Genomic DNA, 123,789 nt, shown 5'->3' with positions numbered 1-123,789 from the left:
CAGCTCAAGGTGAGCTGCACAACAACCTTAATTCTACCTGCCGCCTTAACTCCCCCTGTGACCTCACATATTTGCTGGTTCCAGGGATTAGGACATGGATGGGGGTGAGATGACTATTGGTCTACCTACTACACACACACGCACACACACACACACACATGCAGCAGAGCTCCAGGAGGACACAGATTGCTGTCCATCTGGTTTACTACTTTATGCCCAGTGTGCGGTGCTTAATCAGAGCTCAATAACATTTGGTGAGTAGATGGCCGAATGGAGCAGACTATGGGGAAATGAAGGAAAGGGAGGCGGGGGAGGTGACTCGGACACCCAGGGGTCCTCCCTATCTTACTCAGGAGACCTTGGTCCAGAGGAAGCCCACGCACTTAGGGCTGGGCACCGTGACTTAGCCCCTGGCCTCTCGATACCCACCAGAGCGCGTCCCGCGAAGTCATCCCGACCCTACAAAGAGGGGATGGGTGTGCGTGGTCTCCCTCCCTCACCGCTTGGCTCTGCCCATTCCTGGACCGGCTGCTCGTGGCTCTGCCAGGCCCAGAGAGAAGGCCGGAGGTCTGGGCAGCTCTGAGGGCGGATTGTCCCGGCCCTGACCCCATCTCTGCTTGACCCCATAATCCTCCCAAAGCCCCCTCCCACGGCCTCCAGCGGGTGCAGACAGCTGCCCTGGCCCAGCAGGACGCCATTAGTCACGTAGCAGCTGGAGATTTCTCCTCCTCCCAGCAATGCGCGCCCTCCTGGCTTCAAAGGAGGCAGGCTCAGGGCCCAGGTTTTCTCATGACAAAAAAATGTTCTGCGCCAAAGGACATGAGCAAAGGAAGGAAGCAGAAATAAATGACTTTTCAGCATAGCAGCACGCAGAGATCTTGGAGACAGAATGTTGAATGAAAGAGGAGAGAAAACAGAAGAACTTGTCTCTAAATTAAAAACACCCATGCATAAAATAATGCTACTTGTTTTACAAAAGCACATACACAACCAGAGACAGCTGTCATGGTCCTGGGCATTAAGGATGAGGGGAGAAAACACAACAAAACAAAGTAAAGCCATGGAGATCCCTGCTACAAACCAATAACAGCATGTTTAACTCAACAAATAAAAGGTGTCTGCCTCACTCTCAATTTAAAAACAGAAAAGTGAAAGTCACTCAGTCATGTCTGACTCTTTGTGACCCCATGGACTAGACAGTCCATGGAATTCTCCAGGCCAGAATACTGGAGTGGGTAGCTGTTCCCTTCTCCAGGGGATCTTCCCAACCCAGGGATGGAACCCAGGTCTCCTGCATTGTAGGCAGATTCTTTACCAGCTGAGCCTCCAGGGAAGCCCAAGAATACTGGAGTGGGTAACCTATCCCTTCTTCAGTGGATCTTCCTGACCCAGGCATCAAACCTGGGTCTCCTGCATTATAGGCAGATTCTTTACCAGCTGAGTTATCAGGGAACCCCTGGTCAAAACAGAAGTTTACTATAATAGCCAGGACATGGAAGCAACCTTAATGTCCATCAACGGATGAATGGATAAAGAAGGTGCAGCACATATACACAATGGAATATTACTCAGCCATAAAAAAGAATGGGGTCATGCCACTTGCAGTGATGTGGATGGGCCTAAAGACTGTCATACTGGGTGAACTAAGTTTACATGGGATTTAAGACAAAGACGAACATATGATACCGCTTACGCATGGAACCTAAAAAAGATGATACACGTTGACACAAGAGCAAAAAGTGGCAGCCTGACCAAGATTCCAGTAAAGGAGGACCTCCTCATGTCTCTTGACCCCTATTTGGGCTCTGGAAATTAAGTGGGAAAGTGGAATCATAGGAAAATATATGCATGTACCTCCCCACCTTGCACACACACACACATCACTACCGTTAATGACTTTTCAGATTTAATATATGATCTTAAATTGTGATGTTGGAGAAGACCCTTGAAAATCCCCTGGACTGCAAGGATATCAAACCAGTTGATCCTAGAGGAAATCAGTCCTGAATATTCATTGGAGGGACTGATGCTGAAACTGAATCTCCAATACTTTGGCCACCTGATGCAAAGAGCTGACTCGGAAAAGACCCTGATGCCGGGAAAGATTAAAGGCAGGAGGAGAAGGGGACAACAGAGGATGAGATGTTGGATGGCATCATGGACTCGATGGACATGAATTTGAGCAAACTCTGGGAGATGGTGAAGGACAGGGAAGCCTGGCGAGCTGCAGTCCATGGGGTCACAAAGAGTCGGACACGATGCGGCAAATGAACGACAACTTAAATGCTGACATGCTTCTGTATTGTATGAGAGGCACCGTGACTTGAAGTTAAACATACAACCACTTTCTTTTTAACTCAAGATAATGGGCAAGGAACTGTTTGTAGTAATAAAGGTGAGGAAAGATGTTGACCTGGACAGGCCGTGGAGACAGTGAAGTGGCCGGTGGCGGAAGACAAGTATCAGGGACAAGTGTGCAGGCGGGTAGGGACAGAAGGGAAGACGTGCCGTGATCCCACGTCCAGTGGACACCAACGCGCTGGTCTCCGTCAGGACACAGGAGACTGGAGTCAGGGTCAGAAGCTCAGTGATGGGGGTCACGGGGCTCGAGGAGTCCTGGATTTAGGGGCTGGGACCTTCAGGGTCAGAGCAAGTTTCATGGATGAGAAACTCAGTTTCAAGAGTTAAACTCCAGGTTTACACGGAGTTCTGGAGGCTGAATTCGCAGCTGGGATGTTGGAGGGAGATGATAAGATTCTAATAATGAGTAACAGCAGCGGACACTTCCTAGCACTTACTAGAAGCCACGTGCTTTAGATGTGTTAATAACCGCCTCTAGAGAGGTGCCATCATCCCCATTTCACAGATGAGAAAACTAAGTCACAGAAGAAGTAACTTGCCCAACTCACAGCTTATGGGAGATGCAGGGGGCAGGCAGGATGCACCCCTGAGCCCAAAGGAGGTCCCTTCCCCCAGAGTCCCAAATCTAACCTTCCTCAGTCCCTGCACCTCTCCTGCCACCACTGCATGGACAACTTCCATAAGCTTCCTCTTCAGCCTCCCTGCTTCCACCCTCAGCACCCTCACCAGCCATCAGCTGATCAAACTGAACATCACTAGTAAATGTTAATGATGATTAATAATTATTTCAATAACTGGCCTGTACTCCTCAAAAACTATCAAGATTAAGGACAGAATCTCTCAGATGAAAAGGGATGAAATGAACAAGGTCTGTGTAGCACAGGGAATTATACCCTGTAGAAGAAAATGGCTACCCACTTCAGTATTCTTGCCGAGGAAATCCCATGGACAGAGGAGCCTGGCTGGCTACAGTCCACGGGGTCAAGAGTCAGGCTCAACCTAGCTACTAGACCACCCCCAGCCAGTAGCCCCTGAAGAGGTATTTCCCTTCAATTCTGCCAGCCTAGTCATCCCCTTACAAGGCTCCGTACAATGTTTTATCCAGAATCTCTGGGTGTCCTGGTGGGAGAGACTCCTGATCGGCCCCACTGCTCATCCTCCCAGTGCTGGGAGGTGGGAGCGCCTCTCTCTCACCCCCAGGCCCCGGCACAGACCTTTGGATTACAGGCTGGGTTCCGATCTCAGGTCTCTACTCACCCCTGGGAAAGCCACTCCACTCCGCCAAGCCTCCCTTCCTTGATCTGCATGGGGACATTTCCATTAAAAAAAAAAAAAATTTTTTTTTTTTCAGTTCAGTAGCTCAGTCGTGTCCGACTCTTTGCGACCCCATGGACTGCAGCACGCCAGGCCTCCCTGTCCATCATCAACTCCCGGAGTCCAGCCAAACCCATGTCCACTGAGTCGGTGATGCCATCCAACCACCTCATCCTCTGTTGTCCCCTTCTCCTCCTGCCTTCAGTCTTTCCCTTCAATCTTTTTTTTTTTTTAATAAAACACAGATACAGAAAAGCACACGGTGCAAACACGTACCTGCGTGATTCTGATAAGGCAGCTGGACGTCCCTGTGACCATCTCCAGGGGAAGAGCAGAACTTGGGCAGTTACCCCAGAAGCCCCCACAGGAGCCCTGTCCCACTCAGGGACAGCCCCTCCCTCCTTCCAGAAGGACCCTGACTTCTAGAGTCAACGTTTGTGTTTCTTTATAGTTTTATCACTTCCGCATGTATCCCTAGACTATATTTTGTCTTGCCCATTAAAAAAATTTTTTGATGAGGAATTCCCTGGTGGTTAGGAGTCTGTACTTTCACAGCTGAGGGCCCTGGTTCGATCCCTGCTGGGGGAAACTACAATGCCACAAGCCAGCGAGGCCAAAACAAAACTGATATCTGTTCAGTCTTTCAATGTCTGCTTCCCCTGCCATTCGTGCCTTTTCCCTGTGGTTTATCTGTGGCAGAGCCTGGGCCGTCTGACTCGTCAGTTTCCCTGGGGCTGATGGCAACACGCTCTAGCCTTGGCATTTGCTGCAAAATGGCAGTCAAGTGCAGATGTTTAGGGATGTTCGTGAGGAATAAGGATGGGTGAGGAGCCTGGCGTGGGTGGAAGGTTCCCCAAGGTGCCCCTGTGACCAGACCACAGCTCACCCAGGCTCAGCCATCCACCCTCCCTTCTCTCCGCAGCTCAGACCCAGCCGCCCCACCTCTGGAAAGTTCCAGGGCCAAGGCTGGCTCGTCCCGGTGGGAGCTGGCAGCAAACTGGCCCGTAATTTTAGCCGTTCCTCTCCCCTAAAATTATTCCCCATCTGGAGATGGTTTCCAAACCCTGCCCAGGAAAGAGTTGGTGGTGCAGGGAACATTTTTCTATTAAAAACAACAAAACGAGACCAAACACTGGATGCTGAGTTCCTGCCAGCCAGGCTCTGGAGGTCTGGCTGAGTGCCAGCTGTATATCCTCCTTGGGGGACTCTGCTCGGAAGGCGCAGACGGTGAGGACAGTTGGGCCCTGTCCCCTGCATCACCCATCCCACCCTGGATGCGTGGCCTCTGGCTGCAGGGCCCGGGGAGGGGCAGGTTGGATGAACAGTGGAGAAGGCTTTGGGGCTGGGGCTGAGCCGCAGGGAGACTTGACGCCTGTGGGCTGTTCTAGGTCACGTGGGGCGTCGAGTCCCAGAGAGGCAGGAGTTTTCTCCACAAGGATCCTCTTCAATCAGCTGCTCTGAGCACTTCAGGGAAAAGCTCCGTTGCTGCTCCCGGCTCCTCATCACCTCGGAGCCTCAGCTTCCCATCTGTCAAAGGGGGCCACTGGCAGTCCCTTGAGGTTCCTGCAGGAAGTGGGAGGTGCCTTCAGGGACCCCACGGCACCCTGCATGTCCTGGGTCCATCCCTGCCTCTCAGCCTCAGTGAATTGCACCCCAACATCTCTCCACCTGTTCCTGACTCCCCACACCCCACCTTCTTGATGCTCTTTCAGCCAAACTTGGCTGTTGAGGTTCCTTGAGCCACTCTGGGGCTTTTGTTGTACATGGTTCCTTCAGTCTGAAATATCCTGCTGCTTCCAGGTGGGTACCTTTGCTTCTCCTGGGAAAATCAGGTAGGCTTCCTGCCCTCCCTGAAGCATCCCCTGAGGCCGGGCCAAGCTTCCTCTCTCAGGGCCATCCCAGCTCCTCCATTTTCTCATATGGAGGACCCATGAACGCTGCAAACAAGTAATTCTCTCTTGGGCATAATATCGGCCTCCCTTTCCTCAGCAGAAGCCCTCACCCCTTCCCCAAAGGAGACCATGCAAATATCTGATACACACAGTCACGGCTTATGATCCAAAGGCGTGCGATCTGCCTCCACGCACCAAACACACATTGTGGAACACCACTGCCTCTGGCCAATGGCCTCAGCTCTCTGGTCTCAGTTCTGAATAACGAAGCGATAACCGTAGCCACTTCATTCTGACTGCCGCGAGGGTTAATGTGTGTGGGAAGCTCTGAGCACACTGCTCAACGCAGGGCAGGAGAAAGATATCTCTCAGTAGAAGGGACCTCTCAGATCAGGGCTGGGGCTAGGGCGAGGCTAGTGAGGTGCTTAGGGTATGAAATGTAAGGAGGGCTCCATCTCAGGACAGTGCAGACCCAGAGATGCTGGGAGTTGCAAAGGAACCCGGATGTCTGCTGCCCCCTGCTGATCACTCCTCAGAATGACACTTCTTTCCTCTGCCCTCAAAGGTCCCTGACTTCACCCAGGTGGCCCAGTAGTAAAGAGTCTGCCTGCAATGCGGGGCACCCAGGTTCAATCCCTGGGTCGGGAAGATCCCCTGGAGAAGGGAATGGCTACCCACTTCAGGATTCCTGCCTGGAGAATCCCACGGACAGAGGAGCCTGGCGGACTACACTCCATGGGGTTGCCAAGAGTCGGACACGACTGAGCAACTAACACTGCACCCTCAGAGCTGGATGGAAGGAAGTCACTTCGCCAGCTTTGAGGGACAGGTCCTGCTTCTGCTGCTGTGGAAGCCTCAGTTTCTTCACCCATAAACCAGGGCAGGAGAGCTTGTCTTATAGTGCATGGCAAACAGGAGGCCCTCCTCAATCGTCAGCGTCCTTCTCTCAATGCAGGATTTAAGGAGCACCTACTGCGCAGAGGACTAAGGAAGGGGACTGAGACTCGGGCCTTTCCCTTTGGGGTAGACAGGGGAGGGGGATGCAGGCCAGGAATGGGGTCGGAGGTACAGGACTGCCCCCTTATTAAGCACCCACTGGGCGCCACACTGTTGTAAACCCTTGTGGAGGAATGCACCTCAGGCTTTCAGAATGCAGTGAGGAGGGTACTGTTTTTATTCTTAGGAAGCTGAGGCCCAGAGTCGTTAATGAGCCTGATCAAGGTGACACAGCCTTGGTGATGGAGGTGAGATTAAAACCCACAAAGTTCCAAGTGCCAGGCGGGAAAGGTTGGGCAGATCCATCCCCGCCCATTCAACAAATGTTTGTTGCACACCTACTGTGTACCAGGTGTGGGGCTGAGTGCCAGAGAGAGACCAGTGAACAAACAGACAGCTCCTGCCCCCAGGGAGCTGTTCACCTAGAGGAGATGAGCAAGATACTGCTACTGCTAAGTCACGTCAGTCGTGTCCGACTCTGTGCGACCCCATAGACGGCTGCCCAACAGGCTCCTCTGTCCCTGGGATTCTCCAGGCAAGAATACTGGAGTAGGTTGCCATTTCCTTCTCCAATGCATGAAAGTGAAAAGTGAAAGTGAAGTCGCTCAGTCGTGTCCGACTCTTAGCGACCCCATGGACTGTAGCCTACCAGGCTCCTCCGTCCATGGGATTCTCCAGGCAAGAGCACTGCAGTGGGGTGCCATTGCCTTCTCCAAGATAAATAAGCCAAATATATGCCGCTTGGTGATTCTCGTTGTATATAAAAAAGTAAGAGTGAGAAGGAGGGGAAAGCAGGCTGCAGTGTGTTTTGACTTTCAGTAGGAGGGCAGGGGCCTTTGGAGCCATCTAGGGACTTTGGTTTTTTCTGTGAATGAGAAGTGGGAGCCATGTTCTGAGCAGGAGAGGGACGCAGGGGTGACAGACAGAGAGGGGCTGGGTATGACGGACTCCCTGCGCTTCTGGGGTAGGCTCAGGGAGTGGGGATGTGGAGTCTGAGCTCATCGGAGTAAAATATCCTGCACTGACCTGGCACACTGCGAGTCACTGGCAAGCACTGCACGGATGTTACTGGTGTCACTGTGGCCGGGAGGCTCAGCGCCGCCGCAAGCTGGTGCAGTGTGTCATGAGACCACCAGGTGGCACCAGCACACAGCAGGCAGACCCGAGGCTGCCTTCGGGGGACACAGTGGGCTCCGCCCTCACCCCTGAGGCCAGCCTCTCTCAGCTAGCCACTTCTGGACAAGGCCTCTGTGGTCAGAGGTGTCCAGTGCTTGAGGCATCTCTGGCCTCCACTCACTCAATGTCAGCCGCATACCCTCACTCCCTAGTGAAAGTGAAAGTTGTGTCCGACTCTTTGCGACCCCATGGCCTATACAGTCCATGGAATTCTCCAGGCCAGAATACTGGAGTGGGTAGCCTTACCCTTCTCCAGGGGATCTTCCCCACCCAGGGATCGAATCCAGGTCTCCTGCTTTGCAGGTGGATTCTTTGCCAGCTGAGCCACAAGGGAATATTAACTCCCTTGTGTGACCACCAAAATTGTCTTCAGACATTGCCAGGTCATGCCCTAGAGGGAAAAATCCAGCCCTGCTCTTCTCTTAGCCACTCTGTGCTGGAGACACTGGCCTCCTCGAAGCTCCTCCCACTCATCTGCATATCCCTGCCACAGAACCTTCGCACTTGCTGTTTCCCCCAGATATCCGCAGGGCTGCTCCTTTCCTTCCAGTCTCTGCTCAACTATCACCACCTCAGAGACTCCCTGTTCCAGACACTCTCTACCCAATTGCCTGAATATTTTTACCCCACGTATCACTAGCAGAAAAGATCTTATCAAAATGTTAATTTCTTTGCATAGCGAATCCCTGCCCTCTTAGAGCGCATGTTCTGGTGAGCCAGATGGTCGGGAAGGGCCTCTCTTTGGAATGGTGGCTTTCAGTTGTGACTTGAAGGACGAGAAGGGGCTGGTTCCTGACAGAGGCGATAGCATTTGCGAAGACCCCTGGGGCTCTGCTCAGGCCCTAGTGCCTGACTTCAAGCAGGCCTGTCTGCTCATTTGGGGTGTGGGCTCCCGGGCCAGGCACAGCTGCTGGCTAGGAGCCCTTGAGTCATCAGGAAGCTGTGTCCTGTAGACAGGGGCTGGGCTGGACCTGCCACACAAAGGCTCATTCACGGCCAGATGGGAAGGACCCAGGGCAGCCCAAGAAGGCAGCTCCCTCTTATCAGCTCCCAGGAAGCACTGGCCGGCAACATTTGAAAGTCGGGAGCTTCCCAGGAGACTTAAGTTTCCCCGGATGGGGGAGAGAAATGCATGCGGCCCAGGCACCTGGACACACAGGGCAGTCATGTGAAGGCTTTGAGGTCCCATGGCCCCACTGTAAGTCCAGCCCCCGCCCCCCGCCCCCAGCTGAGTGACCTTGGCCACAGCATCCCACTCTCCGAGCTTCAGTTCCCTCACCTCTAACATGGGGTGAACCACCAGAACTTCCCTGCTGGCCCAGTGGCTAAGACTCTGAGCTCTTAATGCAGGTGCCTCGGGTTCCATCCCTGGTCAGGGAACTAGATCTCGCATCCTGCAACTAAAAGTTTGAATGCCGCCACTATGACCCGGTGCAAACAAACAAATAAATGAATAAAATAGGGTGAAATACAGGACCGACCTTACAGTGAGGCGCTGGGGAACCCGGGTGTTGATAGCAGGCCGGCCATGGTAGGACGAAGTATGAAGACCAGTAGGGGAGCATGGTTTTCTGGATCAGACAGCCTGAGTTTGACCCATATCTCCGGCTTTCCAGCCTGGGGCAGGTGTGATCGCCCTGCTCCTTGCCTCAGTTTCCCCACCTGCAGCACCGGGATAATGAGAGCAGCACACAGGACGATTGACTGTGAAGTCCCAAGGATGGGGGCCTCTGGTTACAGAAGTGGGTTCAGAGGGAAGCCTCCGGAGGGCAGGTGGGAAGGGTAAAGGATGTCCCCCGATAACGGGAAGGGTTTCTGGAAAGGACCGGCTAAATGGCTGATATGGCAGAAGAAAGCATCTGGGTCAGTCTGCTAGGTTCAAGTCCTCTACATTAGCTGTGTATCCTTCAACAAGTTACCAAACCCCTCTGTGCTTCGGTGTCTTCTGTGAAATAGGGATAAAATCACCCCCACTAGGCCATGGGGTAGATGCAGCCTCAGTTTCCCCCCCTCCCAGGACCTCTTGCGTTAAAAAGCATAAAGTGTCTTCCCTCGACCCCAGCATCTTCCCGTGAGCGCCCCCTCCCTCATCCCCATCCCCACACCTGAGAAGCATCCGCACTCCCTGCCCATGTCCACAGCCCCTCCTTGTTGTCCCCCAGCCAGGTTTCCAGCCTCCGTGCCCCCAAAAGGGTCCTTGACGTCACGACCCCTGCTGCCAAGTCTGAGCATGGCATCCATGCTCCCGGATCCCCTGCCAGCGATGCTCTGCCCCCTGCCTGGGTGACCTCACCCATTCCGCAGCCTTCGGTAAACATGCGTGATGAATCTCACATTTCCGTAGGCACCCTGATGCCTCCCAGGCTCTGGACTTGCATATCTAATTGCCAGCCTGAAATATCCTAAAAAGACATCGTGCGTCTCTCCAAACACTGTTCCTCTGCCATCCCCGCCCCCAACCTGCAGTCTCTGCTCCTCAAACACCCCCCGGATGGCTGAGGCTCCAAAGTTAGACATCGCTCTGGATCCCTCCCCACCCCTCACCACCACCACCTCCAAAAGGGGTCCTGAATCGTCCTCTTCTGTCCACCTCCGCGGCCACCGCCTTGCTCCAAGCCACGACCACCCTCACCTGCAGCCTCCTTGCTGGCCTCTCCTGGCCGCTCTGCTCCCCATAGTAAGCCAGAGGAACTTGTATTTAAAAACAAAACATTTTTGGCCATGCTGCACAGCCTGTGGGATGTTAGTTCCCTAACCAGGGATTGAACCTGGGCCCTCAGCACTGAAACTGCAGAGTCCTAACCACTGGGCCGCCAGGGAATCCCCGAGAGGGAACTTTCAGAAATGTAAATCCAGACGTGTCACCCGCCTGCCGAAACCTTCCAATGGCTCCTGGCTGGCCTTTGGCATCGTCCCAGCTCTCGCTGCGGCTGGCAAGGCCCCGCCTTTGCCTCCCCCGCTCCCCTTCAGCTACTCTGGCTTCCTTCTACTTTTTCCAACAAGCCAAATTCTCTGCTGCCTCAGAGCCTTTGCACTTCCTCTTTTCTCTTCCTGAGACTCTCTTTCCTGGGTCTTGTCATTAACTGCCTTTCTTTTAAACCCCAGGGGAATCACCACTTTCCCAGGGGTCTCTTTCCTGACCATCCAATCGAAACAGCCCCACCGGGCGTCCTGCTCATTCTCAACCCCACCTCCCTGTCATTTCCTTCCCAGCTCTTAGCAGATCCAGAACTCAGTCATTTATTTGCTCACTTGTTAATTGTCCACTCGTCCTTCCCAGAAAGTTGGTTCCGTGAAGGCAGGGATTCATCTGCCTTGTTTGCTGTTGTAGATGGAAGCTGGGTACCCAGAGCCGTGTGTAGCACAGAGTAGATGCTTAGCAAACATCTGTTGCACGGGTGGAGGGATGGATGAATTCATACGTAGCGAGACAAATCAACCTAGAAAATGAAAGTGAGAGAAAGTGAAGTCGCTCAGTCATGTCTGACTCTGTGACCACATGGTCTGTAGCCCACCAGGCTCCTCCATCCATGGGATTTTCTAGGCAAGAGTACTGGAGTGGGTTACCATTTCCTTCTCCAGGGGATCTTCCTGAACCAGGATCGAACCCATTGCAGGGTCTCCCGCATTGTAAGCAGCTGCTTTTACTGTCTGAGCCACCAGGGAAGTCATAATCCTGCCACTCTCCTGCTCAAGAATCTTCCTTGGCTTCCCACCATCTATAGAAAAGAGAGCAAACTCTTCTTTGTGACTTTCAAGGGTTTCTGAACTGGTCCCAGACTGGGTGCTCACTGCACACCCAGAAATCATTCATATTGACCCATTAGGAAGTGGACTGGCTGGCTGTCTGTCTGCCTCCCCCACCCGGCCACAAGCCAACTGGGGTCTTGGGAGTCTTCATCTTGGTCTATTGGCATTTAGCCCCTGGTCAGCCGCATCAGAGATGTTTGATGAAGAAATGCAAGAAATAGAGACTGAGTGAGCGTGACTCGAGAAGCCAGCAAGTGAGAGGGCTCAGGACCTAGAGGCTTCAGACTGAGAACTGCACTTTTCCAAATTTAGAATACAGGAGGAGTTTCACTGTTTCAGGTCCTGGTCGGGGTTTCAGAAGTGTTTGTCAAGGTAGGGCTCTGTGATAACAGAGAAAATTTGAAACCTACCAGCAATCAGCCAGCAGTGTCTCTCAGGAAGGGCTGATTTGAATGATAATGATCAGATCCTTCAATTCTAAGAGCTGTGCAGCATCAGATTAGTAAAAACACACTCTCACGTGATTTTGACCCAAACCACGAAGACCCATAGCCTGTATGTATGTACGCAGGTCAGGAAGCAACAGTTAAAACTGGACACGGAACAACAGACTGGTTCCAAATAGGAAAAGGAGTACGTCAAGGCTGTAATTGTCACCCTGCTTATTTAACTTATATGCAGAGCACATCATGAGAAACGTTGGGCTGGAAGAAGCACAAGCTGGAATCAAGATTGCCAGGAGAAATATCAATAACTGCAGATATGCAGATGACACCACCCTCATGACAGAAAGCAAAGAAGAACTAAAGAGCCTCTTGATGAAAGTGAAAGAGGAGAGTGAAAAAGTAGGCATAAAGCTCAACATTCAGAAAACGAAGATCATGGCATCTGGTCCCATCACTTCATGGCAAATAGATGGGGAAACAGTGGAAACAGTGGCTGACTTTATTTTGGGGGGGCTCCAAAATCACAGCAGATGGCGACTGCAGCCATGAAATTAAAAGAGGCTTCCTCTGGCAGGAAAGTTATGACCAACCTAGACAGCATATTAAAAAGCAGAGACGTTACTTTGCCAACCAAGGTCCGTCTAGTCAAGGCTATGGTTTTTCCTGTGGTCATGTATGGATGTGAGAGTTGGACTGTGAAGAAGGCTGAGCACTGAAGAATTGATGCTTTTGAACTGTGGTGTTGGAGAAGACTCTTGAGAGTCCCTTGGACTGCAAGGAGATCCAACCAGTCCATCCTAAAGGAGATGGGAATTGGAAAGCATTTGAAGCTGACACTGGAATGTTAGTTTTGAAGGGTTGCTCCTCCCTCTGCTGGGAGCACGCCCTCAATCTCAGCTGTCATCCCTGAACGCCCTGCTCGGAGCAGCCGACTGTCCCAGTTCTGTGTTATCTTTCTTTACGTCGCATCACTAGATGAATCCGTATGTTCACTGGTTTACTGTCTTCCTTCCCTCTCTACACTGTAAACTTCACGAGGGCAAGACTCTCAGGTCTCCTTGCCCTCCAGGGAAGGGTGTGGCAGTAGATTGTTTTAAAATATGTGTTGACTGAGAGAGAGAGAGGCCTATCCAGCTATCCAGACTTCTTGACTTTTCAATTTGTCCTTCTTATAAAAATATGGGCACTTTCCTGGGGCTCCAGTGGCCAAGACTCCCTGCTCCCCATGCAGGGGGCCTGAGTTTGATCCCTGGTTAGGGAACTAGATCCCACATGCTGCGACTAAGACCTAGCACACACACACGTGTGTGAGTGTGTGCATGTGTGCACGCACATGCACTAAACCACTTCAGTTGTGTCTCCTTTGTGATTCCATGGGTCATAGCCCGCCAGGCTTCTCTGTCCATGGGATTCCCCAGGCAAGAGCATGGGAGTGGGTTGACATTTCCTCCTCCAAGGGATCTTCCAGACCCAGGGATCAAACCCACGTCTCTTGTGTCTCCTGCATTGGCATCCCCTGCATTGGCAGGCAGGTTCTTTACCACTAGCGCCACCTGGGAAGCCCTACATCGATCTATCTATCTATGAACCTGTTAAGGAAATGGAGTCTCACGGGAGTTCACAGGCTGCGGAGTTCTGTAGAAGCGGGATCCAGGTATAGAGCCTCTCTCCTCACCCTTCTTTCTAGAATGAAGAGCAGCAGATTTAAGTCTCTTTCTCCCCTCTTCCTCCCCCACCCACCCCTCCCAGCCTCCCCGCAAAGCAGGAGCTGCGATGGCGAAGAAGGAGAGAAGAACGCAGACCTGTGCTGTCTGGAGCTGCACAGCTCATAACCTCCCAGGGAAGTGTTCTGCCAGAACGAGGAGCAGAATTCATTTCACAAGAGGCATAGATTACCCGCAACAGTCTTTCCTCGAGAGACTAATTAACAGGTGACAGTGAATATGAATCATTACTCAGCCATCAGGGTCACTAAAGAAACAGCTTGTCCCTACTATAGTGTTGGGTCCTGGGGCCAGGTTAGGAGAAAGCATTGGCATCTGTCACTTCAGGCCCGGGGTGTTATCACGGTTAGTGAGAGCGTCAGGGCTGTGAGAAGTGCCTTGTCTCTTCCCTGTAACTTCAACACCCTCAAAGCCACTCCAGATAAACACTCAACATAACATAGCAAGTTTGCTGAGCCAAGGCAGCTTCAGAGAGCTGCTTCTCCTCCATCACAGCTCTGCTCTCATCTCGCCTGCACACCAAGAGATTTGAAAGGGCCTGAGAGGTCTGCAAAGACCAGAAGGCCAGCAAGACCGTCAGTCCCAGCAAGCTTCGCTGCCAGGGCTATGGGTCTTTGTTCAGTTCAGTTCAGCTCAGTTGCTCAGTCGTGTCCGACTCTGCAACCCCATGAACCGCAGCATGCCAAGCCTCCCTGTCCATCACCAACTCCCGGAGTCCACCCAAACTCATGTCCACTGAATCGGTGATGCCATCCAGCCATCTCATCCTCTGTTGTCCCCTTCTCCTCCTGCCTTCAATCTTTCCCAGCATCAGGGTCTTTTCAAATGAGTCAGCTCTTCAAATCAGGTGGCTCAAGTATTGGAGTTTCAGCTTCAACATCAGTCCTTCCAATGGATACTCAGGACTGATTTCCTTTAGGATGGACTGGTTGCATCTCCTTGCAGTCCAAGGGACTCTCAAGAGTCTTCTCCAACACCACAGTTCAAAAGTAACAATTCTTCGGCGCTCAGCTTTCTTCACAGTCCAACTCTCACATCTATACATGACTATTGGAAAAACCATAGCCTTGACTAGATGGACGTTTGTTGGCAAAGTAACGTCTCTGCTTTTTAATATGCTGTCTAGGTTGGTCATAACTTTCCTGCCTAGGAGGAAGCCTCTTTTAATTTCATGGCTGCAGTCACCATCTGCTGTGATTTTGGAGCCCCCAAAAGTAAAGTCAGCCACTGTTTCCACTGTTTCCCCATCTACTTGCCATGAAGTGATGGGACCGGATGCCATGATCTTCGTTTTCTGAATGTTGAGCTTTACGCCTACTTTTTCACTCTCCTCTTTCACTTTCATCAAGAGGCTCTTTAGTTCTTCTTCGCTTTCTGCCATAAGGGTGGTGTCATCTGCATATCTGAGGTTATTGATACCTAAGATATGCCAGACTCACCTACTAAATGTAATTTTTTTTAACTGAATTAATTAGGCGTGAGACTGGCAAAATGTTTCCTGTAAAGGGTTAGATAGTAAATATTTTAGACTTTGCCATACGTAGTCCCTGTTGCAATTCAACCACTCAGTTCTGTCTTTGTAACCAATGGGCATGACTATGTGCCAATAAAACTTTATTTATAAAAACCGGAGGCTGGCCAGCTGGCCAGAGTTTGCCAACCCTTGAAGTAGGGTAAATATGAATGATGAAGGAGGATCACAGAATACAAAAGGAGTGCGGGAAAAATAAAGCCAATAACGTGTGCTGGCCGGTTTTTCACCAGGTAACAATAGCAATCCCGTGGAAGGAAGTCAGCAAGAGCGGCCAGACACACTAGGCTCTGTCTCCACAAAGGAAGAGGAAGTGACAGTGAAGACTGACAGATAACACAGAAACGGAAAAGCAAGCCTGACAGCGGAGAAAGGGCACACCGCAGGAAGGCCTGCCCATCACAGTGAGACCGCCCTTTCTTCCGTCCTGGCCGGCGGCTGGGGAGAGCTAAGCAGAGCTTCAGACCATGGGGGCCATGGCATTTTTGTGTCTGTCATTCGATGTCTGACAAACGTTTATGTTTCTCATCTGAACAGATGATCAAAAACAGAACAGAGCCCAAGCAGTCTTTCTTTTTTAACTTACAAGTTGACTCAATAAATATTTAACAAGGACCTACTATGTTAAGGGCTACCATGACTTGGAGTGGGGATAGTCGCAGTTCCCATGGGATGAGGTTAAAGAGAAGCAGAATTTGATAATTATTTTAAAAAATTTTTAATTGTGGTAAAATATACATAATGTAAAAATTACCATCTAACCATTTTCCCATGAAGAGTTCAGTACTGTTGAGTAGATCCAGAGTGTTGGGCCACCATGTCCAGAACTTTTCATCTTGTGAAAATGAAAAGTCTGTTATCACTGAACAACAAAATTTCATTTTCCCATCCCCTCAATCTCTGGGAACTACCCCTGGTCTCTGATTTTGTCTACTCCAGGAAGCTCATATACATGGAGTATTTGTCTTTTTGTGACTGGCTTTTTTTTTTAAACTTTTATTTTGTATTGGGGTGTAGCCAGTTAACAAACAATGTTGTGATGGTTTCAGGTGGTGAAGGGACTCAGCCGTACATACACACGAATCCATTCTCCCCCAAACTCCCCTTCCAATCCAGGGGGCCACATAACAAGGAACAGAGTTCCATATGCTATACAGCAGGCCCTTGTTGGTCATCCATGTTAAATACAGCAGTGTGTACATGCCCATCCCAAACCCCTTAACCATCCCTTCCCACTCCTCTTCCCCACCAGCAACCATAAGCTCATTCTCAAAATCTGCGACATGACTGGCTTATTTCACTTAGCATAACATCCTCAAGACTCACCCATTTTGTAGCATGTGTCAGAATTTCCTTTCTTTTTCAGGCTGAGTAACATTCCGTTATACATACCACAGTTCACTAATCCAGTCCTCTGTCGAGGGACATGGGTTTCTTCCACCTTTTGGCTACTGTGAACAAAACTGCTATGAGCACAGGCGTACAACTCTTCCTCCGAGACTGTCAATTCTTCCGGCTATGTATACCCAGAAGTGGAATTGCTGGATTACGTGGGAATCTATTTTTAATTTTTCAAAGAAAGACTGTTGTCCGTACCATTTGCTCCATTTACATTCCCACCAACGCCCACGGGCTGCAGGTTTCTCCACATCCCTGTTAACACTTAGTGGAGGCAGAACAGCTTACAACTGAAACCTCAGCTGCACCCTGGCACTCCCTGACATGATATATTGATATATATATATACACCATGGGGTTGCAAAGAGTCAGACACGACTGAGCGACTGAACTGAACTGATACTATGAAGTAGGTTCTGTTTGTGTTTGTCTTTCTTCCCAACTGTACTGGAGAATAAGGATTCTGTTTTTCACACTGTTCGATCCCCAGTACTCAGTCCAGGACGTGTATACGGCAGGACCTAAGGTATTGTGTAGGTGCTCAAATATTTGCTGAGTGAACAAAAAAAAAATGAACCATCTCAATTTGACAGAGAAAGAACGAGGTGAGATAGGCTGGATGTAGAAAGAGCCTGACACGCTTAGCACTGAATCCCACTCAGTAGGGCCCTAAGTGAAGTCACATATCTATGATCGTTTTCTCTTTTGCAAAAGGAGAGGACAGTACTTTCCATATGAGGTCATTTTGAAGAGTAAGTGCAAAGATGTAGCTGAGTTACTTAGCACAGCGCTTGTCACATAGTCGGTGGTCAGCCCACAGAGCCTCCTTCATCACGGCAGCTTCACTATAAAGCGGATATATAAATGTAAGGCACTCTTACGATTAGTAAAGCCTGCTTCTTAAGACCAACTCACCTACAAGAGAAGTACTTGGAGCCGGGATTTCTAGTTGGTGAAAAGATCGTGGATATTTTTGTCAAAAGAGTAATTGGAATGGAACGAAATAGAATATAATACAACAAAATAGAAAGATGCCATCAGATTTGCTTTCCTATCATTTAGGAATTTTTCTTTTTTTAAAAATATTTTTATTTATTTACTTGGCCACGCCGGGTCTTCGGTGTGGCACGTGGGCTCTAGTTTCCCAACCAGGGATCAAACCTGGGCCCCCTGCATTGGAAACGCAAAGTCTCAGCAAGTGGACCAGCAGGGAAGTCCTAGGGGCTTTTCTTTCTTTCACGGGATTTTGGTTGTGAATCCACCGACTAGTAAAAACGCAGTTGTGGGATCATGACTTGGTCACAGCTAGAGGGCATAGTTCATGTTTCCTCTGAGCAAAAGGATTTAGTAATTCTGGAGATTAGATTTAATACTGTAAAGATACTAAGTCTTCCCGAATTAATACTTCAATGTCAGGTCAGTTGTAATCCCACAATAATTTTTTAATAGAATTTGACAAAATGAATCTAAATTTCACTGAATTAAGAAAATGCAAGTATGGAGGCTCCTTAAAAAACTAAAAACAGACCTAGCATATGACCCTGTAATCCCACTCCTGGGCATATATCTAGAGAAAAACATGATCTGAAAGGATTCAGGCACCCCAATATTCATTGCAACAGTGTTTACAGCAGCCAAGCCATGGAAGCAACCTAAGTGTCCATCAACAGAGGAATGGATAAAGAAGATGTGGTACATACACACAGTGGGGTATCATCCGGCCATAAAAAGAATGAAATAATGCCATTTGCAGCAACATGAATGGGCCTAGAGAGTGTCATACTGAGTGAAGTAAGTCAGACAGAGAAAGAGAAGTATCACATGACATCCCTTATATATGGAATCTGAAAAGACAGGATACAATGAACTTACTTACAATACACAGACTAACAGACTTAGAAAACAAACTTGTGATTTTGCCAGGAAGAAGGATAGGGGGAAAGGATAGTTAGGGAGTCTGGGATGGACATGTACACGCTGTTATATTTAAGATGGATGACCAACAAAGACCTATTATATAGCACAGGGAATTCCGCTCAAGGTTACATGGCAGCCTGGATGGGAGGAGGACTTGGGGAGGATGGATTCATGTATACGTATGGCTGAGTCCCTTTGCTGTTAGCCTGAAACTATGACAACATCGTTTGTTAGTTGGCTATACCCCAATCCAAAATAAAAATATACATAAAAATAGCCAAGAAATGTTTAGTAATTAACAATGATGAGCTTATATGGATATGGTCACTCTAACAATTCAAAGAGTTATTCACATGTATTTATGGACTTCTCTGTATGTATATTCCACTTCTAGGAAAGCTTACATCTAAAAGTTTGGAGGAGCGAATGGAAAATGAGAGGCACTTGTCTCATTAAAATATATTGTAGGGATAAATATAACCATGTAAAGCAGAATGAGACAAAGAGCTTGGTGGAATGCAAGAATCTTGCTAATGAATTTAATGTCTGAGACATATTTCAAAAAATGAGGAAAGTACATATTATAACAAATGTTATGGGGACAATTAACAGTCCATTCAGAAAAAGAAAAAAAACCTGGCCCTTCCCCCCATCTCATCTCACACACAAAATCAGCTTCACGGGATTACGATCTTCCCAGGTGGTGCTAGTGGGAAGGCTAACACCCACCAACGCAGGAGAAGCAAGAGACACAGGCTGGATCCCTGGGTCGGGGAGATACCAGAGGAGGGCATGGTAGCCCACTGCAGTGTTCTGGTCTGGAGAACCCCATGGGTAACAGCCCATGGGGTTGCAAAGAGTCAGACACAACTGAAGCGACTTAGCACGCACACACCAAGATACAAAGGGCATGGTCATGCACAGATGGTAGAAGGATTAATCCAAAATGCCTTTAAGAATATATTCATTTATTTGGCTGCGTCAGGTCTTGGTTACAACACGTGGGCTTTTCAATCTCGTCGTGGCATGCAGGGTCTCTCGTTGTGGCACGCAGGATCTAGTTCCCTGTCCAGGGATTGAACCCAGGCCCCCTGCATTGAGAGCTTGGAGTCTTGGCCACTTGGACCACCAGGGGAGTCCCCAAGCTGCCTTTTTGTAGGACAATTTGGTGTGTTCCATCAACATCTAAAATATGCAAACCCTTCACCTAGCAATTTCACTTTTTGGACTCTCAAGTTGACCTGCTTACATCAGTTCAGTTCAGTCGCTCAGTCGTGTCCGACTCTTCGCGATCCCATGAATCGCAGCACGCCAGGCCTCCCTGTCCATCACCAACTCCCGGAGTTCACCCAGACTCATGTCCATCGAGTCAGTGATGCCATCCAGCCATCTCATCCTCTGTCATCCCCTTCTCCTCCTGCCCCCAATCCCTCCCAGCATCAGAATCTTTTCCAATGAGTCAACTCTTCGCATGAGGTGGCCAAAGTACTGGAGTTTCAGCTTTAGCATCATTCCTTCCAAAGAAAACCCAGGGTTGATCTCCTTCAGAACAGACTGGTTGGATCTCCTTGCAGTCCAAGGGACTCTCAAGAGTCTTCTCCAACACCACAGTTCAAAAGCATCAATTCTTCGGTGCTCAGCCTTCTTCACAGTCCAACTCTCACATCCATACATGACCACTGGAAAAACCATAGCCTTGACTAGACGAACCTTTGTTGGCAAAGTAATGTCTCTGCTTTTCAATATGCTATCTAGCTTGGTCATAACTTTCCTTCCAAGGAGTAAGTCTCTTTTAATTTCATGGCTACAGTCACCATCTGCAGTGATTTTGGAGCCCCAAAAAATAAAGTCTGACACTGTTTCCACTGTTTCCCCATCTATTTGCCATGAAGTGATGGGACTGGATGCCATGATCTTTGTTTTCTGAATGTTGAGCTTTAAGCCAACTTTTTCACTCTCTACTTTCACTTTCATCAAGAGGCTTTTTAGTTCCTCTTCACTTTCTGCCATAAGGGTGGTGTCATCTGCATATCTGAGGTTATTGATATTTCTCCTGGCAATCTTGATTCCAGCTTGTGTTTCTTCCAGTCCAGCGTTTCTCATGATGTACTCTGCATATAAGTTAAATAAACAGGGTGACAATATACAGCCTTGACGTACTCCATTTCCTATTTGGAACCAGTCTGTTGTTCCATGTCCAGTTCTAACTGTTGCTTCCTGACCTGCATACAAATTTCTCAAGAGGCAGGTCAGGTGGTCTGGTATTCCCATCTCTTGAAGAATTTTCCACAGTTTATTGTGATCCACACAGTCAAAGGCTTTGGCATAGTCAATAAAGCAGAAATAGATGTTTTTCTGGAACTCTCTTGCTTTTTCCATGATCCAGCAGATGTTGGCAATTTGATCTCTGGTTCCTCTGCCTTTTCTAAAACCAGCTTGAACATCAGGAAGTTCACGGTTCACATATTGCTGAAGCCTGGCTTGGAGAATTTTGAGCATTACTTTACTAGCGTGTGAGATGAGTGCAATTGTGCAGTAGTTTGAGCATTCTTTGGCTTTGCTTACATAGGTGCACCCAAATTTACATGTGGCTGTTCACTGTGGTATATAATGTGACCGTGGAAAACTGGACACAGCTGCCACGTCCATCAGGAGCAGAAGAGCTAAATAAATCACACCCATCCATATGATAGGTTACCACATGCAACCATTCAAAGAGATAATACGGATTTGTTCATTCATTCCTTCAACAGGTATTCATTGAGAACCTACTATGTGCCAGGCCTGGGCTAGAGCAGGGAACAACAGTCTCTACCTTCACGGAGATTACATTGGAATGGGGTCGACAGTCAATGAACAAAGCGTGAACAAGCACACAGTACGATTCAGAGGAAATTTGAGAAGCAAAAGAAAGGTGAGTGAGGCCCGAGGCACTGCAGACTGGGTGCCCATGCACCGCTTCCTGGAGGAGGTGGTATTTGAACTTTACGTGCGAAAGCTCTTCATTATAGAGACGAGATCTCCAGGAAATAGTAAGGTAGAAAGCCCAAAGTAATTACAATTTATATTTCTTTAAAAATATACCTGTCTTTATCTCCCTATACTTGCACATAGGTATCTAGGTGCGTACAGACATGAGCTAAACTGCTAACCTAAAGGGAGTTTCTAAGACTTTTCAGCAAACATGTGTTCAGGCATTACTTCTACAATAAAAATATCTGTGAGGTGTGTTTGTGAACAAAAGCTAGTAAGAGTATTTAGGCAAGAACTAAAAAAAGAAGTTGCATCAGAAATAGCCTGGGGGTTCAGAGCAATTACCTTGGGGTAAAAACCACATGGGGTTGAAATGCTGGGTGCTCCATTGGCTAGTTTTGTGACCTCGGGCAAGCGGTGGCTTTAGTGGCTTTCATTCCTCAACTCTAGAGCAGGGGTTCAAAGCTGGGGGATTTTGCTCTCCCTGTGGTCTCCTTGAAATGTCTGGTGACATTTTTGGTTGTCACAATTGGGAGCAGGGCATGCTATGCCAGGAGCCTCTAAACGGTAGAGGCCACAGTGTGGCTACATTGCAGAGAGGACGCCAACCCTCCTTCCCTGCTCCATCAAGCCCAAGGAATTATCTGGTCCCAAAGGTCAGAGTCCAGAGGCGAGATTGAGAAACCGCGTTCTGAAAAAGGGCAGAGTTCACCTTGGAGGTCTGAAGACTGAGAGGGCAAAAGGCACTTAATTAGCACAGACCCTGGCACAGAAGCAGTGCTCAATAAATGGGAACTACTATTTTTACAACTGGACTTCCCCTAAATTAAAAAAAAACTTTCAGTGGGGAGGAAGTAGTAGAACCAGAGATCAATTCAGCTGAATCCCGATTCTGGTGACTCACTGGACTGGACCCTGGATCCTTGTTAATAGCAATAGGTCTTCATTGGAGATCCCTTGGAAGGACTTCTAATTCCTCCTGGTTTGGGCTTTTGCTTTGGTCTCACTCACCTGTTACTAGTTCAGGAGCATTCCTGCTGCATTATTCTCTGTCTCATATATTCAACTACCTTTCTTAGGTGGGCATCTCCCTAGGGTTCAAAGACACACTCAAGTTTCTCTTGGAAAATCAAAGCCTGCCCTGAGCCTCACATACTTCCTCCAGCCCCCAGCCTTCTTTTTTCACCCCCATACATGAAATTCAAGAAATGCCTGCATTTGCTTGTACTCCTCCTTTCTTGGTCTTCTCCAGGGTGGCGTCCCTCGCAGACTCAATTCAGCAAGTTGGCTCTGGCCTGGACCAGCATTCTCCCCACTGATAATCATTCATCTTCACGCCTCATCTTGCTTCACTTCTTTGCTTCATGCAGTGCTGCTGACCACTGCCTTGAACATCTCCCTTGACCTTCCTGTCTTGGCCACTCCTGTTTTCCTCCTACCACTCTTCCTGTCTGCCTTGCTCATTCAATCTCTTCTTCCCAACTGTTATTAATGGAGATCTTAGAGGCCTGGGTCAAGGCCACACTATTCTCCCTCTGCCCATCCTGTTCTACTCCTTCGCTAAGCAGTCTCACCCACTCCTTGCACGCATGCTCAGTAGTGATCGACTCTTTGCAGCCCCGTGGACGGTAGTCTGCCAGGATCTTCACTTACCTCCTAGTCCAGAGAAGCAAAAATCCATCTGTGGTCCTGACTATTCCTTCGAGCCACCCAAACCAGCAAATGTAGAACAGCCTGTTAGCTGTTTTGGTTTGGTTTTCTCAAAACTCCCTGAAGTCAACACACTCGTGATTGATCTTGTGATCTTCGTCATGAAACTGGTCCAATTCCAGTGCCCTTGTCTCAAGAAAACGGCCCTGCCATCCATACAAGCGGGGAAGCCAGAGGTGGATCCCTCCACCCCAACAGCAACGTGCGCCTGGATCCTGGATGATGTCAGCATCCTTCCATCCCACACACCCCGCCCCCACCAGGACGGCATTCTCCTGTCAGTCCCCTTATGTCTCCTTTGTTCCTCTATAATATGCCATTCTCCCTGCTGCCAGCCATCTGTTCAAATTACCCTCTACTTACATCACATCAGCTTCCCTGGTGGATCAGACGGTAAAGAGTCCGCCTGCAATGCGGGAAATGCGGGTTCGATCCCTGGGTGGGGTAGACCCCCTGGAGAAGGAAATGTCTACCCACGCCAGTATTCTTGGCCTGGGACATCTCATGAACAGATGACCCTGGCGGGTTACAGTCCATGGGGTCGCAAAGAGTCCAACACGACTGAGTGTCTAACACTTTCCCTGGTTTTCTTTTTCACTTTACATCACACAGCCTTGCTTACTGGAAATGCTTGAACCCACTGCTGTAAAGATCAAACCCAAATGCTTCACCTTGGCTCCCAGGGCCTGCACTGCAGTCTGGCCCTGTCCACTGCCCCAGCCCAACACTGACCGCTGTGCCCTTTGCTCTCTCTGCCCTCTCCTCACCAGGATACCTGTTCACCTCGGCTCAGCTCACCTGCTGCACCTCAGGGATGCCTTCCCTACCATGCACTCACGGTCTGCAGTTACCTCCCTTATGGCACTTACTGTGTTGTCATTTAAATCCTACCTTCCATCAGGAGTGCAGGAGGAGAAATGGACAGGTAAGCTTTATGAGGCCGCTGACCTATTATTTTGCTAATCGTTATATCCCTAGGACCTGAACACAGAACTTTCCACAGAATATTAGTCAGCGGTAAACCGTCAACAAAAAAAAGCTACGATTACAACCTCCAAGTAGGCACAGACAGACGGCAAACTCTGGACTGGCCCGAGGACCTTCTGGAGGCAAACTCCATCGACCCTCCCCTATCCCTCCAGGTGTCTGATTTGACTTAATGGGCATTACCTGGGCCAATTTTTTTTTTTTTTTTTTTTTGGCCACACCTCTGGGCACATAGGATTTTAGTTCCCTGACCAGGGATCAGGGAACTGTGCTCCCTGCAGAGGAAGTGTGGAGTCAACAACTAGATCACCAGGGAAAATAAAAGCGTTAAGTTGCTCAGTTGTGTCCGACTCTTTTCGAACCCATGGACTCCTTTGTCTGTGGGATTCTGTAGGCAAGAATACCGGAGTGGGTCGCCATTCCCTTCTCCAAGAGATCTTCCCAACCCAGGGATCAAACCCAGGTCTTTTGCACTGCAGGCAATTCTTTACCATCTGAGCCACCAGGGAAGCTCAGGCCTCCAGAGAAGCCCCTTTTTAAATCTTTTGCTGTTGTGGTCACTTGGCACACAGGATATTAGCTCTGCAACCAGGGATTGGACCTGTGGCCCCTTCAGTGGAAACATGAAATCCTAACCAAGGAATCCCCTTCCTGGGCCAGTTCTTGAATGAAGACCCAAGTGTGGGCAGATGCCCCATAGCACAGGGGGTTCAATGCTTTGGTTACATCAGCAGCATTTTTCACTCAACTGGCCTGACTGCAGGGCTTGGGTTGCAGTATTCCTCTCAGGACCACCTGAGGTCAGCTCGGCTAAAGCAGAAGCCAAGACTCTAAGAAGTCAAACTGTCCTGGACAAAGAGAGACAACCACCAAGGTTTGGTTCTTGAATATGTATTTTTTACTGAAAAAATCATTCATAAATTAACATACAAAAATGTACAAACACATGAGTAAATAATGTAATGACAAAGGACTATATTCTTGTGAAAAGTGTTTTTTAAAACATCTTTAGATTTCAGTGCAAAAATGTACCCCTGGCACCTCTTAAAACATAAGAGCAAGCTCAAAAATCGTAGTGATGGAAACAAGCTAGTTCAATGTCATCGTCATTGGTGAGTGGATACCATCAGTCCACGTGGCTGTCGTTCAGCTATAGGTGTCCGTGGTGGAGCGGCTCTTAGGGGAGGCCCTGTGTTGTCAATATGAATAGCTTTGTGGACACTCCCTCCCCGCCAAAAAAATCAGCGTGAAAGAAGACTTTTCCTTGCACACTGCAATCGAAAGACAAGGTTGATTTAAGGGGTCATCCGTTTGGTAGCCTTAAGGAATTTCAGCTGCCAAAATACGCGCAAGGTCACACTTGGTTCTTGTTGTTTAACATGATAATTTCACGCTATCAACACGCCATCAACAGCACGTGGGGCTGGCTGCGGTTTTTCATTTTTTCTTTTACGTTTCCCCACTCAGTTTAGTGGATAAATGATTTAACAGTGCACAGTAAGAGACTTCACACAGATAAAACAAACTCACACATGATTGCAAGATGATTTAAGTCACCCAACTTCCAGCCCTGGAAAGACTTTTTCCTTTTGTCCTCAAGCCAGCATTTTCTTTGTCAAATTAGGTGTTGTTAGCTTTCTGCCAGCATTTGTTCTTACGGCAAATACGCTAATGAAAGGCTTCAAACATGGGCCATCCCTGACCAATGATCAGTCTGCCCTGGCAAATTCTTCCAAAGGACATCGTAATTTTGTCACACTGAAAGCAGCTCACAGCTCTCAGAGAAAGAAGAGGCCAGGCCAGCACGAGGCCTGGGGGCGCATGGAGGAAGGGAGAAAGAAATTTTTATTGCTTTATGCACCTTACGTCAAAGGAAAACCAAAAGAATTTTGTGTGTCATATTCCCTGTGAAGGTCTTTTAAAGCATGAAATGCTCAAAACTCTTTTAAAACATTTATGATAACAACTTACCAGCGTGCTCAAGGGCAGGAATCTGCTCTCTCATACGAGCTGGTAAGAGCTTTGCAATGCGGTTTCTTTTCTAAATAGCATCCTCTTCTTCGAAAGAACAAAAACACACATTAAAAAAACAAGGCCTGGCCAATCACTCCCACAGCTTGTGGGGATCATACGTCCATGGAACCCACACATGCAAAAACCCCAACCCACGTGTATATACACAAATACAGCCCCTACACACACATCCATGTAAACCATGAAAATTAAGGAAACTGAAGGCAAACAAGGCAATTAAAAAAAAAACTATGAAGTACTCCTCAGAAAGTACTCTTTAGTACGGATACATAAATATGTTTTATGGAAAAGGATGGGGGAAACCTGGTATTTCTCAGAATTCTGCAGGAGCCAAAGGGAACTATGAGGTGAGGGATTTGGCTCAAGGGAAACAGAGAGGCACAAATTCAAATACAATTTAGAATCTGACTTCAAAAAAGCACATGGGGGTGTGAAAGGAGCATGTGGGCTCCTGTGTCTGTCTGTCCGGCAGCTTTGTTAAGCTAATCCCAAAGCTCTGATTTGGTCTAGCCTGGATCCCAGTTGACCCGCAGCACACAAGTGTCACCTGCTCCCTGGCTAAGTTCCACATCATTCAGTTGCTCATGATTCTATATATTGGGCTGGCCAAGAAGTTCATTTGGGCTTTCCCATACGATGGTACAGAATGACCCAAGCAAGCTTTTTGGCCAACCCAACACTAGTTAATAATGTTAACCAAAAAAAAACACAAAACCTTTCCAGAAACCAAAAAGGGGAATATTCAGAGGAATCATTGAAGCTGGTTGGTAATTTAGGCACAGATTTCAAAAACTGTGGCCACGGTCCACAAGAGCAAGCGAAAGAAAGAGAGAGAAACAGAAAGTAGGAAAAACCAACACCCCCACTCTCTCCTGATGCCGAGGAAAGGATGAGACACCAAGGTGAGAGACCCAGTGGTGTGCACTGGGCCCACCTGAAGGGTTTGCTTCAAGCAGGACAGCACTATCCTAACACAGCTTCCTGTTCAGCACAAGGCTGGGACCGGGAAGGACTGCCCAACAGGGAAGAGAAAACCAAAGCCAAAGTCAAGAGCAACGCTTTTGGAAAAGGGGACGGGAGGTGAGGCAGAAGAAGCTGGCCACTGGTGATAATGACTGGGCTGTTTTGTTCTGCTGTGACATGCTCTATGTCCACTCCCTTCCACAGTGACAGCAACCGGGGAGATGGCTGTCGTTCCCTTTTAGCCGAGTTCCTGCATCTGCCAAACCAATACAGGATCTGATATATAAACCCTCGGTTTGAGTTGGAGCCAGCTAGAAAAAAAAAAAAAAAAAAGGCATTTTACATGGCTTATTTACAATTATACTTCTTCAAGAAGTGATTGTTGCATGTCTATTTCTCTTCCCCAAGCCCTCCCCCTCCACCCTCAATCCCCACCCAAAGCAGGTAATTTAGAAAAGAGAGAGAGAGAGAGGGAACACCAGATATGTAGAAGGATGGTTGTGTGGAGTTTCCTTTTGCTCTTCCTAAAACACAGCTGCCCTGCGCGGGTCTGCCTCTCTGCTCTGGAGGCCAAGAAGCTGCCCAGGCCGTTCTCGCGGGGGAAGAGGCTCCGGGGCGGCTCCGGTTCCGCTTGCGGAGGCCCGTGGCTGAGACGGGGCGGGAGGCCGGGGAGGAGGGCAGCAGGACAGACGTCGGTCAGTTCCCGGGCGCCTCCCTCCACCCCGGCGGGTCCGGACGGGGAAGGCGTTTTTGTGCGTGTGCTCTGTTCACATTTTTTTTTTCCTTGAACCCTGTGATCCTTCAGGAGGCGCTGGGTTTCCTGTTCTCTTCCTCTGCGGCGCGCCCCCCGAGACGCGTCGGCGGGCTGCTGTCCCGGGGGCGGTGGGGGAAGCCAACGACTGTTCCCTCCTCCTCTCAGTACTCAGTCACCTGAGCCAGCTCGGGTGTCAAGTTGACGGTAATGTTTTTATACAAGGCGTCGTACGTGACGTTCGCGAAGTAGTTCAAGTTGTTGAGGCCGTCCACCGCTTGCCGCTCCTTGGACTTCCTCAGCAGAGCGTACCTGTGAAGCGGGGGCACAGGGGCGGCTCTGAGCGAGGGGCCGAGCAGCACGACCCGGGGAGACCACGCTCCTGCCCGGCCCCGCAGGGCGGGTCATCAGCCGTTCGGCTCCTCCAGGCTGCGCGCCATTATCAGACCTGGAAACACCTCCTATTTGAGCGGCTGGGCTTTATTTAACGCGCCTGCCCCTCGGCAGAGGAGGAAACCGAGGTTCACAGTCCTAACTGGCTCGCTCGAGATCACTCACTGAGCGGGGAAGCGGAGGTAAGATGTTAAATGGCGGGACGAGAAAGTTCCGTCTGTATTCAGTGCCCTCTTACTCCCCAGGAAAACAGTTCATGCAGTCAGATCGACTGTCGTGAGGACAGTCCTCCCAACGATTAACAAAAGACAGAAAGAGCCACTCCCGAGGACCTGGAGATGCACGCCATGCACTCGCCTCTGCTCAGCCTGACCTGGAGTTCTTTTCCTTGAAGGTGTACAGGGTGATACAGCAGCTGCAGCCGCACAGAGGCTCAGGGACACCCTTTCAGAACTGAGCTCGCAGAGAGGGTGCCAAACTCTGTCACACGAGCGTCAGTTACACAGACTTTGACCCGAATGGGTTTTTCTCCAACTCCCTGAAGGCTACAGCGCAGACAACTACAAAGCTTAAGGAGAAGGAGTGATTTCCTTAAAAGATCTTACAATCACATTTTTCACCAATAGTATCATTTTGCCCCCAAACACCTGCCTCACACTTAACTGAGTGATAAACAGGAACTCTCAAACAGCTGTCTGAACAAGACCTTGAAAGGGGTGAGGAGCAAGCCCGGGGACTGCAATGCTTGAGGACCCTGGAAATACAGGACTTTTGTATGAGGAATAAACAAACTGCACCAACCTTCCAAGAAACTGGACCTCTCCTCGATGGTGATGAGGAATGGACTTGTACTTCCCTGTGTCACCTTCTGGCCGACTCACAGAATAGCCTGCATTCTGCACTCTGTCCAAGACAAAGAAGATGGGTAAAATGATCAAGTCTGACAGGTGAGACCAAACCTATCCCAAGGCTGAGGAACGCCAAGCTGAACAACAGTGCTTCTTTTGCATCTATATATTCAAGTCACTTTCCCTCTGGATAAGTTCATGGTTTTAGAAAAGAAGTCTACAATATGAAAAGTTTTGAAAAAGAAGAGAAATTAAAAATTCCCGAGGTTTGACATGGGGTCTCAGTGACAGGTGCAACCATGTGTGCACACATGCCCCCCCACCCCGGGTCAGCTTGTTTGTTGTTTAGTCGCTGAGTCGTGTCTGACTCGTTTGTGACCCCATGGACTGTAACCCACCAGGCTCCTCTGTCCACACACTTTCCCAGGCAAGAGTACTGGAGTGGGTTGCCATTTCCTTCTCCAGGGGATCTTCCTGACCCAGGGATGGAACCTGTGTCTCTTACGTCTCCTGAATTGGCAGGTGGATTCTTTACCCTCTGAGCCACCTGGGAAGCCCGAAGTGGCACAGTATCTGCATATGACCCCCACATCCTCCAGCAAACCTTACATCACCTCTAGCGTCAACGCTATGTAAATAGTTGCTTATGGGGAGCAAGCAAGTTTTGATTTTTGGAACTTTTCGGAATTCCGCACCCCACCCCCCAATCCACAGTTGGTTGAGTCCTCAAATTCAGAACCCGCGGGTGTGGAGGGCTGACAGGGTGAAGATGTGTTCTCCCTCTCATTTGATAACCATGTATGAGATGCCTACTGTGTGCCTGGAATTGTGTGGGGTGCTGGGGAAACAGTCACACATTCCTGGCCTGAGGGACTCCTTGCTGAGCTGGAGAAAGAACAGGATGAGCCGGCAGAACAGATGTCCTGCTGCTGCTGCTGCTGCGTCGCTTCAGTCGTGTCTGACTCTGTGCAACCCCATAGACGGCAGCCCACCAGGCTCCCCCGTCCCTGGGATTCTCTGGGCAAGAACACTGGAGTGGGTTGCCATTTCCTCCTCCAATGCATGAAAGTGAAAAGTTAAAGTGAAGTCGCTCAGTCATGTCCAACTCTTAGCGACCCCATGGACTGCAGCCTACCAGGCTCCTCTGTCCATGGGATTTTCCAGGCAAGAGTACTGGAGTGGGGTGCCACTGCCTTCTCCAACAGATGTCCTAGGGGAGCCCAACTAGATTCAGAAACCAGTCAAACCAGTATGGAAAGGCTGCTCATCCTCACCAGGTTCCTAAGAAACCCAAATTAAAAGGATGAGATGCCATTTTTACCTAACAGACCGAGAAAGAATTGTCCAGGAGCTGCTGTGCTGAAATGGGCACAAATTTCAATGGTTGTTTATATCCAAAAGCAGGTGGTGTGCTAAGAAAATCTGTACGCTTATGTACTGTTGGTCACAATACTTTTGCAATCTTTTCTGAAGGAAAATCAGACAATAACTATCAAAATTTTTAAAGTGCGTTTACTTCTTGACTCTGCAGTTCTGCGACCAGGAAATTAACCTACAGAAATATTTGCACATGTGAACAGAAGATGCTCAAAATTAAACAACACTGTTCATCAACAGGACAGGATTAAAAACAAATTGCTGTCTGTCTATACAAGGAAATACCACATAATTGTAATAATAATGAAATGGCTCTCTGTACTGACATGATTAGAAGGGGAGAAGGGATGTGTCTGGGCTGTTTATGTATGAATAGAAACAACTATAAAGAAACTGCTTGTTGAAATGGCTACTTCCTGGGAAGGAAACAGGATATCAATGGGGATTAGGACTTACACTCTCTTGTTTATATGCGTGCGTGCATGCTAAGTCACTTCAGTTGTGTCCAATTCTTGGCGACCCTATGGACTGTAGCCCACCAAGCTCCTCTGTCCATGGAGTGGGTCACCATGCCCTCCTCCAGGGGATCTTCTCGACCCAGGGATCAAACCTGCATTTCCTACGACTCCTGCATTGCAGGTGGATTCTTTACCGTTGAGCCACCACGGAAGCCCCTTTTGTTTATACACTTCTGTATTATCTGAATTTTTACCAGCCTCCTCTGAATCCAACTTATACTCTCATTGTGATATATAGTCGTTCCTCAGTTTCCACGTGGGGGGACTGGTTCCAGCACCCGCCCTGCAGTTACTAAAATCCGAGAATGCCCAAATCCCTTATGTAAAAATGGCATAGTTGCTGGGCTGCTATTTAGTGGCTCAGTTGTGTCCAACTCTTTGTGACCCCTTGGACTGTAGCCCATCAGGCTCCTCTGTTTACGGAATTTCCCAGGCAAGAACACTGGAGTGGGTTACCTTTTCCTTCTCCAGGGGATCTTCCCGACCCACGGATTGAACTGGCATCTCCTGCACTGGCAGGTGGATACTTTACTGCTGAGCCACCAGGGAAGCCCCTACTATTTACTTACTGTACAAAAATACTATTTGACACTACTCACACATGAGATTGTTCCTACAAACTTAAAATACGAGCCGTACCTGATGGCATGGATAAATCTGTATAACTCATATCTGACCTCTGGTTTGGGAAGGTTTCAGTGCAATGGGCTATGTGTGTAAAGTACACACCAGATTTCTAAGATTTAGTAAGAAAAAAAAAGGAATGCAGAATATCTCATTAATATTTTATATTAAAATAAATTTTATATGGATTGCATGTTGAAATGGTATTGTTTTGGATATACTGCAGTAAGTATAATTGTTAAAATATTTTTATTAATATAATAAATTAATTTCACCTTTTTCCTTTTTTAAATCTTTCTAAATAGAGCTACTAGAACATTGAAAATTAAATACATGGCTTAATGCGTCATATTCCTACTAGACAGTGCTGGTCTGGAGAGCCTAAGGGAGTGTTTCTAGAAGACATCAGAAGAAGGGCAATACCTGTTCCACAGGTCGTCATCTTCTCCACCCCACCCCCAGAACGCGTTAGGAAAGCCGTTGATCTTCCGAAACTGTTCCACTGTTAAGCCGCTCACTCCGCCAAAGAACTCAGTATAAGGAAGCCTAAAAGGAGATGTATGGCATCAATTATCCATGCATGAAAGGGTGTTCTCTTTTTTCCCCCTAGAACAGGCCATCTCATGGGAGAACTAAGTCTTAAGTAAAGCAATACTCTCTGTGCTACTGCCCCAAACCACCTGAAATGGTTTCCTCGGGCCAAATGCATCAACCCAAGTAGCTAATTAAATTTCTTTTCTCATTTTTTTTTTAAATCACAGCTTTATTGAGACAGAATTGACATACCATACAACTTACCCATTTATTATTTTTAAAAAAATATTTATTGATTGATTGGTTTGGTCTGAGTGTGGCAGGTGGGGTCTTTGATCTTTGTTGAAGTATGTGGAATCTAGTCTCCTGACCAGGGATCAAACCTTGGTCCCCCACATTGGGGGCATGGAGTCTTAGCCACTAGACCACCAGAGAAGTCCCTAATTTCCTTAAGGTGTATAATTCAATGGGGTTTTTTTTATATATATTCATGGAGATTTGCAACCATGGCCACAATCAGTGTTAATCAATTTCATCACCGCCCCCCACCAAGCAGCCTTGCACCCGTCATCAGCAGCAGTCACTCATTTCTCCCTACTCTCCTCAACCCTATGCAACCACTGTTCTTCCTTCTGTCTCTGCAGATTTGCCTATTCTGAACATTTCATACAAACTGAATCATATAATACTCGGTCTTTTGTAGCTAGTTTTCTTTCACTGAGCATATAGGTTCATCTAGGCTGTCACATGTATCAGTACTTCATTTCTTCTTATTGCCAAATAGCATTCCATCATATGAATGGATATACTACATTTGGTTTATCCATTCATCAGTAGATTGCAATTCACGTTGGAGCTAATTTGATTTGGTCATCCTTGGATCTTTCATCATCCTTCTAAATTTAACCTCTTTAATTAAAAGGAAATGAAACTCACAGATACATATACTTATCCAGTTTAGTCGCAAAATGCCTTGGCATCTGTCCACATCCGTAATAGTTACGATCACTTTCTGGTATGTGATCCACGTCATGAAAAATTAGGCAGTCCCAGTCCAGGTCCTTCATTGCTTCTTGAAAACCCACATTAAAAAGCATGGCTCGATTAAAGGGTTGGGTGCCAACCTAAAAGAAGCAGAACTTTATTTTTAAAAGGACTCTTGAAGAAGAATCTTTGCTGCCTCAGCCCTGCCTAAAGGAGACCTTATTGAGAGATCACTGGGCCGGCCGGAAGGGAGGTGGGTCCTGCCTGGTTCATCACTGACTCACCATCACTTGACCTCTGGCCTCAACTTCCTCAGGAATAAAAAAGGGTGATAAGGATAAACCTAAGCCTCTCTCTCCAAGGCCGTTTGAAGGCACAGTCAGCTGTGTAACGGCATTTAGAAGAGTACCCAGCCCCCTACACGGAAGGAAAAACAACACGGCCATTTCTACCTGCAGCCCCTTATCTCCTGGGTCTGAAATGTGAAGACAATACCCAAAGCAGTTCCAGGAAAAGCAGCCCACAAGAGGCCTCTGTTCAAGGGTAACAAGGTTCCAGGCAGCACGCAGACCTGCTGGTCCTGAACATCTCCACCAGCCCACAAGAGGCTTCTGTTCAAGGGCAAACGAGGTTCCAGGCAGCACGCAGACCTGCTGGTACTGAACGTCTCCACGGAGGAGCGCAGGACGCCCTCTGCTCCCTGCCCCCACAGGGCCACTCGATCGTGAGTTTTCCATCTTATGGGCTCTTAACCCCAAGGATGGATCAGCCTGAAGCTCTCTCAACTGTAGTCTTGGAAAAGAAAGAAGAGGGAAGAAAGAGCCACTCACTTGCTCCACCACATAAAACGCAAACCGCAGGCGCTGGCGCTGGAGCATGGGAATGAGGTGTCGGAGCAGGACCGGGAGGTGCTCGTGGCGGTTCCGGAAGGGGACAAGGATGGCCACCTGCAGCGGGTCACAGTGACAGAGGCCGCCCAGTCAGCGAGCTCCCTCGACTACTCCCACAGCACTGGGGCCCGGCCCGCTTGGGGGGCTCCGGCAAGCTGCCTTATCCTCCACTTCTCTGCAGTCGCCCTTTTGTCAATAGTATCTCCTGTCTCTTTATTCTAGCGCAGCTTGTTTTAGAACAACGTGGGTGTGCTTGTCCCAACCACTAACTAAGAGATTAGGAGGGGAGGTGAGATGTCTTAACACTCCTTTACATCAGAGCAAAGCCTTGTTCTGTGTCTTGTATATTCTCCAGGCAAGAATACTGGAGTGGGTAGCCATTTCCTTCTCTAGGGCATCTTCCCAACCCAGGGGTTGTCCCACATTGCAGGTGGATTCTTTACCATCTGAGCCACCTGGGAAGCCCCATATTATCAACACATGTACTAAATGAATACTTTTAACCGACATAAAAAAACACTTATATATATATATTTAATGTTGATCATTAAATTGACTTTACATCCCAGTGATGGGGTGGAAACACTGCTTTGTTCCAGATCCGCTTTGATCACTGCTGCGCTATAGCATCTCACAGGGCTGGCACGGAATAAGCACTTTACACAACACTTGTTCAAAGAATTGACTTAAGCCACTGTCATAAGCTTGAGCCACACTACTGATGTCTCCTGATTACAGTCATGCAGAAAAAAACTAAACAATTCTCATAGTCAGGCTAGATAGTTCTGCTTTTTACTCCACTAAATTCATGGCAACAATGCCAAATAAAGCATAAAGCGCTGAATTTGTGAAGATGGCTTCTGCAAATCTATCAGGAGAGACCCACCACCCGCCTCCCCCCACTGCTTAGCCAATATTCCTGGAAGGAAGAAAAAGGGTCCTGGTTCAGTGACCAGAACAATGCGTATGTCTGTGGCTACAGCAAAGTCCTCAGGGAAACCCACTCCTCCAATATGTTTCCATCAGATGCAAATCCTTTGCAATAAGTGGTAAGTAGGGTGCAAATTACCAAATGTCAGAGTGAAATCCATGGTGATTCACATGACAGCAAGTGCCAGGTAGGCTTCCCAGCACCTGGGGTCTGACCCCACCCTACCTTCCACCGAGGCACACAATCTGATGGCTTCCAGTGACCGCCAAGCTTGATGGTTGGGTCTTTAGAGAAGAGTTCATGGATGGCATCCATTCCAATCTCACTCATGTTTATGTCTATCGGGCCCTCTGAACAGAGATGGGGGAAAAAAATTAGTAAGAGGCCACGAAATTCCTACATTCAGGGCTGTAATCTCTGGAGTGGTTCAGTGCTTCTTCAGTGGGCTGTGTTTTTTAACAAGGATGGGGGGGTCCCTACGTCTGCTTCCCAACCCAGTGGGTTTCAGTTCATCCCTATTACTGGGTAAAGCAGCAAATCAGGAAATAAAGACTTGGGAGTTCTGCTTCTGCCAAGGATGTAGAAAGAAATGAAGACCAAGTACAACAGCAGCTGAACTTCTCAAAGAGGAAGGAGAAAAGCAGCTGAGCTTGGTAGCATCTCTGTGTGCTCCTAAGCCGAGTGCAGACATGCTGCCCGATTCACTGATCAGTGACCCTAACTGGTCATGGCCAAACTCAGAACATGCATCATCTCGAACTCAAGTCAGGAAGAAGATAGTCCAAGAAGCCCCAAAGCACAGGAAAGGTGTAACAGTACACTGTCATTGCTTTAGGTTACACACGAGATTCTGAAGGAAAGAGGAAGGGAAGGGGAAGAGGAAAAAGGAAGAGAAAAAAAAGATGCAAGAATTTTTCTTAACCAGCACTTTGTTAAGAAAATAACTTCCCTCATATTAAATGAGTTATACAATCAGTGTGAGATTTATAGTAAAAGACAAAGCTGGTTGCCTACACTTTCTCAAGGATATCTTAACAGACCTCAAGTTACAAAGCAAAGAGTGAAAAATGTGGTGGGAAATGGCACCAGGAACATAGGCGGCCCTGCAGAAGGGCTGGAGAGGAGCCAGGACACATGCAGCCTTCATAGTTCCTATTTCCAAGGGCCAGGAGTTTATAATCTCTCTGTAAGTAGACATATCAAGAGATCAGGAACACTCTCCCTTTTATTTTAATCAAACAGAAGGACATCGGTTTTAAACGCAGAGGAAGATAAGCAAGCACTCTACTCACTCATGGAAGGGAGCCTTTCGGGACAGGTATGGTTTGCAAAGTAGGTGAAGTCTTCAGGAAGAAAAGTCGTGGTCTGTAGGAAGGATTCGCTGTGGTTCAAGTCGAGAGGATAATCTAGAGAGGAAAGAAAAGAAAAGGCAGCTCCGATTGGTACAAGTCATCATCTCTGCAATTCTCAGATGTCCAACAACAAGGATTTTTCTAAGTCATTATCTTTCGGTGAGGCAGGATGCTGACTTAGCCCTTCAGCTAAAATTTCAATACATCAATAGAAATGTTAATCAGATGATACTATTTCACCAGTGTTTCTATTCTTACTGTTATTATAGTTTTATATGCAGTCAGTTCATAGTCAAACAACCTTGCAACATAAATAAAAAAGAGAAACCAGCATCACCTCCCATGTCTTTCTGAAAGGAAATGTCCTCACTTGTGTTCATCAACTGCCTTAGTATTTGGGGCTTCCCTGATGGCTCAGATGGTAAAGAATCTGCCTGCAATGCAAGAGACTTGGGTTCGATCCCTGGGTTGGGAAGATTCCCTGGAGAAGAGAATGGCTACTCACTCTAGTATTCTTGCCTGGAGGATCCCACGGACAGAAGAGCCTGGTGGGCTACAGTCTATGGGGTCACAAACAGTCGGACACAGCTGAGCAACCAACATGTACGTATATGCATACCTTAGTATTTATCTCCATCAGCCTATACAGCCAATCTTTTCTTTTTTGGGCAGTGTCCTTTTTTTCTTTATTGCGGTATACTTGCTTTACAAAGTTGTGTTAGTTTCTGCTGAACAGCAAAGTCAACCAGGTACCCATTTACATATATCCCTTCTTTTTTTGGATTCCTTCCCATTTAGTTCAGCACAGAGCACTGAGCAGCGCTCCCTGTGCTTCACAGTCATCCATTTCATGCCTAGTTATCAGCAGTGTGTACGTGGCAATCCCGGGTCTCTCAGTCCACCCACACTCACCTTGGTGTGTATGTATATCACTCACCTAGAGCCAGACATCCTGGAACGTGAAGTCAGTGCGCCTTAGAAAGCCTCACTACGAACAAAGCTAGTGGAGGTGATGGAATTCCAGTTGAGCTATTCCAAATCCTGAACGATGATGCTGTGAAAGTGCTGCACTCAATATGCCAGCAAATTTGGAAAACTCAGCAGTGGCCACAGGACTGGAAAAGGTCAGTGTTCATTCCAATCTCAAAGAAAGGCAATGCCAAAGAATGCTCAAACTACTGCACAATTGCACTCATCTCACACGCTAGTAAAGTAATGCTCAAAATTCTCCAAGCCAGGCTTCAGCAATATGTGAACCGTGAACTTCCTGATGTTCAAGCTGGTTTTAGAAAAGGCAGAGGAACCAGAGATCAAATTGCCAACATCTGCTGAATCATTAAAAAAGCAAGAGAGTTCCAGAAAAACATCTATTTCTACTTTATTGACTATGCCAAAGCCTTTGACTGTATGGATCACAATAAACTGTGGAAAATTCTTCAAGAGATGGGAATACCAGACCACCCGATCTGCCTCTTGAGAAATTTGTATGCAGGTCAGGAAGCAACAGTTAGAACTGGACAGGGAACAACAGACTAGTTCCAAATAGGACAAGGAGTTCGTCAAGGCTGTATATTGTCACCCTGTTTATTTAACTTATATGCAGAGTACATCATGAGAAACGCTGGGCTGGAAGAAACACAAGCTGGAATCAAGATTGCCAGGAGAAATATCAATAACCTCAGATATGCAGATGACACCACCCTTATGGCAGAAAGTGAAGAGGAACTAAAAAGTCTCTTGATGAAAGTGAAAACGGAGAGTGAAAAAGTTGGCTTAAAGCTCAACATTCAGAAAACGAAGATCATGGCATCTGGTCCCACCACTTCATGGGAAATAGATGGGGAAACAGTGTCAGACTTTATTTTTCTGGGCTCCAAAATCACTGAAGATGGTGACTGCAGCCATGAAATTAAAAGACACTTACTCCTTGGAAGGAAAGTTATGACCAACCTAGATAGCATATTCAAAAGCAGAGATATTACTTTGCCAACAAAGGTTCGTCTAGTCAAGGCTATGGTTTTTCCTGTGGTCATGTATGGATGTGAGAGTTGGACTGTGAAGAAGGCTGAGCGCCGAAGAATTGATGCTTTTGAACTGTGGTGTTGGAGAAGACTCTTGAGAGTCCCTTGGACTGCAAGGAGATGCAACCAGTCCATTCTGAAGGAGATCAGCCCTGGGTTTTCTTTGGAAGGAATGATGCTAAAGCTGAAACTCCAATACTTTGGCCACCTCATGCAAAGAGTTGATTCATTGGAAAAGACCCTGATGCTGGGAGGGATTGGGGGCAGGAGGAGAAGGGGACAACAGAGGATGAGATGGCTGGATGGCATCACTGACTCGATGGATGTGAGTCTGGGTGAACTCCGGGAGTTGGTGATGGACAGGGAGGCCTGGCGTGCTGCGATTCATGGGGTCGAAAAGAGTCGGACACGACTGAGTGACTGATCTGATATATATATATGTGTGTGTATATATATTTATTTATTTATTCTATGTCTGTGTCTCTATTTCTGCTTTGCAAATAAGATCATCAGTACCATTCTTTTCTAGATTCCACATATATGTGTTCATAACGTACGATACTTGTTTATTTTCTGCCTGACTTCACTTTGTATGACAGTCTCTAGGTCTATCCACATCTCTACAAATGGCACAGTTCTGTTCTTTTTTACGGTATACAGTTGATCTCGATGCTTTGTTTTTAGGTCTGTTAACTTCTCACTATGGGGGATGAAGATTTCGTACCCTTCCTCCCCTGCCGCCACCACACACATGCCCTTCCTATCCTCCAGTATCCCTGCAGTCAGACATGCTGATTGTGGTTAGGACAATCTTCAGTATTTCTATTATGATGATTCAATACGCATTCTCTGTTGCTGAGAAATGTGGAAAGGATGATTACATTTCCTTTCCTGCAGTTCCCCCCGCCCCAGACTGTCTTGTTTTCCTGTTTGCTCCGTTTTACGTGGAATGATGACAGTGGGTGTCTTGCCCTTCGACACTTCACTTCCCCTCAAGACACAGGCATCGGGTCTTCCTCTTGCTATGAAGGTGCAGCGCCTCCCAACCCACTCCAACGTGGACGGGTGTTCCTGGGAGCGTGATTCACTCGGGCTACTCTGGGATCTCCCTTCATCAATGGCCAGGGGAGTCCATTCATCTCCCTAGAGTGTCGAACCTCAGTTTTCCTAACTTCAACTTCTTTGTTTTCACTTGGTAAAGCACGGTCTTCCAGTGGCTTCCTAAAAGCGGGGAAACGGAAGTGATTTTGAAACCTTGGATATCTGATTATTTTTATTCTTCCTCACTTGATACATGGGTTTTACAGAATTCTAGGCTGGAGATAAATTTTCCTTTGGAATTGTAAAGGTGCTGTTCCACTTCCTTCTACAGTCCCCTGGGCCTGTAAGTCCAAAGTCATTCCAAATCCCATTCTTTGTAAAAGGTAACAGTAATTTCTTTCTGGAAGCGTGAAGAACTTTCTCTTTGTTCAGGAAATTTGATATTGGTGTGCCTGCCCCACTGCGTTGGCAATGCAGTGGCCTCTGAAGTCTGGGGATTCAAGTCCTGTGCGAGAATTTTTCGGAGGTATCACTGTGATTTCCTGCCTTCTGTACTCTGGGCTCTCTTTCTAGAAACAGAAATATGACTTAGATGTTGGGCCTCCTGGCCCTATAATTTTCTCATCTTTTCTACCTGACTTTCTATCCTGCCATTTTTCTGCTCTACCTTCAGAGAGATTTCCTCAATTTTATCTAGTCCTTTTAATTATCATTTCCTGCTTTTTTTTAATTTCCAAGTGTCCTTTTAATTTTCCGAACGTTCATCTTTTTCTATATCTTGTTCCATGTTTACAATCCTTTTCCTCTGACCCTTGAGAACATGTGTGCTGGTTAAGTTTTCTCCTCCCAGCAAATTGTTTCTTCCAATTTGTTACTTGTTTTGATCGCCAGCACAGTGACGCTTGGCCATCTGCTAACATTTAAGAGTGGGGCTCGAAATCAGCTAACTGGAAGCGTCTGGATGGAGGTTCTTCTTTGGAGGGTGTTCTGGTCAGAGGTTTGGATGGGAAACCTCCAGGGTCAGTAGATCTTTCTTCTTGGTCCGGTCAGGTTCCCCAGAGAAGTCATTCTAATCTCCTGCCAGAATGGTACAGTCTTTGTTACAAGCATCCTGAAACAGGAGGAGGAAAAGCTGGGGGCAGCCTGAAAAAAGCCAGGTGCCCCAGCTGACAGGCCCTCTGTTTTATGATCTCTGGCTGGGGGTTATCAAGTCTCCAGTACTTTGCCAGGCTGGGGGATAGAATGTCGGGCTGCTTTTTAAACAGCTTTCAACCCACCTTTAACTTAGTTGCCACCTTTATTTTTATCTCCAGAAATACCTGATATTCTAACTTCTGAGCTTCTGAGCGATTGTGCGGTATCAACTATGGGGTGGTTGGCTTTCCTTGTTGCACATTAGCAGTGAGTCTTCTCAGGTCTGTTAAGCCCTTTATCACTGGTCCATCTGCTTTCCAACTTCCATCATTTACACACATACATACACACAATATCTACTGTTATTTCAGTGATGTCTTTATTGCAAATGCCTTTTTTCTAGAGGGAGGTATGAAGGGGGTCCTCCAATCTCTTATCTTTTTACAGATAAGGAAAGTGAGGCACTGTATACAGAACTCCTATGAGGAGACGTGCCTGGTGCGAGTCTGAGACCTGATTAAACTATGGGTTGATGACCTTGACATTTGTCCCTATTGTTTAGTTGCTCGCTGTGTCTGACAATTTTGTGACCCCTGTGGACTGTAGCCCACCAGGCCCCTCTGTTCATAGGGTTTCCCAGGCAAGAATACTGGAGTGTGTTGCCATTTCCTTCTCCAGGAGATCTTCCCAACCCAGGGACTGAACTTGCACCTTCTACATTCTTTACCAGTGAGCCACCAGGCAAGTCCCATCTCAGAAGATGAGAGGCCCCAAAATACGTGGTGGTTAGTTTTTATGGGCTTGGTATTTCATGGGCTAATGAGTGGGAGGATTATTGCAACTATTTTCGGGAAGGGGTGGAGATTTTCAGGAACTGGGTCACTGCCCACTTTTTGACCTTTTATGCTCAGCCCCAGAACTGTCATGGTACCCATGGTTTGTCATTCAGCTTGCTGATGAGTTACAATGAACCACACTGAGGCTCAAAGTCTAGCGCAAGTCAACTCATCCACCATCTTGGATCCAGTTGGTTCTAACCAGTTTATGTCGTATTCAACAGCTACGTCATTCTTTTAAAGGCTGTGCCCTGCGCCCTTTCCTCCTGTTTCATCACAGCAAGCAGGAAACAAAAGACCACTTATTTTTTTTCTTCCAGCTACTAAATTAATAATGTCATTGTTAAGAAAGCCTCAAATATACAAGTCCTAATTGAAAGTCCATAACCTTGCCCTACACCTTGGAGAACCCCCACCCCACCAAACCCTAATTCCATCAATTCTAATTTTCAATTCTTTACGTAAAAATTTAAACAAAATCTACCTTCCCACTAGCAGTAGAAGCCTTTTAAAGTGGAAGAGGCAGAGAAAATTAATTGCTCATGACATGGCAAAGAATCAGAAATGACTGAAGCCACTTCACACGCACGCACGCCATGGTAAAAACTGTGCCTGCTTACTGTGGGGCCCTAGTTCTCTTCCTCCAGCTGCCTGGAAATGGGAGGACTATATTGCCTACTCTCCTCATGGGTTCCAAACGCCAATTTCTTGGTCTTCTAAAGTACAACCCAACTGAATGAGGGAATCGTTGAGAGAAAAAGCCAGCCTGCTGAATTTCTATGACCATGATTTTACTTTTTAATTTAAATCTAAACCATATTGAACCAAAACATGTTCTTCAAGCAAGGGAGGTAGGCACCAAAGAAGGCAACTGTTTTTATAACAGAGGACATGCTTCCTACCTGTAGATTCAAACAGCCTACTTGGTCAACTCTGCTTTACATCAGTGGTTTGGCAGTCCTGGCTGAATATTAGAATCATCTAGGAAGCTTTTTACCCACTCCAGTACTCTTGCCTGGAAAATCCCATGGATGGAGGAGCCTGGTAGGCTGCAGTCCATGGGGTCACTAAGAGTCGGGCACGACTGAGCGACTTTACTTTCACTTTTCACTTTCATGCATTGGAGAAGGAAATGGCAACCCACTCCAGTGTTCTTGCCTGGAGAATCCCAGGGACAGAGGAGCCTAGTGGGCTGCCGTCTATGGGGTCGCACAGAGTGGGACTTGACTGAAGTGACTTAGCAGCTTAGCAGCAGGAAGCTTCTTAAATATCCTTGTGCCCAGGCTATACCCTAGACTTATTAAATAAGAACTCTGGGCGTGAGGTGCAGACATCGGTATTTTGTAAAGCCCCCAGGGAAGTCCAATATGCACTCAGGTTTATGTGGCTACCCCAATATGTGGGGGTGCTAAAATTCTGCTTTCTCCCTCAAACTACCAAATCCAGCTGAGTGGGGACTTCACAGTGCTAACCAACAGATCCAGGGGGAATCACTACTTTCTCTTCCCATTTGCGAAAAGGCCAAGCACCTGCCTCTCTGTTTGAAAAAAGTTGGGGGGGGGTGGAATACACATACACTCACACTTAGAAAGATGTCATCAGGACATCTTTAAAAGTACTTGTAATATACAAAGAATCTGCATTCTTTGGGATTTAGCCCACTTAAGAATGACTACCTGCTGGGACAGGAGACATTATGACTATGGATTGACCACCCAAAACCAGAGACAAAGAAGTTAAGAACATCCACCTCCTTGAATACAGTACAAAACATCCTGGCAATGACTTTATCTGTCTACAACAACAGACCTGTTTTGAAGGATGTGGGCAAGAGGACGCTTTTCTGAGTATGTAACCAGAAGGGGACTCAGGTCATCAGTGTGGGGACTCAGGTCATCAGTGTGGGGACTCAGGTCATCAGTGTGGGGAGGTTGGTGTGTATGTGCTCGTGTATACAGAGGGAAGAACTGTCTCTCTGGGTAGAATGGTGCTTGGGAATTTGTATTTAAGAATGAGAAATGCCAGGCCACCCCACCACTCACCTCAAACACATGAGTAAAGTGGCTGCCTGGATGAACCCAGAGAAGTCTCTCCTGATGCCAACAGTCTCCTGAGCATCTCTCTCAACCACCCAGAGCAAACCGTGCCAGACTCGCAGTCTCACATACCCATGGCTTTCGGTGACAAGAAGCTTCTCCACGTCATTCCGTGCATACGCAGTCGTTTTAGTCGTGCCCCATCTTCTGCGACCCCATAGACTCCAGCCCACCAGGCTCCTCTGTCTGTGGAATTCTCCAGGCAAGAATACTGGGGCAGTGGCCACTCCCACCTCTAGGGGATCTTCCCGACCCAGGGATAGAATCCGGGTCTCCTGCATTGCAGGCGGCTTCTTTACCCACTGAGCCACCAGGGAAGCCCTATTTCAGGCTATTTCCAGGTCACGGTCCTGATCTCTTAAGGTATGTTCTTTTTTGGCAGCAGCCTTGTTTGCTTTCAAGGGTGAAGAAAGCTGGCATTACTTCAACGATACACTAAGCTTTTCAGCCACACTTGGCCTCCTGAAGACCTCTGAACGTGGATGTGTTCAACAGCACTTTTTTCGGGGTGGGTCAACACAGTTCACAACTATCTCAGCCAGGCCACTCTCACCAAGCCCCTGGTGAGAGTGGCCGGGTCAGCAGTGATGGTCATCTGGCTATCTCAGCAGCTTTAGGTCCCAAACGCTCTCTCTGACTGTGCTAGGCAGAAAACGACTTTGAAATGAATTTTAAAAAAGAGTTGGTTTTTACTGGATAAGCTGCAATGAAATGATGTTTCCTCTTCAACATTTAGTCACCAAGGATGTGCCAATAACGCAGAGGCCAATCAAGATGGTAATCTCAGATCTAGATTACAACATTTAAAGGTGGGTTTCCTTGTTAAATCTATCCACTCATGCACTCAAAAATCATTTACTCTGTGCCTCCTGTGTGTGAGGCAGGGTACCAGGCACAGGGGGCACAAAGACGACACAGGCAAGGAGGGCGCTGCTGGGGTTCAGAGGTCAGTGAGTCCCAACGCCGCCATGGCGCGGAGTCCTAAAACTCATGTGCTCTGACCCCTTTGCCCCTAAAATGGGGACACGGCAGTTATCTTCCTGAGCTCTCGTGAGGAGGCCATGAGATAATGCAAACAAAGTGTGAACCCCATCATAATCAGGTCCCAACGACAAAGACTTACAATTTACGAGGAAAAGAGACACGTTAAACTCAAAATGGATGCTTACCTAGTCTGACCCAAGTGATGCCGGGAAGAGTGATTTTAGCGGATGGTTCTTTAGAAGGAATGATGCTGAAGCTGAAGCTCCAGAACTTTGGCCACCTCATGTGAAGAGCTGACTCACTGGAAAAGACCCTGATGCTGGGAGGGATTGGGGGCGGGAGGAGAAGGGGACGACAGAGGATGAGATGGCTGGATGGCATCACTGACTCGATGGACATGAGTTTGAGTGAACTCCGGGAGTTGGTGATGGACAGGGAGGCCTGGTGTGCTGCGATTCATGGGGTCGCAAAGAGTCGGACACGACTGAGCGACTGAACTGAACTGAATTTGAAGATAAACACGTGCAAGTTCAAATAATAATGGGTCCCTGGATAAGCCTTCCAAGAGGCTAACTCACTCTCTGCTCAGCTTCTAGGGTGACAAGCCCTCAGGGAATTAACATGAGCTTGTGTTGCAAGACCGGCAGTGGCGGGGGGACAGAGACCTGCTCCACGCCCTCTAACTTTGAGAGAAAGCAGACCAGCTCGTCAATGGCCCAGCGAGAAGCCCCAGCACGCTCTGCCCTTGGAGAGGCCTGAATACTCGGACAGAGTAAAGGTCAGGATATCATACTCGCTTCGTTATCCAGAGTGACATGGGGAAAGAGCTCTGAATGGCTTCATTCTTCAGTCAAAAGAGTCATCACACAACCAGAAGCAGGTTTGGGGCGGGATTTAGGGACAGTCACATGACCAAACCACACCAACACCCCCAAGATTACGTGTACTTGGGAAAAATGGAAGTAAAATCCTGCCTACCCAAGGGAACCATACGCAAATCAAGCGAGACGATGAGTGTGGGATCCTTTTCACACTGAGTGCCACAAACGATGAACCGTGCTCAGCTTTTCCCTTGACTTCAGGAGCTACAGTGACTCCTCTTCTAGGCACGGGGCAGGCCTCAGGCCATTCGTCCTGAGGCCATAACGTGGCTGGAAAGTTCTGAAAAGTTGACGGCCTGCTCTTTGCAAACTTTTAAGAAGAAAGAAGGGCTTCCCAGGTGGTGGTTAGTGGTAAAGAACCCACCTGCCAGCGTAGGAGACCTAAGAACCACAGGTTGGATCCCTGGGTTGGGAAGACCCCCTGAAGGAGGGCATGGCAACCCACTCCAGTATCCTTGCCTGGAGAATCCCCATGGACAGAGGAGCCTGATGGGCTAGAGTCCGTGGGGTTGCAAAGAGTCGGACATCTCTAAAGCGACTTTCAGCATGCACGCCAGAAGAAAGGAAGTATCGAAGCTTATCAGTTTACTAATCTGTGGTGCTTGGTCACTGCTAAACCGGCCAGCAGGGCAGACTGATACATTAGGACGTGGTCAGTTCTCAGGACTGAACTTCCCTTTCAGAGGCAGTGCTTCCTCTTGAGATCCCAACACCACAGAATTCTCATTTGCAACATTTGCAAAGCAATTACACATTCTTCAGTGAGTTCCGGATAATCTTAGAACTTACTAGAGAGGAACAAAGGGTTGAGTTGGAGCAAAGTGTTTTGAAAAATGTATGTGTTTTATAATTCTAGGCTTGAGTGAGATCAGTAAGAAGCCGCAGGGAAAGCACATTAGTCCTCAGTTAAAGAAATAAGAGGTAAATCATGAATTCGAAGTAAACTGAAATTTCAAAATCCATTTTCTAAATAAAAACCATCCCTGGCTGGAGATTGGAGATGCTTCACGAAGACCCATTTAACCATCTGGAAATACTTCCTCTGTTCAATTTTTGGAAGAGTTAAAAAGACATAAAAAAAGACAGCTTTCTCTCAAAAAGAACTTGCTATGTATAGTCTTTTGTAAAAAATAGCTAAAGTCAAACCTACAATTCAGGTTCAAGTTCTAACAATATAATGTTAGGCAAGCCATCTAACTTTGGTGTTCTTTTTCTCTCGTTACATAATTAGCACTTAAAAGATAATAAAAGCTACAGGTCCAAGTTCCAAAAACTGAGGCGGAAATGTTCAGTCTGGGGTCTGTCACTGCTGCTAAGCTGAATAATCTGAAAAGCCTTCTTCAAAGCTAAATGAGTCTGACCACCAAACACGGGCATGCAACTGGCATTCAACCACCAGGTGAAAATCACACCTGACCAAGGAAGGCAAACTAGGTGATCCATTCAATTTCTCTTCCTGAAGTCACTTTTATAATTTGTGGAACCTGTCCCAGACTGCCTGATGATTACGAAATGGAAGTTTGTTAAGTTTCAACTAAAGCATTTAGACACAACAAGGTGAACCGGGCCTACTGGGCTGGCCAAGTTCGAGGAGCATCTGAAGGAAGGGACGAGATGGTGCAATTCTTCCTGTGTGGCCGCCAGGACCAGACTAGCTCTGAAAGCACCATGGGCACACCAGCACCACATGGAGTGCGAAAACAAAACCAACGAACCCCGCAGCGCTAACCCGTAAAATAACTGCAGGTCAAGTCCAACCAACAAACCCCGCAGCGCTAACCCATAAGATAACTGCAGGTCAAGTCCAACCAACGAACCCCGCAACGCTAACCCGTAAGATAACTGCAGGTCAAGTCCAACCAACGAACCCCACGATGCTAACCCATAAAATATGTGCAGGTCAAGTCCAACCAACCTATTTTTCCTCACAGACTGTATGGATATATTTTTTGAAATCAAATTATTTTCTAAATATTTTTGGTGCTCCTGCCTTTCTGGTGCCCTAAAGATACATGCTTAATCTGCCTACTTAGGGCAACTACACAAAAAGCGGGGCTCTTGAAAGATACTCTTCACGAAGTGAAAGTGGAGTCAACCGGTCACCCTTAACATACTGTCCACAGAACAAACAAGGACTCCTTTGGCAAGAGCTTCTTTTGATGATAACCTAAGACTCAGTCAAACCTTCCCCTCCTCCACAATGCACGTTTTTTCCATCGAAGAGAATTATTTGACACACGTGTCCCTCTTCTGGGAGGAGACATTCTGAGCAGACCCCCTTTACTGAAACACACCTGAGTCATTCACACTGCTGTTCCTCTTGGCGTAGGCGCTCCGGACCACCTGCTCATACACCTGCGCGCCAATGGTCCGCATGTTGTCCCGGATGAGGATGCCTTGGGCCTGCATCATGAAGAGGTAGGTGTTCACTGTGGAAACAGAAGGGGACGGAAAGGGGGTTAATTCAGAAGCAGTCAGTAACAGAAAACACACCAAAAAACCGCATTACTCTGAGTTTCTTTCCTTTTCCCCCTTTTCTTTCTGAAACGTCTTTAGGCGCTAAGGTTCTACAAGGCCATAACTTCTCTTTTCCATACTGGGTTCTAAGTTTTCAGGGCACTGATCTTCCTTGGGTAGCTAGTAGGACTTAGGGGAATATCTATCCATATTCGACAGCTTTAAAAAATTATATTCTACCTGAACTTCAAATACCCAAGCAGTGTTCTAGCCCTGATATGATCAGAAAGACCTTTTGGATCAATTAAAACATTCTGAAAAAGATCTCTGCTCTTTTTAAATTCACATTCTCAGACTCACTGGTTATCCTCAGAGAAAGGAAACCACCAACTGCCCTGCCTTCTGGAATCACTTAGATGTAGGTCTGGTCCTGGCTATCTTTTAAAAGCAGTGATGAAGGCTCCAGCTACTTTTTTTTTTTTTTTTGCACTATTTGGAGAGAGAGAAGATAATGAAAGAATGCTACCAAATGCTAGCAGTCCTCACTATCCATCCGCCTCAGCCCCAAAGTTCACAGCAATGGAAAAGGAGCAAGTGGCTTGATCTGGGTGTCAATTAAAACAGATTTCCTTCATGATACATAAAAACATCCAACCATCATGTTGTGCATCTGAAACTAAAAGAATGTTATATGCAAGTTACAGCTCAATAAAAACAAGGCGAAACAAACAAAAACATATACTCAACAGATTAACTGCCCAATCACCATCATCTTTGGAAAGCAACCTCCCCTCGGGTTTTCCTGAAGTCTCTCTACAGCATGAAATTAGCCCATCTCTAGTATAATTCCTGCACTCTGTCTGCAATCTCAAATGCTATGTATTTGAAAGAAACTGTAAGGTTTATAAACATAGCTTCTTCACCAGCCATTCTAATTTATTCACGTTTCCCTCACCAGTCACTGTGAAAGGGGCTGAGGGGACGGCATGTTTCTAAGTCTGGACTCTGGCGTGTGCTAGGGCTCGTCTGAACACTTGGCTGACCTCCAACCAGGCTCCAGGCAGGTACGCAACAGACAGCCCCGGCCTCTCCTCCAGACTCAATCCACACGGCCTCAGGCGGTCCTGGCTCTTCAGCAAGACATGTTTTGTGGACACTGTCTCATTATTATCACAGCGTCCTGCACATAATGGGCAGTAAATAAGGACTAAGTGGATGAAGCTTAGAAGTCAATTTATTTCCAGCTACGTGGTCGGTGCTTGTGCTGGCGATGGGGGGCGGGGACGGACAAGTCATCCAGCACAAGGCTGGATGTGGAAAGCCCCAGGCAGCCCACAGTAACCGGGATCTAAAAGCTTTTGATCTTCTCTAAGGTAAACCCAGAGCCGTCGAATAATTAACAAGAGAAGTCAATGTTCAGAAATGAGGGAGCAGTTTCACATGAGGCCTGGCAGTGACCGGAAGACAAGGGCATGCTTAACTCTTGGCGTGGCCAGAGAGATCAGACACAGTGTTAACTCTCTTGTAGCATAAAAAAGTTTCCCGGGTCGGGGCGGCAGGGGGTGGGAGAGTGGGGGGAGGAACAGCTTCAAATCCTCAAAGAAAGTACAATGCTGTGAAGCCTCAGCAAACAAAGAGCAGCACCTCACTTTCTATTTACGAGAGAGCAGCTTGCCTGGCCACAGTAGGCAGGCAGTTAAATCTAAGATTTAAACTTCATCCAGTATCATATTTCTCATGTGGCTCTGCAGTAAATATATATTTTTTATCACTTAGGCTATATATTATGTATATTATACATATTACACCAAATCTTCCTTCCATCCCCAGCATACTATTAAACCAGCTGTCTTCAATAATATAAAGACAAACATTTATTGAACACCTGTGTAAAGCTGTCAGGCACTGCAAAAAATACACACGACCTCTTTTCCCCCAAATTTCATCTTCTCTGAGCTTTTTATCCTCTCCACTGTAAAGAATACCATTGTTAGCCCTTCTTTAAAAAACTCTAAACCTATGACTGATCCATGTTGATGTATGGCAGAGAACAATACAATATAAAAATAAATAAATGAGGGGGAAAACAACAACAACTCCCTCCCTATCTAGTTCTGTTCGATTCCCCTAGGGCTGTTCTCAAACCTTTCCCTGCCTATCTCCTGGAGAGCCGGTTCCTACACCTCCCACCCACCCCCAGACCCTAATTCCCTAAGTCTGAGTGGCGCCCGTGAACTTGCACTTGTAACAAGCTCACAGGTGACACCCATGTGGCTGGGCAGAGGAGCACGTTTCCAGAATCACCGCTCTAGGTAGGGAACTTCAGCTACATAATCAGTAATAGTGAGTAACACATATTGAGCACTTAAGTCTTTATCTCACTTAATCCTCATAACCTAAGAGGCAAGTAATACTATCCGACTCGGGGTTGACTTCTAGGCTTCAGTTTCTCCACCTTGCTTCTCCAAGGTCACTGAGGGATGGATCTGAACCAGGTCTAACTATGCTCTAACCGCTAAGCTTAAGAACTTGCTCATCCGTGTTCTAGCCACCTGTCCTTCAGAGATTTCACACCCACATGACTTAAACTATAGCTCTTAAGAAGATGGCAATCAAGTCTTTATCTCCTACACAAAGCTGCCGGGCGGATCTTTCTTAATTACAGATATACCCACACAGCTCCTCCTCAAAAGCCTTCTGCATCTCTGGCCTTCGTGCCTGGGCTTCTGCTGATCCTCAATGCTTCTGCTCTCCCTGTGGCCATGCAAATCTCATTAATCCTTCAAACCCCAGTGTAGCTACTTCTCCAGGCTTCCCCTTCTAGGATTTCTGTGGTATTCAAAAATGTGCCTTTTGTTTATATTTTGTCTTAGTTTGCTAACAACTGTCTCATGTGTTCATCTTGTCATTCAATTAACAAATTACACAAACCACATATTATTAATGCTTTTTGTAAACTCTCCACAGGAATTAGCAAAAGGCTGAAAAAAAAAAGCCAGAGAAGCAAATTTTTGCCAAAGAAAATAATCACAGATTCATAGACTCAGGGTTGGATGGGATTTTAAAGAACACTTTTCAATACCTCCTCAGACACACCACCCAAAAACTGTGTCTTCTGAGAACGCAGTCAGTCTGTACATTAGAGCCATCTTCAGAAAAAACTCTACCTTGGGTTGGGTCCAAAATGTTTTCCAGCCGCTTTTAAGCGCTGGTTCTCATCCTGCCCTCTGACGGAAGAGTCAAGTTCCTTTCCTACCCTTCAGATATCGGAAAACAGACACTGTCAACCAGGCTCACACCCACCCCGCCTAACCTGTAACTTCATGCTAAACAGCCCCACTTCCTCTGTTAACCACCCTACCCGCTCTCTTCCTGGAATCACCATGACTTCACTCACTGTCCTGGGCTGCTCTGGATTTCAGCCCAGGGGTCCACACTTGACGAAGAGTGTGTGGCCCATGCCGACAGTGAGCCAGGTACAGTCTGATGGGCCCAGAGCCATCTGTTACCAAAGCGCTGTCAACAATTCGAGCCCCCTCTTGGAGACGCAAATATGCAACAGCTCAGAGCCAAAGAAATCCTACAACAGAGATGCTGAATTACCTAATCCACCGTTGCCCAGGGCAGGTCCCTTGCCCTGTGATACATGCTAAAATAACATTTACTACAAATTCAGGCTTACTTGTAGCTTTTTTACACTTTCATGAGAAATGGTAATTACTGTCCTGCCCCCGCTTCTAGATTGAGGTATCTCCTGTGATCATAACTCAGCTGAGAGAAATAAGCCCCTTTCAGGTTTACATAATTGGAAATTTCCATCCAGGTGCCCATGGAGGCAGCCTTGGGCCACGGTTTTAACTGGAGGGCTTCCGGGAGCAGAGCAGTGGGCACCCTAATGGAAAGGCATCCTCTCCTCCCTCCATCAGAATTCCAGGCGGCCTCCACATCCTTAGGAGTCAGGGAACACCGTTTTACTTGAACACACAGGTTAATAAATGACTCTGACTCATAAAAAATTCCTCACTAGATAATGAAATCTGACATTTCGGCTTAAAAGCAAAATAAATTGACACAATGAACCCAAGAGGAATTGACACAATTAGAGGAGTCTATATACTGGAGTCTATATACTTAAAAAGCTCATAATTTTAACCTAAATGTGTATCGTTAATGTTCATTACATCTGGCTGGGTAAGGTAAACAGAATTAAGAAAGCCATCCCTTTTTCTTGACTACCCTTTAAAATCTGTGTCTTAACGCCAACACCCAACAGGTGTGTGTGTGCACCCCCCATTCCTTTCCGGCTTTATTCTTTTATTTAACATATGACACCTTTTCTTAATCTGTCATGTTATCTCCCTCTAGAATGTGAGCTCAGTGAGGGCAGGATCTATGCCGCTGGTGGCAGGAACAGTGTGTCTGGAACACAGAGGAAGGAGAATAAGTACTTGAATACATGAATATCTAAGTTGGGACAACGAACAGTGGAGCCTTCTGAACTCAGCTGTGCATGGATATGGGATTTCAAGCTTTTCTCTTGTGATTAGCTCCCTACTCCACTATGAGAGGAACTTAAAATGTTTTGAGTTAACCAGCTTCATTACATGAACCTGGTCATGAAGAAAAGTTCAGCAATTCCTTTGTACCAACCGAGCAGAGCTGCCAAACAGATAACATTTTCCCTAAAAATGTTCTCTGGTACTCTCGCTCCTGGTAGCTCAGCTGGTAAAGAATCCGCCTAAAATGCAGGAGACCCCGCTTCAATTCCTGGGTCAGGAAGATCCCCTGGGGAAGGGATAGGCTACCCACTCCAGTATTCTTAGGCTTCTCTGGTGGCTCAGCTGGTAAAGAATCTACCTGCAATGTGGGAGACCTGGGTTCGATCCCTGGGTTGGGAAGATCCCCTGGAGAAGGGAACGGCTACCCACTCCAGTAACCTGGCCCCAGAATTTCAAGGACTGTATAGCCAAGAGTCGGACACAACTGAGAGACTTCACTTACGCTTGGTCCCCGCTAAGTTGCTTGGTTTTGTAATGCTCCTTAACACACTGCACTGCTGCTGCTGCTGCTAAGTCGCTTCAGTCGTGTCCGACTCTGTGCAACCCCAGAGACGGCAGCCCACCAGGCTCCCCCATCCCTGGGATTCTCCAGGCAAGAACACTGGAGTGGGTTGCCATTTCCTTCTCCAATGCATGAGAGTGAAAAGTGAAAGTGAAGTCGCTCAGTCGTGTCCGACTCTTTGTGACCCCATGGACTGCAGCCCACCAGGCTCCTCCGTCCATGGGATTTTCCAGGCAAGAGTACTGGAGTGGGGTGCCATTGCCTTCTCTGACACAGCCACTAGAAGAGATCAACTACAACTATATGCAACCACACGGATGCATCTCTCATGCAACACATGAATTCTATGTACAGAGGGCCTGAAAGAGGCATGACTAATCTGTAGTGTCAGAAGCCTGGGAAGAGGTATCTAGGGCAGGAGTGGGGGTGTGTTGGGGGGGTGGTTTGGGAGGGGGCTTCTGGTCGCCTTTTATTTCCTGACCTGGATACTGGTTTCACAGGTATACTCCTTTTGGAAAAAGTCATCAAGCTGTTCATTTATTTGTGCACAATTTAATATGTATGCTATACTTTGATAAATTTACCAAAAAAAAAAAAAAAAAAAAAAGGATTGAGGAAAACCCATGAACTAATTTCTAGGATATATTGTTACCTGGAAAAAAGCAAAGAGCAACAGCGTGTACGTATGTGTGTGCAGGTGCGTGCACATGCATGTATGTGTTATGCTGATACAGAAATACGGTGAACTTTTAGGCACATACATATTTTATAGGAAGAAAGAGATGAAAGGCAAACCAGGTAAACATTATACCCCTGCCACGTGCCAGGAACCACCCTCTACTATGTGAAAAGAATGGTAATTATAAATAAGATGCAGTCCTTGCCAGAATCTTGAGTGACAGCCAGACAAGGAAACTGCAACCGGTGCTCACTGTGAGGGAGCCCGGGTGAGGAGCTATAGCTCACACCGTGAGGGTGGCGGGGTGTCAGAAAACACTCCCGAGGAGAGGTGACCTCTAGGGGATGGTCTAGAAGTAAGAACGCTGAAACAGGGAAGGGAAGGGCACAGATGCAGGGGCACACAGCGAGAAAGAGGCATCTGAGGGACGAAAAGCAGTTGGGTATGGCAGGAATGAAGGGTACGTATGGCAAAAACAGGAGGCTGGGGTAGGCGGGGTGGAGAGGAAAGCAGAGGGGAGCGGATCACAAAGGGCTTTGGCACTGTACTTAGGGGCCTGGCATTGAAGAAATAGTCCAGGATCAGATTTCAGGGGGGCCAACCAGTAGGAATCAGTCAAAACCAGCGAATACACACTCCCTGCTCAAACTCACGGCTCTGAATCAAAGACTGAGCTTTTCAGCAGACAGAACTCAGTTCCTTAACAGGAGGAACCGCTTTGGAAGAACTGAACAAGGCACCGTACGCAGAGTCCCATTTGGTTACTACAAGTTGGGTGCCAAATCTCACCAAAAATATATTTTCGCTCTAGATGAAGCAGCAGGAGGAATCATTCCTCTGTCTGCCAAATCTTGAAGTGGGCAGATGGAGGGAAGACGTCAGGATATAAAGCCAGTACTACTGATACCGGTCCCATCGCTTCATGGAAAACAGGGAAAAAGTGGAAGCAGTGACAGATTTTATTCTCTTGGGCTCCAAAATCACTGAGGACGGTGACTGCAGCCACAAAATTAAAAGACGCTTGCTCCTTAGAATGAACTCTATGACAAACTTAGACAGCGTATTCAAAAGCAGACACATCAGTTTGCTGACAAAGGTCCATCTAGTCAAAGCTATGATTTTTCCAGTAGTCACGTGCAGATGTGAGAGTTGGACCATAAAGACACTTTGGCTGAGTGCCAAAGAATTTATGCTTTGGAACTGTGGTGCTGGAGAAGACTCTTGAGAGCCCCTTGGACTGCAAGGAGATCAAACCAGTCAATCTTAAAGGAAATCAACCCTGAATATTCACTGGAAGGACTGATGCTGAAGCTCCAATACTTTGGCCACCTGATGTGCAGAGCTGATTCATTGGGAAAGATCCTGCTGCTGGGAAAGACTGAGGGCAAAAGAAGTAGGCAGCAGAGAGCAGAGGATGAGATGGTAGAGAGCATCACTGACTCAATGTACATGAATCTGAGCAAACTCCAGGAGATAGTGAAGGACAGAGGAGCCTGGCATGCTGCAGTCCACGGGCTCACAGAGTCAGACACGACTGAACAACAACTCCTGATACACAGCTGGGGAGAGCTCGTGGGGGCGGGGCGCAAAGGTGAGTCTGGTGTCCAGTGTGGGCCCATCAGACTAGGCGTTTTCTGGGGATTGGCTCACGTCTGGCATCTTTCTTCTGAACACCTCCTACAGCCCACCCAATGTGTGATTTCTAACAGGGTCAAGTACATTCCAGGAAAAGAACGGAACAGATCTATGAACCAAGGCTTGTACCCCATTCACATTCATGTGACTTCAAAATAAAGGATGGGGAAAGGGAGAGAATATAAAGGGAACAGAGCAGAAAAGGAGTACATAGAAGAAGACAGGAAGGCCGCTCACTCTCTTCCTGCCCCATCCATAAAATACCCAAAGGAGACACAATAAAAATCAAGGGGAAACAAGGACTGAATATGTCACGGGAGTGCTGACGTCAGGAAGGCCGCTCACTCCCTCTTCCTGCCCCTGTCCATAAAATACCCAAAGGAGACACAATAAAAATCAAGGGGAAACAAGGACTGAATATGTTGCGGGAGCGCTGACGTCTGCTTTCTGTCGTGCTAGACCAGCTGCAGAACTCGCACAGCCTTTCTGGACCACGATTTTCTGAGATAAACCAGAACCTGAAAAATAAACTGACTGCTCCCCCAGATCAGATGGTCAGTGCCCACTGCTCCACACACAGGTGTTCTGTGAAGAATGAGCCAACTTATTCTGCTCATAAAGAGATGGATTCCTGTAAAAAGCAATTCGTGTCTTGAGTCTCTGTGTGCCAGTGCCTTTCTAAACGCTTCATGCCTTATCTCATCTCATCCTCACAGTAAACGGAGAAATAGGTTATTACTCTCATTTCATAGATGAAGGGACTGAGGTGTGGATAAGTAACTTGACAATTTGGAGCCAAGACTTCCCAACAGCTCTTTGCCTCCAGAATCCAGATTTTTAGCAAATATGTTCCCTTGTCTCCCAGGTTCTAGACGCCCAGGGACGCTGCTGTCATCACACTTTGCTCACTGATTCTTTCCATCTGAATCTTTACGTCAAACTCTTATAAGTGACTCGCCTCCAATATTCCACTTCAGTGGTGATACCATTGATTACGGCATAGTATGGTACATCCCCTAACATTTTATTAAAATTGTTACCAGTTTGAGGCTCAAGAATGAATCCCAAATTTCTGCTTTTCAGATCTACTTAAAATGCTGGATAATCATACTATACAGACAGAGATGAAGATCCAAAATTGTGGGTACAGTGACACGCACTGAAGAAGGAAAAGAAAGCTGTTTTTTTTAAGACACAAGGAATTTTTTTTTTGACAAATTTACACCCTTTGGCACATCTATTTTAATGTTCTGGAGCAACTGTGTGACAATTTTCACACATAAAGTATTTAAAGAAAATGGGGGGCTGGCAACGAGACACATTAACCGTAAGGAATCCCAACAGTTATTTGAGGAGAAAAATTTCATTTGACGAATTTTTTGCTTTCCCGGTTGTTCCCACTTGAGGCAGACAAACCACCAAATCAAACACAGGTTTTGTTTTCCACCCTCTCTAATTATTATCCCCAGCTATTCAAAAAAAAAAAAAGTCCAAGTGGTAAAAATTAACAGCTTTGAAATACCCTGTAAACATTTCCACTGACCTGTTAGTCTGTTAGCTGTTAAATTATTAAACTGTACATGAGATTAGAAATGAAAGTGCTGCCTGAGAGATATTAGCTAGCTGAGTAGCCTACGGTGGTCGCTTAACTTCAGCTTCCCACCCCCAATTTTTCTTCTAAAATTTTAAGTTCTTAAAAAATAAAAAAAAGAGTATTTATTTATGTTACGGCTGTGCTGGGTCTTTGTTGCTGCGAGTTTTCTCTAGTTGTGGCGACCTGCTACTAGCACAGCTACTCGAGCTGTGGGGCATGGGCTTCTCGTGGCCACAGCGCCCCTTGTTGCAGCTCACGGCTCTGGAGCACAGGCTCAGTAGTTGTGACACATGCACTTAGTGCCGAAGCACGGGGGATGCTTCCCAGAGCAGGGATCGAACCCGTGTCCCCTGTGTTAGCAGGCAGATGCTTAACCACTGGACCACCAGGGAAGTCCCTCCCCCCATATTCTCAACAGCATGGTGAGTTAGCAACCTCCAGAAACACACACATGCAGGAGAGGCTGAGCAAACAAGGATGTCCAAATTTGTCTCAGAGACGATCAAAAATGACCTTTCTGGGGCCGTTGGCACTGGGTTGCCTGCACAGACTGTGGCCGTGCCCTGGGGGTAAATGTGCAGAGTGAGTAGACGTGTCCCCGGTGGGAGCCTGACTCTGCCCACCTCCTGGGCCTGAACAAGGCTCTCTGGCCTCAGTCCCACCGGCCAGAGAGCAGAGCGCCTCCTGTGGCTACTGACGCCTGGCCTCTGTACGAATGCGCTTGGGTGACACCTGTTCACGCAAAGAAGCTTTAATGCTGCTTTTCATTTTTAATGGCGCTTTTAATGGTACGTTTTCCTGGTACCATCCCACCCCCAAGACTAGTCTTGGGTGGTCTTGATTCTTTCCCAACTGATATATATAAACTCTTACCATGATCCCTATAAATGTGAGCTTATCTCTTCCAGCAGGCTATAAATTCCTTACCAGTACAGACTGTCTTACTTCTTCTCCATCTACAATGTCTGATAAATAGGAGACACTTATCTGTTTATTAAATTAATGAATTACAGCTCAGCACACAGCTTGCTGTTGTGGCCATTTGGTGGAGGAGCCTTGTTTTCTCAAGTTAGAAGCAGACTGGTTTTTCTGCAACCATACAAGAAAGATTCTCTAAGCCAGGAGATGACATAATGAAACTGATACCTGACAAACTTTGCTGGTGTGAGTGTAAATCAGTATAACCCTTTGGGAAAACTATTTGCAAGTTCAACAAAAAGCCGTAAAAATACTCATATTCTCTGATCTAGCAATTTTAAGGCAATTATCTGAAATACGAGGACATTCTACGCACAAAGGTTTTAATTCTGTTATTCCTAAAAACAAAAACTTGGAAAACTCAAAAACTCAAAAGCAACAACTAAAGAACAGATATATATACCTGGTAGAATCTTGTACAACCTTAAAAGTAAAATCTATGAAATGTTATAAACAGAATAAAGGTAGAAATTCTTGCAGTAACCAAATCTGTTCAAATTGATCCAAAATTACGAAGTTTCCAGAAGTACTGAGAATGCCTTTTTCACACAGCACCTATGTAATGTCTAGGAACAGCCTCTAGGAATGAATGCTGCCTTGGGACATGGTCTTTTTCTTTCTTTTCATTTTTGTAAACAATGATCGTACATTTATATGGGGTGAGGCGCACAAAAACAGAACCAAGCTTTTGCCTTATTAAGGATCCCCCCCTTTTTCCTGCTCCAGACCCAAATTATCTTCCCAGTTGCTGCTACTGCTGCTAAGTTGCTTCAGTTGTGTCCGACTCTGTGGGACCCCATAGACGGCAGCCCACCATGCTCCGCCGTCCCTGAGATTCTCCAGGCAAGAACACTGGAGTGGGTTGCCATTTCCTTCTCCAATGCATGAAAGGGAAAGGTGAAAGTCAAGTCGCTCAGTCGTGTCCGACTCTTAGTGACACCATGGACTGCAGCCTACCAGGCTCCTCCATCCGTGGGATTTTCCAGGCAAGAGCACTGGAGTGGGGTGCCATTGCCTTCTCCAGTACCAAACCATTATTCTACTTTCGCCTACCTCCAAATGATTTTTTATCATCCTAAAACTTCTGGGGCTTCCAGTCATAACTTGACCGAGCAAGTTCTCTCTATAAAGCCCACGACCCCAAAGTATTTTCCCGCAGACAGCCCTTTGGTCCCCCCTCCTGATCCTCTTTTGGAAAGGAGATTATTCTCCATGTCCCATGGGGATAATATACGATAATCATATTATTTTTAGCCTAGAAGATTGTAATAGACTAATAGGGTTATCTACTCTTTGGGAATTTAAGTGTTTCCAAAAGGCAACGTTCTAGCTGAAATGAGCACCCTGGTTGTCAAAAACATGGAATCAGAGCCGTGGTTTCTACAGAAGGTCAAAAATTATCAAAGAAAGCACATGGAAATGCCTTGACTCGGAGGCATAAACATTCAGCAGAATAAGGTCTTTCCTTAACACTCTGTGGGTATGACACCCTTCCTCCAGACCAGATGGTCCGTCTTTAGCAAACTCAAACTGTAGTGCTAGAAAGGGGTCTTCTGAGCACTCATTTTCTGTCATCTGTAATAGCGGCTTTGTCTTTCGCTTGACCCAGGATGAGCAGACGTTAACTCTTCTTTCTCCAGCTAGGTGACGCTCACGTGCTACAGCAATGCAAGGCCCACCAAGTCCACAGAAACATGAGGGCCAACCCACTCCATGAGGGAATGCTGTAGAGTGTCAACTGCGGTCAAAACTCGTGCGACTACTCTGGAACATTACACACACTTCCCACAGGTCACCTGATGGCTAAGGGCAAAAATACACGTTTACAATGGGGAGAGCCGACCGGCATTCTTGACCAAGAGATCAAAGTGGGCATCGCTAACATTAAAACAAGGTAACATTACCTTTAAGAGTATTCCTGCCAAAAACTTTTAACCTACATCTAATCAAGAGTTCCGATCTTCCGGTTTATAAAAAATACAAAGGATTAAGGAACACATCAAATGGACACCAGGCAGTTCCAGATTGTAGGACATTCTATGAAACAACTGGCCTAGACTCTTCAAAAATGTACTGGAGGTTGAGGAGGGGACAGGCAGCTACAGACTGAGACCAAAAAGACATAATCGAATATGAAAATACGCGACTGGGGTGGGGGGCAGCTGTAAATAATCAAATATGAAAATACGAGACTGGGGGAGGGCAGCTGTAAATAACGCTTTCAGCACCACTGGGGCAGTTGGGATATGGGTTAGACACTGGAAGACATTATGAAAGTACTGTTAATTGTGTTAGTTGCAGTAACAGTAGTGTGGTTATATAGGAGAATATCCTTATTTTTTAAAGAGATGTCTGCTGAGGTATTTAAATATCTTGATGTCTACTTACAATTTAATTTTACATGGTTCAGAGGAAAAAGAAAGCCAGAGTTAAATAAAAGCAAAGTGGTAAAAACTGTAGACTCTAGATGGAGGGTCATGTGTTCACTGTGTGATTCTTTTAACTTTCCTGCATGCTTGAATTTTTTTCATAATAAAAATTTGGGGGCAAAGTCTGATTTTGGATGTACCTAAAATGCCAACTAAATCTAAGTTATAGTAATACCGCACTAAGAATTCTCTAAACGTGTCATAAACTATAATACAGGGATAAATACCTTGGTAATGGTCACATACAAACTTAGAGCATTCAGTGGCTATTCTATGCCCCTCACTCCCCAATTCTTTATTTTTGGAACCCAAAATTGCACTTATTCTTTATCTCAGGAGAACCGAAGAGAAATTATACGTAAATCTTCCTGTTGCTCCCTCACTTAATCTCTGAATGGCTTTCCACAGCCTTTAAGGTAAGTTCTAAATTCCTTATGCTTAGGTGACTCAGTGTTCATAAAACCTGTCCCCTGTCGCTGCAATTTCAGATCTTGCCACACCCCAATTCCAGCCACGAGGGACATCAGCAGGCCTCCAGGATCTCAGACAGGGCTGCTTCCACTGCCTGGACCTTCACTGAGAAGAAGCATGTGTCTGGGGTGAATAGGGAGGGGAGCAGAAAAGATTTCAGGGAAGACCAAACCCAGCTGTGCCTCCCCTCTCCCTTCACACATTGTGGCTCTCTTCAGTTACATTTGAAGGTTCACCAAATGAAAAATTGACTAATTTCTGAGATTGGATTTATTCTCTAGGCCAATCCCTATGCGTGCACACCCCACAATAAAAAAAACTGCAGTTTTCCCCAAAGACCTTAAGACACTGACTCTCTGCTGTGAGAGTTGGATCATAAAGAAGGCTGAGCGCCAAAGAATTGATGCTTTTGAATTGTAGTGCCGGAGAAGATTCTTGAGAGTCCCTTGGACTGCATGGAGATCAAACCAGTCAATCCTAAAGGAAGTCAAACCTGAATATTCACTGGAAGGACTGATGTTGAAGCTAAGCTGCAATACTCTGGCCACCTGATGCAAAGAGCCGACTCGTTGGAAAAGACTCTGATACTGACAAAGATTGAAGGCAAAAGGAGAAGGGGGCATCAGAGGGTGAGATGATTAGACAGTATCACCGACTCTGTGGACATGAATCTGAGCAAACTCTGGGAGATAGTGGAGGACAGAGGAGTCTGGCGTGCTACAGTCTCTGGGGTTGCAAAGAGTCAGACACGACTTAGCGACTGAAAGACAGCAATAGTTCTGCTTGGCAACCATATAGGACTGAAATGTCATGAAAATTAAATTAAATTAAATTGTCCTCTGTAATAGATTTAGCACTTTAAGTATTAACAAGACTGCCAGAGGGAGTAAGTTTATCAAGGGATAGGAATCCTAGCAGAGGCCAATTACCATTTCCCACCATGCCCAACTACGCAGGCTCTCCAGGCCTTCGGAGTTGCTTATGACCCTGTGGATTTGTTAGTAGGTGCCTCTGATGACCCTGTGGATTTGTTAGTAGGTGCCTCTGACCAAAAACTATTACAGTGGATGCACTAGGGGTTCAGCGTACCGGGAGGAAAACCTGAACCGTGAGCGAGAACTAACTGAGCGAACAGTACTGCCTGGGTTTTCTTTTTTGGTCTTTTGCTGTCTGACAATCCAAAGCCTAATGTGCCCACCTGGTTTTCTGTCTCTCTTCTCACCTTGGTTTTCCCTTCTCACAGTTATTTTTTAAATCAGCAAATGCCCAACGTTTGTAAACCGTCAGTGGCCATCTGTGCTTTTCACAATTAGATCCCTGTTAAAAGGAGCATAATTTTCAGCTCCAGACTTGACTTCAGCAATCGGGCAGATCATTAAAGGGGTGAGCGAGTGACTTCATCTTAAGAGTAGGGTTGCTGTACTCTGAGGCCACCCTGAAACAAACCTAGTTCTTGAACTCAACCGTAGGCCCTGGATCTTTTGACTGAAGTTTTATTACTGCCTTGCCTCCTCCTACCCCAACTCTAGCTCCCCAGACAAAGTCTTGCACTTTCTGGATCCCTGCTCATAAAATGACTCAAGTCTACAGATGGGGTCACTGGCAAATTTTTAAGGAATTGAAATATTATCAGGTAAGAAGTGGGTTAAAAAAAAAAACACTGTTCTAGTAGAGCAATGAATTACATAAGAATAAAAGAAAAACTCACCCAAAAGAAAAAAAAAAAAAAAATCCAGGAGTTCCAATGGTCACCTTCTACCCATATGATCTCTCCAAGTGGATCCACAGAAGAATTTCTTAAAGTGTCTTCTGCTAATCTGTGGTTAGAGCACAACATGAGAATATGATGCTCACAGCAGGATACTAATGCTAAGTAATTTTATGAGATTATGCCTGCCTTTGCATTAAATAATTTATGCTGGGAGTGGTAATAAAAGCAGAGATGAAGTTAAGCTACTGACTGGAGATTGTACCAACTTTATCACCTTCGCCTGCCACCAAAAAAAAAAAAAAGAGAGAGAGAGAGAAAGAGAGAAGGATGAATGAGTCCCTTCAAGACCCAGTGTTGACTGTACATGCGAACTGATCTCCTCCTTTAAAAAGCCCCGCTGCTCTCCTGAGCACACTGTTTGCCCCTGGCAGCTGCGCCGGGGCTGTGAGGTCTGTGAAGGCCCTCTGTACTAGCGCTAGGGCTGCCACACGCAGAACGAGTAGGAAGCTGGCTGGAGGGGAGGCAGGTGCAAGGGACACAAGGCTGTGACCAGCCTGTCCTGGCCCCATCTCAAAGGAAGGAGAGACAAAAAAGCCAAGTAACAATAGTCTTCACCCTTTAAAGGAACCACGATGGCATTCATTCTCCAAGATGACTAGTCCCTGCTGCTTCCTGGTGAGTAAGGAGGGAAAGTCATCCAGGAAAGCAGAGAATTATAATACTTCCATGTTCCTCTACAACACAAAGGCATCATCGCTCTAATTCTGGGGCTGTGCCCTTCTAATAGCAGCCTACGAGGTGTGTGCGTGCCTATTTTTTTAAAAAAGATGCTTCAGTTTTGATGACGTCTTTTTTCCCAGGGGCATTTATGCAATCTTTTCAGAGGCACTTTGAAGAGTATCAGCCAGAAAACGCTATACCTTTCTGATGTCAGTCAGGGAGCGTGGGCTAGAAAGGGAACCACCGGCTTCAAAGATGACCACAACCGCACCACCTATCGTGCGAAGATGATCCACACTCAGCTCCAGCACAAGTTCGTCCTGGGTATGAGAACTCTTCGAGTAGTCTCCCTCCCCAAAGTCTGGCCCTGAGGTCACACGGTAGGCCCTCCTGGAAAAAGGTTCTTGAGGTCCTTCCACCCCTCCCCACCCCCCAGCACGGCGACTCCACTCTAGTTTCCCCAAAGCAGTGTTTCCGACAACACAAATCTTCAATCCACCAGCAACTTCAACACTAACTAAAGTGCACTAACATTTCTACCTTTTTCTGAATCCCATTTCACACCGTTTAGACCGTAAACACACAAATCTCTAATCCTAAATGCTAGGTGGAAACCCTTGGTGATTATGTTAAAGTCAAGCTTTTTTAATTTTACTTGATCCTTGTCTGATTTCTGAAGTGGAACTGTCTACTGAGGAAAAGAGTTGAAACTTTTTTTTATTGTTATGCAGCCTTTTATCGTTTATTATGCACAAAGAATAAAATATAACCAGAACACAATACAAAATAAGTCACACTCTCCAAAATTACATACGGATTTGATGACAGGAGAAATATCTTTTAAAACAAATGTGATCATGTGCTTTAAAGACCGTTTCCACCCTAGGACTCAGAATAAACAAATTTTATTTCTTCAGAGCCAAGAACGGCCCGGTAGAGAATCAGACGGCACTGGAAGAGAGCCTAGATCTTACCCCTGCCCAGATGCCAATCAGATACAGCTGAGGGCTCCTGGGCTAAATTAGAAGATGAAGGTCAACTTGGTTACTAATTTCCCAGAGACAGCCCAAGGGAAGCAAGAAAGAAAAGCAGAACCTGGAACTCAGACAGGATGGAAGGCATGTCATGGCATTAATTAGAGCCCAGGACAGGTGGAATATAATTGGGCTGAAAAAGAGTTTAGGCCCTTTCTGAGTTTCTTCGCCTACTGGTCTAAGGAGGCACGTGCGTTCCCAGTGTAGCCATCAGCTAGACGCCAGCGGGGCATCCTTAATGGATACACCCTTTGGTACTGGCGGGCATGCCTCTGAAGGGCAAGACTTATAATCAGCTGGCCACGAGGTCCTGAAAAATGCCTCCCAACGTAAGGCTGCTAAAACATATAATCGCTGAGCCCTGGAAGCCATCCAGGAGCTCCCCAGGTCTTTGGAAGGGTGAAGTGACACAGATGCAACAGGGTAAGGACACACTCCCTCCCAAATCCCTCCTTGCACAAGCTTTGATTGAGAAGAAAATGAAGGGACCAGAGGGTTTCATTTCATTTTGATCAAGTAAGTATTAGTATTTCCATTTTATAGAAAAGCAACCTGGGAGTCCATCACTGCTCTGACCTGGCTTAAAAGTTCCCATTCATCATGCCACTAAGACGGTGGAGACCCTTGGCCTCCATATATTCTTCAACACACACTGTTACTGCTGTTACTGCCAACAGGGGTAAAAATGAAAAGTTCTTGGGTTCCTGGAGCCCCAAGCAAAGGCCCCTCCAACCTGCCAGATACAATAATTTCATCCTTTGCCCACTTGATAAAAGAAGAAAAAAAAAATTTAAAACCTAGGGCCAAGACCCTACTGGAGAAGGCAATGGCCTGGAAAATCCCACGGACGGAGGAGCCTGGTGGGCTGCAGTCCATGGGGTCACAAAGAGTCGGACACGACTGAGCGACTTCACTTTCACTTTTCACTTTCATGCATTGGAAAAGGAAATGGCAACCCACTCCAGTGTTCTTGCCTGGAGAATCCCAGGGATGGGGGAGCCTGGTGGGCTGCCGTCTCTGGGGTCGGACACGACTGAAGAGACTTAGCAGCAGCAGCAGCAGCAGCAGGGCCAAGACCCAAAGCCAACTACGATTCAAAAGGAAAGAACAATGGATACTGTGATCATCCTTTTCACCTCTCATCATAGCTGACTGTTTTCAGCACTGCTGGGATGAATTATGGGAAATGACCTGAAAGATCCGCTGTAGCCACTAAACTGGGACTGTGTCTTGAAAAAGACCTCGTCTCCAATTTTGTTCTTCAATTTTTTTTTAAACTAATCTGTTCTTAAGGCTTTTCTGCAATTGCCAATTCTGAAGTCAAGGTGAACATTCATTTTCATTCTATCCTTCATTGTTCTCTTCTATCTGTCATTCTCTGCTGCTACAGGCAGGAACATCACTGAGCCTTACCAGTGAGACCTGCTGCTGCTGTTGCTGCTGGCTGCTGCTACGTCGCTTCAGTCGTGTCCGACTCTGTACGACCCCATAGACGGCAGCCCACCAGGCTCCTCTGTCCATGGGATTTTCCAGGCAGGAGTACTGGAGTGGGGTGCCATCGCCTTCTCCGAGTGAGACCTAATGCTGGTTAAACAAATATCACCTTGCTCACATGTGGGCTGAGCTCGCAGTGGACTTAACCCCCAAGCCCAAAGGACAGCCAGATTCTTCCTCAATGCACACAGTGCCATAAACACTGCTGTCATCAGGCAAACAGTGAGGAGGTAACTCAGGAGACGTGGCAAATGACACTGTAACTGCTTTGACGGGAGGGGCAGGCTTACAGGACCTGCCCCCAAGCTCAGCAATTTGTCAGAGGAGCCAGTTGAAGAATTCCACTCCCTCAAATACCTCTCCACCCTCTTCCAGAAGGAATCTTGACCATTTCCTTTATAGTGCCACTTTTTCAGGTTTTCTATCTATTCCAAACGAGACAAGCTTAACCTGTGATTAAACATGCCATACAATATCATCAAGTCATGTTGGCCACAGAGAAACCGTCTCTAAGCACTGCCATGGTCACTGTCCTTCCTCTAGCACAAATAAAGAGGGCTGCACAGGCTGCAGAAGTCACTCACCAACCCTCCAAGTTCCAGACACAGGGACCCTGGGTGTTCTGGATGGTAAGGATGGGTTTCGAGACTGCTGTGCAGCAAAGAACTCCTCTTAGAAATAAGACTCAGTACAAGAAGTCTGTATTAACTATTCCAAGAAGTTTCAAAAAGTAATAACAGCACTGACACGTGCTATGACAAGGATAAACCTGGAAAACATTCCGCTAAGTCAGAGACAAAAGCACAAACGCCGTATGATCTGCTTACATGCGGTACCTGGGATAGACAAACTCAGAGGAACAGAGCGGAAATGTGACGACCAAGGGCCCGCAGAAAGTGGGGCTGCGGACTTGTTTCAAGGGTGGAGTCTCTGGGATGATGAAAAGGTTCTGGATATGGACAGTGGTGGTGTCTGCACAATACTGTGAAGGTACTTAATGCTGCTGGATTTTATACTTAAGGAGGTTACAACAGTAAATTTTAACTTTGCTTGTATCACAATTTTTAAAAAGCCGTATGTAAAAAAGCAGAATTATAACAATAAAATTATAGGTGATAAATAATAAACCGAACCAAAGGGGCACAAGTTTTCTCTAAAATTCATTTAAGGTCAATGAAGGACCCTCCCTACTGTATACCACAGGGAAATATACTCAGTATTAGGTAACAACCTATAAGGGAAAAGAATCTGAAAAAGCACACACACACACACATAACTGAATCACTGTGCTATACACCTGAAACCTACAAGATACTGTAAATCAACTACACCTCAAAAAAAAAAATTTTTAAACAATATTAAAATCAAATCATTTAAGAGTTGAAAGAGTCAAAACTCCCAAAGTGTCGAAGCAGTGCAGACAAAGCTAACTGCTGCTACCATGCTGCTTTGCTTATCCAGCCTCAGGACCTCACACACCACATGTAAGTTCAGCCTGGAACGCTCCCTGAACACCTTGTTCGTATACCAATCGCATCGTCCACGTCTCCACCTGGATGTCCAAACTCAACTGGTCCAAAGCCAAAGCACGGTCGTCCCCCCACGAACCTGCTCCACTGTGGTCCTCCTATCCTGGTTAATGGTAACTCTACCCTTTCACCCTCATCACCCCTTCATAGGCAGGGATGTCAAGGCAGGCAGCAGGATCCTTTTGAAACAGCAGTCAAATGATCTCACTCCTCTATTCAAAGCCCTCCAGTGAATTCTCATTTCACTGAGAAGAAGTCCAACTCCGGACAATGGTCTCCAAGGCTCTAAACCAGGAGTCAGCAAATGTTGGGGGCCACTGCCTGTTTCTATAAATGAAGTATTACTGGCACATGGCCAGCTGGTTTCTGTATTGTCTATGGCTGCTTCAGTGCTACAAGCTGCAAGGCGGAGCGGAGTGGCTACCATAGGGACCACAAGGCCTAAAACTCACACACTTGGCCCTTCACTGAGTCAGTCGGCCCATCCCGGCTCGCAAAGACCTGCATCTCATCGTCACCCTTCTGCCACCATCTCTTTTCACTCTCTGCCTCACTCACGCGGCTTCCTTGCTCTTTCAAGGGTACCAGGCAAGCTGGCCCCTTGAAGCCCTGCCCACGTGGCTCTCTGGTGGGGCTGCTCTGCAGCAACCACACGGCTTGCTCATCCAACTCGGGCAGGACCTGCCTGAACCAAACTTCATTTCAAATGGCAACCCTCCCCCGTCTCAAAAAACCCCCACATATCCACGCCTTCCCCCCCACCAATTATCTTTCTCCATATCACTAATCATCTGATTCATGATTTTCTTTTTTTGTCTGATTTGACCAACTACACATTAGAATATTAGCTCCATGAGGGCAGAGATTTTTTTTTTTGTATGTTTTGTTTATTATCCCAATGTCTACAACAGTGCCTGGTATACCGTAGCAACCCAATAAAGATTTTGTTAAATATGGTTCAAAGAGCAGGTGTGGTACAGTTTGTTAGCCTATGGCCAAATTCAAGATTTCTGTTCTAATCGTTGGGGGTAAAAATCAAATAATTAACAAAAGAGATGGGGGGAAATTAGGATCCATACTTTAAAAGAATCTGAAACACAACATTGGCTTCTAACATTTCAAACAGAGACAAATACTTCTAAAGCTAAATTTCTCAATAATCGAAACACCAGCCTAGAGTTTCAATTAAGTAATAAATACCATATGTGCTCACAATTCAAAACCTGTTTTAAGCTGTAAATCTTCAATTTATTCATATCCTATTAAACAATTTTTAAACTTCAAAAATCAACATCTTAACTTATACATTTCTGGTTATTCTATTCCAATAGCCCATTAACATTGCTTTTCATTATCACCCTTTTAGCTGAAATGACCAGAACTAGAGGAAGAAAAATCCTGTTTTAAAGAAGTAAAGAAACGACGTTTGCCAAAAAAAAAAGAAAACCAACAAAAAAATCGACCAACCCTGTGCTAACAAAATTGGAAACTCTAGTTTTTCTAAGCAATATTTTAAAGAAGAAAAATGCATCCTGCAAGTAAAGTTTAAAATGTTAGAAAGATGGTAACTTTTTTCCCCCACTATCAAAAATACCAAGGAAACCTGAAATCTGTAAGAACTCCAGGTTTTGAATTTATCCAGTAGCAAACCAGCCCTACTGGTAGAGGGTTTAACAAACAGTTTTGATATTTAACAACACTAGCATACCTGAAATGACTTAGAAGTTTGTATACAACAGATAAAAATTGCCAACTAAGAATGATTAAGGAAAGCAATTATCTTAGAAATAAATTGTTTTCATCTCACAAAAAGCTAAGGTTCAGATGAGAAGCTGCAAATTATCTACACGCAGACGTGTTGTCTGGCTGATCAGACGTCTTCTGGTTTTCCTTTCACTTTCAAACGTGATTTAACTGCCAGACAATTTAGTGGTTAAAAGTAACAATTTCAGAAGAAAACTACCTAGGGATAATTGCCAGTCAGCTAAATGACCTTGGGCAAATTAAAAAACAAAAAACCATTCTGTGCCTCAGTTTCTTCATCTATAAAATAAGGATAATAATACTCCTATCTCATTTAGGATTAAATGAGTTAACATTTGTCACATACTAAGAATAAAGCCCAGAACATAATAAACACTAGATTTATTTAAATATTTGCTATTATTATTATTCAATCCAGATTTCTAGATTCTCTTGAAATTTCAGTGCTGCGTAGCCTATTGGCTGTCCCCTTTCAACAGAATACATCTTCTAAATTGACTCTAATCCTCATCAGGGCCTGTCCAGTCCTTACCAGCATTTATACCCTCTCATCTACCTGAAAAAGGAAAATATGTTCTAAAATCAGAGTTTCATTCTCCCCAGCCTCCAAGGAGTTGCTTTTATATTAACTTTTTAATCTAACCACTCATCAATATTTAAGCTTCTACTACAAAGCAATGGGGATCCAAACACATTAAAATGGGACTATATCTTAGCATTTAAGAGCCTGGCCTCCAGAATAAGATAACCTGGGCTTTCGTGCTGACTTTAATCAAGGACTCCTCTGCCTGCCAATGCAGAGGACACAGGTTCGATCCCTGGTCCAGGAAGATCCCACATGCTGTGGGCAACTCAGCCCGTGAGCCACAGCCACTGAAGCCCGAGAACCCTGGAGCCCGTGACCCATGACAAGAGAAGTCCACAAGTGCAACAAGAGCCCAGTGCACGGCAATGAAGACCCAGCACAGCCGAAAATACAAGTAACCAATTAAAGAAAAAAAGAACCACGGTCAAGTCACCTAGACTCTCTATACCTCAGTTTCCTCACCTGTAAAATGAAGGAAATAACACCTGCCCCATCAGGTAAGGAAGAGGAGTAACACCCACAAAGCTCGAAGAGCAGGACCTTGTGTATGGTTGGCACTCACATGCTAGCTTAGAATTTCTTTTAATTAAAAAAAAAATTGGTCCCTGAACTGATGGAGGCCACATACAACACCAAGAACATGAGCGTGCAAATTAATGATGTGCTGTGCAATATTATCGGTGCTATAACAGCGGTCAAGGCTTCCGTGTAGACTTAAATGACACACTGAAGAGCCGCTTGTTCAAATAACGCTATCTCCTTTCTCTGTGAACAGAGAGGAAGCGAAATGGGGTAGGATTAGCCTTCCATTCAGCTAAGACCAATGGCTGAGTCTGCACCCAGCTCGGCCGTGTGGTCTGCAGCTCAAGACTGGGCATCTCACAGGCCTGCTGAAGGTTGGAAAGAACAAATCTCAGACTCCAAAGTTAGCGATTAGAACGGAGTGGGCCTTCCGCATGAGTCCCAGTTGTTATTTTCGTAAGCCTTTTGTTTTAGGATAATCTTCCAGAAAAAAAAAAAAAAAAACTGTGATGATTATTTGTGAGTTTACACTCGAGTATTCTTTTTATCCATATTGTTATTTCTGATTGTGAAGAGAGGTAAATAACTTCTAAGCTACCTTTAAAACCGGGGTAACAAAGAGGACGATCATTCTGGGGAAATCAGCATTTAAAAACGCACCGCAGCGGGTCAATAAACTGATTTAACGAGTTTGTTCAGATGTGTCGTGGTTTAAAGGCTGACTTGAGAAAGAGGCTGCAGGGCATGTCCAAGCCCTCACCAGTCCTTCCCCACGTGACTGCCTGCACCAGAGCGGCAGCAGGTGTGCACCCTCGCTCTCCCCTCCACCTGCACCACAAACCCCGAAGCTTCCACAGTTTCTCTGTTTGCAGAGCCCATACCAACACGGCCACTTCCTAACCGACCAGAAATAAAACTGTGGCCCGGACAGACCTGCCTTTGACAACCACAGGCACAGCAGTGGCTGGGCTCTCAAAGGTCAGGCTCTGAGTGGCCATCCAGAAGGCCGTGGGCTGGCAAAGGGCGGGGAGGAAAATGTTGGCTCCAAGCCTGCACCCGAGTGCTCCCCGGGCAATTAATTACTTGTCCCGTTCTTTTACGTCTGTCTGACTCCTAGCAGCTGCCTATAAAAAGGTTAGGCGAAAACATCATTTTAAATCGTACAAAACAGATATCAGGGATCTCAGGATCGACGTATCCAGGCAACAGCTAGAAAAGTGCTGAAATAAAGGACAGTATTGTCCCAGAAATCAAATGCAGTTCACATTAACATTCAGACCAATTTTTTTTTCTTTTTCAGACCCAGCTTTTTAAGAGCTCTCAAAAACCTTCTGTCATAGACATTTCCGGATAGTTCAGAAAGCCTTTAAGAGAAAGAAAAGAGCAACCTCTGAACAGGAGGTTTAGAGTAATTAAGGTGAGAGCGGCTACAGGGAAGAGGGCAGCCTTTGAGCACCGCCTCGGGGCTTCTCTCCACGGCGCTGAGCTGCCGCAACAATCTTCTCTGACTCAGCACCTAAGAGGCTCGATGGGCAGGGAGTACCAGAAAAAAAGCCATGCATTATTAATAAGAGCCTTGGCATCAAAGCAGAATGAACTGGAAAACAGTAAAATGTCTGCAAGTAAGAGAAAGAGAAGCAAAAAGCTTAAGTCATTTTTGCCAGTGTCAGAAAGTCCACTCCAGCTCACTTTTCTTCTGTCTTTTCTACTTTTACCCCTTAGTTTCAGCCCTAATTCTGATCTCTTTGTGCCCTTTGTCCCTTAGATTCTAAAGGGCTGTTTACATTCTGAGCAGACTTCTCCCTGTTAATTTGCTCCTGTCAGATTAGACTGGCCACGTGTGAGATCACAGTTAAAACCACGTGTGAGATCACAGTTAAAACAGACGGCCACAGTACTGTTCTGCAGAAGCCCAAGGAGCCACCACACACAGGCTGGACCCCTTACCATCACCTGCAAGTCAAGAGTCTGTCTTCAAGAGTGACCTATTCTCCCAAGTCACAACAGGCAAGCCAAGGGTGATAAAATCTATATATTCTTTTTCTTTTTTAGGTGGATGTTCTTATTTTTTATATTTATTTTTAATTGGAGGATAACTCCTTTACAATGGTTTGTTGGTTTCTGCCACATCCGGACCTAAACCAGCCATCAAGTATACTTATACCCCCTCCCTCTTGAACATATTTCTTCTTATAACCATTTAAGGGCCCCAGGGTCTACCACTGAATGATTAGGCAAGAATGCAGCTGGAAAACAGTTCAGTGGTGAAAGACAATAACTCCAGTAAATCAAAATTCAATTCCACTTCTCTGGCAAAATATCAAATTAGGATAACTAAGCCCTCCTCTTAGACCAGTGGCTCCCAACCAGGAGTGACTTTGCTCTCCAGGGGACACCTGGCAGAATCTGGAGACATTCTGGGTTGTCCAAGCTGGGGGAGGAGGTTGCTAGGGGATCTTACTAAGTAAAACGCCAGAGACGCTGCTATACATTCCAAACTGCACAGAACAGCCCCCAGCAACAAAGAATTACCCAACCCAGTATGTCACTGGTGCAGGTATTGAGAAACTCTGCCTTACATAAACCATTTAACTTGTTTGTGCCTAAGACTAACCCACTCCAATACTCTTGCCTGAAAAATCCCATGGATGGAGGAGCCTGGTAGGCTGCAGTCCATGGGGTCGCTACGAGTCTGACACAACTGAGCGACTTCACTTTCACTTTTCACTTTCATGCATTGGAGAAGGAAATGGCAACCCACTCCAGTGTTCTTGCCTTGAGAATCCCACGGACAGGGGAGCCTGGTGGACTGCTGTCTATGGGGTCGAACAGAGTCGGACACGACTGAAGTGACTTAGCAGCAGCAGCAGCAGCAAGACTAATGCTTATAAGTGTTATAAAACATTTATTTTCTTTTTTTATAGTCAAAACTATGGTTTTTCCGGCAGTCATGCAGAGATGTGAGAGTTGGACCCTAAAGAAGGCGGAGCACCAAAGAATTGATGCTTTTGAATTGTGGTGCTGGATTAGACTCTTGAGAGTCCCTTGGACTGCAAGGAGATCAAACTGGTCAATCCTAAAGGAAATCAACCTGAATATTCATTGGAAGGTCTGATACTGAAGCTGAAGCTCCAGTACTTTGGCCACCTAATGAGAAGAGCTGATTCACTAGAAAACACCCTGATGCTGGGAAAGACTGAGGGCAAAAGGAAAAGTGGGAGGCAGAGCATGAGATGGTTAGAGAGCATCACTGACTCAATGGACATGAATCTGAGCAAACTCTGGGAAATAGAAGAAGACAGAAGGGGCTGGCATGCTCCAGTCCCTAGGGTCACAAAGAGCCAGACAGGACTTAGCAACTGAAATAAAACACTTTTAAATTAACCATTAATACTGTTAGACAAAAAGCACGCTAGTGATGAGAACTTACTTATATATTCACTTTTAGATTAATCAACAGGTCATATTTCTTTTCAATTCCCTTTGAACTGGACATGTCTTCCTTAAACGGAGCAAAGACTAATACCATCTTTTCTACAAAATAAAGAAAAACCACTTGAGCAAGATTTATATAAACAAGTGTCTGCTTCCAACTTTACTAAGTAGCTACTTCAGACCAGGAATTCCTCAGAGAACAGCTAGAAAAGTCAAAAGAAAAAAAGAAAAAGAAAAAAAAGTTGAAAACTTCAGAGAGTTGCTGAGGTAACCAGGACTCAAGGAGACAAAATCCTGGAAAGGGGAGAACCCCTTGGCAGTGTGAGCCCAACAGAGTGAAGCTGGTTTGTTCTTCAGGGTATTTGCCAATTCTGGGTACCAAGAACACGGCTGAAAAAGGAGGCAGACAGTCTGGGCAAAGGAACGAAGACACCACGAAGAGGCAGAGGAATCAGCAGAGCTCCTGGCTGTTATCTCAGATCTAAAGAATCGAGTCTTAAGGGGCCAGGATCCCAGTGAAAAAGACTGCACCAGTTTTCCCTTTAAGAGATTTGCACAGTAGAATCCCAAAGGTGCACAGGTCCAGAGGCTGAGAGAGCAGAAAGCTTCTGAAGAGCACAGCTGGGTTTTTATCCATCCCCTCTGCTGAGGATTCAAAGATCAAAGTTCAGGCCACATCGTGGAGGATGGGCCAAGGTAAACAGCCCAGGTTCTCAGCTGGAACTCCCGCAGGGCTACGACCTAAGAGCAGGTGAGCAGAAGTAAACCCCACCCTAGCTGTGGTCAGCTAGGTACCCGGCAGGATAGTGGGATCAGCTCCCATCCGCTTTGCCTAGCAAATGAAGCGAGCCTTCTCTGCTGCTGCTGCTGCTGCTAAGTCACTTCAGTCGTGTCCGACTCTGTGCGACCCTATAGACGGCAGCCCACCAGGCTCCTCCATCCCTGGGATTCTCCAGGCAAGAACACTGGAGTGGGTTGCCATTTCCTTCTCCAATGCATGAAAGTGAAGTCGTTCAGTCGTGTCTGACTCTTAGTGACCACATGGACTGCAGCCTGCCAGGCTCCTCTGTCCATGGGATTTTCCAGGCAGGAGTACTGGAGTTGGGTGCCATTTCCTTCTCCGGAGCCTTCTCTGCTGCTGCTGCTGCTGCTAAGTCGCTTCAGTCGTGTCCGACTCCGTGCGACCCCAGAGACGGCAGCCCACCAGGCTCCCCTATCCCTGGGATTCTCCAGGCAAGAACACTAGAGTGGGTTGCCATTTCCTTCTCCAATGCATGAAAGTGAAAAGTGAAAGTGAAGTCGCTCAGTCGTGTCCGACTCCTAGGGACCCCATGGACTGCAGCCTACCAGGCTCCTCCGTCCATGAGATTTGCCAGGCATAGGATAAATCATGTAAGGCCAACTACAGTTTTTTACACACAACAACCAATTTTCAATTGAAATTATCAGGCATGCCAAGAGACAGGACACCAGATGATTGAATATCAGAAGAACCAGACAACAGGAAAAATAATCCACAGGGGATACAGGTATTGGAATCATCAGTCATGAGTTTTCAAAATAAGTACATTTGAGAAAAGAGAGAAAAAAAAATTAAGAAAAAAGATGGGGAGAAAAAAGAATTTCACCATAAATTGGAATCTATTTTTTTTTTAAGTATAAAAATTCAAAAACTAAGAAATTAAGAATTTACTATGTGAGTTTAATATTGGATTCAGTTCAGTTCGGTCGCTCAGGCGTGTCCGACTCTTTGCAACCCCATGAATTGCAGCACGCCAGGCCTCCCTGTCCATCACCAACTCCCGGAGTTCACTCAAACTCACGTCCATCAAGTCGGTGATGCCATCCAACCATCTCATCCTCTGTCGTCCCCTTCTCCTCCTGCCCCCAATCCCTCCCAGCATAGACACAGCAAAAACAAAAGGAGAATTAATGAACTAGAAGTCATGACAACTGAAAACATCCAGACTGAAGCTTGCAAAGTAGGGGAAGAGACTAGAAAAATATAGGTTTGAACTGAGCACTAGCCTTAGAAAGTGCCTTAGCAAAGTAGTGTTTATGAACCCACTGGATATTATATGTAGAAATGAACACTGGTGCTACCTTTGACAATTATACAGTGTTTATGTTACTTGGCCATTTCCAGGACAGTAGGATAATCAGAAAAATAATCTGTGGACTCAGTGAGAGAGACTGTGAGTGCTTTCATGTGGTGAAGACACAGAGGTTAACAATTCTTCACTTGCTCTCCGTCGGTCTCAAAATTAAAATCATCAAGTCAGTGGTCAGATTCAAATGGCTCCATTTCTGCCCTATGGTAACTACAACCTTAAAAATACCAATTTATAACATTTCCAACCAATATTTACTGCAAAAAATGTCAAACATGCAGCAAAGTTGAACTTTACAGTGAACACCCAGATACTCACCATCTTGATTCTACTTTTTTTTTCTTTTGAAGTATATAGTTGATTTACAATGTTATATTAGTTTCTGGTGTACAGCAAAGTGATTCAGTCATACATATATACATGCATATATTCCTTTCCATTATGGTTTATTACAGGGTACTGAAGATAGTTCCCTGTGATATACAACAAGGTCTTGCTGTTTATCCATTCTCCATATTATAGTTTGCATCTGCTAATCCCAAATGCTCAGTTCATCTCTCCCCTGCCCTCCCTTACTCTTAACTTTCTCATCACAAATACATCCATCTACCTATTCATCAATTCATCTTATTTTTTCATGCATTTCCAAGCAAATTACACAAATCAGTATACTGCCCTCTAAATACTTCAGCATACATATCATTAATAAGAGATCAATATCGACATAAATATTCCATAAAATGAGCACACGTCACTTGCTGAGTTCTCACAGATGCACATACCTGTGTAACCCAAATCCCTATTAAGATATGAAACACAACCATCACCCTTCAAGTTTCCCTGAGACCCTCCTAGTCAGTCCCCATGCTCACTCCCCAATCCCAGAACAACTGCTACTTTTAACCACTATTTTTCAGAACTGCATTTAAAACATCTTCAAAAGCTTCTAGTGTAAAGAGTCAATCTTAGAACAGTAATGTTTTAAGGACAAAAATTAAAAGGATGAATATTTTAATTATACAATATTAAATGGAAGCACATTCCTGAAGTTAAATGTATCTACACAAGTAGGAAAGAAAGTGATATCTTTCAATTCCAATAAACTAAAGTGTGATATTAATAATAGCTAATTTACTGCCAGTATCTCAGTATGATCATATTTAGCTCCAAAGAAGACACACTGATTGCCAAGTCCAACGTATATAGCCATTATTTAACAACTGTTCTTGTTTTCTAAAATTCTACTTTTATGAATCTAGGGAAGCACAAAATATTCTAGGGAAGAATCCTTACCATCAGACTTCCATTTTATCTATAATGTACATTCCATGAATATTTGGCTTTCCTTTCTGCATGTGACCAAAATGAATTTCTTGTGGCAAGAACTGATTGCTCTCTCTGCTGTGAACTGGCGTTACCTGGCGGTATCTGGCAACCAGTTAATTTAACATAAATTAACAGATTATGCTTGTACTCTGGTCCTGGAGTATTATTAGACAGATAGCAGACAAGACCTGAGCAAGTAAGTGACCAAATGGTGCCTGTTGAACCAGGCAAAACTTCCTTGAGGATGATTATCTTTTTCATTTCTGAGCCTTCCAATCAGATCAGATCAGATCAGATCAGTCGCTCAGTCGTGTCCGACTCTTTGCGATCCCATGAATTGCAGCACGCCAGGCCTCCCTGTCCATCACCAACTCCCGGAGTTCACCCAGACTCATGTCCATCGAGTCAGTGATGCCATCCAGCCATCTCATCCTCTGTCGTCCCCTTCTCCTCTTGCCCCCAATCCCTCCCAGCATCAGGGTCTTTTCCAATGAGTCAGTTCTTCCCATCAGGTGGCCAAAGTATTGGAGTTTCAGCTTCAGCATCATTCCTTCCAAAGAAATCCCAGGACTGATCTCCTTCAGGATGGACTGATTGGATCTCCTTGCAGTCCAAGGGACTCTCAAGAGTCTTCTCCAACACCACAGTTCAAAAGCATCAATTCTTCGGCGCTCAGCTTTCTTCACAGTCCAACTCTCACATCCATACATGACCACAGGAAAAACCGTAGCCTTGACTAGACGGACCTTTTTTGGCAAAGTAATGTCTCTGCTTTTGAATATGCTATCTAGGTTGGTCATAACTTTCCTTCCAACAAGTAAGCGTCTTTTAATTTCATGGCTGCAGTCACCATCTGTAGTGATTTTGGAGCCCAGAATAATAAAGTCTGACACTGTTTCCACTGTTTCCCCATCTATTTCCGGAGGAAATTCGAGTCGTTCGAATAAAGGCGAAGGTGCAGTACAGACAGGCCACTTCAGTCGTCGCTACTGTACGCAGCACCCAATAAAGAATGTTCTTCCACGCCAGGTGGTGAAGTCCAGATTTCCTCACAGAACTGAGACACAACAGCCACTTTGCTTCTGGATTGTTTTAACACTTGAAGTTAGTATATCAAACTGTACATATCATATGAGGTCGAATATGTTTTTAAAATATTACACACATACAAAAAAAAAAAGAGAGAGAAAAAGAATAGCACAAAATGTTAATAGCATTTTATCTTTGGGTTGAGATCTTAGGCTGTCTTTATTTTCTTTGTGCTTTGCTGTATCTTCCAGATTTAAACAGTGAATGTATTAGTTTTACAATCCAAAATACATACATACTTAAAAAAATAAAACAAGCAAAAACTATAGCAGCAACTGACCTGTAACAATGCCCCATCTCACCCTGGTTACAGACCTACAATGCCCTTTGTATCTGTTTTATCTTTCTGCTCACCTGCATATAGCCTGGTTCTCCCAGCAGCAAACCAGTATGACGCCCTACCTAGCCCATGTCTGTAGGGGCAGCAGCGATGCACCTGTTTTACACCCATGTTCCTCTGCAGTCACGCTTTCTATCTTTGGTGCAGTCCCACCTGCCGAGTTTTTTTGTTTTTTTTTTAACTTATTCACTGTAGTCTGCATTATAAAAAACAATAGGTATGTTGAGTGTGCTTTTTCTATTTATACACAAACCTCTCTCTGCCTCATCCCCCACCAAAAAAGAAAAAGGAAAAAAAAAAATCCTGGTATCATCATAGTACCATCATTCAATGCCATGTTTATGAGACTCCCTGATAAAACTGATGAAAAGTCCCCAGAATTACGAGACTGAGAATCAGCTCTAGTCTTGGTATCGCAGAGAGACTGAGTCAACCCTGTAACGTCTCTCAGATTCCATCCCCCACTTGTGCAACACAGAGGCTGCTGCAGTGACCTTGAACGTCCTCTCCCACTCTTTCACGCTGTGACCCTGTGACTGTGACTTAGTCCAGAAAACACATCCAAGATTACAATCTCCCAACAGGCAGACTATCCACCATCGTAGCCGGTTAACATTTATTGGGCATGTTCACCATCGCCAAGGACCTCACTAAGCGCTTCACTGTGAGGTAGGAAACTGACATTATCGGGCGAGGAAACTGAAGGAGGTACAGAATGTTCAATAAACTGGCCTGAAGTCACAAAACCAGCAGACTGCAGAGGTGGGGCAAGAGCTTAGAAGGTGTGACTCCAGAACTCATTGTGGGTTTATATCTCCCGGGGCAGGCAAATTCTCCTCCTCCTAAACAGGACACAACGGCAGGCGGAACAGTGTAACTGTTTCTAAAGGCCTGTGAGAAAGATGACTGACTGGCTGATGGAGACAGACAGGGAGGCGGGAGGGAGGAGCAGTAGAGTGAAAGAGGGGGAGAGAGAGGAGAGAACGAATTCTGTACCTGATTGCCAGCGCTCTAGGAATTCTAAGTATAAACATCCTCACTAGTCTCATGGTTATACATTATCAAGAAACAAGCTTCCTTTCCTCACCGTCTTCCAAAAGCCTGACTGACTTGACTGTGCTTGTGCTCTGCCGTTAGACAGCAGTGCAAACGAGGTTACGGTGCCAGTCTGACCCCCAGGGCAGGCCTGCAGCTTTGCGGACAGAAAAACTCTGAGCAGGAGGAGGAGCCTGGGGTGCAGTGCTGTGCTGTGCTGAGTTGCTCAGTCGTGTCCGACTCTTTGCAATGCCACGGACTGCAGCCCGCCAGGGGATTCTCCAGGCAAAAACACTGAAGTGAGTGGCCATGCCCTCCTCCAGGGGATCTTCCCCACCCAGGGATCGAACCCAGGCCTCCCTCATGGCAGGCAGATTCTTTACTATCTGAGCCACCAGGGAAGCCCTAGGGGAAGTCCCCCAGTTCCTGACGTGTTCCTCATACTTAACACCAGTCACGAGGGAGAGCTAGAGTATTGGGGACAAAGGCACAAAACAGTCTCTGTACCTGGAAAATAACTCAAAACCACAGGACGGAAACCCACTGTCAACCTGACAATTAGCCACATCATTCCATTCGCCAAGAAATGACGGCACAGAGATGGCCTGATAAGTAAGAAGTCTAAGCTGCTCTTCCTTAAAAAGCAACAGACAGTTTAAAGTATACTTTGAAGACCTTAATTTTCACATTAGTTTCCAAAGAGAAGTTCAAGAAGTTTTGATCCTCCTACTTCAAAGTCCCTTTCGAAGTACAAAGAGATGAATTGTGCCCAGATCAGGGGGAAAAAAAAAAAAGGGCTTATCTAGGCTTCACACCCACCACTTCTGTGGGCCTATTCCAGTAATACAGTCATTTAAGTGTCAGTATTTCCACACAGCTAATGACATCTATTTCTCTTCTTCGAACTATAAAAAGTTCATACTTCCTCCTCCTAAATCAAAAGGAATGAAAAACGATGACTGGAAAACTCAGTATAATCAAGTTCATCTTCCTCCTCTAGGGGCAGCGTCACGGCTGCTGGCTATGTCGGACTCTGGGACCCCACGGACAGCGGCGCGCTGGGCTCCTCTGTCCTCCACTATCTCCAGGGGTTTGCTCAAATTCATGTCCACTGGCAGCGTGGGATTATCCAAGAGCATCACCTCTAAAGAAAAAGCAGGCGTGACCTCAAAACAAGTTCTATGACCTTGAACAGATTATTTAACCTCTCCAAGCCTTGGTCTCCTCATTTCTAAAACATCTATGTCTCATGGAGCTAGAGTGTCAATTAAGAGGACAATAAATGCAAAACACTTTTAGAAAGGCTCAACAAACGGAAGTGGCACCTGCTGCCACGTGGCTGGGAGACAGAGAAAGACGGACTGCTGAGCTGGGAGACAGTGAGCCAGAAACACAAGCTACTGCAGAGATAGTCACTTCCGCAGAAGACGGTTTCTCCAACACCCAGCCCCTCAGTCAGAAGAAACACTCAAGAGGGAAAGAAGAGTCATCACAATTACATGGGCTAAATGTCATTTTGTCAGCCTCTAGTTAGCTACATATGTGGAGTCTATAGGAAGAAATCAAGAGTAGCTTGTGCGTCAAGAGACATAGAAAATAGTCTAAAAAGAAATCCAGACAGGTATAGTGACACCATTTTCAGTATGCAAAACTCAGGTGACATGGTCAAGGCAAATAATTTTTTCCAAAAAAATGTGAATTTACTTATCAAGAAGTTTTATACAGTGCCGTCTCCTTTCCCTTTCCTTCTAAAAAATAAAAATAAAAAAAATTTCAGTCCTAAGGGAAGCCATTAGATGGGGCCAAGCTAAATGGGACTTCCCAGATGGCACCGTGGTGAAGAATCCGCCTGCCAGTGCAGGAGATGCAGGTTCCAATCCCTGGGTCAGGAAGACCCCTGGAGAAGGAGACAGCACCGCACTCCAGTATTCTTGCCTGGAAAATTCCATGGACGGAGGAGCCTGGTGGGCTGCAGTCCCCGGGGTCACACAGTCAGACACGACTGAGCACCACCACCACACCGAGCTACGTAGATGCCTGTATCAGGGACAGACAGGGGAGACACAGAGGGATGTCTGAGCCGAGCAGGGTGCGGACACTGCCCTGAACGGAGTGTCAGAGCCAGGAAGGGTGAGAAAAGCATCCAACAGAGGAGAGGGGACGCCAGGGTGCGGTTCCAGAGTCCAAGCAGGGCTGGAGGGAGTAGCCTGGGGCAGGCTTGTAGAGAACCCTAGTGCGATGATGAGGGAAGACAGCCCAGCCAAGAGAGAGAATTGAACTATGTTCAGGGTGAGAAACATGTCCAAACAGGGACTGGACACAGAGGAATATAGGGTTACATAGTGATAGTGAAGTCGCTCAGTCGTGTCCGACTCTTTGCGACCCCATGGACAGTAGCCAACCAAGCTCCTCCATCCATGGGATTTTCCAGGCAAGAATACTGGAGTGGGTTGCCATTTCCTTCTCCAGGGGATCTTCCCGACCCAGGGATCGAACCCAGGTCTCCAGCATTGTAGGCAGACGCTTTACCGTCTGAGCCACCAGGGAAGGCCAGGGTTACATACAGGGGATTAATCAAATAAGTAAATTTTAATAACAGCAAGGAAAACGGGAGTTAGGACTCTCACTGTTAGAGAAAGGAGTTACAAATATGGAAAGAAAAAACAAAACACACACACACATGGAGAAATAAATACAGATGTAGTGTGTGGGTGTGTAACAGTGTGTGTGTACCTACATGTATTCCAGAGCTCTATGCATCGATAAGAAAACCTAGAGGTCACAACACTCCAACAGCAATGAGTGCATCCAGAAGCAGGATCTTGGCTTCTAAGAACCCATTCTCCATTAAAAAGCACCATGTTTTAGATAAATAGCTGATTCCAGGTCTGGGATAAAGAAAGCACAAAGTGCGCCTAGAACAACTTGTTATTCCGGAAAGTAAGGAAGTACTCGAGAATGAGAGAGACAGAAGGACCGACACCAGGGCAAGGGAGCCCCCCTGGCCTGATCAGACAATTGAGCATGAATACAAATGATAAGAGTAAACAGATTAAAGCCACACGTCCATGCTGATAACACATTTTTATATATATATTTCATATATATTTATATAAATAAATACATGGAGAAGTCTGATGAAGAACAATATTTATATAGTTTTTTTCCTTTCTCTTCCTTTAAATTTATTAAGGACCTTCCCACAAAATACATACTGAATACTGAATACAGAAGGGAAGAGAGTCACTTTATGGTGGAAACCCTCCTCAGAAACCTCCTCAGTCGAGGGATAAGAGCAAACATCCTCGGCGATGGGGCAAATCACATTCCTGTGTCCTCTGACACCCATCACAGGGACATTCACACCACTTCTTCGATTTTACCGCCAAAGATGCAGACCCTGGATCTAACCACAAGGAAACATCAGACAAAGTAAGAGACAGGCTACAAAAGAGCTGGCTTGTCATCCTCAGAAGTGTCAAGGTCATGAAATTCAAGGAGAAACTGAGGAAGTCTTCCAGATCTTCCTGAAGGAGACCAAGGCAACGCTGCGTGGACCACAGTGGATGATGCTGAACTGCACCCTTTCGACACAAGGGACACGACTGGGGCCGCCTGGCAAAGCCTGAGTGGGGCCAGGGAGTCGATGGCCATGGAGGTAGAGCGTCAGTGTTCACGGGTGGACTGTCCTTGGCTGGAATATCCTTCTTTGTTGAAAAACACACTCTGCTATTTGGGAGTGAGGGGACATAATGTCACCAGATGGTTCAAGAAAAAGTCACTAAACTACACATGCAACTCTTTTGGAAGCTTGAGATTTCAAAACGTTTTTAAAACCATATTTTTAAAGAATGTCTGTATGTGTATAACTGAGTCACTCTGCTGTGCAACAGAGACTGGCACAACATTGCAAATCAACCGTACTTCAATAAAAAATCTTTTTTTATTTCACATATTTATTCAAATCCCATCGTTATTTTGTCTTACAGTCGGTTCCGCTATCAGACTTATTTTGAAAGTACACATTTGTTCCAACACAACTGACGTATTTGGGAACAACCTGAGGAAAGCTGGAATTCTGTGTTGCTTATGTGCAATTTAGTCCATGAGCGATACCCAGAAAACGACAGCCGACTGAACAGACACACACCTATGTCTAACATCTGCCAGCGACCTCGGTTCATCTCAAGCGAGCATCCCATACATGCTGGATGTTACACCATCCGATGCTCTTTCAGCACACTTCACAGGAACTCTGGAGCTGCAATTCTTCGGATTGCCCACTTCCACCAGCAAATTGCAGGTCTTTTTCAAAACAAAGTGTCCTATTTTTCGGTGTTTCTTAACCATTTAACCTGTGTAAAACTGCTGGTTTCATTAGGTTCCGTATTTTTTTTGTTAATACGACACTAATTTAGTTTTTAAGTGTTGTGTGCCTAACCCTATCTTGCCCATAAGCTCTATGGTTTTTATTCAACAGTTTTGTACAGCATAGTGATTTTTAGGAACATGTAAGTCATGTTACAACAGAACTAACTGCATTTGATATAATCATCTTTACCAAAAAGAATAAATTGCGTGACATCAATGGTGTTCCCCTTATGTACATATAGGAATGGGGGAAAAAAGAGGGTGGAGAAAGAAAGTTTGGTTACTCTTGACAAACTGGAGAAAAAGACATCAGACCGGAGGAAAATAACCAAGTACAAGTAGGGTTTTTCTATGTATCTTTTACTTATTTATTTAGTTGGCTGCACTGGGTCTCAGTTGCAGCACGCAGGATCTAGCGCCCCGACCAGGGACTGAACCAGGGCCCCCTTCATTAATGAAGAGTGTCTGGACCACCAGGGAAGTCCGTTAATAGGTTTTTAAGAAAGATTTTATTTCTGTTTTGTAGAACCCAATCAAAGGAGGAGACATAGCAAATATTACGCTTTCCCATTAAATTAGCCACATTATAACATTTAATAAAATGTGAGGTCCTTCTATTTTAACTTTATTAATAGTGTTTAGGAATGAGACCACACTGATGTGACGTCACAAGGGCTAGGACTTCCCATCAAGTTTTCCACACGTTTTCTTCAGAGCTTTCAAGAGTCATCTGCCAGAAATAATCTTATATAAAGACGTTATGTTTAGTTAAAATGAGAGAAACAGAACTAACCAGGAAAAGATATTACAGCAAAGAGATGGTACAAGATTATTCCAACACAAACACTCAAAGCATTCATTTAACTGCCGCCACCCTTATAACGTCAATTCTCTCAGCCTAGCAACTCCTAAGGTATAAAATTTTTAAACACCTGTTCGTGTATATAAAGAGAAAGAAACAATGACATGAAAACACTTGGGATGAAAAGATGATTATGAATAAATTACGGTAAACTTATTTATCATCCTTAAAGTTGATTAAATAGCTCAAAAATATTGCTCAACAGAACAAGGGTGGTAACATTTGTTAGATCCTAAAAAACATGATTCATTCTGGAATGCTTCTGATGACACAAGCTTATTAAAATAATCTACTGGTGAGTTTGTTCAAAATTCACAATGAAGAGTCAGTTCTTCACACAAACAACAGAACCCAAAACTATGGCTTCACCTATGCCGACTGTTTTACTCTTTTAATGACAGAACTAATAAATTAATATAACTAATATTATAATTAAATCACTGGTGGTGTTTGTGTGTGGTTACTGGAGAATGTTACTAAACACAAATCACAAAATCTGTGCCAACACAAGTCCTAAAAGTACTATTTTTGCCATTCGTTCCTTTGTGAGGTTGGCACCTGGCTTTGGTCAAGTTCAGTTCAGTTGCTCAGTCATGTCTGATTCTTTGTGACCCCATGAAATGCAGCATGCCAGGCCTCCCTGTCCATCACCAACTCCCGGAGTTCACTCAGACTCATAAATAGCTGCTGCAAACCCCAGCAATATATTCTCAGAAAAACAGGCCAAGAGACCCACAAGAACACAGGTGGTATACACGTGAGCAGCAATCGTCTGCTCCCAGGGCACCTCGGAGACTTCAGCATCCTCAACCACACCACCTGCTTCTCAAGCTCAGCGCTGCCTTCGAGGTATCACCAGAGCACAGAAAGGTCTATTGTTGGCAAAATCTGACCTCTGTTCTTCCAGCTCTAAATATCCAGGGTTTGAAAGAAGGATGCGATAATAGAAAAAACAGATAAATCCTCTGGAAACTGCACTGTAACCAACTCTCTACTGGGTACAAGTTCACCCAGTGTCCCTTCCCCCCTCTACTCCAGTTGAGCACTGTTTGAGGAACTTTGAGAAGGCAAGGGGACAATTATCTGTTCAGCATCTACCTGGTACCAAACCACGCAAACTCTGACAAATACTCTCTCCTTTAATCCTCTCAATAAGCCTATATTTATAAACTTCTAGTCTTCCCTTTCTATATATCAAGAAACACTCATTTAGGTAACTGGACCAGCAAACAACTGAACAAAAATGAAACTCAATTATCCAAAGGTTTTAAAAGTACAGGTTATTAATTAGCCTCAGCTTAGGCTTTTGTCTTGTTGGGGGAAGGGGCCATTTCACATTCACATTTTTCACAAATATAAAGGTCACATCGAAAATCACCTTTGTTCATGGGAGTCCATTATACTATGTACTCTACTTTTGTATACATGTTGTATTATGTACATAATGAAATAAAACAATTAAGGGAAAAAATATCTTCGTCATTCAGTTCAGTTCAGTCGCTCAGTCGTGTCTGACTCTTTGTGACCCCATGAATCACAGCACACCAGGCCTCCCTGTCCATCACCAACTCTTGGAGTTTACTCAAACTCATGTCCATCGAGTCAGTGATGCCATTCAGCCATCTTATCCTCTGTCATCCCCTTCTCCTCCTGCCCCCAATCCCTCCCAGCATCAGGGTCTTTTCCAATGAGTCAACTCTTCTCATGAGGTGGCCAAAGTATTGGAGTTTCAGCTTCAGCATCAGTCCTTCCAATGAACACCCAGGACTGATCTCCTTTAGGATGGATCAGATCCTGGTTGGATCTCCTTGCAGTCCAAGGGACTCTCAAGAGTCTTCTCCAACACCACAGTTCAAAAGCATCAATTCTTCGGCACTCAGCTTTCTTCACAGTCCAACTCTCACAACCATACACGACCACTGGAAAAACCATAACCTTGACTAGATAGACCTTTGTTGGCAAAGTAATATCTCTGCTTTTCAATATGCTATCTAGGTTGGTAATAGGCTTCCTTGGTGGCTCAGAGGATAAGCGTCTGCCTGCAATGCAGGAGACCTGGGTTCGATCCCTGGGTTGGGAAGATCCCCTAGAGAAGCAAATGGCAGTATTCTTGCCTGGAGAATCCCATGGACAGAGGAGCCTGGTGGGCTACAGTCCACGGGGTCTCAAAGAGTCGGACATGACTGAGCAACTTCACACACACACAGATTGGTCATAACTTTCCTTCCAAGGAGTAAGCGTCTTTTAATTTCATGGCTGCAATCACCATCTGCAGTGATTTTGGAGCCCCCCAAAATAAAGTCTGACACTGTTTCCCCTGTTTCCCCATCTATTTCCCATTAAGCCAACCCAAAAAGTAACTCTTACCTAAAGTTAATTTCCCACAGTGCCAAATGAAATTCAATTAAATCCAAACCTTCCAATTCACACAGACCTGAAGATTTCTGGATACTTAAAAGCAGAATGAAAAAGCCAGGCATGCCAAGTCAACAGCAAAACAGAAAAATCAAGCCAATACCAAAACTAAATGTTTCGCTTCCTCCCACTCACATTCACACACTCTCTCTCTCTCTCTCTCTCTCTCTGGGATTCCAGTTGTCCCTTGCAGACAAAGCAAATGATGGGTGCCAGCCTAACACAAGTCAGCTCAAAATAACCTTAGCAACAGAGGCAAGGTTATTTCCACCTTCCACCCATCAGCTGCTTAGGAATAACAGACTTACTTTTCATAACAACCATATGGACTGCCAATTTCAGAAAGTGTTTCTTCCTTATCACTCCTCGGAAGAAGTAAAATATAAAACAATTTCTCATTGCCTAGGCAAAAACTACCTCTCAAATTAAATGCTGATGCGCATACTCAAAACAAAAAGTATAGCTTTGATCACAAATTTGAAAACACCAAAACCACTAACCTAAATATTTTTCTAATTCAAAATTAGAAACAATGCCCTTAGCAATATACAAGAAACTGTATCTACTTCTTCCTAAATCAGGACTGAGTGTTTTCCTGTTTATCGATTTTTATTTTATCTTCATTTTTTTGGCCATGCCATGTGATTTCAGGATCTTGGTTCCCCAACCAGGGATTGAACCCAGGCCCACAGCAGTTAAAGGGCTGAGTCTTTACCACTGAACTGCCAGGGAATTCCCTGTTTATCATTTTTTCATCTAGATTTCAAGTTAAGGAGCAAGACAAACCATTAATACATTCATTTGTGATGTGCAGGTTCGAAGCGTTATCCTACACATACCATGTAAGATACGAAGCCTCAAAGGGTTAAAGTCCACACTGAACCTCAAATGGGAAACTTTAGAGCCTACTCGTCATCTATACTGAACCTCAAACAGGGAACTTTAGAGCCCACTCGTCATCTGCCCACAAAGCAGCACCCACCCACACCCCCCAGCTCCAATCAGACATCTGACTCAACTGGGCAAATTAATCTGCAACTCAGCTAGGAATCATACTTTCTATTACAATTAATATCTTTACAAATCCATTGTGCTTTCATTTGATCCTTTTTAATTCTTCACCTTGAGGTCTTAATAGCACAACATGCCCAAATGAGCAGAGAATCAGCTAATTGTACTTTTTAGGACCGCAGATCTGTCCACCTCCACCTTACTTTATCAATTTAACAAACAGTATTTATTGAGAACCTACTTCCCTGATGTCTCAGACGGTAAGGAATCTGCCTGCAATGTTAAGAGACCCAGGTTCGATCCCTGGGTCAGGAAGATCCCCTGGAGGAGGGTATAGCAACCCACTCCAGTATTCTTGCCTGGAGAACTCCGTGGACAGAGGAGCCTGACGGGTTACAGTTCATGGGGTTGCAGAGGATCGGACACGACTGAGCAGATAACACTACGGTGTGCCAAACCAACATTCTAGGCAGGGACACAACAGTGAACAAGAAAGACGAGGCCCGTGCATCTGACACCGAATTACAGATCCAAGGACAGGCAGGAGTATTTGCGTCAGCCAGAGAAACGCTTAAGGGAAGAGCCTAGTCTTTGCTGGAAACCAGGCAGGAAGTCCATGGGGCTGGAGGGAGAGAAAAGGCATAAATGAAACTGAAGAAGAAGGTAGAAGCCAGACCACAAAAACTTTTCTAAGCTACCATAAGGAGACTGAACTTTATCCTAAAAGCCATGAAAGCCACTGAAGGGTAGAAGACAGACTAATCCTTATCTGACAAATGCTCTCTGAGAACTTTCTCTCTATGGCACTGAGAAAGTACCAGACGTCTGTTCTAAAACTGATACTTCCAGGTGGAAAGGAAGAGACCTCAGCATATAAACACATCCTCCCTCTGCTGGTCGAGAGCATCTAAGAAACTTCGTTATAAGAAACGAAGTGGTCACTGCTCACCTCCATCACCATGACTCTGTTCAGGAGATAAACATCGGAAACATTCCATGTTTAAATATAAACACCCTCGGGTGGCTCAAGGGAAAGAATCTACCTGCATTGCAGGAAATGCTGTCTCGATCCCTGGGTTGGGAAGATCCCCTGAAGTAAGAAATGGCAACCCACTCCAGAATTCTTTACTGGGAAATCTCATGAACAGAGGAGCCTGGCAGGGCTACAGTCCACAGGGTCACAAAAGTCTGGTGTGACTTAGTGACTAAAGAATAACAAATATAAACACCACCAAAACCAGGTACAACCAATAGGCCCGGCCGGGGGTGGGTGGGGTGGGGAGGGTGTTAAGAAATGAAATGTGTCTTCATGAATTTCTTTAAAAATTTTGCTGCCTTAAATATCTACAATAAAATATATCCACTATTATTCTTGGCAATTAAGGAATGTTAACATCAACTGACCCTCAATTAAACACATCCTCTGGGAATATAAAAATCACTCAAAATTCTGAAAAGCTTTTACTAAAATGAAGCCATGCTCCCTTGTTGAAGATTTAAAAGTAACAGAGCTATGGTGTTCAGATTATTCATCACTGTATCCCCAGACCTAGCACACAGTAAGGAGTTAACACAGAGATTAAGTTAGCTTTAAGAAAACAGCCAAATCAAACAAACGCAAAGTCAAGTCTGTAAATTTTTTCTTTTATTACAGGCTCCAAAACACAAAAATTTCCCAAGGACCCACCTGTTTTAAGTCACTATCATTATCACTCACATTTGGATAAGTACACTGGAGACTCAGCTGATACCAGAGGGAAAAAAAAATTCAAAGTGCCAAATTTTACTACGTCACTGCTGCAGAAGTCCAGCAGGTTCTACATGTTAGACTCTTCTATTTCCTCATTCTTAAACATTCTCTTCGTTTTCTGATAATATTATAAAGGAAACCGGAAAGAAAGAAATCACGTGTTCCTATCACACACCTCCTAGTCAGCCAGGCCACCCTCCTGGCAGGTCGCTCGTCATCACCGCCTGCCATCCTGTGCCTGTGCCGAGGACTGGGGAAACAGTGCTCTCCTGAATAAAGAACCCCTGGTATTCAAACAATCAGAAGGAAAAAAAAAAAAAATCACACTTACCATCAAACTCAAAGCCATGCATCCATGTCTACGCTCTAAGCATCACCACATGTTAAACAGCAAAGCATGAAAAGTGCTGGTTAATCCAGATCTGAGGCCAACAAAATGCCAAGTGATATTTAGTGTACTTTTCACTTTCGTCAAAATCAACATAACTTTCATTTCTGTATGGAAGAAAGAGTGAGCCCAGTGTTTCATGGACTATGCTTATCAATCTATAATACTTTCTAAATTTCTCTTCTAACTCTTATGTTTAACCACTAAAGTGTACTGTCCCCAACACCAAAAATTTGGTGTTCTAACAGCTGGCCCTGTCTTACATGGATTTTCACAGAACTGCGATTAGAAACAGAAAATACTTAAATGCAAATGACATTTTGGTCTTACTGAGCAAAATAATCAACAAACTTCAGAAAGATTTACATTCCCCCCCTTTATCAGAAGAGTCATAGGACTCTTCAAATACTTGAAATATCAAATGGAATCTGCAGAGCGTGTCAACTTGGGCAAAGAGAGTAATCATTTTGAAGACCAAGAATCAGAAATCAAGAAACAAAGATCAAACTTAAACGAGGGGGGTGGGGGGGAAAGTAAGAGAATGATAAACCAAAAAACCTTGCCTCCTGCTTTCTCAAAAATCAGCTCAGTTGCTCGTGAAAGGCTTCCATAAGTTACTGACAGGCTGCCTATGGAAACCTTTCTCAAGCAAAAAATAAATAAAAGAAATGGGTACAATGTAGGGAGCAAAAGTTAAGTCTTAAAACTTACCAAGTAGTATATTTTTTAAAGTAAAAGGGAAAATATAAATAAATTTATATTTATTATATAAATCTGAATCTCATTAAAGTTAAAAGCTTTTGCATATCAGATGACACCTACCAGTAGAGTGCAAAGACAACACGCAGGATGGGAGAAAATCCCTGCAAATCCTGTATCTGTAATGGTTTAATATTTTAACAATATAAAGCACTCTTAACAATAGACAATCCAATGTAAGGTGGGTAAAAGGAAAAAATAAATAAATAAATAAACAAAAAGGGTAAGGGAAGCTGAACAGACCTTTCACTAAACAAGATATACAAATAGCCAATAAACACACGCAAAGATGTTCAACCTCATTCCTCACTAAGGAAATGCAAACCACAACTACATGGAGCTACCATTTCACACCTAAGGGATGCCCTACACTTAAAAAATGCACACTCAGAAAATGAGTGTTGGCTGCAAGACTGGAGAACTTAGAAGCCTCACACATTGCTGGTGGGAGTACAAGACGGCGCCGTGGAAAGTCTGGCAGTCCTCAGAGAACTAAACAGGATCGCTGTTGCTGTGCGGTTACTGTTTAGTCGCTCTGTCATGTCCAACTCTTTTGCGACCATGGAATGTAACCCGCCAGGCTCCTCTGTCCATGGAATTTTCCGGGCAAGAATACTGGAGTGAGTTGCCATTTATAACTCCAGGGGATCTTCCTGACCCAGGGATTGAACCCATGTCTTTTGCTTGGCAGGCAGATTCTTTACCACTGAGCCACCTGGGAAGCCCTAGAATTACCACAGGACCCAACCCTTCCACTCCCAGGTAAAGACTCCAAGAATCGAAAGCAGGGACTCAAACAGATACGTGTGTGCCCACATTTGCAGCAGTGCTGTTCACAACAGCCAAAAGGTGGAAGCAACTCGTGTTTGTCAACAGATGAGAAAACAAAATGGGGTATACACGGGATGCAATATTATTCACACATAAAAAGAATACAGTTCTGACACGTGCTATGCTAGGAGTGAACCATGCAGACATTCTGCCAAGGGAACAGGAAGACACCAAGCAACAAATATCCTAAGATTCCACTTACACGAGGTGCCTGGAGCAGCCACACTCACAGCGGATTAGCAACTGGGGGGTGGGCCCGTGGATGAGGAGTTATTGCTTAATGGGAAGCGAATTTCTGTTTGGGGCAACAGAAATTTTTGGAAATAGTGGTTCTGGTTACTTAACATTGTGAATGCAATTAATGCCAATGAATTGCACATCTAAATTACCAAAATACCCAGCAAATTTCATGTCAGAAATATTTTACCACAGAGAAATAGCAAGGGGAAAAAAAGGGCAGAGTTGTTTCGGGCAAGGTGAATATAAAAATCACAAAATCACTGAATAATTTAAATTGGTGTCTCTTCTCAAACTCCCTCCCCTCAACCCCGTTAAAACTCAAAATAAGGATTAACTGAAGATGCGACTCTTTCCCCAGGTTAAACGCAATACAACAACCAAGAGGCCAGTTTGACCACGCGACAGTTTCTCCATTCATTTCAATTAATATTTCAGTGCATCTGGTGTGCTGAGCACAAGGACAAGACAGTCCAGAGAACCTCCCCATCATGACTCCATAGATTATGAAGACAGGGATAAAACGAGTTTCTCTTTCAAAGTTAAATGATTAAATGGGTTTATTTAAACACAAAGATTTACAGTAAGCACATCCAGAAGCCTGAGGTCAGTCTGCTGTCGCCTCAGGCCCAGCTGGTTTAACTTTCCTAAATTGGCAATTTTTTTTTTCATTTTTCTGCAAGAGAATAAAGGATTATTTTTTTTAAACTAAACAAACAAGACCACAACACAACATTTAAGAAACTACTATTTTCTGACCTTTAAAAGCCAATAGTCTACCAATCAGAAAATACTAATAATCATCACAATCGTGAGTATAATTTAAGCTTAGTGCTTAAAAAGCACACCTCCTCACAATGGGGCAACTAGCAGTTCCATGAGCAGTAAAAAAAAAACAAAAAAAACCTGTTTTTCCATCTTTCCAAGTATACAGTTGTTCAACACTGAAAATTAAGCAAAAAGTTTAAGTGTCTATTAATCATACTTTTAGGACCACTTGGGGTGAAAAAAAATTCCTTCTCCATGGATATTTAAATGTTTTACAGCTCTTTAATAAAAATAATAAACTGCTGTGCTCACTAGCACAACTCTAGGTTAAGTTTTAAAACACGACACTGAACTTTCCTACAATCTACACGTCCCTGTACGTGACACTCCACAACATTTTTCATCATTATAATTACTAATTGCCTCAGAGAACTGCTCATAATTGATGATGGTAACTAAGGTACTTCAGAACAATGACCAGCTTTCCTTCCAGTCGTGGCAAAGTACCTGGGTATCTCTGTCACCTGGGAAGGAGGCGGAACACTACTTATAGTCTAATAATTACTGACTCAAACTAACAAAAGGGGTGGGAAGGGGTGGAATCTGAGAAGAGACACCACTTTAAATTATTCAGTGTGATTCCCAGGCTTGGGAAAACACTGGATTCATGGGATCAGCAGGAGGTATGAATGCTCTTCGCTATAAGCCACAATATTAAAAAGAATCACTGGGTCAAAATGTAATATTCATTTTTCATTTAACATCCAATTACCTAGAGGACTGAAGATGGAGCAGAAGCTAATGAGTCCAGGGCTCCGTTTCATGCTTAAAAGCTAAAGTGTGAAGCCAGAGGGGGAAAAAACTGATTTAGCAGATTAAAACTTAAAGGATTACCCAGGGGACAAAAAGGGGGAAAAGAAAGAAAGAAGGAAAAAAAAAAAGCTGTAACATCCCAAAGATATTTCCATAGAGTTCTTTAGGGTTTTTTCCCTTTGACCATTCTTTGTCACAATGATTTCAAAGACAGACTTTGGTGCAGACGTTTCTAAGTCTTATTTTCAGGGCAGATTGTCCTCATGATGGTTACACACTTACAACTATGTCTGATGTTACACGGACACTTCACGGAACCCACCGCTCAGTGTTTCACTAACGGTGGGAACTAAGTGAATGAGAGGTCTGAATTTTTTAATTAATAAACGGGGTATCTTTACTTGACAGAACTCATTACTCCTTCCCCTAAAAGGTTCAACTCACACTTGCTCAGAACGGTGGAACTTCGGGTCCGAGAGCGACCCTGGAATCTGTACTTGAGTTCACTGCCTCAGTTTATAGATGGGAAAACTAAAACTGAAATACAGGCTTCCATCTAGGTATTGGTCAAGCTGGACTGGCACCCAGTCCTCCTCTGAGTTTAGCACTAGCATGAGGCCAAGAGGACATCTCCTATGGCTACAACCATTTACACAATTGTTACACGACATCTCCTACGGTTGTAACAAAATGTAACAATTCTGGGCCTATCCAGTCTTGTGCCCAGCTCTGTGCCAAGCCCCCTTCCATGCACATTCCACTCAATTCTCACAGCAACCCTGAGGAAGATGGTATCCTCCATTGGGCAGATGAGAAAACTGAAAATAGTTTGCCGACTCAGTCAGAGTTGACTCAAATCCAGGTCTGACTGATGTCTAACAGTTAACTCCAGTGTTAGTGGCGGCCGACTCTTTGTGACCCCATGGGCTGTAGCCCACCAGGCTCCTGTCCACGGAATTCTCCAGGCCAGAATACTGGGGTCGGTAGCCATGCCCTTCTCCAGGAGATCTTCCCAACCCAGGGGTCAAACCCAGATCTCCTTCCTCGGAGGCAGATTCTTTGCTGTCTGAGCCTCTAATTCACCTTCATCCTAGGCCCTTGCCCCGGCCTACAGGCTCCTATTCGGCCTGACCCCTCTGTCTTTCTAAGCTCACTTCCTACCACTTACCGTCACTTATAAAAATCCAGCCAACCTTCACTAGGGGTTCTGCCTCAGGGCCTTCACATACGCTTGACACCCCCATCACCACCCTAATCTCCAGACCTCAGAGTGACCAGTTCTACCCTTTAAGTCAAATATTACCTCTTTAATGAGGCTTTCCCTAACCACTCAGTCTAAAATAGACCCTCAGTTACTCCTACCACTATCCAAAAATACCTTGCATATTGGCTGTCTCCCCACCAGAATAAAAGCACCACAGAGGGGAAAAACCTCCCACCAGAATGAAAGCACCAGGACGGCAGAAATGTTCCGCCTTACTCATCTCTAGACTGCCCAATACCCAGAAGAGTATCTGACAAGAGGGACGGCAATCAAAAAAACACTACCTATTCAGTCAGTGAACGAAGGCCTATATTGGAACCTCCACCTCATTAACAGCTAGCATCACAGAATATAGAAATTGATTAGCTGGTTGTGGTGGTTTACTCGTCGGTCATGTCCGATTCTTGCAACCCCATGGACTGTAGCCGGCCAGGCTCCTCTCTCCATGAGATTCTCCAGGCAAGAATACTGGAGTGGGTTGCTACTTCCTTCTCCAGGGGATCTTCCCAATCAAGGAATCAAACCTGGCTCTCTGCCTTGTAGGCAGTTTCTTTACTGACTGAGCTACAAGGGAAGCATCAATTGATTACATACTACCTTCAATTTTTCTCTAGGTGTTTCTCATGATGAACCTTATCTTTTCAATCATGTGGTATGTGCCTCAGGGATATTTTGTAATTCTCAACTTTGGATAAATTAATGACTCAATCTGGGCTTATAAAGCAGTCAAAAATCTAGAAACTAAAGAATAACTCAAACCAGTCCATCCTAAAGGAAATCAGCCTTGAATATTCATTGGAAGAACTGATGTTGAAGCTGAAACTCCAATACTTTGGCCGTCTGATGTGAAGAACTGACTCATTTGAAAAGACCCTGATGCTGGGAAAGACTGCAGGTGGGAGAAGAAGGGGACGACAGAGGATGAGATGGTTGGATGGCATCACTGACTCAATGGACATGAGTATAAGTAAACTCCGGGAGTTGGTGATGGACCGGGAGGCCTGGTGTGCTGCAGTCCATGGGGTCACAAAAAGTCGGACACGACTGAGCGACTGAACAGAACTGAGAGAATAACTGTTCTTCACTAACAGTGTACACAGGCCTGCCTCTTCTTATCTCCTTGAACTTCTTTGAAGCCAACACCCAATCTGTTTGCTTCTGTTTAGCCTTCTGCTTCTGATTAACCTTCAACTCCGGGAGGTGGTGATGGACAGGGAGGCCTGGCGTGCTGCAGTCCGTGGGGGTCACAAAGGGCCAGACGTGACTGAGTGACTGAACTGAACCGAGCCTTCATCTTGACCAGTGCTAACCACTAGCTCTCTCTCATCTCTGGCAGGCCTCTGCAGCACCACAGTGTCCACTTCTCGCCTGCTGAAGTTCTGTTTGCTTTGTGCAGCTGGACGTGCACAACGTATATTCCATGATCTAAAAAGCTGCTGGGACTTCCGTGGTGGTCCAGTGGTTAAGACTTTGCCTTCCAGTGCCGGGGATGCGGGTTCGACCGCTGGCCAGGTATGCGGGTTTGACCGCTGGTTGGGGAGCTAAGATGATCCCACATGCCTCATGGCCAAACAACCAAAAGGTAAAACAGAAGCAAGGTTGTAACAAATTCAATAAAGACTTTAAGAATGGTCCACACCAGAAAAATCTTTAAAAAAATAAAAGCTGCAAAATTAGTGTTAAGTCGCTCAGTCGTGTCCAACTCTTTTGCAACCCCATAGACTGTAGCCTGCCAGGCTCCTCTGTCCATGGGATTCTCCAGGCAATGATACTGGAGTGGGTAGCCATTCCCTTTCTCCAAGGGAACCTTCTCCACCCAAGGATCAAACCCAGGTCTCCTGCATTGCAGGCAGATTCTTAAGGAAGCAAGTAAATCAGCAGCACTTGAGCTTCTATGGCTTTGGTGTTCCACAGTCTTCAGTTCAGTTCAGTTCAGTTGCTCAGTCGTGTCCGACTCTTTGAGACCCCATGAACCGCAGCATGCCAGGCCTCCCTGTCCAACTCCCGGAGTTCACTCAAATTCATGTCCATCGAGTCGGTGATGCCATCCAGCCATCTCATCCTTTGTCGTCCCCTTTTTCTCCTGCCCTCAATCCCTCCCAGCATCAGTCTTTTCCAATGAGTCAACTCTTTGCATGAGGTGGCCAAAGTACTGGAGTTTCAGCTTTAGCATCATTCCTTCCAAAGAACACCCAGGGCTGATCTCCAGCTCTAAAGAGTCCTGGCCACACAAGAAGACCCTCCTTCCTGCCATATTATAGGCAGCTCCCACGGGCCTGTCAAGCTCACTGGGGGAAATGTCAGGGTCAGAGGAGAATTAGCTACTGGTTGGAGTATTGAGGCCCTGGAATGGCAACTGATACTGTCTGAACACTGCTTCCCAAGTCTGTCTAGAACCAGCACATTTTCACTGTTCAAGAGATTTCAACTTCAAACCTAAGACTTTGTTTCCAACATAGCAAACTTCTGCAGAAAGACATAAAACATCACCAAAATCCTGGTCAAATGTGCCGCTGTTCAGTTTTATAACCTCAATCTGCTCTCCAAATGTGCTTTCCTTCTAAGACTGATACAATGTAATACTCAGAGGAAATATCTGAGTGAGCCAGCCACTGGGGAGAAGCAGGTCCTTTAACAGGGTGATGCCTTTTTTCTCTAAATAACCCACATTCACAGTGCGTATTTCACTCCAGAAAAGCTCAGGAACTAAGTGCACCAAAGCATTTTGAGGCCACTTGCATGTGAGGATCAACAATTTTCATACTACACTTAGGAGGGGATCTGAAATTTTCCTGGGGTTACTAGAAAAGGTTGCATTTGATTATATAAAACATGTATCTTACCTAGAATCTTAGGTCCAAATCTCGTATAGAATGTGCATGAATTATCAACTTTCTATACAAAAAAACTTCTCACTAGAAGTTTGGCTAAGGCAGTTCTAGTTTTTCAAACAGCTTTGTTTTGTGGCCAAGGATAAGATCAGAGAATCAAGGGAACTTGCTCAAGGTCGTCTGGTCAAATCAGGTGGGACTGAAATGACTGATTTCTGCCTTCCAAAAGTCAGCCATACATCAAACTTGTCTTGGAACTAAGCAGGCCCAAAGGGAAAAATCACTCTTCCTTTCCTTCCCTCAACAAAAGCAAAATTAAACAGAGGAACTTTAATAAAATGTCCTCAGTATATAGACTACGGCTCTAACAATGCACGGGCATGTCTCAAAATCAGTAACTGAAACGATTTGCAAACGTGAGTAACTGCTGTAACAACCTTCCCGTGTGACAGCACCATAAACTTCATAAGAGTTTAAAAATCAGCCCTTCAAAGGTACATCCATAAATACTTCACTTATCTTCCAAAAGACCCGGTCACACTGGAACAGAGGGACTCTGAGCTCTTGGATTTTTCCTAAGTTAAAAGATCATAAACATGTCCAAAGTTCTCTTCAGAATTCTGAAAGGAACAGGGATATTTCAAAAGTGCAGGTGAGACAGGTGATGAAATCAACAGTAACCACTGAGGCTGGAGAGGGCAGGGGGCTGCAGAGAAAGAGGCACGTATGCACTTTCATAACCACATTCCTTTCCTCTTCCTTTTTCAAAACCCCCACCTCCCTGACACTTCTGCCCCATCCTTTTCATTTCTACTTTTAAGCTGCTAATGTTAAAACACTACTTTTGATTTAATAACAAAAACATAATGGCCAACGAAGCTGTCTTTTTAAATTACTTAAACTGGATCAGCATGGGGATATCAAAGTAGCTAAGAGCACTCTGTATTTGTTACAAACACATTATAGCCCTATTTAGTGATCCTCCTCACATCCAATTTTCTAAGTCAAATGGTACCAGGACCCCCATTTCAGATGGCCCTCAAGCCCAGGAAAATTTCCCTTCGCTCTCAGACTATACGGGTCACTGATATTGAGAGCCAGCGTTAGATCTCAAAAATATTAACAATAGTTACGCTGGAACTGTAGCTGGGCTATATTACATGTGAGCAACTTTAAAATATTTATAACTAACGTGATTTTTCTCACATCTCAAATTCAAGTCTGCCTATTTCTGAGTACAGCTGTAACACACTCTTGGATTAAGGACTTCACTTTAGCCCTTGAGCACAACGTGGCCACAGGGTATACAATGCAAACCAAAAGCAGGACTGGAAAAAATTAAACCTGGAAGGAAACACAAGTCTGATACTTCCCGTTATGCCAGAACACAGAATTGTCATTAGTTGAAAATGTATTAGGTTGAGCTACATCAAACTGCTGACATACAACTGGTTTTGACCTGCAAAAATGGAAATTTCACATGAATATCATCTAATATTATTTTCTAAGCTCATTTTAATAATTGTCTCAAATAAGGTCTTCACAGCCCAAGGCATATAAAAAGCTTCTCTTTCTCTAGTTTGCCTTAACCTTTTGAAAAGATTTGCCACCTTCTGTCCAAAGCTGATTTTAAAAAATTAAGTCAGTTAACAGGAAAGCCAAGATAAAACTACCAAACTCCTCAATGTGAGAACCCGAAAATCACTCCACATCCTTTCAACCACTCCCCTTTTCCGACTAACAGAATTTGAATCCTAAATTGATCTGCCCTTTAGAAGACTTACACTTAAGGAGAAATTAGTGACTATTTCAGTGATTTCCATCTTTTTCAGTTACCAGTGAGGTAGGAACTGAAGTGTGGTAGAGCCTACTGCTTTACACTGGGGTTCCAATGACCTGAAAATCTACCTCTGAAGAATTTTAATTAAGTTGATAAGTTCCATTTTGTTTCAGAATCCTGCTTCTAATCTCTCTAATCAACAGGGTGATTACCAACCCAGTGGGATATATTTTTCCATTTAGACATAGTTGATATATGCAACCACACCAGGAAAAAACCTGTTTCTTTCACAAAAGGGCTTATGGCTCCAAGATTGCCTCTGGGTTCAAATCCATCATTTTACACTCATTTTTATTACACTCTAATATCCAATATGCTAATGAACTCTTTTCTCAATTAATTCCCCTAATTACTCACCTATTCTTATTCTGCCCAAATTCCTACCTCCTCACCCGGCCACCCAGTTCCTTCCCAGAGGGACACGCTTCTTCTAGAACACTGTCACAGCACCCTGATGTTAACTGTTCTAGCTTCGAGATCAAGTTTGCAGTTCAAGTCATCACTATTAGCCAAATGAAATATGCTCTTCAAAAAAAAAAAAAAATCAGGAAAGAATCTTTTGCTGTATCTGGAAATTTCTCTATTCAGCTAGTTCAGTGTTGACAGGTCAACAGAAAGGCACTAATCATTACTACAATCCTCAAGGGTTTTTCTCTAGAGTTAAACCATCAACCCTTTCCCAACATCCAAATAATCCAGACTTTTTAGAGCAAAACTGCCCCACTTCCAACAGCATCTTCTGATCATTTTTCACCTTAAACTGAGGTTTTCTTATGGCCCCATGGTCATGCCAAGTCAGGCAAATACATACATATATACCTTAAACTTTCCGTCTACTCTCTTCTTTCTCAAAAGCTACATACAATAGTTGTTTATTTTAAAACTCTCTAAGCATCAAGTACAATGGTAAGCGCCTTAAAAGGGTATTTATCTACTTCTAGCTTTAAAACCCTATGAGGTTTTTTCATCCTAATGCACACCCCCATTTTACAGAGGAGAAAAGCTGAGGCTAAGTAACTCGCTCAAGGTCATACTGGGAAGGGACCAGAATCCAAGTCTGACCTCCAAGTTCCCTGACCTTAATCCTCACCCTGCTTCTTCCTTCTGGTATCTTTCTTCTCCTCCCTGATGTCTGCTCTGTGGTCTTAGACAGCCTCTACTTGGGCAGGGCTCAGTTTCTCCAGAGCCGCCTTTCCTTTAAAGGCTAAGCCTTTGAGAGAAGAATCAGTATCCATTCCATCTTTTCTCCACGCTCCTCCTTCCCACCTGCACCATTTCCCCAAGGCTCTCCTCACAGCTCCTCCTCTAGGGCCGTCCACCCCCGCCCCGGCGCCAGAACAGGTCCCCTTCTACCCTTAACGCCAGCAGAGGCCAGAAGTGAAAGAAGGGAAGAAAGGAAAAGGCGACACAGCACCCCTTCCCCCAAGACTTCAGTGGAGAAGAAACTGGCTGAGGACCAGAGAGGGGTGGTGAGGGCTGGAGAAAGATAGGCAGAAGGGCAGGGAGTGGGAATGACAAGGGTGTGCCCTTGGGGGTAGGCGGGGCAGGGGAGGGGATGGAGTGGCGGCCTGGGACGCTCCGGGGCTTGCAGATTGAATGGGGGGTGGAATTCCGGGGGGAGCGGGGGGATGGCACCCGGCGAGGAAAGGGATCTGGCCGTTCGGAGGAGGATGTGTGCGTTGGGGCGGAGGACTAGGAGGACGTAACGAGGGAAAGTGGAGGGAAGAAAGGGCAGGGAGGGGGAGCGAGCAGGAAACGGTAGAGTCGCCGGCGAGAGGAGAGGAGAAGGATGGATGGGAACCGGGATGGTGGTACGCCGGAGACCCCAGCACCGGGGCTCCGCGGGGAGGGGCGGGCGGGCTGCGGGCGGCTGGGGGGTTCGGGGTCCGCGGAATGCCGGGAACCGGGGCTGGAGGAGACCCCGGGGCGGGAGTTCCCGAGGCGAGCAGCGGGAAGTGGGGGTTCTGGGGAGGCCAGAGCCAGAACAGGGGGCGTCCCAGCACGACGAGGGTGTGTGTGTGTGTCGGTGTGTGCGCGCGCGGAAGGCACCGTAGGGTTAGCGCGGGGATACGAGACTGAAGGAGGGCAGAGGGTGGGCGGGAGGCTGAGAGTGGGGTGGAGGCTCCGGAGCCCGTCGGGGTTCAGAGGGCGGGAAGGTCCTGGTCCCCCGAGGGCCCGGCGTGTGGCGGGGAGAGGGGGGGGTCTCCCGAGGATCGGGCCGGAGTCCCCGTAGTCTTCCAAGCGCCAGGCTCCAAGTCGCCTCCCAGCCGGGTGTCCTCCGAAAGCCGGGGTCCCCCGGGGCGGGGCAGTGGGTTCCCAGAGTACCCCCCCCCGCGGAGATCAGAGCGGTACCCCCCACCCCGGGGCCCCGGATCCCCCTCCTACCTATACCCGGCGCCACATAGACGAAGTAGAGCAGCGAAGACGACAGCGAGAAGAAGAAGAGCGCGGCGAGCAGCGAGCGGCGCGGCAGCCGCGGCAGCCCCCGGCGGACGCGCATGCTGCAGCCGGGCCGCCGCTCGGGCGCCGGGCCGGGCCTGCTCCCGCCGCTCCCCGTCTGCCGCCTCCCGGGCCGCCGCCGCCGGCGCCGCCGCGCGGGCCTTGGCCTCCTCCTCCCCGGCCTCGCCGGCCGCCTCTTGCCGCCGCCGCGCCCTCCCAGCCGCCGGCCGCCGCGGGCCCGGCCACATGAAGCGGGCGGGGGCCTGAGCGGCCCGGCGGAGAGCGCAGCGGCGGGGGCGGGGCGGGCCGCGGGGGCGGGGCCAGCGCCGCCGGGCACCGTCGCAAAAGACCCGCGCGCGCGCTCACCGCGCGCTTGCCCCGCCGTGCGGCCCCCCCGCGGCGGCCCGCGGGGAACGTCGCCAAATGGCGACAGCCCCTCTCACCGGAACGGCCGCCGCCCTGGCTTTTGGGGAGCGTCGCTGAAGTGCCCGTCGGACGCCCCCAATCTGAGAGCCCAGGGACAGTCTGCAATGTCTGACGCGGCTCGTCACCCACTGCGACAGGAGAGCGCGGACTGTAGGCAAGCGGGCTCAGTACACACTTTAATTCAATTCGGTTTACCGTTTATTGCAAGTCAGACGGGTGCGTGAGCATGTCTTGGCGCTCGGGATGCTACATAGGACAAAACAGGCAAAATCTCTGTCATCTTGAACCTAACACTCAAATGGAAGGAGAAAAAGAAAGATCAATTCATAATGTCAGGTACTGATAAATGATGTGAACACAATAAAACAGGAGAATATGTTTGAGGGGGACTAACGTCAGGGAAGCCCTCCCTAAGGAGTCACATCAAAGGGTGAACAGCAGTTGCCAAAGCCCTGAGGTTAAAAAAGCTTGATCTGACCCCAGGTTGACTCAAGACCAGCATGGATAAAATCCAAGGACAGGTTGTAGCTCTGGGCAGATTCCACATCCCAAAGACTCCTAAGGAGCTTAAAGATAACAGTCATCAAAGGGAAGACTTGCCCTTAAGAGACTCTGGCCTTTACTTACCTTATTAAATCACCCCCAACAACCTTGAGATGTGTGCTCTTATTATTCCTATTGTACAAATGAAGAGTGAGGCTCCTGGATGGAGAAGCAATCCACCCAAGCCTTGTAGTAAGGGATTAAATAAAAAATGACTGGTCTCAGACTTCCCTGATGGGACTGTGGTTGAGAATCCACCTACCAATGCAGGGGACATAGGTTTGATCCCTGGTTTGGGAAGGTTCCACATGCTGTGGGGTAATTACGCCCGTGCATGACAACTGCTGAGCCCCCGCCCTAAAACCACAGCAGTAAGAAGCCCGTGCACCACAATTTAGGACTTCCCTGGTGGCTCAGATGGTAAAGCATCTGTCTACAATGCGGGAGACCTGGGTTTGATCCCTGGGTCGGGAAGATCGCCTGGAGAAGAAAATGGCAATCCACTCCAGTACTATTGCCTGGAAAAATCCCACGGACAGAGGAGCTTGGTAGGCTACAGTCCAAGATGTTGCAAAGAGTCCAACACGACTGATCGACTTCACTTTCACTTTCAAGAAGCCGGTGCACCGGCTGGGGAGTAGCCCCCTCCCACCGAAACTAGAGAAAGCCCGAATAAGCCAAAAATGAATCAATTAATAAAAAAAGTTTTAGGTGATCCATCTCTCAAGGTACCCTTGACCAGTAGATTGTAGATTTTAAGTGCCTCAGCATTCCATCTGGACCCTAATTCCTATCCTGAAGACAAATTGATATCCTCCTGTGTAGAATAGTATGTGGCCATATCCAAACAACGCTTTACAATCAGTCTCAGGCTGGAAGGCCTCTGAGGCAGTGGGCACAGTAGAACCTGCCTCAGCCTCAGTGGGCCGCCTGCTGAACTGGGGAGCCAAGTATCCCCTTGGAATGCCAGAGCAGTCAGAGGAAGAAAGGACTTTGCAGGGATTCTGTGAAAACCAACAGTTATCCTGCTTTGTATTCCTAAAGTGGTTTATACTTTTCACAGTGTTTCTTTGGCTCTTTAAATGAGGGCTCTAGAGTCAGATTGTCCTGGTTCATCGACTCCTGTCTCCCACATTCTCAGCTGAACACGACCTTAGGCAAGTTACTTAACCTCTCTGCCTCTCTGTAAAATGGTGGATATTATCAGTAAGGACTGCATCAGATTGTTGTGAGAATTTGAGTAATACATGCACACTAGTTCTCAGCTGAGCAGTACCCCTGAGAAATGGGATGAGAAAGAAGAGGCTTGAACAACAAAAGAGAGAAGCAAATATTTTGACTCGGACAGACATGAATACAAATCTTAACTTGGTCTCAACTGGCTGTATGACCTTGAGCAAGTCACTTCACCCCTTGAGCCTCTATTCCCTACCTGTGAAACGGGCCCAGTGGTGCCCAGCCTATAGGGATGCACTGCAGGGTAAGTGAGGTACAGAGGTGAGGCCTTAGACCAGAACTCTCAGACTAACTGGAATACTCTGACCTGCCATTTCTTTTGCTTGGACCATGCAACGCTGCCTCCCTCCCAACTCTGTCTTTAATGAATGTTTACAAACACACAGAAAAGTTCAAAGACTAGTACAAGGAACAACTGTACACTCTCCACCTGGACTGTTCTTTTTCCAGATTTAAAAACAAATTTATTTGTATACAATTTTTAAATGTTACTTTCCATTTACAGTTATTACAAAATATTGGCTTTGTTCCCCATCTTGTACAATACACCTGTGAGTCTATCTTACATCCAATAGTTTATTCGTCCCACTCCCTCATCCCTACATTGCCCCTCCCCCTGTTTTTTCAGATTTATCTATATTCACATGTAGGTTTTTTTCTGAATTATTTAAGTTAGTCGCTGCCTTATTGGTACTTCATGCTTCAATACTTCCACAGGAAATCCTAAGAAAAAGTACATTTTCCTACATAACAACAAAAATATTATTACACCTAAGAAAATGAACAGTTATACTACAGTGAACTCTAATATCCAATCCATTCCCAAATTTGGACAGGGAAGCCTGGTGTGCTGCAGTCCATGGGGCTGCAAAGATCTGGACATGACTTAGCGACTGGACAACAACAGTAATTCCCAAATTTCCCCCTGGGTTTAAAAAATCTCTTTGGGACTTCCCTCGTGATTCAGTGGTTAAGACTCCACACTTCCACTGCAGGGGCCATGGGTTCATTCTGGGTACTAAGATCCCACCTGCCCCATGGTGCAGCCAAAGAGAAAGAAAGAAGGAAAAAGCTAGAAGACATGCAAATGGCCAATAAGCCCATGAAAAGATGCTTGCATTTATTTGTCATCTGAAAAATACAAATTAAAACCACACCTTGATACAACATTGGCTGCTGGTTCAGAGGAAAAAAGGGAGCGTCTAGGGCCAAGCCTGGAGGAAGTCTACCTTGAATGGCAGAGCAGGAAATTGTGACTCTGCCAAGGAGTCAGAGAGGTTGGAGGCTGGGTGTTCTGGAAGCTGAGGGAAGAGGTGCCCCTGAATTTGTGAGTGGGATCAATAACCATCCTTGGATGAATTATTTGGAACCCGTCCCTGCATCACTGCACATTGGTAAATGACACTCATAGGACTGACTTCCTCAGAGTGCTGCTAGGTGGAAAGATCTCAGGGACTTGAGTACCTCTAACCACGCTGGGACAGGAAAAAAGAGAGCCCCTCTGTGGGCTTCCCAGGGGGTGCTAGTGGTAAAGAGCCTGCCTGCCAATGCAGGAGACATTAGATCCCTGGGTCAGGAAGATCCCCTGGAGGAGGAAATGGCAACCCACTCCAGTATTCTTGCCTGGAGAATCCCATGACAGAGGAGCCTGACGGTATATGGTCCATGGGGTTGCAAAGAGTCAGATCCAAAATGGGCTCCAGTTAGGAAGTGGGTGGCAGGGATCTAGCTGACTCAGAACAAGTGTCCTCCACAGTTGGATTCCCTTACCATCCATCTCTACCCTAGCCTAGGTGGGCAAGGAATTCCCCTGTTCCCTGTGAAAAGAGATAGGGTGACCCTCCCACATCTGGACTATATACTGATGACCAATCTCCACTCAGATTCATCTGAAATAACAAAGCATTGATTGGTTACTTTTTTCAAATGGAAGGGGGGGAAAGATGGTAAAATCTTTCCTCCACACCTCCTTTCATCTCCAAGTCAAGTTTCCAACTCACTCAAGCATTCATTCATTCATTCACTATCCAGTCTCTGTGTCAAACAACCTCACTGCTTTCTGGTCTCTGCTCACATGTTACCTCCTCCAAGAGATTTTCCTCTAAAATATTTTCCTTCTCCCACCCAGAACTCTTTATCTTCTTCAGTTCTGTTCAGTTCAGTCGCTCAGTCGTGTCCGACTCTTTGCCACCCCATGAATCGCAGCACGCCAGGCCTCCCTGTCCATCACCAACTCCCAGAGTTCACTCAAACTCACGTCCATTGAGTCAGTGATGCCATGCAGCCATCTCATCCTCTGTCGTCCCCTTCTCCTCCTGCCCCCAATCCCTCCCAGCATCAGAGTCTTTTCCAACGAGTCAACTCTTCGCATGAGGTGGCCAAAGTACTGGAGCTTCAGCTTTAGCATCATTCCTTCCAAAGAAATCCCAGGGCTGATCTCCTTCAGAATGGACTGGTTGCATCTCCTTGCAGTCCAAGGGACTCTCAAGAGTCTTCTCCATCACCACAGTTCAAAAGTATCAATTCTTCGGCACTCAGCTTTCTTCACAGTCCAACTCTCACATCCATACATGACCACTGGAAAAACCACAGCCTTGACTAGACGGACCTTTGTTGGCAAAGTAATGTCTCTGCTTTTGAATATGCTATCTAGGTTGGTCATAACTTTTCTTCCAAGGAGCAAGCGTCTTTTAATTTCATGGCTGCAATCACCATCTACAGTGATTTTGGAGCCCCAAAAAATAAAGTCTGACACTGTTTCCACTGTTACCCCATCTATTTCCCATGAAGTGATGAGACCAGATGCCATGATCTTCGTTTTCTGAATGTTGAGCTTAAAGCCAACTTTTTCACTCTCCTCTTTCACTTTCATCAAGAGGTTTTTTAGTTCCTCTTCACTTTCTGCCATAAGGGTGGTATCATCTGCATATCTGAGGTTATTGATATTTCTCCCGCAATCTTGATTCCAGCTTGTGCTTCTTCCAGCCCAGCATTTCTCATGATGTACTCTGCATAGAAGTTAAATAAGCAGGGTGACAATATACAGCCTTGATGTACTCCTTTTCCTATTTGGAACCAGTCTGTTGTTCCATGTCCAGTTCTAACTGTTGCTTCCTGACCTGCATATAGGTTTCTCAAGAGGCAGGTCAGGTGGTCTGGTATTCCCATCTCTTGAAGAATTTTCCACAGTTTATTGTGATCCACAGTCAAAGGCTTTGGCATAGTCAATAAAGAAGAAATAGGTGTTTTTCTGGAACTTTCTTGATTTTTCGATGATCCAGCAGATGGATGTTGGCAATTTGATCTCTGGTTCCTCTGCCTTTTCTAAAACCAGCTTGAACATCTGGAAGTTCACGGTTCACGTATTGCTGAAGCCTGGCTTGGAGAATTTTGAGCATTACTTTACTAGAGTGTGAGATGAGTGCAATTGTGCAGTAGTTTGAGCATTCTTTGGCATTGCCTTTCTTTGGGATTGGAATGAACACTGACCTTTTCCAGTCCTGTGCCCACTGCTGAGTTTTCCACATTTGCTGGCATATTGAGTGCAGCACTTTCACAGCATCATCTTTCAGGATTTGAAAGAGCTCAACTGGAATTCCATCACCTCCACTAGCTTTGTTCGTAGTGATGCTTTCTAAGGCCCACTTGACTTCACATTCCAGGATGTCTGGCTCTAGGTGAGTGATCACACCATCGTGATTATCTTGGTCGTGAAGATCTTCTTTGTACAGTTCTTCTGTGTATTCTTGCCACCTCTTCTTAATATCTTCTGCTTCTGTTAGGTCCATACCATTTCTGTCCTTTATCGAGCCCATCTTTGCATGAAATGTTCCCTTGGTATCTCTAATTTTCTTGAAGAGATCTCTAGTCTTTCCCATTCTATTGTTTTCCTCTATTTCTTTGCATTGATCCCTGAGGAAGGCTGTCTTATCTCTTCTTGCTATTCTTTGGAACTCTGCATTCAGATGCTTATATCTTTCCTTTTCTCCTTTGCTTTTCGCTTCTCTTCTTTTCACAGCTATTTGTAAGGCCTCCTCAGACAGCCGTTTTGCTTTATCTCCTTACCCAGTTTCTTCTTCCTCATGTTACTTTCATCCTTGACACCCCATGTATGTCTTTATTAGCTCCTCTTCTGTCTCCCACCTTGGAACATAAGCTCCATGAGGTCAGAGATTTTGTTTCCTTCTCTGCTGAATCTTTACACCCAGCACTCAGTCGTGTCTGACTCTTCGGGACCCCATGGACTATATAGCCCACCAGGCTTCTCTGTCCATGGGGTTTGCCAGGCAAGAATACTGGAGTGGATTGCCATTTCTTCCTCCGGGGATCTTCCCAACCCAGGGGTCAAACCCTTTGTCTCCTGTGCCTCCTGCAGGCAGATTTACCCGCTGAGCCACTTCCCTGGTGGCTCAGACAGTAAAAGCATCTGCTTGCAATGCCGGAGACCTGGGTTCAATCCCTGGGTTGGGAAGATCCTCTGGAGAAGGAAATGGCAACCCACTCCAGTATTCTTGCCTGGAAAATTCCATGGATGGAGGAACCTCGTAGGCTACAGTCCATGGGATCCCAAAGAGTCGGACATGACTGAGCAATTTCACTTTCCAGTGGGTAGGTGTTCAATAATTGTTGAAGGAGTGCTGAATGAGTAGCAGATGTGCACTGAGCGCATCTGGGCATGACAAATGCACAGGTGACTGAGAGGAGGGGCCTGCAGCCCGTGGCCGGTGGACAGGAAAGTGAGTAACTGCAGGACAGTGCGGGACTCACGAAACCAGCAGTCTGGGGAGGTGGCCGTGAGACTCTACACGGCCTTTGAAAGGGAGTTGAGACCTACTTGCTCGAGGAGCAGGGCGGGGAGGCCAGCCTGCCTGGAACAGCTGGTCCCTCAAAGGAAAACAGGCCCTGACCCTGTAGCTCAGTAGAGGCCTCTGAGTCAGAAAGATCTTGTGACCAACCAGTTCTGCCTCTTTTTGACCCTGACTGCATGACCTTGGCAAGTCATTGCACCTCTCAGAGCCTCCATGTCCACATCTGTAAAATGGGGATCCTAGCTCCTTCTTCCTAGGGTTGCTGTGAGGACTTGAGAGAGTGTCTGTGAAGAATCTGGCATGTTTCAGGCTCTCAGTCAATGGGAACTGTCCTGTTCTTACAGTCCTGTTCCTTTTTTTTTTTTTTTTTTCTGTGGACCACAGGGAGCCCTTGAAGGTTTTGGAGGAGAGGAATGGCCTAAAGATAGGTGGAGGGCAGTGGGGCCTGGGGGTCCCTGGAGAAATTCCAGGAGAGTGTGAGTTGGGCTTCACATGTTAGTCAACACTCCGTTACAGACTTGCTGGAGTAAAACACATCAAAGGATCTAGAGCCTAAAGTAAGTCAGAAATAGCACCATGCCCTCCCCAACCCCTCAAACTCTCCTGTTCCAGGCACCTGCCCTGAGGAAACCATTGCCTAATCCATAAATGCTAATCACCAGTGGTGTGATAACATTACGCAGCAGTAACAGCTGAGTTCACCCTCCCAGGGGCAGTTGAGTAGATAAAGATCGCTGACATGTTCTAACTGCTTTCCAGGCCCCAGGAGTCTTGGCATGGATTACTTCCGGTGCCAGAAACCCCTGCTGAGGAAACCCTGACTGGGAGGTTCCCCCTGGTAAGTTCCAGCTAGGTAGTCCATCAGCCCTTCCAGAAGAAACTGAGGCACAGAGCAGAAGAAACAGACATCATTTCTTGCCAGCAGCTTTAAGAGCCTGTGGGTCCTCCCGCCCCTCCACCACAGTGCTCCACAGACCAGCTGCCCCACTGGTTGAGTCCCAAAGAGAGGAAAAACTCCCCTGAGCCCACCAGGCGGGGATGAACCTATAATCTGAGCAAGAAATAAGACTTTCTTTTAAGCCTCTGAGATACAGGGGCTATTTGGGTTTGCTTTGGTTTTGTGTATTTCAGTTCAGTTCAGTTCAGTCGCTCAGTCGTGTCCGACTCTTTGCGACCCCATGAATCGTAACACGCCAGGCCTCCCTGTCCATCACCAACTCCCAGAGTTCACTCAAACTCATATCCATTGAGTCAGTGATGCCATCCAGCCATCTCATCCTCTGTTGTCCCCTTCTCCTCCTGCCCCCAATCCCTCCCAGCATCAGAGTCTTTTCCAATGAGTCAACTCTTCACATGAGGTGGCCAGAGTACTGGAGTTTCAGCTTTAGCACCATTCCTTCCAAAGAAATCCCAGGGCTGATCTCCTTCAGATGGACTGGTTGCATCTCCTTGCAGTCCAAGGGACTCTCAAGAGTCTTCTCCAACACCACAGTTCAAAAGCATCAATTCTTCGGCACTCAGCTTTCTTCACAGTCTAACTCTCACATCCATACATGACCACTGGAAAAACCACAGCCTTGACTAGACGGACCTTTGTTGGCAAAGTAATGTCTCTGCTTTTGAATATGCTATCTAGGTTGGTCATAACTTTTCTTCCAAGGAGTAAGCGTCTTTTGTTTATTTAATACCTATTTATTTATTCATTTGGCTGCGCTGGGTCTTGGTTATGGCATGCAGGACCGTCGACCTTTCTTGCAGCATGCAGAACTCTTGCTAGTTCTCTGACTAGTGATTGAACCTGGGTCCCCTGCATTGGGAGCTCAGAGTCTTAGCCACCCGGCCACTAGGGAAGTCCCAGGGGCTATTCGTTTTACTTGAATATAATCAGGCTTATGACTCAGTGGTATAGAATCTACCTGCTAACACAAGAGCCGCAGGAGACACAGGTTCAATCCCTGGGTCAGGTTCAATCCCCTGGAGGAGGAAATGGCAACCCACTCCAGTATCCTTGCCTAGAAAATCCTATGAACAGAGGAGCCTGATGGGCTACAGTCCCTAGGATTGCAAAGAGCTGGACACAACTGAGTGACTGTGCATACACACATGCACCCTGGCTTATCCTAGCTGATCTCAAATAAACTCTTGTGCAATTTGCTTTCCCTGGATGTGTTTTTATAAGATACAACTGCAATGAAACATGTGGCAGGAGTTTATTTATTTCTTAATGATGTTTATTTTGTTGTTTTTTTTTTTTTTTTTTTTTGCTATTACTGGTCCATGGATCCTAAGCCACAATTCAAAATCTAGAAAATCTAAAACCTAAATGTTTCTTCATAATTTACTTGGCAGTAAAACTCAACCTGACTTGAACTAGTGACAAAACTTACCTTAATAGACAGAAAGCTATTTGTAGTCTTAATCGCACTTAATATGAATATTCCTATGTTCCTATATGAGGAAATACTTAGATTTTTACTTAGAGGTTGACCCAGTCCTCTTAAAGTATGTTATGCAAATGTTCAGTGTATATACCATATTACCTTTCAAAATTCTGAGATTCTTACAAAATTGCAAACCACATCAGACCCCAAGGGGTTTGGATAAGGGATGGTGGCCCAGTACAAACATAGCTGCAATGAGCATCTCTGGCAGGATGTCACTCACAAAGGTGGCCCCAACAATATTTCCCACTCCCGTGTTCTTCTGGAACTTTCTTTAATTCGCCTCCCTTTGAATCCGGCTGGGACTGTGAATCACTTGTAGCCAAGAAAAAGAATTGGGAATGACAGCACTCATAACTTCGGAGGAAATACGGCTTCTGACGTGTTGGTTGAAACACCCACCTTGGAAGCCTTTAGCTACCACACTGAGGATGTCCAGCCACGTAAAGAGGCCGTGTCCAGGTGCCATGGTCAAGGCCCCGGCAGAGGTCCCCGCTGCCAGGCAGCAACAGTCGCCAGATCCTGGAGAGAGCAAGCCTTCAGACAGTCTAGCCCCCAGCTGTCAAGTCATCCTCATGTACACCGTGAAGTCCGGGGCGGTTTGCTGCACAGTAGGATCTGTAACAGTGCCGCTCTGCGTGTGCCCCGTGCACTAGGGCAAGACCTTCTCCAGAGCACATTTATGTGAGTGCAGTTTGCTGAGCAGTAGGAATGCACCTCTTCTGATGAACTATTTCCAAAGTATTCTCTGAAACGAGTGTGCCAACTTACACTCTCCGTAGCACTGAACAAGGATTTCATGACTTCCTGCCTCACCCACAGTTTCTATGATAAGATTGTTCCAGGGTTCTGTCCCTCTGCCATGAAATCCCTCTGGAGAAAGACAGTAAGATAGGAGGAACTGGCATAAAAAGTTAGCAGAAGTCCTCCAGTAGCATTGATTCTATAGAGCACTTTTTGCCATCAAAAGACTGATTCATTCCCCCTTTCTACATTCTGACGCTTTTTTTTCTACCCTGAACGGCCTGGCCTAGGGCATGCCTGGGTCGCTTTGAGTGTCCAGTGGTAGAAGTGATTTACATCTATTAAAGTAGGTGCCAGGCATTTTTCTAAATGCTATGAGAAGAAAGGGGAGGAGGAGGAAGAGAAGTATAGGTACCAGTATTTACTAAACTTTTTTTTTAGCTACTTAACATCCATTCCAGAGAAGGCAATGGCACCCCACTCCAGTACTCTTGCCTGGAAAATCCCATGGATGGAGGAGCCTGGTAGGCTGCAGTCCATGGGGTCGCTAGGAGTCGGACACGACTGAGCGACTTCACTTTCACTTTTCACTTTCATGCATTGGAGAAGGAAATGGCAACCCACTCTAGTGTTCTTGCCTGGAGAGTCCCAGGGACGGGCAAGCCTGGTGGGCTACTGTCTATGGAGTCGCACAGAGTCGGACACGACTGAAGTGACTTAGCAGCAGCAACATCCATTCACTTCTGCAACAGCTCCAATTTCCTCCTCCTCTTGCTTTCAGTCTGTTGGGTTCTCTGAACTCTGAACTCTATTTTTGACTCGTTAGGTGAGCTAGCCTGGTTAGTCAGAATATTGTATTCCTCTGGTAGTAATAATTGGTTCAGGGTTGGGTAGACCCATCAGAGCCAATGAGACTCAGTTCCTAGGCATTTAAATTTGTGCTTTTGGAGAGCCAACTTTCCCCTTCATGTTAGACATAAATATGAAAGGTTGTGAGGCTGGAGCAATGGCAGCCATTTTATCAACATGTGACCCCTAGGGATCAAGACAGCATGTGGAGAGAAACTGATGCAAGTAACAAAGAGAAACTGAGTCCTGATGACATAATTTCAGTCATGAATCCACCTAGTCCTGGCCTTCCATTCGCTCCCCCAGCCCTGTCACCTCAGTTGTCTACCTGCTGAGGTTTTTCTGTTTTGTTTTAATTGAAGTATAACACACACACAGAAACATACACATATCACAAATGTTTAGCTCACTGAATTTTTAAACCTGAATATAGCCATTGAACAAGCACTTAAGAAAAAGAACATCACTGGTTCTCACTTGTATAAGTAGAATCATAGAGCATATTCTTTTATGTCTGACTTCTTTTGTTCAGCATTATATTTGAGATTCAATCATACTGAAGAGTGAGGTTGCAAGTCATTCATTTTAATTGCTGAATAGTATTCCACAGTTTCTTATCCAATCAGCTGTTATCAGGAATTTGGGTAGTTTTGAGTTGGAGGCTGCTATAAATAATGCTGCTGTAAAATCTTTAGTATAGTGGCTCTGATACTAGTAAACTACTCTCTTGACATAATGTATAAGTAGGACTTTCAACTCAAACTGGCTTAAAAGGAAAAAGGAATGTATTGCCTTACATGACTATAATGGCGTGAGGCAAGTTTACATGGCTTCAGGCATAGCTGAATCCAAGGGCTCAGTGTAATATCATCAGCACACAATTTCTCTCCATATATTAGCTCTGCTTTCCTTTGGGTTGGCTTCATCAGATTCATCTGTTGACCAGCCCCTGAGAAGGTGGTCCCCACAGCTAAGGGATCTGCACCCAAAAAAGAGTATTTGTGATCAAGTCTAATTGGCCTGCTTTCAGTCACATGATCATCCCTGAACCAATTGCTGGGACTAAGGGGATGGAGTGTGCTGATTGGCTGGACCTGGCCACATGCCCACCCCTAGAGCCAAGGAGCAAGAGGAGCTTCATATGAACCATGTGGCTGATAGTGGAAAAGGGTGACTCGCCAAAGGCAGACCAACTGTGCAGTTGCTCCAGTGGAATAGGTGCTGAGCAGTGACAGCAACAGATAGCTGTGGACTACACTAAGCTTTCTTATGCCTTTGTGACTCTACGTACTTTGTTTCCGCTTCCTGGAAACCTTAGGTTCTCATCTCTCTTCATCCTTTGAGACCCAGCTCAAATTTGTTTCCCTATCATGAAATCTCCCAGAATTCTGGGTCTGGATACTCAGATGGGTGCTCTTGACCTCGATTTCCCTCTCCTTCTATTGCAAGAGGCTCAAAAGCTTAAAATGACATTTACCAGACTCTCCTGCAGCAAGGAAGTCAATGGTAAATTAAGCTCTGTCAACTAGATGCATTTGCATGAAATCTGAAGGGTGAAAGAGAGGCAGTGGTCCTCTCCCTGTGGCTGTGACAGCTGGCCAGCCAGTCCTAGAAGATGGGAGGAGTATGGGCTGTGGATCTACCATCTAGTCCCCAGTTTGGAGGGCGCAAGGAGTAGGAGGTGGGTGGTGATGGCAGGAGCAGCAGCAGTTTGGTGACTTCTGAAGCATGGCGTGGTAGAGGAACCTTGAAATTAAGTCACCCTGACTACTCTTCCCTCCCTCCTGGCATTTTTGCAAGCACCAAAATCCTGTATCAGATCCTTTTTTGGGACTTCTCTGGTGGTCCAGTGGCTAAGACTCTGTGCTCCGAATGCAGGGGCCTCAGGTTCAATCCTTGCTCATGGAACTAGATTCCACATACTGCAAGGAAGACCCAGTGCAGCCAAATAAACAAATATCTATTTTTTAAAAATCTGTTTTTGACTAAAATACCTGGAGTGGTTTCTATTTCCTGAACTACCTCCTGACATAAAATTCTCCTATGTAGAATAGTCAGACACGTCTATGAGAGCACCAATCACACTGTTTTATATGCACATATGAGCATGTGGGTGTATATGCACATGTGTGTACGTAATAAAACAAGCACTTAAGTAGCACTTACTCTGTATCAGGTGCTATTCTAAGCACTGTGTGAAATAGAAACTTACTTAATCCTTACAATAACATCTTGAGGTAGATATTATCACCCTCGTTCACAGAAGAAGAAACTTAAGTCTAGAAGGATTAAGGAACTTGCCCAAGGTCACACAGCTGGTTTTGTATGAGTTATGTGACGGTTATGGCTAGATTATACATTTCCTTGAGGACAAGAAAATGTCTCTTTTTCATCTTTGCACTCTTCGGAATAGTGAGGAATGTGCTCAGGAATAGTGCACTCTTCACTCTTTTTATCAAAAAAACTTCAGTGGCTCTCTCTAGCTTATAGAAGAAAGTACAATCTTCATTTGACCTGCAAGACACCCGCCCCACCCCCATGACCTGGTCATTTATCTCTTCCCTCCCTCCAAGGTGTAAGTGGGGATGGAGAGGAAATATGTCAAGTTCTATACTGAAGAGTGTGCTTAGGTAACATTCCATGACTCTACACAGGAGACAGGGTTTCAGCTAACATTCCTTGAGTTTATACAGATGAGGAAGGTCTATAGACCTTCCATAATGATAAGCAAAGAGGCTCTGCAAACATCCAATAATTTTACAGAAGCAGGTGTTCTGCAAACAGTACAAGATTCAAACCACAAAAAGGGGCTCTGCAAACATTCCCTGATTCTGTATATATAGGAATGTTCCTCAAAAACAGTCCATAATTCTATACACAGGAAGGAAAAGTTGATCAAACACCCTAAAATTCTATACACAGCAAGAGCTCTGGAAACATTTTAGGATTTCACACCTGGGAAGAGACTTACAAATATTACATAATTCTATAAATAGAAAAGAGCTGTGTGACTCTCCCTTGATTTTCCAAGGTGTTTTGCAAACTGTAGGTCTTCCCAGAGAAGGATCTGCAAGCAATTAATTATTCTACTTAGAGAAAGGTGTTCATTTCCCAGATTCTAGCTAGAACAGGGACACTCTGTAAAGATTGCATGGCACCAAACACAGGAGACTCTGTGTGCGGTTAATGATGCTACAGATAGGAGGGTGTTCTGTACATATTCCTTGATTTCACACAAAGGAGGGAGCAGTCTGTAAATATCTCTTGATTTTATATGTAGGAGGGGATTCAGAACACATTCCAAGATTTTGCACAGGTGAAGGGAGTCCAGCAAATGCTCCTTGATTCTGCTGAGAAGACAAAGAATCTCTACAAATATCCCTTGATGTTACACACAGGAGGGTTTGGAAGCAGTTCGTGATTTAATACACAAGTAAGTGCTTGGTGAGTGTCTGGGGATTCTGAGGGCTTGGCATTGGGCTTGGCAAATCTCATCTTATGAAGGAAAGCTGGGGGATGGGCAGTTTTATCAAGGAACACCAAAGGCCAAAGCCCAAAGTCCGTAAATGTTTCAAGGGCGCATAAAGATGTTTGAGGCCAATACCGACTCCAAAATATAAAAAGAAAACAGTAGAAAATGAAATTAACATTTAATGAAAATATCTACAAAATATAATATTAGGGACTTCCCTGGTGCTACAGTGAACAGGAATCCGCCTAGCAATGCCAGGGACGCGGGTTCGATCCCTGGTCCAGGAAGATTCCACAAGCCCTGGGGCAACTGAGCCTGTGTGCCCCAACTCCTGAAGCCTGTGCTCCACAAGAGAAACCCTTGCAGTGAGAAGTCCACGTACGGCAACAAAAAGGAGCCACAGCTCACCACAACTGGAGGAAAGCAGGCCTGAGCGCAGCAACGAGCACCCAGCACAGCCAGAAATAACTAACCATTAAAAAAATACATATAATGTTAGGTCCACCAGTCATCTGCCTCTGAACTCTCCTGGTTGCCTCTGATTGTATCTACTGAACCATGGGGAGGCATTTTGTTCTGCTTAACAGGATGTGAATGGGGCCTTACAAAGTAACAGTGCCAGAGGCCCAGGAAAATCCTAAAATGACCTGACCCTAGATGGGAAAGTCGCTGGAAAGTTCCCGTGGGAAGGTCAGAGGACTCTCACGTCCAACCCACTTGCTGCCCGCTGCCCGCTGCCAGCCCAGCTCCTGAACAGAGCACTGACATTCCAAAGCTGGGCTCAGTTCATTCTCTGCTGAGATGCGAAAATACCCCAACTCCCAGGAGACAGACACAGCTCCAAATATCACCCCCGGGTTGGAGGAAAGGCCACCCATGTCCGCAACAGGGAAAGCCAATTAGCCAAGGGCATTATGTTGCAGCAGGTGTCTGGAGCAATCAGATATTGTCACGGGCTCGGAAAGGAAAAACAGCTGTGTCTGCCTCTCCCCCACTTGCATCCTCTGAGCCAGCAGCAGTGCTCTGAGCAGAGTGATGGGAGCCAGAGGGAGACGCTGTGGCTGCAGCTACGCCCCAGGGTCACAGGCGGGGATGAGGAGTCTTGATCAAAGGCAGTGAGAGATCACCTGAGTCTGGGGTCTAAACATCCCGGAGCCTGGCCGTAATCAATCAGCCCATATGGCAGCAGATGTAATACTGCCCTGAGCGAGAGGCTGCAGGATGGTCAGAGCTGAGAGCTGTTCCTCCACTTTCTGAGCCCATGCCCAGTTTCAGAGAACAGAAAAGCACCTCCATTTCCTTGGGCATCATTTAGATTTCAAAAGAATTTTTTTCCCCTCAAACTCTAAAATGATTAAAAGAACATATGAAAGAATATCTTTAAGATCTTGGAGAGCAAGGGATTTCCTAAACCAGGCATGAAAGGCATAAAGGAAAAGATTAGCCTATTGTACTATTAACACATCAAAATTGAGTATCCTTCTATGACAAAGGACCCCATAAAGGGAAAAGACAAGTGACAAGCCAGAGAAGATACTCACAATCAATCTAACAAAGAAATTATATCCAGAATTTATAAAGAATTCTTACGGATCAATAAGTTAAAAAAAAAAAAAAAAAGACCATCACCCCAGTGAAAAAGGTCTAAAGTGTTTGGAAAGCATTTCTGAGAACAGAGGTAATCCGAGGGGACCGTAAACATGGAAAGATGCCCACTCTAGGGACAGAACAGTGAAATACAAGCTAAAGCCAGAGTCACATACTGTTTTACATGCAGAGACTGACAGAAATTCTGCTTCTAGATACACACTCCAAAGAAATTCTGCCAAGGGAGCATGAGGAGATACATACAAAGGTGTTCATTGTAGCACGGAGTGTAATGATGAAGAATTACAGGCAACCTAAATTCGCTATTAGGGGAGCTAGGGGGAAAAGCGGTTTTATTGGTCACATAATGACATACTATGCAACGGTTAAAATGAATGAAATGAAGCTTTGCTAGAGAGAACAGCAAATGAGACATGCAGGAGAACATTTGGCAGAATTTAAAACATATAAACAATGGAACTATAAATACTAAAAAAAAAAATACGAGAAAGGGCAATCTAACTATGATTCAATGTCCAGAAGCCATAAAAGAAAAGATTGAGGACTTCCCTGGCCGCCCAGTGGTGAGACTCCGGGTTCCACTGCAGGGGGTTCAGTTTCAATTCCTGGTTGGGGAAACTAAGGTCCTGCATGCTGTGCAGTGTGGCTAAAAAAGAAAATTTTTTTTTTTAAAGATTGATAAATTTGACTATGTTAAAAAAAAAAAAAAAACTTATGGCAAGGAGAGAGAGAGAGAAAAAGAAAAAAACCCACCAGATGCAGTCAAAACACAACTGACAAGCCAGAAAAAAATCCTTGCAACTCATCCCACAAAGAACTACTCTCCCTCATGTAAGAAGAGCTCATAGAGACAGATAAGAAAAATGGACAAAGGATGTAAACAGTTCATAGAAAAGAGAATTTGAATGCCTGTTAAACATCTGGAAAGCTGTTTAGCTTGTCTCCTTCTAAGTAACGCAAATTAGAACTACAGGAACCACCATGGTTCATCTATCACATTGGCAAAGTTCCAGAAGCTTGATAACGCAGAGTGACAGTGCGTCGTAGTTCCTGGTTGGTGGGGTATAAGCTGGTTCAACCTCTCCGAAGGGCAATTTGGCAAAATCTATCAAAATGGTAAATGCATATACATTTTGATCCTGCAAGTTCATTTCTGGGAATTCATCCTACAAATAACCCTGCATATGTATGAGATGACATTTGTATGGAATATTTATTTTAAAAAAAAGTGGGTCACAAAAGCAAAATAAAAACAAAAAAAAACATTACCCATTAAGAGGAGTGTGCATGCTTGCTAAGTCGCTTCAGTCTCGACTAATCTTCCCAACCCAGGGACCAAACCCAGGGTTCTTATGTCTCCTGCATTGGCAGGCAGGTTCTTTACCACTAGCACCGCCTGGGAAGCCCTAAAATAAAGTGTGATCCATCCAGTAACAGAATATGATGCAGGAGTCTAAAAAAAAAATGATGAAGCTGTCTATATACTGATATGGAAAAATCTCTAAACTACATTGTCATGTGAAAAAATAAGTGTGATATCTACTGTATATAAACACAGTAGGAAAGCAAGACTATGTATTTGCATGAAAATAAACAGTAAAGCTTGTTGCGGGGTGGGCAGAACCATAAAAATCATTCATTAAAGTGAAATCGCTCAGTCGTGTCCGACTCTCTGCGACCCTGTGGACTGTTGCCCACCAGGCTCCTCCGTCCATGGGATTCTCCAGGCAAGAATACTGGAGTGGGTTGCCATTTCCTTTCATTACCCATTTATTAAATGGGTAACACATACATACACACACACATACAAATCAGTTCATGCTCTTTCCCTGCTTAAAAGCCTCCAATAGCCACCCCCTTGACGGAGAAGGCAATGGCACCCCACTCCAGTACTCCTGCCTGGAAAATCCCGTGGATGGAGGAGCCTGGTAGGCTGCAGACCATGGGGTCGCTGAGGGTCGGACACGACTGAGCGACTTCACTTTCACTTTTCACTTTCAAGCATTGGAGAAGGAAATGGCAACCCACTCCAGTGTTCTTGCCTGGAGAATCCCAGGGACGGGGGAGCCTGGTGGGCTACCGTCTATGGGGTGGCGCAGAGTTGGACACGACTGAAGCGACTTAGCAGCAGCAGCAGCTACCCCTTGAAGTCACAATAAAATTCAACACCTCCCTGAGGTCTATAGACCCTGCAGGATCAGGTACCAACCAGCCTTCCCCTCTGACCCCCGCTGGTCACCCTATCCTCAGCTTTCTTCTCTTTCTCTATATATGATCATATAGTTGTGTGACTGGAAAAAAAAGTATAAAAAGCTATCAGTTCGAGCCCTCGTTCACAGCCTAGAAGGAGTGGAAATGGCACAGCCACGTTAGAAAACAATTCGGTAGTTCCTCAATCCGTTAAACATAGAGTTACCACACGACCCAGAAGTTTCACTCTGAGGTATACTCAGAAAATATGTGAAACTGTGTGTCCACGCAGAAACCTGTACATAAATGGTCATAAGAGCCAAAGAGTGGAAACCTGAAATGCACATTACTCAGTGAAAGGAACGAATTTGAAAGGGCCACATACTGTATGATGTCAACTATGTGACATTATGGAAAAGGAGCTATGGAGACAAGAGGGCTTCCCCGGTGACTCAGTAGGAATGAATCTGCCTGCGAGGCAGGAGACGCAAGAGGTGCAGATTCCATCCCTGGGTCAGGAAGATCTCCTGGAGGAGGACATGGCAACCCACTCCAGTATCCTTGCCTGGAGAATCCCCTGGACAGAGGAGCCTGATGGGCTACAGTCCCTAGGGTCGAGCAGAGTCTGTCACGACTGAAGCGACTTAGCACGCGTGCATATGCCATTGTGCATTTCTCCAAACCCATAGGATCTGCAATAAGAGCAAACATACAAATCTAAGGTAAACTGTAGCCTTTGGGTGATTATGAAGTGGCCATGCAGGTTCATCGTAATGTACCTTTCTGGCCAGTGATGTTGACAACGGGCAAGCCTACAAATGGCGGGGGGTGGGGTGGGGGAGTTTATGTAGATCTCTGTACCTCCCTTCCAGTTTTGTTCTTAACTTAAAACTGCACTTAAAACAAAACAAAAATTAACATGCACCCAAACACATTCCTCAGGAGGGAAAAAGACATAATTTTAAACTATATATATAGTTAGAGTTACTGACAGAGGTGGAACAGAGAGTCACCTGGAACCCCACCAGATGGCAACTCAGGAGCTGCAAAGTGCTCCCGGGAAGGAGTGAGTGAGCGGCGGAAAAGCCAATTCGAATGTGTCCTTCCACTGCTCAAACTCTCCCATAATTCCCAGGGACCCTCGAGAGAGAACCCGAATACTCTCTGACAAGCCCCGCGTGGCCTGGCCCTGCCTCTCAGTCCTCCTCACCGCTTTCCTCTTAGTTTCTTTTCTCAGGAACATGGACCTCACCAGTTTTCTCTATGTCCCTTGCATGAGCCTCTCTCTCCCTGTCTTTCTCTCTCCATCCCCCCACACCCCCTTTTCTCTGAAAACCTCCCCTCTTTTCCCACTCTCTGGAGCTAACATACACCCACACACCCTGCCAGGCTCAGCTCAGAGCTCACCTCCTCCAGGAAGTCCTGGGAGGTTACAGCTCCCACAGAAGCCCAGGGAAGGGACCCAGCTGCCAGTGGGAAGAGCAAGGAGGCAGCCTATGTGGCTGGAGGGGAGTGAGGGAAGTGAGTGACCGCTACCAGAAGCCATGTGGGCTGGGGGCCATCGCAGAAGGCCCTGCTGATCATGAAAAGCATTTTACTCTGAGTGAGCTGGGAGCCTGGGCAGTCTTTGTGCAGAGGGTCAGCATCTGACTGAGGATTCCTTTGGCTACTGGGGAGTGGCCAGCAAGGGCAAAAGCAAGAAGACCTAATACCCTCAATCAGAATTAACCTCTGCTTGATCTATGCCCCCAGAATACATGCACGGACTGCTTTCAACAAGCAAAAGCCTTCACTTCTGTTTCATGTTCTAGCTGACTATAAGCCACAGGTGCTGAAACATGGTGGTTAACACATCTGGGTTGAAAAGTCCAGCCTCTCCGCCTAACAAGTGGGTGTTATTTAGTTTGTTTGGAACCTCGGTTTTTTCATCTGTAAAGTGAGGTTGATAAATTACACTGACCTGACTAAAGCTATCATGAGAATGAAATGAGCTAATCCATGGAAAGCTTGCCTGCAGCATGGTCAATCTCAGTAGATATTAGCTTTGATTATGAAGTGTCTGTCTGCACGACTGTAACAAGAACTCTGTGTGGATTTAACCTGGGTGTGCTGAAGCAGCTCTCAGGCTAAGTTTGCTGGAGGTCCAAGCCTCTGCTGACTGCAAGTGGTCTCCCCACCTCCCCAGTCCTCCTCCTCCGCCCCCTCCTTCCTGTCCTCCTTTTCCTTCTTGGGTTGTTGTGATTCTTGCAACAGCTTCCTGCAGAGTCTTTACGTGTTAACACTTCCAAAGGACTCCAGTGATCCATGGGTTTCCTGGACAGATGAAGAGACTGGCGGAAACATCAGCTACCGGATGGAGGGGCTGCGGGTGGGGTCTTATCTAAGGCGCATCAGGATAGACAAAGGAGGGCAGAAAGCTTAAGCCACTAGGCACAGGGCACAAGGGTTAGGGACGGAACAGAGGCAGCTACCCAGGTTTCTTCTCTCCAGGGCTGAGGTCCTTTGGTTTCCTTTTATAAATTTTTAATTACACAGTAAGGCAGTCTCCTCATTTTAAAAAAATTCAGATAAATGCAAAAAGGGTCTTTTAACAATCACCCCGTGCCATCTGCCAACATTCTTTATCCAGGCACCTGCTCTGTTTTTCACCGAAGCCTCAGTTTCCACCTGACATATCACCCACTGGAAAACAAGAGGGCAAGTAGTTTGATCTGTTTTACGCCTAGCTGTGGTCCCGGCGTAGTGCAGGTACAGAGTCAGAGCTCAGTAAACACTGTTCCCTGGCAGTCAGTCCAGTAGTTAAGACTCCCTGCTTCCAGGACAGCGGATGCAGGTTCAATGCCTGGTCAGGGAACTGAGGTCCCACATGTGGTGTGTTGCAGTCAAAAAAGAAAATAAATAAATAGAAGAATAAATGAGACCCTTGCCTCCTCCTCACAAGGCAGCCGCTATTATCAGCTTGGCCTTTTCACCCATCTAGACCAGCACCATCCAATAGAATGTTCTACAGTGATGAGCTAGCCTGTGTCCACAATGTCCGATATATTAGCCACTGGCCACAGGTGACTTACGAAGCCCTTGGGGTGTGGCTGATGCCATGGAGACACTGAATTGTTTATTTAATTTTAATTAAACTTTTTAAATGAACGTATGTTTAAATGTAAATAGCTACGTGTGGCTACTGACAACCATCTCAGATGACGGTGCTGTCCCAGACATTTTCCCTGTGTATTTACATATTTATGTTACTCACAGACTGTTTTGCATATTTGTGCTTTACATCTGTGTTCCTGTCTGTGTATCCTTCGGCTTCTTGCTTTTTGTCACTGAAGATTATATTTTGGAAGTCTTTTCACTTCAGGCTGTACAAGTCTGCCCCTTTCTTTTGAACTGCTGCTCAGAAATCCACAGTGTGGGTCTACCATTAACTTGTTTAGCCATTCCCTACTGAGAGATATTTAGACGGCGTCCCATTTACCATTATTAAAAATAATGCTTCCATAAATGCTATCGTTCCTATCTCATT

At 45.9% G+C, this 123,789-nt stretch overlaps 1 protein-coding gene across 2 annotated transcripts; it reads right to left on the bottom strand.

Annotated features, from left to right (window-relative positions):
* Positions 1 to 25,050: 25,050 nt before the first annotated feature.
* Positions 25,051 to 102,147, bottom strand: B4GALT5 (beta-1,4-galactosyltransferase 5). 2 transcript variants are annotated; one of them, XR_011466455.1, is made up of 10 exons: positions 101,893 to 102,147; positions 47,662 to 47,796; positions 36,315 to 36,428; positions 35,248 to 35,372; positions 34,032 to 34,148; positions 33,154 to 33,341; positions 32,107 to 32,229; positions 29,118 to 29,219; positions 26,147 to 28,235; positions 25,051 to 25,446 (listed from the first exon to the last, which is right to left on the bottom strand). XR_011466455.1 is itself a non-coding variant. In XM_070381058.1 (9 exons), the coding sequence occupies exons 1-9, from the start codon at positions 102,005 to 102,007 to the stop codon at positions 28,088 to 28,090; spliced, it is 1,167 nt and encodes a 388-aa protein (XP_070237159.1). In that variant the 5' UTR covers positions 102,008 to 102,147; the 3' UTR covers positions 25,051 to 28,087. The 2 variants fall into 2 exon arrangements, 1 of the variants encoding a protein (XP_070237159.1); XM_070381058.1 differs by having other exon boundaries at positions 25,051 to 28,235.
* Between the last annotated feature and the right edge of the window lie 21,642 nt (positions 102,148 to 123,789).

Source organism: Bos mutus, chromosome 13 (assembly GCF_027580195.1).
Source record: "Bos mutus isolate GX-2022 chromosome 13, NWIPB_WYAK_1.1, whole genome shotgun sequence".
Taxonomy (NCBI): domain Eukaryota; kingdom Metazoa; phylum Chordata; class Mammalia; order Artiodactyla; family Bovidae; genus Bos; species Bos mutus.
Note: the sequence above shows the minus strand (reverse complement) of the source record. Positions and strands in the feature narration are given on the sequence as shown.

Excerpts from the sequence above, each read along its gene's own strand:
- B4GALT5 (XM_070381058.1), bottom strand. The coding sequence starts at position 102,007 with ATGCGCGTCCGCCGGGGGCTGCCGCGGCTGCCGCGCCGCTCGCTGCTC. Across the intron at positions 33,342-34,031 it reads CGTTTTATGTGGTGGAGCAA|GTTGGCACCCAACCCTTTAA; the intron begins GTGAGTGGCTCT and ends TGCTTCTTTTAG. Across the intron at positions 28,236-29,117 it reads GAGGTCCAGTTTCTTGGAAG|GTACGCTCTGCTGAGGAAGT; the intron begins GTTGGTGCAGTT and ends CCCGCTTCACAG.